Source organism: Geotrypetes seraphini, chromosome 1, assembly GCF_902459505.1.
Source record: "Geotrypetes seraphini chromosome 1, aGeoSer1.1, whole genome shotgun sequence".
NCBI classification, from domain to species: domain Eukaryota; kingdom Metazoa; phylum Chordata; class Amphibia; order Gymnophiona; family Dermophiidae; genus Geotrypetes; species Geotrypetes seraphini.
The window spans coordinates 251,199,263-251,343,441 of record NC_047084.1 but is presented as its reverse complement, the minus strand read 5'-3'; the positions used below and the strand labels follow the sequence as shown (position 1 = coordinate 251,343,441).

The window sequence follows — 144,179 nt, the reverse complement described above, 5'->3', positions numbered from 1 at the left end:
TTTGAAGTTTCCTGAAACAAATTTTCTATTTGTTCTTAAGAAGTACGAGTGTATCAAAAATAAAGACAAAGCCTGCTGAGGATGATTTGGATGTTTCTGGGCTTTTAGAATTTTCTGAGTTTGAGATATCCAGCAGAGCTACTCTGCTGTTTCAATTGGTTTTCTTCAAGATAAAGAAGTGATATTGAGACCACATTACGAGGTAAAAAAAAATTATTCTTTTATGGGAAATAGAGTACACAAGTGTTTCTGGGTGTCTCGAGATGGATACAACTTTGGCGATTTCTTTAGGAGTTTTATTTCAATTGCACTTTCCATGGTTTTTTTTTTCCTGTCAATGTAATAGATATATTTTTTATGAACCAGTGCAACTTTGATTTCTCTTGGAAGGGAAAGGTGTTTCTGTAGCTTTACCTTCTACTTCCTAATTGATAGATCTTGAATAATGTATAGCGACAAGCTACTCTGATTTTCTTTTTATGCTTTATTGTATTTTCTTTATATATTCCAGCTTTCTATGGAATTCAATAATAATTTCCCCTTCCCTTTTGTGGACAATAGTTTTTGATTGTTGCGCCTTGTAACTATGGGCCTCTTTTACAAAGCTATGGTAATTGCACTGAAGCCCATTCAAGCTTGTTTCAAAGATTTTCTAACCCCATTCCAAAAAAAAGTGGTCATCCTAGAAAATCTTTGAAACAAGTTTTTTTTACGAGCAAGATTTGCTCAACGTGATCTCCTTTTGGGTATACCCCCAGGTTTGGGGAAGAAAAAGAAAGAGAGACTAACATGTGTGCTTCCTTTTTTGAGGGTAGTTTATAGACTGGTACAAGTTATGCGTCAGAATTGGCCTATACTTCAAGTGCACCCTTCATTGGGGGTCTTTCCCATGATAGCTTATAATAGGGGGTAGGTAAATTGGACAAATGTTAAATTTTCAGAAAGTTGGAATAAAACAAAAGAATGCTAGAAGAGGTATTCATAAAACATGTCAATGATGCTCCCTTACTATTGAGGGTGAACAGTGGCAGATTCTGGGAAAAGATTATATTGTTAGATCTAAAAGTAATACCGATTGCAATAGTAAGACTGTCGTCTATGCAGTGATGTGCCCTTGTAAATTACTTTATATCGGACATAATAGAGCAATAAAGATTTGGCTCAACGAACATAAATCTAGAATTTTATTTGAAAATATAAATTCTCCTATGGTACATCAATTGCTTTAACAAAAACACCAGATATGTGATATTCGTTGTCGGGTCATTACCATTTAATAGTAGAGAAGGAGGCTGACAATTTAGAAAAGATATTAAACATGAAGGAACAGCGATGGATTTATAATTTAAATATAGTGGAGCTGGGAGGGCTAAATAATGAATTAGAATTAACCTGTGAGGTTGTGATTGGATGGGAGTGTGAATCAGCTATAAGGAGGCGGGAGGAGTTTAAATAATGGAGGAAAAATACCGTCACCATCTTTGTCTCGTAAAAATATGTGAGCATTGACAGCTTGGGACAGCTCTGATATGCTAAGCAAATTTTTAGGTGTTAAATTTGAAGATTTAAACATAGAGAGATTTGTGAATTTGAGCTACAACTGATGACTGCTTGTTATATTTCTAGGGAGAATCCTTGAAAAGGTGCTGTAGTGAAACATGTCGGATTGAATCTCCCCAGATCATTGACAGAAGCATACAAAAAGATAAGTTTTAAATATTTATTCAAGCACTATACACTTTATAAAAACATTTTGAATTATTATTTGAAAACTTATATAATACTAGTGTTTAAGCCCATTACATTAATGGGTGCTAGAATAGATGTGTAGACTTTTAGCACAATGGGGCGCTAAGGCATTTCTTTCTTTCTTTCTTTCTTTCTTTCTTTCTTTCTTTCTTTCTTTCTTTCTTTCTTTCTTTCTTTCTTTCTGTCTCTCTCCCTGCCCTCTGTCTTTCTGTGTGTCTGTCTCTCTCCCTGGACCCCTGTCTGTCTTTCTTTCTTTCTGTATCTCTCCCTGGCCCCCCCCCCCTGTCTGTCTTTCTTTCTTTCTGTCTCTCTCCCTGCCCGCTGTCTGTCTGTCTTTCTTCTGTCTCTCTCTCCTTGCCCGCTGTCTGTCTGTCTTTCTTTGTGTCCCTCTCCCTGCCTGCTGTCTGTCTTTCTTTCTGTCTTTCTCCCTGCCCGCTGTCTTTCTGTCTTTCTTTCTTTTTGTCTCTCTCCCAGCCAGCTGTTTGTCTGTATTCCTTTCTTTCTGTCTCTCTCCCTGCCCCCTGTCTGTCTCTCTTTCTTTCTTTCTGTATCCCCTGCCCTGCAAGGATTTCATTTCCTTTCCAGTCGTTTGGGAGGGAGGATTCTGCATTTTTTGTGTTTTCCAGCTGGGGCAATTGCAGAAGGGATAGGATGCGTCCCTGAGATGCAGGCAAGATGTCCAATCGCAGTTCTCCTCCCTTTTACCTCCGGCTCCTTGGCTTCCCGGGCAAGCGAACCCAGTCACAACGCCCATTCTGACCCCATCTGTCTATCCGCTCCTTCACACCGGGATACTCTCCCCCCTCGTGCGCACTCTCTCACTCAAACTGTGACAGTTTCTGTCAAATTCGCCCTCACTGGGCCGGTCTTATTCGTCTCTGCTCCTGAACCATTCCGACCCCCTCTGTCACTCCCAAACAGAGGCGGTCTGTTCCCTCAGAACATGACTGGTTCTCCTTCCAGATGGTCATGCCCACCTTTCGACCATGGCCGTCTCTCTCTTCCTTCACCCTCGCCTTTCGCTCTCAGAAAGCACGGCAGTGTACTACGCATGCGGAGGCACGGAAGCACGGAGGAACAGAGTTTCAAGTGTGCATGTACGCTTATCTATATATATAAAATCGGAGGAATGTATGTGTGTATGTATGTGTGTGTGTATGTGCCGCGATCACGCAAAAACGGCTTGACCGATTTGAACGATACTTGGTATGCAGATCCCTCACTACCTGGTATGATATGTTCTGGGGGTCTCGCGGCCCACCTGCACACGTGGGCGGAGCTACAAACAGAAAATCAGATTTCACCCATTCATGTCAATGGAAAAAATGTAAAAAGCTGCCATTCTCACAGTAATTCCAACTACCTGGGGTGATATGTTCTGGGGGTCTCGCGGCCCACCTGCACACGTGGGCGGAGCTACAAACAGAACATCTGATTTCACCCATTCATGTCAATGGAAAAAATGTAAAAAGCTGCCATTCTCACAGTAATTCAAAAACGGCTTGACCGATTTGAACGAAACTTGGTATTCAGATCCCTCACTACCTGGGGTGATATGTTCTGGGGGTCTCACGGCCCACAACTCTATGTTGCTTGCTCAAGGGTGGGTTCACCCAAGAATTTATATGTTCTTGCTCCTGGAGGTGAAACTAAAAATGTTGTTTATAATCAAGTTTTGCGTTAGTTGTATTGTATTCATTTTGTCAAATATTTCACATTATAATTTGAATATATGTGTGTGTGTGTATGTATTTATGTTCCAGCATAACTCTTCAATGCATGGACAGATTTCAACCAAACTTGACATACACATTACTTACTATCTGAGGACAAACACTGTGGGGGTGGGAAGGGGGGGATATGTAAAAATGATTGAAAATGACAGATTTTAGTATCTACCCCATAGTGTTTTCGGGCTCACAGATGAATACTCAGCATAACTCTGAAACGCATGGAGAGATTTCAACCAAACTTGGTACACATATGACTTACTATCTGGGGAAAAATATTGTGCAGGTGGGACGGGGTAAAATACTGTGGGGGTAGGAAGGGGGTGATATGTTAAAATTATCAAAAGCGACAGATATTAATGTCCAACCCATAGTTTTCGGGCTCGCAGATATGAATACCGACACTCCCGATGCCGTTTAAGTCTAAGTTCAGCCCCATAGAGAGGGACATTCCTTTGGGACATGTGGAGGGTAGTGGGTTGGGACATGGGGGTGGGGCATATGGGACATGTTGGGGGGGGTAACGTGGGGGTGGGACATGTGGGACATAGTGGGGTGGGACATGTAGGGGGTTGGACATTTTGGGATAAATAAATATCCGGGCAACGCCGGGTAATCAGCTAGTTATTGATAAAATCATTTTCCCTACCTTTGTTGGCTGGTGACTTTATTTTTCTGTGCTTTTAACTATGTTTCCAGGGCCTCCTGCATGCTTCTCCTTCTTTCCCCCATCTTCTCCCTTCCTTTTAACCCCACCCCCCCTGTCTAGCAGTACCTCTTCTCCCTTCCTTTTATCTCCCATGTCCAGCAGTACCCCTTCCCTGCTCCCCCTGTCCAGCAGTAGCCCTTCTCCCTTCCTTTTACCTCCCCCCCTGTCCAGCATCCACTAGCTTTAGTTTAGCTTTAGCCACGGTTTCATCAGGCAGCCTCGGGGCTTTTACCAGGCCGTCCCGCCTCGCATCATCAAAGTGGGCCAGCCTAGCAAAGGCCCCGCAGCTGCTTGATGAAACCCATGTATGGGGCGTGGCCTAATTAAATGGGGCGGTCCATACACAACTTTTAAATCATCCCCCTACCTCAGGTACCTTTATTGGACCTCCTTACTGGCACATGGCTTGCATCTCCAGTGGTGCAGGGCAGCCGTGATCTCTTCGGCATCCGGCCTGCTCCCTCACCGTTTGCTGAGTGTCTGAAGTCAGTCCTTGCGAGTCTCACGAATCCCACAAGAGCTGACAGCCATTCAGTGGACGGTGTGGGGCAGGCACACCAGCATGAAGGCACGAAGTTTGAAGTTTTATTATGATAGATGGGTCTATTACGATAAGCCACAAAGCTAAACTGCTATGAGATATATTGAGCAGTGAGTGGTGTCGCTGAGATCTAGAAGAGCATGAAATAAATGAACAAATATAAATTGAAATCTATATGATTAGATACTTGAAATGCTGTATAAATTTTGCTTTATACAGTGGATATTTCAAGTAGTTAGACATGTTGGAGAGAAAACATCTTACAAAAGATCTAATTTTTTTTGTTTTTAAAATTGGCACTTGGACATTTTAGTGAGACAAACATCCAAGTGCTACCTTATTCAGGTTTTTGAACATTTTGCAGTTTTGAAAATGCGCCAATGAGCCTATGATCCTCAGAAGCAGAGACTAGAGACCTATAGCTGAAGCCATAGGAGTTGCATAGGAAAGGGAGAAGGCAATACTTAATTTTACTCTAGACCGCAGACAAGCTATACCCTCATAGGAGCCTACTGGCTTGTCCTTGATTAGTAACTAAATACTGATCCAATAGGTTCCTCCAAGAGTTTGCTATCTTTTCTGTAGACCACAGGATAACTATTCACTGGTTTATGCTTTGCCTGTCTAGTGCCTGTGACTTCAGCTACAACCTGCCAGTCCTTATTCCTAAGAATGATGGGTTTGGTCCCCAAGGAACGTACACTAACCATGGGAAAATAAGTACTTCTTTCTTAGCAACATAGGTTACAATAGAAGTCAAAAGAGACATAGATCTTTGGATTGTTCAGGACCTCCTTTATACATGATTCATTTATGCTTCAGCCCCTCTCCATTTTTCTCTCTCCTCTCTCTGTCTCCACCCTTCCCCCGTGCTCTGGCATCTCTCTCTCTTCTCTTCTTCCCTCTCCCAGCATTTCTATCTTCTTCCCTTCTCCTAGCATCTCTGTTTCTTTCCCTTTCCTCCCCTTAACATCTCTTTCCTTTTCCCCTCCATGCTCTGGCTGGCTGGCATCCCTTCCTCCCTCCATGCTCTGGCATCCCTCCCTCCATTCCCTGGCTAGCTGCCATCCTTCACTCCCACCATCCTTTCTCTTTCATCTCTCACTCTCACTACCCCCCCCCCCCCCATGCTATAACCCCTCCCTCCGGTACCACAACCCCTCTCCTCACCCTAATTTAATAGACCTGGTAGTCTAGTGGCTTCTTCAGGGGCAGGAAATAACCCCACTCTTTCCTGCTCCTGCTGCTGATGTAACCACTTCTGCCACTGCCAACAATTTTTCAAGATGGCTGCTGAGACTTCATTGGCATCCTTGTGATATTTGCAGAAGTGTTGCAAGGTTACTGCTTGAAATCTTGGCAGAGTTGGGTTCTTTCCTGCCCCCGAAGAGGCCACTAGACCACTAGGTCTAATAAGTTAGGGCATGGGGGAGGGCTGGCCTGTGTTCCCACTACCATGGAATTACCACAGCAGCAGTTCTCATTCCCATGGCAGTACCATGGAACAGTCTACCACCACCATGGTAATAATGGGTACACTTTTTTTTTAAACTCACCCATTACCATGGTAATTACTGTAGTAATGATTACTGTGCCACTCTCTAGAGACTATGAACACACAATTCTAATCACAAAAATTGTGCTCTCCCCAAATAGCAGGTATAAATCTGGAAGTATAGTTTTCCTGAGGCAATATTTCAAGTGCACATAATGTACATAAGAAGGCATATGTCTACTTTTCAATAATGTGGATAATACGAACGCTAAACCATCCCTGGCATTTTTAATGAACCCACTGGAATTTTTTCTGAGACTCTACTAAAATTGGTTCTCCTTGAGTTTTATTACATAAACTTATTAGTGATGAGCAATAGAATTGATTTCTTGAAGAAGCATTGAATCATACAGCTACTACTACTATTAATTATTTCTATAGTGCTACCAGACATATGCAGCACTGTACAGAGTCACAACGAAGATAGTCCCTGCTCAAAAGAGCTTTGGATGTCATGAATACAGTTAAGGGGAACAGTTAATTTGCTGGTTGGGTTGGTAAACAGAGGGCAGTGGGGAGTAGGGTTATGGATTTAAGGCTATACCAAAAAGGTGGGTTTTCAGTCTGCTTTTAAACAAGGGAAGGGGCTTGGAGGACAAACTCAGGTAATTTATTCCAGGCATAGGGGGTGGTTAGATGAAAGGAACAAAGACTGGAATTGGCAGTGGAGGAAAAGGGTACAGCTAAGAGTAGCTTATCTGAGGAACGGAGTTCTCTCGGAGGTGTATAAGGAGAGAGAAAAGAGAGGAAAGATATTGAGGAGCAGCAGAATGAGCACACTTGTAAGTCAGCAATAGGAGCTTGAACTGTATGCGAAGGTGGATAAGGAGCCAGTGAAGTGATTTAAGGAGGGGTGACATGAGTGTAGCAAGGTTGGTAGAAGATGAGTTGTGCAGCAGATTTTTGCACCAATTGCAGGAGGGAGAGGCAGCACTGCGGGAGACCAGTTAAAAGTGGGAGAGTGTGGCGCACTGGTTAATGCTACAGCCTCAGCACCCTGGGGTTGTGGGTTCAAACCCACGCTGCTCCTTGTGACCCTGGGCAAGTCACTTAATCCCCCCATTGCCCCAGGTACATTAGATAGATTGTGAGCCCACTGGGACAGACAGGGAAAAATGCATGAGTACCTGAATAAACCCATGTAAACCGTTCTGAGCTCACCTGGGAGAACGGTATAATAATAATAATAAAAAAAAAAGTCGATTGAAGTAATCTAAGCGTGAAGTTACGAGAGTGTGGATAATCATACTTAAATATCTATTTCACTGCTCTTTACCATAATTATCCACACTTATTCAGTTAATACGGTGCTTACTTTTCCAGACCTCATCTTCTACCTGTTTAAAATTTATAAGAGAGAATTACTTGGATTGGATACGATTTACTTTTAGCTCAACAAAAGAATATATGATACGAGTGTACTTAAATTCCTCAGTTTAATCTTTTCCCACTCCCTGCCTTAAGAGGGGATTAATAATGAAATATAAGATCTGTTTAGCAATCTCTGTTCAATACTGCATAAACCATTCTTAAAATAAGTACTGCAGATTTTTAAGACTCCAGCCTAAAACATTTTAAAATTAAAAGGGCGTTTTAGCAGTACCCATTTATTTTATTTTTTTTGTAAATATGTTTATTGAAAATGACATAGCATAGTACAAAATCAACAAACGCCAAGGCAGTCGTACTCATATGATCACTTTCATATACAGTATTGTATTCCATGTTAAACGAAAAGTTAGAGGCATTGGAGTTGAGCCAACATTTCTAATCTTGCTTTATCACACCACCTACACTTGTTCAAAAAGAACTGCTGTGACCAACCTGCAATCAAAATAATTAAAAGCATCCTTCGACTCAAAGATAATGCAACTATTTATTAGTCACTTTGCAGAAAATTCACTAAGTAAATATGTTGCTCTTCACACATCCATTCCTGCTGCATATTCCAAAAAATATTTTTGGTTCATTTGATAGGATTATTTTCCATTCTTCTAAGATTTTCCTCTGGTGTGTGATTGTATGCTCATAGAGTCCAACAGGCTTAGTGTGCCACCAAAACTGTGTACTTGAACCAAGCTTCTACACTTACCCCCTAATTCTATTTAGTGCACTACGAGTTAGGTGCTAATAAGGCTAGTTAGGTGCTAGTTAGGTGCCCACATGGGGATAAACTGCACTTAGGTGCTATTGTATAACTTAGCACTTACATTAGAACATAACTGTTGCCATACTGGGACAAGCCAGGGTTTTCCAGGCCTACATTTCCAGTACCTATACTTGCTGTGAATCACACCTACATAGGCGTTTTAGGCCACCTAACTTCACTTCCGGTATTAGCCGTGGCCACAGTGGTGTTAGGTAGCCCAAAGCGCCTACATAGGTGTGATTCTGGTACAGATTTTTTAGGTGCTGGTAGGTGCCTTGAAACTCAGTTAAAAACATCTTTTGAATGGCATTTTTAACTGAGTTTGGGCGCCTACCGGCACTTAAAAAATCTGCGCTGATTAGAGAATCCAGGCCTATGGTTTAGTGCCTGAATCTAGCCATAGGTGTGCATTGGGTTAAAAATCTGAGTCCGTGAGCAGATGACTTTTCACCAGACAACTCAATACCCGGTCAAAAATGATCTCCTTTGAGAGGAGGGGCCAGGGGTGTTTTAAGGGCAAGGTGAAAACTTAACCAGAAAGTAGCAATATTCAATTGCCTATTGGATAAATTTATCCATTAGGAAGACAGCACAAATAACAGCCCTATCAAATGGATAAACTATCCATTTTAGCCTAGGATAGCATATTCAATAGTCCAGCCTAAATGGACATGGCCACTGAGTATCAACTTGAGGATAATAATATTAATAATAATAACCAAAAGTTCTAGGCAGTTTACACTAAAAAGAGCTGGACATTCAGCGAAATACAATAATACAGTAAAAAGTACAAATATTTGTAAAATAGAATTTCAATAATAAAACTCACTAAGTAATAAACTTATCGAACAAAGTGGTCTTAATTGATTTCCAAAAACTGCAATAGGATAATATAGCTTGCTGAATACATTTACCTAACCAAGATTGTTGCCTACCAGCTTGAAATGCTGGGGTCCTATCTAAGAAGGTCTTATATCTACACCCATTAATTCTTGGATAAGCAAATAAATAGAAGTTTCTAGTTTCTCTTGATGGTCTATGCAACACAAAATGAGGAAAAAGGTAAGCTGGAGACAATCCCAATATCAGCTTAAAGCAGATACAGGAATATTTGAACAATACTCTTGCCTCCAAAGGCAGCCAATGAAGTAAACGATAATATGGACTAATATGGTTGTTCTTTTTTAAACCAAAAATCAATCGAACAGCTGTATTCTGAATTATTCTTAATTTCCTTAGAATTTTTTTGGGTGCTCCTAAATAGATGATATTACAATAGTCTAAAATAGATAAAATTAATGCCTGCACAAATAGTCTGAACGATAAAGGATCAAAATATTTTTTTATGGTTCTTAATTTCCACAATGTAAAAAAGCATTTTTGTACCACTAATTTTGTGTGTTCTGCTAGTGTTAAATGTTGGTCTAGTGTGACTCCCAGAATTTTGATAGATTTAATAATCGGGTAGTCATGACCATTAAGATGAAGCAATGAGTTTGTTATTTTGTCGTTGGGACTAGCCAAGAAAAGTTTGGTCTTTTCTATATTGAGTTTCAGTTTGAAATTAATTGTCCACTGTTCTATCTGAGGCATAATAGAAGATATCTGGTTTAAAATTTCATCTGCTTATCTTAATTCTGCAGCTGTGGTTTAGAATATTGCCTCCACTGTGTTTAACTATAATTTGTTACGTTTGAACTAACACTGCCTTGCTTCTAACTCTAAGAGCTCCTTTTCCTATGAGCATGTCATCTGTATCCCTCACAAAGACCTCTAAGCCTCCTTAAATGTAACCACATTCTGTTCGTTCTAAAATGATTTTAATGAAGCATTTAAGAGTGAAAGAGTTGTACTAATCCAAACTATCCCGAAATGGTGCTATACAGTAAATACCACCTGGTGAACAACCATATTCAGCATTCTCATACTCATTCAAGCATTCAAAATCAAAAACATAATTAAAGTCTTTCTGTTTAATAAGGTATAAATTTCCTTTCTTGAAGTACCTGTTCTTTGATGTGGCTCCAGCGATGCCAATGAGTGACAGCTGCAGAATGCTGAATTGAGAACGAAACTGCTGAAAACAGCCTCGTGCCAGCTGATCTTTTGAAAGCATCTGCACCTGGGGTCAATGATTACAGAAAGAGTTGAGTTTTGGGGTTTTTGCTTGTTTGTTTTAAAGAAGTCGGGATACATTGTAACTTCAGAGCAATCCGGCGAGGCCATAAACTACACTGACACTGAAGTGCAATGAAAAGCCCCGGCATCACCTGAAACCATAGGTGGGACTGATTGCATACCAAGAACAGCTGAGAGAAGCTGTCATAAGCAGCAGGAGTTGAAGCTGAATGATCAAAATGTTCAGCCTGAATGAACTAATGGAGGAAAACACCACATAAATAGCACCATCAATCTGAATGCAATCTTAAGAAATGTTGTCACCTGCATACAGGGCAAGCTATTCACTTAAAGGTAAACACACTGATATTTAGAAAAATCCATGCCTATCCTATCTCTACATTTCAATGATGAGGTCACAGAGAATTTAATCAACCCACTTCTGCTTCAACGGCAAAACAATTTCTGTGCACATCCCCACCTTTTCCTACTAGGTCACCCTAGCAGATTCACAAATCTCAATTTTTCATGTGCATAAAAATTTAATACAAAGGACATAGGTGATTTTATGCTTCCATTTTTTTGGGACTATGATGTTCTGTTAGTTTTTATTTTTTTCCACCCAGATCTTTTCTTCAATGACAAAAATTACATAGACCACCCTGATAAAGTACAATTTGTGTGCACTGTTCCATAGTGATTTTTAAATTAGACTTTAGGACTACAGAAAATCCATAATGTTAAATTAACAGCATGGTCTGTGTTTGAAATGTCCAGAAATAATAGGTGTGTGTGCCTTCCTGTTTTCCTGTAAGAATGTAGATACCACAGTGATGATCTTTCCCCTAGATAATGCCAAGCTAGGCTTCTCTCTCAATACATCAGGAAGCTGGGGAACAGACCAATGTATTTGAATTATATATTTGACCTTTTTGTACCTGAACAGAAAAGGGCAGTAGGAAAATTATTCATTCGTGAATATTAGTTGGTGAAAGCAAAACACCAAATAGGAGGTGATTTTTTTTTTAACAGTTGTCTATATATGATGACTATGCAAGCATATTTTTTAAGACTATTTTGTAACAACACCTTGGCACCTATGTCTAGAGCAAAAGCAGCAAAAATCATGCCTAGATTGAAGTCAGAATGGGATGATTCATTGCGGCCATCTCATCGCAAGATGTTTCATCATGGCTGCGATGAAATGGCCACGATGAATTGTCCCATTAAGGGGAGGCTGGGCTTCAGGCAGCAAGCCGTGCCGAGTTTCTGGCGGCAATCTGTGTGACAAGAAAGCTCCAGCAGCATCTTCTCCAGAGCATGCAATGAGACAGCTCTGGAGGCAGCTTCTCCAGAGCTGTGTGACGAGAAAGCTCAAGCGGCAGCTTCTCCAGCCCCAGATCCCTGGGCTCCAGCAGCTCCGATGGCAGCTTCTCCCCTCAGGGTCCACCCACTCCACACCAACCACCGCTGTCTGCTGCTCCAAGGCCATTGCGAGGGGAGTGGGGGCATCACCCCCCCCCCCCCAACATTATATGTATACTATATGTGCAGAGAATTGCCGGTAAAGAGCAGGAGGAACTGTGTCTAGCGATTGCTCAGAAGAGAAGTTGCTAAGCATAGCTCCTCCCTCCTGTCAAAGCTGTTCTTCCTGTCCCAATCAACTGAGCTTCAGGTCTCCCCAAGTCCTGCCGGCTCAGCTGATTAACCAGCAGGGACAGTAGCAAAAAGAAGAGCTCCCATCCTGCAGACAAATGCTGGCCTACATTGTAAGTAGATGTGGCCGCTATACTTATCGCGGCAAGGGATCTCCCTGCCGTGATAGATATAGCAGACGCGGCTTCCTGTCCCCCCCAACGATGATCGCCAGCAGGAGGGTGCCCAACCTCTCCTGCCAGAGGATGCCCCCTTACAGACCCCCCCCGCGGATCTCTCCCCACCCCCCAACTAACCTCTAATTGTTGGCTGGATGGACGGGTTTTGTTACCGGCCGGCCGGCAGGCAGGCCAGCCTCATCGAAATGAACGGGTCCGCCACTTTCTGGCCTATCCCCGCTAAGCCTAAGGCCTGATTGACCCAGACTCCTAGAGCTTGGGCTAATCAGTCCGTAGGCTTAGCAGGGATGAGTGGGGATGGGCGGACCCGATAAGCCTAAGGTCTGATTGGCCCAGGCTCCTAGAGCCTGGGCCAATCAGGCCTTAGGCTCAGCGGGGATGGGCCGGAAAGGGGCATGCCCGCCTCATTTCGACGAGGCGGTCCGGACAGTAGCAAGACCCGTCCGTCTATCCAACAATTAGAGGTTAGTTGGTGGGGGAGAGGTCCGCGGGGGGGGGGTTGTTGGCATGCAGTGGGGGTCCAGAGGTGGGCGTCCTCTGGCAGGAGGTACCCTTCTGGGTACCCTTGTGCTGGAGATCATCGGGGGGGGGGGAGGGGACAAGTGGCCATGGCCTCTATATCTATCGCAGCCGTGTCTACTCTTAACCCAATTCTGTAACCGGCATCTGTAACATGGATGTCGGTTACAGAATTAGTGTTAGTGTAGGCCCAATTCTGTATAGGATGCCCCTCCTGGGCATCCTATATAGAATCTGGGCCTTTGTATCCAACAGTGCCCAGTGTAGATCACCAGTATTTGGAATATCCTAAAAAGTAGATTTATTTCCATAGTTCGTTTCCAAGGATGGCTCTTCCAAGTCTACCTGGCTAATATTTATGGGCTCTTCCTTCAGGAATCTGCCCTACCCTTTTTTTGATCCCCATTATTTTGGTCACTTTGGTACATCCTCCAGCAACAGATTCTATATCTTAATAATGTGCTAATACAAAAAGGGCTCATTATTTGGCTATATTAAACAGCTAAAGCACGCTTTAACACATGATAACTATTAGCTCAGATGCAAGCTAATGGCTACTGAGCAGTAAAAACAGACAGCTTAGTAAAAAAAAGAAAACAAACAAACTAGTTGTTTATCAAAAGTAGGAATAAACTGTAGGTATCCCATGGATGAAAATAGTACGTGAGTGGTAGAGACAGCTCGTGCCAAATGTGTCCTCTCCTGATTTGATCCATCCTACACAGATAATCCCTCTCCCACTTGTGATGGGATTCTCTATATACATATTTATTTTTAAAATTTCTTCCCTGCTTAAAACCTAAGCGAGTTACAATAGAAAACACACACATTCCGGACATACTCAGAAACATATCACAACATATGCTTCCCATATAATAATTAAAACTAGCATAATGCTCATAAAAATGCTCATCCTCTATGAGCCATAAAATAAAGTATTACACTGAACTAGCAAAAAGCTTTAGCACATAAAGAGGTTTTCAATTGTTTCTTAAATAGCATTTTCTCTTTGCATAATCTTAAGCATCCTGGCAAAGCATTCCACAAATGTGGACCAATAACCGAAATAGCTATTACCGTATTTTCTCGCATATAACGCGCGCGTTATACGTGGTTTTTACGTACCGCGCATACACTCGCACGTTATACGCGTGAGCGCGTTGTACAAAATTTTTTTTACATAGTTCCCCCCCGACTTCCGATTCACCCCCCGCAGGACCGCTTGCACCCCCACCCCGAAGGACCGCTCGCACGCACCCGCACCCCCACCCCGAAGGACCGCTCGCACGCACTCCCACCTGCACCCGCACCCCCACAGCCTCCCGACCCCCCCCCCTCCCATCATGTAGAAGCTCCTACCGGTGTCCTGCTGCTTCCTCTTGGCGGTCCCGACACCCGACACGATCGGGGCAAGAGGGAGCTCAAGCCCTCTTGCCCCAGCCAACCGCGGCACACCCGACACGATCGGGGCAAGAGGGAGCTCAAGCCCTCTTGCCCCAGCCAACCGCGGCACCCCCGACATGATCGGGGCAAGAGGGAGCTCAAGCCCTCTTGCCCACCCGACTCCCCGACACGATCGGGGCAAAAGGGAGCCCAAGCCCTCTTGCCCTCGACGCAAACCCCCCTCCCCCCAACGACCGCCCCCCCAAGAACCTCCGACCGCCCCCCCCAGCTGACCCGCGACCCCCCTGGCTGACCCCCACGACACCCCCACCCCCCTTCCCCGTACCTTTGTGTAGTTGGCCGGACAGACGGGAGTCAAACTCGCCTGTCCGGCAATCAGCCAACGACGGAATGAGGACAGATTGGCCCATCCGTCCCAAAGCTCCGCTTACTGGTGGGGCCTAAGGCGCCTGGGCCAATCAGAATAGGCCCGGGAGCCTTAGGTCCCACCTGGGGGCGGGGCCTGAGGCACATGGGCCCAACCCGACCATGTGCCCAAGGCCCCGCCCCCAGGAGGGACCTAAGGCTCCCGGGCCTATTCTGATTGGCCCAGGCGCCTTAGGCCCCACCAGTAGGCGGAGCTTTGGGACGGATGGGCCAATCCGGCCTCATTCCGTTGTTGGCTGCCTGCCGGACAGGCGAGTTTGACTCCCGTCTGTCCGGCCAACTACACAAAGGTACGGGGAAGGGGGGTGGGGGTGTCGTGGGGGTCGGCTAGGGGGGTCGCGGGCCTTCTGGGGGGGCGGTCGGAGGTTCTTGGGGGGGCGGTCATTGGGAGGAGGGTTTGCGTTGAGGGCAGGAGGGCCTGGGATCCCTCCTGCCCGTAATGTAGTGCGGAGTGGGGGTAGGGGGTCACGTGGCCAGGAGGGTTTGGGCTCCCTCCTGGCCCGAACAACTAGCGGGGGGGGGTCGCCAGGGCCAGGAGGACTTGGGCTCCCTCCTGGCCCAATATTGTCGGGGAGTTGGGGAGTCGGCGGGGCAAGAGGGCTTGGGCTCCCTTTTGCCCCGATCGTGTCGGGGAGTTGGGGGGGCAAGAGGGCTTAAGCTCCCTCTTGCCCCAATCGTGTCGGGGGTGCCGTGGTTGGCTGGGGCAAGAGGGCTTGAGCTCCCTCTTACCCCGATCGTGTCGGGTGTGCCGCGGTTGGCTGGGACAAGAGGGCTTGAGTTCCCTCTTGCCCCGATCGTGTCGGGGAGTCGGGGGGGCAAGAGGACTTGAGCTCCCTCTTGCCCCGATCGTGTCGGGGGTGCCGCGGTTGGCTGGGGCAAGAGGGCTTGAGCTCCCTCTTACCCCGATCATGAGCATTATGCTAGTTTTAATTATTATATGGGAAGCATATGTTGTGATATGTCTCTGAGTATGTCCGGAATGTGTGTGTTTTCTATTGTAACTCGCTTAGGTTTTAAGCAGGGAAGAAATTTTAAAAATAAATATGTATATAGAGAATCCCATCACAAGTGGGAGAGGGATTATCTGTGTAGGATGGATCAAATCAGGAGAGGACACATTTGGCACGAGCTGTCTCTACCACTCACGTACTATTTTCATCCATGGGATACCTACAGTTTATTCCTACTTTTGATAAACAACTAGTTTGTTTGTTTTCTTTTTTTTACTAAGCTGTCTGTTTTTACTGCTCAGTAGCCATTAGCTTGCATCTGAGCTAATAGTTATCATGTGTCGGGGAGTCAGGACCGCCAAGAAGAAACAGCAGGACACCGGTAGGAGCTTCTACATGATGGGGGGGGGGGGGGGGTCGGGAGCCTGTGGGGGTGTGAGCGGTCCTTCAGGGTGGGGGTGCGGGTGGGAGTGCGTGCGAGCGGTCCTTCGGGGTGCGGGTGCGTGCGAGCGGTCCTTCACGGTGGGGGTGCGAGCGGTCCTGCGGGGGGGGTGAATCGGACGTCGGGGGGGCATCAGGCTTTCAGGGTGGGGACAGGACTTCAAGGGGGAGAGGAGAGTCGGGGCAGGCGAAAGGAGAGTCGGGGTGGCCAGAGGAGAGTCGGGGCGGGCGAAAGGAGAGTCGGGCAGTGATGGGAGAGTCGGGCAGCATGTGCGGTATACGGGTGTGCACGCTATATAAAAATTTCTGTACATAGATTTGTGTTTTTCGCGCGCTATACCCATGTGCGCGTTTTACACAGGTGCGCGTTATCTACGTGAAAATACGGTACTTGTGTTCTCCTATAATGTGTTTCACTTAATGCATCAGTTGACAACTTCATTGCGGATTGAGATCTCAAACTTCTAGAAGGTATATACTGTCTCAAAAGCTGCCCTAGGTACAAAGGAGTCTCCCCATAAATCACCTGGTGAACAATTGTCAAAATTTTGTACTCAATTCTCAATTGAATTGGTAACCAGTGTAAACTCTTCAGTGCTAGCGTAATATGATCATTCCAGGCTACTCCTGTGATCATACGGGCAGCAGCATTTTGCACTATCTGCAACGCTTTTGTTCTGTATTTTGCAATGCCTACTAACAAGGAATTACAAAAACCTGGAGAGCACCATACACTGAATTATAGTCTGAAAATCAGATACTCGACAGCAATCTTAGCTGAAAAAAAAAGCTCCTTTAACTGTTTGTGATATTTGTTCATGCATGTCGAGCTTTGAGTCCAAATATACCCCTAGCATGCTAACATATGGTGATACTAATAAAGTTACACTCTGCACCTCCAATTTTTTTTGTATTCACATATTCCCCCTCCCTTCAATAATGAACCTTTTAGTAGCAAACCTATCCAAAACCCTGATCCTTCTCCATAGTCTCCAAACTTACCAGGAATTTCTCTGGTTTTCTAGAGATATGAGATGTGAGCAGTCCCTGCTCCTGTCCAAGTGCTGCCCGGGGTTGAAATGGTACATCTCACCACTAGCAGTAGTTTTGCAATACTATTGCTTGGGGGGTCAATCAATACTTTAGACTGCAATATAAATAAATAGAAAAAGTCTTACAGTAGCCCTTTATTTGGCATTGTTGCTCAAAAGCAACATGTGTCTTCTATGGCTCTTATGGGCGATCTGCATCTCCAAATGCCTGTTACTTGGCACTGTTACTCTCGTTGAACATCAAGTTACGTGAAGCAGCCATTTCACCATCTGCCAATTAAAGAGTTAAATACAATTATTCAAAATAGGGTCATAAATTCTAGATGTTCCACCATAAACTCCTTAGGGCTCCTTTTACAAAGGTGTGTTAGGACCTTAATGTGCGGAATAATGCTCGCTAAAATGCCACATGCGCTAGCCGCTACTGCCGCCTCTTGAGAAGGCAGTAGTATTTCAGGTAGCGCGTGCTATAGCGCACGTTAATCTGGTGCGTGCACTATAAATGCTAGTGCACCTTTGTAAAAGGAGCCCTTAATGTGGTTCACAGAAGGGGTGTTGCCCTTTGGATAACCCTATGGTGAATCACAGTGGCAAGACTCATATGATTGCTGATTGAATTTAAGTAGCCCACTGAGGCTTAGATATGCAGTCTTATAGCCAATAGCTTCCAAGAATGACAGGTGATATCGAGAGACGGTAGCACCTTAAAGCAGGAACATCAAGAGCAGGAACTATATCAGGCAAGATGCAGGCGCACCACAAGCAGATGACAGGTTATTATAAAATTTTGTAGATACAAGTATATTGTTGACTTTATATTTGTATTGTGTGACTATGATATTTATTTGTGAGCATTTATATATCATCTGAGCTGGGAGTGGTCGGCGTTCTGGGAAAAAAGCAAGTACTACAGAAAGGACGGACTACACCTCAACAAGGAAGGAGTATTGGCAAGCTACATGAAGAGGGTCATCAAGAAGGCTTTAAACTAAAGGACAGGGGAAAGCCCAGGCGACAGGATGCCCCGAAGAAGGAACTACGGACAAGTACTCAGACACGGGAGGGGACGACCACAAAGCAAATAAAGGAGACAACGCAGGAGCAGAAAAGGATACCATGAAAGAAACAGTAGAGACTGTTAAGCTTAGAAAGTCCAAGAAGGTAATACCAAGGGAACTCAAATGTATATATACGAATGTTAGAAGTCTGAGAAACAAAATGGGAGAATTAGAGACAATAGCAAGACACGATGAACTGGAAATCATTGGCATAACAGAAACATGGTGGAATGATGAAAACAAATGGGACACAGTACTACAGGGATACAAACTATACAGAAGAGATAGAGTAGGGCAGAAAGGTGGAGGTATTGCCCTGTATGTTCAGGATGGAGTAGAAACTGTTAGAGAGGCAACGAAGGAAAGGACAGAGAAGCTGGAGTCCCTCTGGATCAAGATTCCTAGACACAATGGTGCAGACACAAAAATTGGCCTTTACTATCGACCCCCAGGACAGACAGAGGAGACAGACTCAGAAATGATACAGGAAATTAAACAAGAATGTAAGACAGATAATGTAATAATTATGGGAGACTTCAATTTCCCGGGGATAGACTGGAACCTGGGAACCTCGAACTGCGGCAAGGAGGCCAAGTTCCTGGAAGTGCTAGGGGACTGCTTCCTGGAACAAATGGTGGGAGAGCCGACAAGAGGAAACGCCACCTTGTGCTTGGTCCTAAATGGCATTACGGGACTGACAAAAGAAGTAGAAGTCACAACATGATCAACTTTAAACTTGACATCGGGAAAGGGAAACGTACCAAAACCTTAATCACGACCTTAAACTTTAAAAAGGGAAGATACGACAGCATGAGAGCCATGGTGAAACAACGGCTCAAGAAAAAGATGAACAAAGTTAAAACGGTGGTTCAGGCATGGTCCCTACTGAAAAATACTATCACGGAAGCACAAAATCTCTACATTCCGTGGATTTCCAAAGAAAGGAAAACTAAAGGCAAAGGAGAACCAGCATGGCTTACTAGAGAGGGGAAGGAAGTCATAAATGAAAAGAAGGACTCCTTTAAAAAATGGAAACGTGCGAAAACAACCGAAGCTTGGAACAAACACAAAGATGATCAGAAGGTATGTCACAAGGCGGTGAGGGATGCCAAAAAGGACTATGAGGAGAAAATAGTGCAAGAGGCCAAAAATTTCAAGCCCTTCTTTAGATATGTAAAAGGAAAAAAACCTGCAAAAGAGGCGGTGGGACTGCTGGATGACCAGGGAAGAAAAGGGTACATCAAGGAAGACGAACAAATTGCAGACAGACTAAATTCCTTCTTTGCATCTGTCTTTACGAAGGAGTACACCGCAACAATACCAGAAGCAGTGAAAATGTTCAAAGGAATAATAGAGGACAACCTCACCACAGTAGAAGTGGACTTGGGCCAGATATACTACCAGATCAACAAATTCCCTGGACCTGATGGAATTCACCCAAGAGTCTTAAAAGAACTGAAGGTTGAAATCGGAGAGCTCGAATTTACTTCAATTTTTTTAGACCATGAACAAACAAACTGATAGTGGAGAACTGGAGGACATAATATACTTGGACTTCCAGAAAGCGTTCGACAAGGTTCCACATGAAAGACTTCTCAGGAAACTACAAAGCCATGGAATAGAGGAAGATATACTAAGATGGATAAGCAAATGGCTGGAGTACAGAAAGCAGAGAGTGGGCATAAATGGGAAGTTCTCAGACTGGGAGAAAGTGACTAGCGGTGTGCCCCAGGGCTCGGTACTTGGGCCCATCTTATTTAATATTTTCATCAATGACCTAGAAAAAGGAACATCCAGTGAGATCATCAAGTTTGCAGACGACACAAAGCTATGCCAGGCAATCAAATCGCAGAAGGATAGTGAGGAACTCCAGAGTGACTTGTGTCAGTTAGAGAAATGGGTGGAGAAATGGCAGATGAAGTTTAATGTGGAAAAGTGCAAAATAATGCTTTTAGGCAGAAAGAACAAGGAACATGAGTATAGAATGTCAGGTGCAACTCTGGGTGTAATGATAGATAGGACCCTGAAACCGTCAGCACAATGCGCAGCAGCGGCAAAGAAAACAAATAGAATGTTAGGCATGATAAAGAAAGGAATCATGAGTAGATCGGAGAAAGTTATAATGCCGCTTTATAGAGCAATGGTCAGACCACACTTGGAATACTGTTTCCAACATTGGTCTCCCAACCTAAAGAAGGATATAAAACTGTTGGAGAGGGTGCAGAGACGAGCAACGAAGCTAATAAAAGGTATGGAGAACTTGGAATACAAGGAATGACTTAAGAGACTTGGATTGTTCTCCCTTGAGAAAAGGAGACTGCAAGGGGATATGATCGAGACTTTCAAAATACTGAAAGTGAAAGGTCACTTTGGGCAGCCACAAAACTTAGAGACTTGAAGAAAGCACAGATGTTTATTCAGCATATGCGGATTCCTGAGCCTCAAGCTGGCTTCAGAAGTCCCGAAACCAGGAAGTTACAGAGATATTTATACATTCTTCTGGCTATACAACTGAATTCTAGAAAAAACTTTTCACGTGTTACTTTTCTTAATAATCATTGGTCCTAAGCTCACACTAGCAGGTCACTTATCTAAGCCCTGCAGTCTTTCTGTTACATGTCCAGGATGGCTGAGATAGCCATAAGAAGCTAGAAGGCCCAAGCTAAAACACCCAGTGCATGCAGGCTAGAACATGAGATAAGTTAGATCTGCAGCTAAACATAATTCAGCATTTTATTAAAGAGAAAACTTAGTTCAACACTTAGGAAAACAAGTCCCAGACTCCTTCAAAAGGAATCGACAAAATAGAGCAGGAAAAAAAATTATTTACAATGTCCAATGTGACACGGACAAGAGGACATGGACTGAAGCTAAGAGGGGACTAGTCCAGGACAAATATCAGGAAGTTCTGCTTCACGCAACGAGTGGTGGACACCTGGAATGCTCTCCCAGAGGAGGTTATTGCGGAATCCAACGTTCTAGGATTTAAAAGCAAACTAGATGCACATCTCCTTATGAGAGGCATAGAGGGATATGGGTGACTAAAATTACGCCAGGTGTACACCTGGCTGGGCCTCCGCATGTGCGGATCACCGGACTTGGACCGAAGGTCTGATCCGGAGATGGCAGTTCTTATGTTAAATATGCATCTCTCAGCTCAGATGACATATAAATGCTCACAAATAAATCTTACGTTATATTCAACAAAATGATAAAGAAAATATGGCTCTTTGTTACATGATACCAAGGAAGGATTATTGAGAAATCGAATAGATTGTTCAAGGAAAATATCTTATGAATCTTAAAATTTGTATTAGCTTTGAAAATATATCTTTATCCAGCTATTTTGTTTTCTTTTTATTTGTGAAGATTCTCATTTTACTCTCTTTCTTCTCTATTCAGAGAATTCTTGATGAGATTGTTCTTTTGGGAGGTAAATCTAATGATTAGAATCAGGCACTCATTGCAGCAATGCCTTTTTGGCCTTTAGCAACAATATTAGAAATATATTTCATAGAAATTTGTATTATGGAATTAGTACACTCTGCCTACTGAACAATGCACTGAAGAGATTAGAGAATATTAAGAACATAAAAATACTGTTTTCTTCCTAATCTCTAAAAGGACCAACATCACTCTTTGCTGTGCTCCCTGTGATCGTGCACCATTTGGCTACTGTGGCCAAGATCTTTGTTTTTTGTGTCAAAAATGCAAAGCTTTCAAGATTTCGTATGCATTCACTTTGTTTTAAGATTTTTAGTTTCATTGAAATACGTTGACTGCTGTAGATGGCTATTAGATATAGATTTTTCACAAATATTAAGTTATTTGTGTTTATCCTGCTGTGGTTTGTGTCTCAAACCAATGAAAATAACATTATGTATGATTTTATGAAGCTAAGGCCAATATTTAGCAGTGTAACTAAAATATAACTTTAAATATTATATGTTGAAAGATAAATGTGTGTTCAGTCAAATAATCTCTCTAAATGGCAGTACTGAAAATTCACACAAAACTTAAAATGGATAGTTTGCCTTGTAAAGGTTATAGCTACTATTTGGGCATCAGTTTTTTCACAATAAATTATGAATTAAGTCTCTGAATTTCACCACTGAGCATTTTTCATCTAGAGTCCTGGGTGTCATCTTGGACTCCTAAAGGATTATCACCCAAAGTGGCTCAAGAAATATTCTACCTAATATATATAATAATACCACTTTTAAAGAAGGGTGCATCCAAAAAAACTTTTGTTCATAGTATCTTCTAGAAAATTCACTCAAGAAAAGGCCTCAGAATTGGAGCTTACGCACAGTCCTATCACAGACTGAACCATCAGCGTAGTTTTATTTGCTCCTTAGCTCCAGTCATTGGCCAGAAAAACCTGAGGGTAAATTTTAATACTTCAAATTATTTTTATAATAATTTATTTTAAATAATTTTTTTATAAATAATTTTAAATGCTTTAAATAACTAAATCTTATGACAATGGATGCATCTCTTCCTTAGTTTGAAAAAACTGGCAGCTAAGCACTTATCTCAGCATTATTGCGTGTGCTGTCGTATGCTTCATTATCTGCTGCCAGATTACTGCCGACGCAGCCAGCGTTTCGTGGGTATAGCAATCGGTCCACTGCTTCAGGGCCAAAGGCAAAAACATTCAAACATCTTCTTATCTCTTCGTTTGCATTAGCAATTCAGTAGGCTACATGCGACCAGCACGGACGCTTTCCTTCTCCGTCATTCCGCTACCCCTGACGCATGTTCCGCTACCCCTGACAGAATACTGCAGCTTAGCTCATTTTTGGGAAACGAAAGTATGATCATGTTTCCCCTTTGTTGATAAAACTTCACTGGCTCCCAGTTCGCTTTAGGATCCAGTTTAAATGCATATGCATAATCTTCAACCTTCTCTATGGAATATTTGATCCTTTTGTCTCCTTATGTTAGAATACCCTTAGACTTTGCCATTTGAGAAACACACAAAAATATGTTAGCCTTCCCTTCCTGTAAGGGAATTAAATCTGCTGGGAAGCTCAGTTGATCTTTTGTTTTCAAGTTTGTAGAGATCTGGAATGAACTTCCTGACTCCATTAGGCTTTTAGGCCAGCTGCAATTATTTCGTAAATTCTTGAAAACTTTGTTGTTCTTGCAATTTTTAAATGGTTTAACTACAGTCTCAACGTAATGATAATGTTATAGTTATCTTTCTTATGCTTTTATTATGTACTTTAGTTTTTAATTAGTTCTTCCTTCTATGTTTTCTGCTATGTACTCTAGTCTTAATTATATGTGAACCTAGTCAAGCTCCACTGGGAGATGACCCAGTATATAAACCAGATTAGATTAGATATAACTTTCTTTCCCTTCATTACCACCCAGGGCCCCTTCTTCCACTCTTTCCTCTTCCTACTATCTGACCTACTTCTCTTTCCCTCTCTCCAGGTTTCCCCTTTTTCACCACTTTCTCATACTTGGAGACTATAACTTTGGAAACTACCCAAACGAGACCAGATCCCCGGCAGACTTCATCATTTCACTATCAAATTTAGGCTTCCGGCAAATGGTCCCCTCACGGACTCACTCTGCAGGACACATCCTAGACCTAATCTTACTTCAAAAAAGTTACTCAGCCCACCAGAGGAACTCCTGACTGTACTACCAAACCAGTACCCTGATCTGATCACCATTTGATCACACCTATGCAACAAATCAACCACTAATCAGAGAGCGAACCCAACATAGAAACATGATGGCAGATAAAGGCCAAATGGCCTATCCAGTCTAGCTGTCCGCAGAAACTATTATCTCTTCCTCTCTTTAAGAGATTCCACCTGTCTATCCCAGGCTTTCTTGAATTCATACACAGTCTCTGTCTCCAACACCTCTTCCGGGAGACTGTTCCATGCATCTACCACCCTTTCTGTAAAAAAGTATTTCTTTAGATTACTCCTGAGCCTATCACCTCTTAACTTCATCCTATGCCCTCTCATTCCAGAGCTTCCTTTCAAATGAAAGAGACTCGACTCGTGCGCATTTACACCACGTAGATTTTTAAACGTCTCTATCATATCTCCCCTCTCCTGCCTTTCCTCCAAAGTATACAGATTGAGATCTTTAAGACTGTCCCCACACACCTTATGTGAAGACCACATACCATTTTAGTCGCCTTCCTCTGGACCAGCTCCATCCTTTTTATATCTTTTGGAAGGTGCGGCCTTCAGAATTGTACACAATATTCTAAATGAGGTCTCACCAAAGTCTTATACAGGGGCATCAATAACTCCTTTTTCCTACTGGCTATACCTCTCGCTATGCTCCCTACCATCCTTCTAGCTTTTGCGGTCACCTTTTCAACCTGTTTGGCCACCTTAAGATCATCACATACAATCACACCCAAGTTCCGCCAGTCCATGTACACATAAGTTCTTCACCCCCTAAACTGTACCGTTCCCTCAGGTTTTTGCAGCTCAAATGCATGACCTTGCATTTCTTAGCGTTAAATTTTAGCTACCACTTTTCAGACCATTCTTCAAGCTTTGCCAAGTCTTTCTTCATGTTATTCACACCATCTATGGTGTCCACTCTATTGCAAATTTTGAGGCAAATCTTACCCATCAGCCCTTCAGAAATATTGTTTATAAAAACGTTAAAAAGAACAGGCCCAAGAACAGAACCTTGAGGCACACCACTGGTAACATCCCTTTTCTCAGAGCGATCTCCATTGATCACTATCCTCTGTCACCTTCCAGTCCATCACTTTGGGATCCATCTCGAGGGCACTCAGTTTATTTATTAGACGTCTGTGTGGAACACTGTCAAAGGCTTTGTTAAAATCTAAATGCACCACTTCTAGCGCATCCCCTCTATCCAATTCTCTGGTCACCCAGTCAAAGAAATTGATCAGATTTGTCTGACAAGACCTATCTCTAGTGAATCTATGTTGCCTCTGGTCCTGTAATTCACAGGATTCCAGAAACTTCACCATTCTTTGTTTTAAAGGTGTTTCCATTAATTTGCTTGGCACAGAAGTCAGACTTACCAGTCTGTAATTCCCACCTTCTTCCTTACTTCCACTTTTGTGGAGAGAGACCACATCCGCCCTTCTCCAGTCCTCCAATATCTCTCCCAACTCTACAGACTCATTGAAAAGGTCAGTCAGCGGAGCCACCATAACTTCCCTAAGTTCCTTCAGCACTCTCGGATGTATACCCTCTGACCCCATCACTTTGTCTACCTTTATTTTAGCTAGCTCCTCATGAACACAAATCTGAAAATCGATCAAAGTCTACCACTACTCCATCCCTATTTGCATTTGCCTTCTGCGGTCCCACTCCCAGTGCTTCAGCCATGAACACAGAATAGAAATATTTTTAAGCAATTCAGCCTTTTCTTTATCAGCTTCTACATATTTCTCTCTTTCACCTTTGAGTCTCACAATGCCACTTTTCCACTTCTTCCTATCACTAATATATCTAAAAAATGTCTTGTCTCCCCGTTTTACCGTGTCAGCTATTTTTTCTTCCATTTGCATCTTTGCTTTCCTGACTATACATCCAGCCTCTCTTAATGTTTCCAGATATTTTTACTTGTTTTCCTCTTTCTGTGATCTAGGGAGCACTCAATGAAGTTACAGGGAAATACTTTTAAAACCAATAGGAGGAATTTTTTTTTCATTCAGAGAATAGTTAAGATCTGGAACGCATTGCCAAAGGTTGTGGTAAGAGCTGATAGCATAGCTGGTTTTAAGAAAGGTTTGGACAGTTTCCTGGAGAAAAAGTCCATAGTCTGTTATTGAGAAATACATGGGGGAAGCCACTGCTTGCCCTGGATCAGTAGCATGGAATATTGCTACTGTTTGGGTTTTGCCAAGTACTAGTGACCTGGATTGGCCACCGTGAGAATGGGCTACTGGGACTGATGGACCATTAGTCTGACCCAGTAAGGCTATTCTTATATTCTTATGATAACTATGGCAAATTGTATTCCTTAAACTCTATATTATATTTATTGGTATTAGACCCCTATTATGTATAGAATTAAGACACAACTTTGTGTTTCATAAAATTGTACTGTAATTGTCATATTGTAATCTAACTGTATTTTATGTATGTTTAACCTGTAACCCATTCTGAGCTCCCCGCGAGAACTGACACAGTCATTCTGAAAGCCCATACACCACTGGACCACCAGGCTTAAGGGGCACTTAAAAAGGTACTGCGGGGTGGGGGGTGTTTTAAAAGGAAGGGCCGGCGAGCGGGGGTGTTTTAAAAGGAAGGGTGGGCAGTGTTTATAAAGGTACCGGGATGGGTGGGTTGTCATCTTCGCTCTATAAGACGCACCCTCTTTTCCACCCCCTAGACTGAAAAATATGGTAAGTCTCTATCAAACTCTAATGCAGATGTCACTATAAGAGTAGATCTCTTAGTTATCACTTCTAGTGAGTTTTCCAGAAAGTTTGTTAAATTTATTCCACTTTTATCATTTTCTGCTGGACCCATAGGAGTAGAACTACCTCGCTTCTTCTCCAAGGAAATATATTGAGCTCTGACTATGAGTGGTAGACTTTCTTCTGGTATTAACAGAGTCTCTCTCAAATATTTCCGGACCATTTCCATCCCAGGAATCAATGGAGACTTAGGAAAATTCAACAGCCTCAGGTTATTCCTTCTCTATTTATTTTCCATAAATTCTAATTTTCTATGAATAGATCTCTCTTTAACAATCTCCGATTCTAGAGATTTAAGTGAATTAATCTGTTCTTCATGCCTCTGAATTATCTCCATGAACATTCACCTGAGAGTTGATAGTTGCACAGTCTAATCGTACCACTGAAAAAAGCTTTTTTGAGGTTGGAATCCATTGTCACAATAGCTTCCCACAGTGTGTCTAAGTTGACTACAGCAGGCTTAGTTAACACACCAAATTGATCACATTTAGGTTCAGAAGTTAAGTTCTTATCAGCATCTGGGTGCCATTAAACTGGCTACAGTGAGAGTCTCGTACCCCAACGGCTCACCACCCATTGCTCTTCTGGGGCTCTCCTGTTGCACTTCTTACCGAGTGCCTCTCCTCCACAGGACTTTCTTCCCCAGGTTGGCTAGGACCCTGGCCTTTGATCGGGTTAAGAGAAGCCCAATCAAAACTGAGGTTCACCAAAAGATTTGGTATTCCTCCCGAGGATAGGGGTGTCTCTCTCTGATGATGTGTAACTCCAGCGTTGAGCGTCATCTGGTCTAGGTTTCTGAAGCTCCCTGCCACCGCAGGATTCAGCCATGGAGCTCCCTTCCTCTTCCCCATTGAACGCTGATAGAAGAAAGGGCAAAAAATGCCCCAAACAATAAAGGCAATAAACTAGTTGAAACAGGGTCAGGGAACGCACAACTCTGCACACCACAAGCCGAATCAGGAAACCTCCAGCAAAAGTCAATTCAGTCCCCAACAGTCTGAAGACGCTGCCAAGGAGCTCATCACCAGATGTCCGTCTCAAATACCATCTTGGATCCTCCTGATAGTGGATTTCTAGTGGGGGAAAAGTCCTTAAAGGTTTGCAGCAGGTGAAAAGTTTCAAGTTTAAGTTCAAGTTTATTAAAATTTTTGATTAATCGCTTAATCTTAATTCAAAGCGATGAACATACTTAAAAAGAAACAATTAAAATTAAAAAATTGAGAGGAGAATAAGAGGGAACCTGGAAGGTTCAGCCAAGTGGGAAAAGTGAGGACCTCATTTCTCAGAGACGTCCCAAGAGAAGACAGAGTGGCATACCTAGCATATGTGACGCCCAGGGCCCATAATTTTTTGACACCCCCATTTGTATGATTTTTAGTAACAATCCACACGTCACACATGAATATCTAGGAAAAGGCAGCATCTTACATACTGCAGTGAGCAGTACATCAATAAACCCATTGTAAAACTAAACAAGCCAGACTAGTACAGATCAATCCTACACAGTCAATCCTAACAGAAACCCATGTCTTTTCGTACACACAGAACACAGAAAACACCTTTGCTTAGTATGTAATCACAAACTAACTCCTCCCCCTTTTACAAAACTGTAGTGTGGTTTTTAGCCATGGTGGTAACAGCTCAGATGCCAACGCTAAAAAACGCTCTACAGTTTTATAAATGGGGAGATAGAATAAAAATACGTAGACAAAGGTTAAACTGAAGCACCAAGAAGCTGGACTCTACATACAATGCAACATCACAGAAACAGCGATGCATCTCATTTAAAGCAAAAAATAAATAAATAAATAGAATTTTTTTCTACCTTGTCTTTTCTGGTTTCTGCTTTCCTCATCTTTTTGTCACTCTCTTCCTTTCATCCACTGTCTGCCCTCTCTCTGCCCCTTCTATATGGCATCTTCTCTCTTTCTATTCCCATTCTACAAACTTTATGCATTCCCCTTCCATTTCTCTCTTCAACCCCATTAGTCTGGCATCCATCTTCCTCCCTTCCCTCCTCCAATGGTCTGGCATCTCTCCTCTCCTCTTCTTCCCTTCCCTTCCCTCTCCCACACCCACATGGTCTGGCATTTCACTCTCTCCTCTCCTTTCCCCCCACTTCCATCAGCATCTGCCCCCTTTCTCTCCCTCCAACCCAATTCCATGCAGTATCCTTCCCCCTTATCTCTCTTTCCCTGCAATTCCATCAGCATCTGCCCCTTTCTCTCCCTCCACCACGCTTCCATACCACCCTGACCCCCTTTCTCACTCTTCACCATGTGTCCATACCACCCTGACCCCCTTTCTCACCCTTCACCATGATTCCATACCACCCTGACCCCCCTTTGTCACCCTCCACACCCTTCCATACCACCCTGACGCCCCTTTGTCACTCTTCACCATGATTCCATACCACCCTGACCCCCCTTTGTCACCCTTCACCATGATTCCATACCATCCTGACCCCCTTTGTCACCCTCCACACCTTCTATGCCACCCTGACCTCCTTTCACCACCCTACTATGCTCCTTTCTTTCTCCATCCCAAAGGTCCCGCGATGACTGCTTCTGCTCCGGATGGAAGAGGTAAGTGACGTCGGAGGGGACTGGGCCGGCAGGCGCAGTTAGTTGCGGCAAGATCCCGTGATGACTGCGGCTGCCGGTCCACCCCCCCCCACGTCACTTACCTTTTCCAGAACAGAGGCGGTAGATGGCGCAGTTATCGCAGGACCTTCATTCACTTCAGCATGGCTGCTAACTCTGCTCTAAGTATGGCAGCCACGCTGAGGTGCCGTTTGCAGCAGCGCGGGAGGTTCCGGATCCTGCCGGCTGTGCACCCCCTTGGAGCGTGCATCCGGGGAGGACCGCCCCCCCCCTCCCTTGGTACGCCACAGCTTTAACTTTTGGAAAAATCTGATCTGGAGAGACTTTAAAGTGACTTTTGTTTGGATTTGATATTTTAAAATCATATGATTACCAACAATTGAAGAACTTGTAAATAGTCTACCTGGCTAACTCAAGTTAAATAAAGTTCCAGTTGTTTTTTTTTATTTGCATCTTGGACTGCACTGTTCCTTCATTGGAGGAGGGGTGAGAGGTTCGAGTGGGGTGAGTGAAACTCTGAGATCACTCCGGCCTACCGGAATGATTCGGCCCTGGTCTGCTCAACTGGTATTGCGACGATCATTAGACAATCGGAGAGTTTAGTACATCTGGGCTCTGTTTAGTATTTAAACATTAGTTTAAAGTACAGCTAGAAAAAGTAGCCCTACAGAGGACATCTTCTGCAAAGGTGTTTCAGTTAGAAAGATAGAAACTGCTCTGTTATTCAAGTTTCAAGTTTATTGGTGTTTTTGATTAATCGCTTAATCACACTTCAAAGCGATGAACATAAATAATAAACATTAAAATTACAATATTAAGGAGTAATACAATATTTAACATAAACTTAAAATCAAACAGGACTATTAACAAACTTCACAGACAAGAAAAAGGGGAAAAAGGGAATTGAACTACAAAATATTATAAATAGAATAGTCAGGAAAAAAACACAAGGTAGGGGATGTAAAATTCAGTTACCTTTCAGTTAAACAACAGTGCCTGATTAAAAGGAAAAGCTAAAGGTCAGGATAAGTGCAGCGTGAGTCATCCAAGAGGTGTAGCTGACATCACTTTCAGTTTAGAGGCATTTCTACAAAAAGGTGATCCAGAACTTATCTGCTCCTTGTCTGAACAGGTGCTGAGTGAAATTCTGCTAAGGGGAAGAAAAACTCCACTAGAATATCCTACCTGCTGCCATTCTTAGTTGGGAGAAGGTAAACTTGGGCTTCAGTGGGTATCTTTCTTTTTATCTTTTTTTTTAGTTCAGTACTCTGCTTTTTCAACAAAGTCAGTTTACACAATAGTGTAGCCTTTAGAGGCTCTGTTAGAGTTTTATATAAAAAGTGTTTTAGTCTAGGTTAGTATTTTAGGTTGCAGTTGAAGAAAAAGTATCTTTTTATTGTTTAATTCCCTCCCACTGTCCCCAACTCCCACCCATCCCAAGGCTGATCTTTTGATTTATAGGCTCAGGAAGAGGACATTGCTTTGGTAGTATTTTTTTTCCTGCTAATTTTTTCTTTCATCAGGTGTGAGCATGTTGCCCAGGTTACAGCTTCTGTCTCTGTGCAGACAAAAAATATTACCTAAGCAGAGGGGGGTGGTTCCATGTGCATGTTGTCTTTAGCTTAAATCCCTCATGAAGGAAGTGAATAAACTGAGAGAAAAGGTGGCAAGGCTGATAAGAATCCATGAGAATGAGAGATACATCAATGAATTACTTCATGAGGCATCAACGATTTCCAGGAGTGGGGAAGAAGTCATGCTGATGGAGAATCGCTGGACTCAGGTTACGAGACGCTGTAGGATCAATACTGTGACTCCACCTACCCTTGAACTGAAGAACCAGTATGCAGCATTGAAAGTGCTGGATCTGTGATGACTAGGAGATGAAAGGTAGCTGTGGTTGGTGATTCCCTTCAGAGGGTTACAGAGACGTCCATCTACAGACCAGATGTGATGACCTAGGAAATGTGCTGTCTGCCTGGTGTCATGATTCAAAATGTTAAAGCCAGCTTACTGAGACTCATCAAGCCTATTGACTATTATTCAATGCTACTCATCCATGTTGGCACTAATCATACTACAAGATACCCCTCCGAATGTATCAAAAGTGACTATGTGACTCTGGGAGAGAAGGTGAAGCAGTCAGTTGTACAGGTGGTGCTCTCTTTGATTCTCCCTGTAAAGGGCAAAGGCCAAGGCAGAGAAGCTCATATCCTTTAGATGAATGCATGGCTGCATGGATGGTATCATCAAGAGCATTTTTTGCTTCCTGGACTATGGGATGATTTTCCAAACAAGGTTGGTATGCATCTATCAAAAAAGAGAAGAACTAGAGAGGAAGTGACGTCATCGTGGCTGATGGCAGCCTAGAGCGATAGCTCCGCGGACCCCCGTGCGGTTTTTGGCGATCTTCGCGCGATTTCACGTGCCTGCACTGTCTGCCTCCCTCAGCTTGTTTGTGAAGCTGCATTGCTGCGTCTCGATGGCGACGCGCAAAAAACAAACGGATATTAAAGCGTTCTCCTCACCGATCCCGAATGGGCCTCTTAAACCTGGCTCTAAAATGGCGCCCGATCCGGCCGCGGCTGCGGAGGGCCCACCTGCTGATGCAACGCTGCCGACTCTACAGCTGGAGATGCGTGGTTGGTTCCAGGAACTGAAATCTGAAATCTCTGCAGTTCGAGCTGATATCCATGCTGTTGTTGCTGAGCTAAAACGAGAGGTGGGTGAAATCGGGACTCGGGTGGGAGAGACGGAAGTTGCAGTGGAAGCACATGGCTCTGAAATAACACAGCTGAGGGGCAGAATTGCAGCGCTGGAAGAAAAGGCTGATGTGAGCACCCTTAAGCTGGAAGACCTGGAGAATCGCTCCAGACGGTGCAACCTTCGCTTTCGGGGTGTGCCAGACACTGTTTCTGACCCTCGCTGCATGGAGGTGATTGATCATATATGTATACAGGCACTAGAGACTGCTGGCTTGCCTGTGGAAGTGGGTAAACCATTGCTGGATAGGGCACACCGCATCCCTGGCCCTCGTGATGTGAACCGTCCTCGTGATGTTGTGGCTTGTTTCCATCGCTATATGGATAAGGAGCAAGTGCTTAGGGCGGTGAGGCGCTCGGGGGGAACCGTTAAATGGGAAGAAGCGGACATTGATGTCTATCCTGATATAGCCCCAGCAACCCTGGCCCGCCGTCGCACATATAGAGACTGCACCCGTATACTGCAGGAGCGCAGTATTCGCTATAGATGGATTTATCCCATCGGACTGGCTTTTACACATGCAGGCAAGACCTACACTGCAATAACTGTGGCGGATGTTCAGGCTCGAATGGTGGAAGCAGGTTTGATGGCAGCTTCAGAAATGGCTCCACTTCCTCAGAGGTCCCCTGTGCCCAAATCGGGAAGAGGGCTGGGATGGCAGAGAGTGGCTAGATCGGCTGCAGCTCGTCGCCCTTTGGAGGCGGCTGCAGCCTCACCCACTTGAACATGTGTATTTGTGCACTGTGATTAAGACATTTTGTGCTGTGACTGTTTTTTCTTCTCTTTGCTGAGCGGCATATGTCGCGAAGATTGTTTATTGGGCTTGTTCTGGGGGTCCCTTTGTGAACTGTTTCTCTACACTTCCTGTACCATGGTTACCAGGTGCTTTGGTGGCTGGACCATGTGGGGTATTGTTGGGGGGTTGGGGGGAGGGGGGGGTGTTGGTGCTGGGGAAAGTAGTGACCGAGTGCTTTCTTGTATGATTGTATGGAAGAGTGTTTGTATATTGTCTCTCTTAAGGTTACGATTGCAGGGGTTGGTTGATTTGACTGCTTTGGAACTGATGGTTGATTTGGCAATGATGTGTTTTTTTCTTTTCTGGTACAAATGGATAAACTCACTTTGCTTTCTTATAATGTACATGGACTGAATTCTCCACAAAAACGACGCTTGTTATTTAAAGAAATGAGCCGCCTGAATAGTGCGGTTGGATTTATTCAGGAGACCCATTTTCAATCTCATTATGAGAAATTACTTACACACCACAACTACCCACACGTTTTTCTTTCTTCTAATAAGGTCCGGAAAAAGACCCAGGGGGTGGGCATCTTAATACATAAACGTGTCCAGGTGGTATTGAGAGAGGTGGTGCGGGATGTTGAGGGCCGCTACATATTGGTCAAGGCTGAGCTGGATGGAACTTTGTATAGTTTGCTGAATGTCTATGCCCCGAACGCTGGTCAGGGGGCCTTCTTTACGCTGCTAGAACGTGTACTGTTGGATCATGTAGAAGGTACTCTCCTTGTGGGTGGAGATTTTAACCTTACTTGCTATCCTCAGGAGGATAATTCAAATTCTTCCATCCGCTACGCTAGAAGCGACAGAAGAGCTTTGCTGCGCTTCCTGCGTAGACATGATTTGATAGATGTGTGGCGTTATTTACATCCGGGCACGCGAGACTACACATTTTATTCATCGAAACATAATTCATATACTAGAATTGATATGTGGATGCTACCTCGCATTGCTTTGCCTCGAGTCCTGGCCTCCAGTATTGAACCCCGGGTGTGGTCAGATCATGCTCCTTTGACTCTGGAGTTACAGATTGGACAGGTTAGAGGCGGCCGACGCTTGTGGCGTATGAATGACTCTTTGTTGAAAGATCCCAATACCTTGACTCTTTTAGAGACTGATGTCGAGGAATTTTTTGCATTCAATGACATAGATGGCATTGATGTTGCAATTCTTTGGGAAAGTTTTAAAGCTACCCTTCGGGGTTGTTGTATCTCGAGGGGGTCGTACAGAAATCAGTGTCGAGTGGCACGCAGATTAGAACTAGTGTCTCGCCTTCGACGCCTAGAGAATGCTCACAAGAGAGCCCCGGCGGTGGCTAGGGGAATTGAGTTGACGGAATGCCGGAGAGATTTACAAGAACTTGATTTAGAGGGCATGGCTTGGGCCCTACAGAGGCGGAAACAACAGTTCTTTGAATGGGGTGGTAGGGCAGGCCGCTTGTTAGCTGCACAGATCAAACAAATTCAAGCACAACACTCCATAACTCGGATTCGTAATGATTCAGGTCAGCTTTGTGTGGATGATGGGGACATCCATCAGGCTTTTTTATCCTTCTATCAAACTCTGTACACTCCGGAAATTGAATCCACGGAGGGGGAGATTGATGCTTTTTTATCTAACGTCGCCCTGCCTTGTTTGGCGGAAGTTGATGCGGAGTGGCTCTCTTCCCCTATTCGACCCGCTGAGGTGGTGGCTGCCATACGTCATCTGGCTGCTTCCAAGGCACCGGGTGTTGATGGCTTTTCCCCCCTGTTTTACAAGAAAATGGAGGCCCATATAGTCAATCCTCTGACTAGATTGTTTAATTCTTTTCTGGAGGGGGATTGTCTGCCGTATTCGTTTCGTCAGGCAGCGGTCTCCCTTCTTCTTAAACCTGGGAAGGATCCCCTCCTTTGTGGGTCTTACCGCCCTATTTCATTGTTAGGAGTTGATTATAAGCTGTTTACCCGTATTTTGGCAGTCCGGTTGCAACGTTTTCTGCCTTACCTAGTTCATGGAGATCAATGTGGCTTTATTTCGGGGAGGCAACCTGGTGATAATATCCGAAGAGTGTTAGATCTCATTGGAGTGGCCCATCAAAATTCTGTTCCGGCAGTCCTGTTATCAGTGGACGCTGAAAAAGCCTTTGATAGGGTTTATTGGCCGTTTATGTTAGCGGCCTTGAAGAAAATGGGCATTTCGGGTGCTTTTCTACACTGGGTGACTTTATTATATGCGGCCCCGGAGGCTTGTTTACGAGTTAATGGAAGATATACTGCTAATTTTATGATCCGTAGAGGAACTAGGCAAGGGTGCCCTTTGTCACCGCTGATTTTCGCGCTGGTCATGGAACCTTTAGCAGCCTCTATACGTGCGAATGCTGACATTCAGGGAATTGTGGTGGGTGGTGAAGAGCATAAAATTTTATTGTATGCTGATGATATTTTGTTTACCTTGACCCACCCCCTTCGTTCTCTGACGGAGGCGCTTCGTGTTTTGACTACATTTGGTGTGGTGGCTGGCTTTAAAATTAACATCGAAAAATCTGAATTGCTTAACGTTTCCCTCCCGGACTTGTTGGTGACGGACTTACGTGCTAGGTTTTCGTTTCGTTGGGCGGCTAAATCCATTAAATACCTTGGCGTGCGTATATCTCGAAGACTTACTGACCTTTTTGAACTGAATTACCCTCCGTTGCTAAGAACTGTATTTGCTGATCTGGACCGATGGGAGGGACTGCGACTGTCTTGGATGGGTAGGATTAGTGCTTTGCGTATGAATGTGTTGCCTCGTTTTTTGTATCTGTTCTCCTGCCTACCTCTCTCAATTCCTAAACGGTTCTTGCTTAGGCTACAAAGGCGGGCCTTTGCTTACATCTGGACACGTAAGCCCCCTAGGGTGCGGAGGGAACGTATGTACTGGGATAGATTACATGGGGGAATGGGTGTTCCTGATTTTTCTACATATTACTATGCATCTCAACTGCAGGGACTGTTTCATTGGGCATATCCCTCCCAGCGATGGGTCTCCCTGGAACAGGCCTTACAACCTACTTACCCTTTGGCAGCAGTGCCCTGGCTGTCTTTTGATATCCTTCGGGATCTGCAGACTGAGACATCTTATGGGATGGAATGTACTTTGAATGCGTGGAGCCGGGTTCGACGAGCTTGGTTCCCACGTCAGCGCTATTTTTATGCTACTCCCATTAGATTTGCCCCTGATTTTCTGCCTGCTAAAGATACTGGGATTTTTCGGCGTTGGGAAATGGAGGGTCTTAGGGTCCTAGGTCAGCTGGTAGTGGGTGGACAACTGGTACCCTTTGCTGCCTTACAATCTATGTATGATCTCCCCCCGACTGATTTTTTCGCCTATGTCCAGCTTCGAGATTTTATGGTGAAGAGGGTGATCCCGGAGTGGGAAGGGGCAGACTCTGCTTTCTTACAAGTTTTTAGGATGGGATCTGGGGTGGGCCTTATTTCTCGTCTTTATAGGGCTCTTTTATACACTCGACCACAGGCCCACACATATGAACATCGTTGGGAACTCTTGCTGGGGAGGACTTTGGATTATCGACAATGGGACTGTCTTTATGGTACACTGCTGAGAGTCTCCTTGGCGTCTCCCTTAGTGGAGCAGGGGTATAAAATGCTATTTCAGTGGTACCTCACGCCAGAGAAGGTGCATCGTTTCTATCACTGTGGGAACGGGCACTGTTGGCGCAATTGTGGATCTCTGGGCTCCTTTGGGCATGTGTGGTGGGATTGTATTAAGATTGTACCTTTTTGGAAGATGGTTCAACGAATGCTGATTGATGTGTTACGTTTACCCATCCTATTGCGTATGGACACATTTTTACTTAACTATCCTTTGGGAAGTTTGGATGTGGATCAGAATCATTTTGTGGCCCTGGTTGCTACGGCAGCCAGACTTTTAGTGGCTACATATTGGAAGCGGGACTCTTTGCCTTCTCGTACTGAACTGTTACATAAGGTAGACCAAATTTACTTGATGTCCAAATTGACTGCTTTAAATAATGATTCCTGTGGAACGTTTCATCGACAGTGGTCTCATTATAGCTCCTGGCGAGGCCTACTTTGAAACTTTTCTTAATTTTCTTTTGCATCTTCCTTTGTTTTAGGCTTATAATGTATCACTCGGGTGGGGGGGGGGTGGGGGGGGCTATGTTGTTTCATATGGGCAATGTACTTTTGCTGTTGGCATACTGCCTGTGTACTGTTTTCATTTGGTTTAATAAAAAAAACTTTAAACTTCAAAAAAAAAAAAAAAAAAAAAAAAAAAAAAAAGAGAAGAACTGTCTTCAGCAGCATACTGGCTAATCTACTGAAGAGGACTTTAAAACTAGAATCATTGGGGCAGGGTGATCAAAGCTCCCAGGTGAGTATAAGCTCTCAGGTAAGTGAATCACTAAAATCTTTCTGAGAGGAGAGAAAAGAGGGAACAGGACATTCTCTTTCTGGGAGGCACATCTTTCTGAGAGGAGAGGAGTAAAAGACATATCTCTGGATAAGTATATATTATTTTGCTTTGAGCTTTGATAATTTGGTTCCCTTATATAGACAGTTTAGATCTTAAAAGAGCAAACTTTACTTAGCTAGTCTCCATAAAATAATAGCCCCTCATAGTTCTACAGTTTTTAAGCTTGTACTTTCTGCTAAAGATAGTCTCTGGCAGGCAGAGCAAGGTCTGGCTTAGTTTCCATTCTCTCCCACCCACCCCTAACTTATTTTTTTTACTTATAGTCTTAATTTATACTCGGTTATTCTAATTAAGACAACAGTAAAACTCTTTATTACATATTCTTACTATATTTCATTACCTGCTAAGAAACAAACAATAAATACAATATAACTCTAAGGTTCTCTAAGAAACAAACACTGAATAAAGCATATAATATAATCCTAAAGCTTTCTATACTAGTCAAATATATTCCTAGTAGCTTAATAAGGTTTAATTAATCAACTCAATAATAAGATGCAGACAGTAGTCCAGCAGTAAGAGAGGTGCTATACAGTCTTTTGCACTGTCACATGTATGATTATCTCCCAGCTGGCGAGACGTTATATGAATGTGCTTGCTCCAAAGAGCTCCTAGCTCTCAGAGAATGAGTATGTTACTTTAAGGCTAGAGTAGCAGACTTGGAGGAGCTGAGGGAGACAGAGAAGTACATAGAGACCTACAGGTATGTTGTAGAGAAGTCCCATCTCCAGTCTGGCAGTCCAGTGCGGCCTTGGAGGAGAGAGGTTTCCTAAAAGGAGAGCATCACCCTAGTGAAGTAGGAAATAATCCTATAGCCAGGACCTACCCACCAGGGGATTTAATATCCTTTCACACCGAGGATGTGTCTCCACGGGCCTCTGCTCAGGATGGAAGGTTTAGAACAGCTGTTGTAGTTGGTGTTTTGATCATTATGCATATAGATAGCTGGGTGGCTAGTAGGTGTGAGGATTGCCTCATCTCTTGCCTGCTTGGTGCAAAGGTGGCAGACCTCATGCGTCACTTAGGATTTTTGATAGTGCTGGGGAGGAGCTGGCTGTCTTGGTGCATGTAGGTACCAATGACTTAGGAAAATGTGGGAGGGAGGTTCTGGAAGCCAAATTTAGGTTCTTAGATAGAATGCTGAAATCTAGATCCTCCAGGGTAGCATTTTCAGAAATGTTCCCAGTTCCACGTGCAGGACCCAAGAGGCAGGCAAAGCTCCAATGCATGATTGAGATGATGGTGCAGGGATGAGAGATTTAAATTTGTTAGGAACTTGACAACCTTCTGGGAAAGGGGAAGCTTGTTCTGAAAGGAAAGACTCTACTTTAACCGGGATGGAGCTAGGCTGTTGACGCTAATGTTTTAAAAGATTACATGTTTTTTAAGATTACAACCCCCCGAAGGAACATCCTATCCGACAAACAGAATAGGAACACGCAGCAAAAACAAAGACAAAAAATAACTACGGAGTCAACAGGTATTTTCAACCTTTCTTCACGTCAATTCAATAAAGCTGAAGAAGAATTATTGATGAAAGGACTCTCTTTTGTCCCCAATACTACCTATGATGGTTTTGAAACCCGAGTATATCTACAACGATTTTTCCGCTCCATTAAATTGAAACAATTTTTTCATGATAAACCACCTACAGAAGCAACTCTCCCAGAAGGCTTAAAGTATAGATCAAACTGGATGCCCCCTGGGCCTCCGGACCCTTTAATAGCTTCTTTTGAAAAACTGGTCCTCAAAGACATACAAAACTTGGAGGCACATTCACACGAGACCAGCCATCCCAATCTTACATACGAACAATGACAAATACTATCAAAATTAAAAAATGATAGCACTATTTACATTTCCAGGGCTGACAAAGGAGGGGGAATCGTTATTCAAAACTATATAGACTATAAAAATGAAGCCCAGCGCCAATTAAGCGACACGGCATACTACACGCAGCTTCAAAATGACCCTACACCCGAAATTAAATGCAACATTGACGATATATTAATGACAGCTAGAATTGAACAGAGTTTAACCCTTAAAGAGATTAAATTCCTCACGAGCGATTTTCCCAGGATACCCAGAATTCATTTTATTCCTAAGATTCATAAGTCAGACACTACACCTCCAGGACGACCAATAGTCGTAGGCACAGGCTCAGTTCTTGAGCCAGTTTCCCAATATTTGGACAGTCAATTAAAGCATTTGGTTCCTCGTGCTGAGTCATATATAAAGGACTCAACCCATTTTTTGCAATTTATACAACAATATGCTGATCAAATTGACTCCCAAGAAGTATTATTAGTCACAGCTGATGTGGTTGCGTTATACACTAACGTCCCGCAAATGGAAGCAGCACGGTTGGTTGAGTCATCAGTTGCAAAATTGAGTTGTTCCACATCTAAACGCAATTTACTGATAAAATTTGCTGAATTGGTTATTTTTAATAATTATTTTAAATTTGAGAATGAGATCTATCTCCAAACCAAAGGAGTTGCTATGGGAGCCACTGTAGCTCCCACTTTAGCATGCCTCTATATGACTCAGTACGAGGAAACCAATGTTTACACTTCTTCACAATTCCATCTGGTTTCCTGTTGGAAACGCTTCATCGATGATATATTTTTTGTGTGGAGTGGTGGAGAAGAAGCTTTAAAAACCTTTATGCAAGAATTAAACCAAAAAGATGTCAATATAGCTTTTACATATACATATCATAAACATCAAATATCCTTTTTGGATATAAAGATTGTTAAAAATGAACAACAAATCTCCACCACTCTCCACAAGAAAAAATCTGATCGAAACACACTGTTACAATATCAAAGTTTTCATCCTAAAGCCCTTAGGAACAGTATCCCAATTGGACAATTCCTCCGTATTCGAAGAATTTGTTCTGATGAATCTGATTTTGATAAAGAGGCACATGGTATGTATGACAAATTTATTCAGAGAGGGTATCCTGGGAAAATCGTCAGAAAAGCGTGGAAAAGAGCAAAAAACTGTCACCGCCCCTGGTTAATGCTCAACGATCATAACAAACAAACCCAGCAGGACATGGTTTGTGTAATGCCACATACCAGCAAAGGCAGTGCTATAAAACATATCATTTTAAGACATTGGGCATTATTGCAATATCACCCTTCCTTTCAAAATCCACCTAAATTTGCATATTCACGGGCCTCCAATTTGGGCGAACTACTCAAATATAACCATCATCAACAAAGTCCCATAAACAAATTACCTCACAAACCATGTGGTAAATGCAGGGTCTGCAGTTATGTATTAGACGCTACTTCTATAGAAATCCCACCATCACGATCACGACAGTTTTATCTGAACACCGGGACCAACTGTGACTCTAAGGGAGTGGTTTATTACATACAATGCCCATGTAAAAAAGTTTATATTGGTCAAACGATACGTAAAATCAAAACCCGAATTACCGAACATCTAAGCAACATTAGAACCAACAGGGTTACCGCCCCCCTCGTATCCCATTGGTCCCAGCATTCACATAAACTGGAAGATCTAAAGTACACAGTGTTAATTTACACACACAAAACTGAAGGGGACATATCAAGATCTTTAATTTTGAAAGAACAGCGTCTGATTTATAACTGGCAGACCCTGCAGCCAGTAGGATTAAATTTAGATATTGAATGGTTGGCAATATAGTTCCAGCGAAGTAATCTTACAGTGTTGCATTCACTTCCGGTTGTTGTCAATAAGCTTATAAGTTAAGTTCCGGCCAGCCTCTCTATATAACACTCACCCAGTGAAGAGAGCCTCATTCGTTCAGTCCATTCTGAACTTCTCTGACCATAGTGAGCCGATACCAGGTAATTTAATAACAAATAAAATGTACGTTAGAAATTGGTTATAAGAGATTTCAAGTATTTAACAACTGTTTAGATGGTAAAATATAACCTAGTATACTTTATTTTTAGTTCGCTGTTTGAAATTTCTTAGTGTCCCTCCCTGACGAAGAGACGAAATCCGGGTCGGGGGGACGGGAGATCACCTAAGAAACTAACAACATTTTTAAAGAAGCACGAGCACTTTAATAGACACCAGTCACCAATGAGAGTTAACACCTTCAACATGAACAATCCCTGAACGAAGATAAGTACCATCACTAGTTAAGACACAGTATTTAATATTCAGGGATGGCAGGGGACAAGTGAATGCAATGATGGTCCCCCAGTTAACCTCATAGTGGTGACATCACTACTAAATGGGTTATCAGGTCTGAGCACTTCACTAATTATTTATATAATTTCATTATCGTTATAATTTTTGCACCCACAAGTATTTTGTATTCTAAATGTTTATAGCTGTGAAAAATTGAAAAATAGTCCCTGTTAGCCACAGATTACTAAGGAACTTATCTCTCTATTGAGTAATAAAAAAAAAAAAAAGGAGATAGAACATCTTTTAAACTGAGATGGGGTGGGGGGGAAGCCAACAGTTGCCCAGGAGCATCAGGACATTACAAAGCTGGTCACGGACTACTGGGAGTCACCATAGGGGTCCCTATGAGTAGCTAAGACTATGCCCAAGCTTTACCCTATGGCTATGGATTCCCAGCAGCTGTATGTTCAGCCGAAGGTGGATTCGCTAGTGGCATAGGTCACCAAATGAACTTCCTTGCCTAGAGAAGGAAGCTTGTTATTAAAAGATACTCAGATCCATAAAGTGGACCTGATTCTCAAGAGACAATTTGAAGCTTTGACCCTAGGGATTAAGGTGGCAGCCAGGTCTTCCTTTGTGGCATATGCTTGCCACCTGATTGTCTTGAGTCCCGGTCTCGGAGGAAGACAGAGACCCCCAAATGCTCTTATATGGGGTGAATTAAATAGCGGATGCTCTGTATGACATCATTAGAGTCATGGGCAAGGTGTCAGTCTATGCTATCTCCACATGACGGATGCTCTGAATAAGTGGGAAGGAGATTCAGCCTCTAAAGCCACACTGAGCAGGCTTCTCTTTCAGGTGCAGATGATATTTGGCAAAGGTTTGGATGATCTGATGACTATTGTTACAGACCATTGCCCTAAAGCCTTGTTAGACAGCAGACACAGATGGCTCGGGGTCTGGGACATGGGAATTTTCGAGGCTCTTGAAGATTCCATCCTTATGCGGGAGGCCAAGCGATGCAGAGGTTCAGCGAGAGTAGGAGACAGCAAGCCTCTGGCTCTCGCCCCTCTCCAGCCTCCAAGAAAGCACAATGATGCTAGAATAGGGGCCAAGCTCTTCCACCCCTCCCCCTGCCCCAGATAGTGGGCAGGCTGTTAGCCTATTGGTTGGTCTGTGCTTATATTAGCACAGACCATTAGGTCCTAGAAATTGTTTGAGAAGGTTACTAAATCGGGTTCAGCTACATAACCCTAGTGTTCAAGACTACTAGACACATCTACAAGAAAGAAGATTATCAAGGAAAGAATCTAATCTTTCTTTACATTTATTAATCCAATGCCCCAAGAAGATATTCACTTATTTCCAAACACTATTGTTATAATGGTAAGTAATATTTTCAAAATAGCTAATGCATTTTTTCTACTTTGAAAACACACAGTTTAGAATTTAATTTCTAATGGCTACAAACTGTTCTACTAGGTTCCTCTAGGACTTTGGTTCTCATTGTATGTTGGCTGTATCTAGAACATATCTCTCTTTGGATTTTGAAAGATTGTGCATCACTGCACTGAATGGGAAGTGTAGAAGGAAAACAAAATTCCTATCAAAGTCAGGAATTCCTTCAGTGCCTGTTTCCTTTTTTTAAAAAGCTGGCAGTAAATTATCCTTAATGTCATCACATACTGGGACAGTCAACACTATTTTAGGTGCTGAAAACTGACCTTCATTTTCCTCAGACAACACAGTCATAAATCCATTCCCCTGTTTTCATGGTTGATTGAATTACAAATTATTGCTTCAGCTTCAGTCTGAGTTTAAGCAAGTGACTGCACAGGTGCCAAGAGCTTCTATGTCACAGCTGGAGGCTGAAAAAAATACAGAATACCAAAAATAATGATGTTAAAAAAATTGCTGTTTCCTCACACATGAGGCCAAGGGAATAGTAATATAATATTGTACAATTAATCAACTTCATGAAGACACACAGGTAAGAGATTGATTAAAATGAAATTAATTATATGGGCTAGAAATTCCATTAAGCTAATCTTTTTTGTTGTTGGTGTTGTACAGCCTCTGAATGCTCTGTACATTAAACCATCGTCGCACATTATATTAACCTTTGTAGTGATCATTTCTTATTAATGTACACAACCCACCTTTGTCACTGTTGCTGACATCACAAGAGAAACTCAGCAGCAGAGGAGCGTTGAAAACACTGAACCGAGGAAATTTTTTTTCTTGAATTTCTAGCCATTTGAGCACTGAGAGGCTTTTACTGCTGTCTTAAATTTTAGTGAAGAGATAAAAGAGAAGCACTGGCTCAGCACATCTGAGGAGTTTCAATGTCACACAATCAGCACATCCTGTTGGGCGGAATAAAGGCTTCTTTCCTTGTTTTTGTTCATGTACATGTTTCATGCGTCTTCTAAATTCTCAGAACAGATTCTTACTCAAGAACACCTACCTTGCAGGAACAAAGACATTAATAAACAAAAAGATAACAGATGCATTAAATAAAGAAAAAGATAATGTTGTAGGAGAGGATAATCTTTTATATTTTTCTTTCATTATGAGTTGTTTTCCTTAAAATATTCCCAGACAGAATTTAAAATGGCCTCTATCCAGCAGAAGTCACTTCTATCATATCAATGGGCCACACTTTTTATTCAGTTTTTTTTATTCTAACCTGGTAAAGGTAAAGAGCAGGAGTACTACGAGTACAGGCATATATTTTCTTATGTGTTTTTGCTTCATTCGTTTCATTTTTTCCCTATTTAATTACATTATTCTGTTCATTTTATGCATTTATTTTAACAATATGATGTTAATGCACATTAGAACTTTTCAATATCTACTGAGGAGCAAAATTGGGCATTTCCATATAGTGCCTGATGCCATGCAGTGAAAGCCAATTCTAGAATGGCATCTGTGGGCCCAGATTCTATTATAGAATATTAGCATAAGCTACTATCTGGCATACCTTACTTTTATGCACCTGCAGTTATACCAGTCATAGACCTACAGGTGTAACTACAGTCATATAAATGCAGCAGGAATACACGTACATAGACTTGACCTGAGGAGCATGAAAGGCAGGCTGAAATTGGGAATAGATAATTCACTGATATTGCAAAGAAGTACACAAAGAATGTTGACATTTCTTATGATGTACCTCCGTGATCTCCAAAACACGGCCCCTTGGCCACATGAGGTCCCCAAAGTCCTTGTGTGTTGGCCCTCAAACTGTTGGTTGAAATATTCCTCAAGTCCTAAAAATTTGTTAAGTTCAATCTTGCTCTCTCTTATAGTGCATTAACCACCCCACCCCCTCCCCTTTTACAAAGCTGCAGTAGTGGTTGTCGCATGGTAAACATTCCATAGCCCATTAAATCCCTATGGGCGTATGAACGATTACCACAGCAGCAGCCACAAACGCAGCTTTGTAAAAGGAACCCTAAACATCTGAAAAAAGGATTGCCATAGAACAGGTATACACCAAACACACATATAGGTATACGCTATAGGGGGAAATTCTGTATAGGATGCGAGTTTCTGCAGCCACCTAAGAAGGGGCTGAGAATCGCACATCGGCGTCCTATACAAAATCGCATCTGCCCTAAAGGACAGATGCCTAACTCTGCCTAACCACCCATGTCACAGGTACCGATTAGAGTAATCACGTTGCCGCTGAGCTGATCACAGCAAGGGAATCTCCGCAATCAACTGAGCAGCAGTGGCCCCCCTGACACTGTCCGTGGCAGGAGAGATGCCCAATTCCTCCTGCTGCCACCCCCAACCCCCCTCAAAGTCCCCTGGCAGGAGGGATGCCTACACCCTCCTGCCAGAATCCAAAAAACAATCCCCCACCCAACTGTGATAGGCAGCAGGGATGCCCACTCCCTCATGCCAGCAGATTCCCCCCAAACCCATGACCCCCCAGACTTGAACCCTCCCTCATATCTTTTATAGTATGGTGGGCCGGAGGGATGCCTACTTCCTCTGGCCACCTGCCCCACCTCTTCAAAATGGTGTGATTTCCCCTTCCTGGTGCATTCTGGCATGTACCGGGAAGGGGTCTAAGGCCCTGATTGGGCTAGGTGCCTAAGGCCCCTCCCATAGGAGGGGCCTTGGGCACCTGGGCCAACTGGAGTCTTATGCCCATTCCCCAAATCTTCTATCTAAAATACACTCCAGCAAAATATAAGCTTCTGAGAACAAATAAACTTCATAAATCTGATAAATATTTGCTAAACTGAATTCATTATATCTCTGCACAAAATAATTATGTTCATTCTTACCTACCTTTGTGCTTAGCTAGAATTATTTGCATTGATCTAATAGGGAAAACTCTGTCTTCAACAATAAGAATTCCCACTGTCTTGTTTAAATTTCTAAGACAATTTGCTTATTATTTGCAGAGAGGATTAACATAAGGTCACCTAATGATCTGAAGTAAGCAGTGTATTATTGATTTTCTGACATATTTTCACACTGTCTTTTTTTTTTTTTTTTTTTTAATAATCAACATAAAGCTTTTTTTTCAGTCATCTAAAGATCCCCTGGTCAAACTCCTGCAGCTTTTATTTTTGGAGTAAAGCACTAAGGTGCCCTTTTACCAAATAGCTGTAAAAAGTGGCCTTACCGTACCCTTATGTGGATCTTTCTCATGTGCTAAGGTCATTTTTACTGCTGAGGTAAACTGGTCGAATTTCCTATGTTTTGTATGTTACATGCTAATTTTGCTATTAACACATGGTTATTAAAACAGATTAATGTGTGAGCCCTCATGGCCACCCATTATATAGGAGGTAAGAGCTCACATGCTAAGCATACACTAATTGGTTAGCATGCAGCAATGTACTTGGGTCATTTCATATATAATGCACCTTATTTTTTTTATTTACATGTTTGTTTGTTTGTTTTTCAAGTATTTCTTTTACAATCCTTCAATATAGTCTCCATGCTTTGCAATGATCGAGTCCCAACATCCAGGAAGCTTCATTATTCCATCCAAGACACCATTTTTATTCAGTTGCCGAATGGCTCGGATAACAGCGGAAGAAAGCTCTTCCAGAGATGCAAAATGATATCCACGCATAGGTTGTTTCAACTTTGGAAAGTCTGGTGGACTCATATCTGGACTGTAGGGAGCATGAGGTAACACTACCCAGCCGCATTTGTGTAGTTTTTCAGTGATGGCATTCCCTATATGTGGGTGAGCGTTGTCATGAAGAATGAGTGGCACAGCCAAGAGCAACTGAGATGGGGTTTTGTGCATTTTTATGCACAATTTTTGCAAAAAATCACAATAATACACTGCTGTGACACTTCTACATGGAACTTTGTCTGTGATGATGATGCCTTCATGATCATAATCAAAAATCATCATTTGTTTGAATTTTAATTGAGCTCGTCAAAATTTTTTTGGTCGTGGGAAAGATGGAGCTCTCCACTCATTGGACTGTGATTTCAGCTCTGGCTCAAAGTCTCTGACCCACATTTCATCAATAGCAACAATGCGATTCAAGAATGCCTGACCTTCAGTGTTGAATCTTTGTTTCAGCACAGTTGCATTGTCTAGATGTCTCTGATCATCAACAGACACAGTACCTGAGATACTTGCAGTCTGCATTTCCCACACTTGTCACAGCCACACTATGTACACTACAGAGCTCCTAATCACATGTCCTGCTGCATCAAGCTCTGAAGTGAAAGTGAAAAAAAGGTTTACTGCAATTGCATCATCCATTCCCCAATGTTGCCAACCTGTGCATTATTTATGAAATGACCCTCGTATCTGAGTAACCGATTCATGCAGAACATGCCCACTCTCTACCCCCCCAGACATCAGGCACAAAAAATGTGGTTTTTAGCACATGGGTAGTGAACACACAGGGCAAAATTACTGCAGGATTCCTTAGTGGGCCCCATAGTATGCCATTTTTGGCTATGGTAAGCATAAATTAGTGCTTACCTCAGCTTTTCAAAAGAGCTCGTTAATGAATTTGTAGTTGGAAATATGATATGATGTTAGGTAGACCAAATATTTTCAAGGTATATCCTGTGTATCACATCATTTTATTACAACTCCACATAACAAGCATGAAGCTATCATCCCTAAAATCTCAATTCCAACTCTGAAGGATGGTTTGCTCAAATTGGCTCAGCAAGCAGGATGCAGGATAAGCAATTATGGGAGACAGATTTGAATATTTTGATGAGTTGTTGAAATAAAATCCAGGTTGTCCAAATAGGCATTTGATATGAAATAAGTATCACACAATAAGATAAAGCAATAGTATTTAGAAATGTATTGGAGATTTATTACCCCATTTTTTAAAATGAGAACCATATATGATATTTATAAAGAAAAATAAGAGTTTCTTGAAGTAGCAAAGTTATAGTAATCCAAAATTTAAGGAGTTCAAAATAAGGTAATTTGTTGAGAAATCAGGTATTGTAAACAATGAAAAATGATTATTGACCTCTTATGCTTTTCATTTCTGAAGGCTTCAACCACATGTTGAAAATCATGTTGAAAATTATGTTGAATTAAGCTCATTATAACTGAGAAAGGTACAAATTTTGAAGACATTGCATTGAAGAATTAAACAGATGTGCAAAAGATAAATGGTTTGATTTGATTTGATTGCAGTTATTTTAGATTTTTTACTGCATTTGGCCAAATTATTTTAAAGAGCGCATTAATTTTTTACAAGCATTTTTTAAAGGATTACATATAGATACATATACATGAAAATAGTGACATTATGTATACACTTCCCCCTCCATAATCCTTATCTATAGATTCGCTTATTCGCGGTTTTAAATCAAAAAATGCATTTTCATTTTTCAGGCTATTTTATGCCCTGTAAGCCCCCCCTTAAGCCTTACTTGGTGGTCTAGCGGGTTTTCGGGGCAGGAACGATCTTTCCACGCTCCTGCCCCGTGCAGATTGCTGACAGTAAATGGCTCGAGAGACTACGGAAGCTCAAGGCAGCCATTTCCTGTGAGCAATCTGCACAGGGCAGGAGCGTGTGAAGATCGCTCCTGCCCCGAAAACCCGCTAGACCACCAGGTAAGGCTTAAGGGGGGGGGGGCTTTAAGGGCTTAAAATAGCTGGGGGAAGCAGGGGTATGGGGCAGAACCAGCATAAATATTATTTGTTTTTTTAATATTTGCGGGTCGGCTCTGCCCCTAACCCCCGCGAATACGGAGGGGGAAGTGTATTTCTACATATATTAATGTGTGTGTTGCTCTATGACATAACATTGATATGCAAAGATGGTCACAAATGATGATGTTTTGTTTATATGTATTTATGATCGGTTTTATGATATTGATTTGTAAATATTTTCATTTTCATATTTATTTGTTATTTCATATCAATAATGTTTTATTCACATAGGTTTATGATTTCTGTTATATGATATATTTTTATGTTTATCATAGATCCTGAGGCAAGCAAGAGCCAAAATACTGTCAGTGTTGGGTCATATGTCTTGATATAAAGTACATTTTTTTATCCCAATTCTGGAGGCAGTTTCACCTTTGTGAGTGGTGGTGTTTTTTGTTAGATGTGCAATTATAGCCACAAACCAAAGGGTACATACACAAAAAGTGAAAGCTTAGATTCAAACAGTTTTATTGATGCAAACATCATCAAATACAACAAATACAACATCAAAGCACAACAATAATGCACAACAATAATATAATATACATAATAAAAAACAAACAAATTCCACTTTCAATAAACCCCCACTTTATCTATATATAACTAAGTGTTTGAACCTTTCAATAACCTCTACCACCCCTCTCCACACCCTCCCCTCCCCACCCAATGGTACTCTCTTCCCAATGATACTCTCTTCATTCAACTAAATAAAAATCCCCAGTTATCAGCATTTTAATAAGCAGCACCTTACAGTGATGACAAGTATTCCAATAGAACAGTGGTCACCAACCTTTTTCATGTAAATGGCTACAATGTGAATACGAGAAAGCTCTGCGGGCCACCAAAAGATTTTTTTTTAAACTCTTTATTAATTTTTCATTCAAAAGCAATACATTAAAATATACATTTACATTTAGGGCTTCTTTTACGATGCCGTGTTAGTGGCTTTAGTGCACGCACCTTTTTAGCGTGCGCTAACCCCTGCGCTAGCTGAAAAACTACCACTTGCTCAAGAGGAGGTGGTAGCGGCTAGCACAGCCGGCAAATTAGCACGCGCTATTATGTGCATTAAACCGCTAACGCAGCTTCGTAAAAGGAGCCCTTAATTCATTTCAAAATTGCATTTACGTCAGTCATAGAAATACTTCAAAAACTTTTCCCCCTCCCTCCCACCCCAATAGAAGAACAAAAACCAAATGCATTATTTCAGACTTATAGGGCTCCTTTTACAAAGGTGCGTTAGGGCCTTAACACGCGGAATAGCGCACGCTAAATTTCCATGCATGCTAGCCGCAACTGCCTCTTCTTGAGCAGGCGGTAGTTTTTCAGGTACCATGCGCTAATCCGGTGCGTGTGCTAAAAATGCTAGCGCACCTTAGTAAAAGGAGCCCTTAGTGAAAATCATATTGAACTTATTGATCAATGAAAACATCAAAATATAATACCCACCCACCCACCCTCCCTGGATGTGTAAATCAAATAAGAAATCAGGAGAATAAACCAGCTAATCATCATTAACAAATTTTGTCAATGGACTCCATGACTAGATGATCCAAGCAAGGATAATTAACAGTAAATTTAATTTATAAATAATTTAACCACCAAATGATTTTAAGCTTACAGACATTATTAATTTTGTAAACTGCCTTGACCTGTTTGTTTAAATTGGGTGTTAAACATTAAAACTAATATTGATTCTACAACATTTCAGGGATATATTTTATAAACTCACTTTATTTTGGATTGTCAATAATAGCATATTCCATAAATGAGAAACCTGAGTAACACACTTAAGAAATTGTTTGCAGTTACTATATCAAGTGATTATTGAACATAAAATATTGATTCTAGAACACGGATAGGATATATTTAAAAACTCACTTAACTGTGCCTTGTCAGCTGTAGCAAATATCATTAATGAGATATCTGTGTCTGCATATTGTTTATCAGGGAAGCAAATCATGGTTCATATTTTGTATTGCACATTTATAACAGTCTGTTCCTCGGTTATGACTGCAAACTGTTCATAGTTGAAAAAGTCTGTTCACATAGATAAGTGGAGCCAAAAAATGAAGAAACATTTCCTGCAAGTGTATCTAAATATGAATCCTGACCTTTGACCTGTCCTACAGTCTTATGTACTTAGGTATATATGGCGCAAGCCTAGTAGGTCCTGTGCCTGCCCTATGCCTACCTACATAGATGTCCGAACTACAGCAATCTTTTTTTTTTTAACATTTAGGGGTAAATTCAACAAAGGGTGCTCTTTGTTAAATTCCCTCTTAAAACACTATCTGAGTGGGCAAGATTGAAGTTAATGCATTTACAGGACTTGGAGAGCATTTCAGCAAACTGTCTGAAGGCTGCAATGGAGGATTGGAGGGGAGGGGGGGCTAAACATTGGAGTCCAGTGCAATAGAATATGCCCCTGCTTCAAAGAGCAGACATTCACACATAGGCCTTGGAAGATATACTACCATCATGAGGGGTGGCAGTGGCAGAAGTTGAATTTGATCCCATGAATCCCAGGTTCTCATCCCAATAGTGTTACCACTAGATTGCAACTTCTCCTAAGTAATGGCTGGGGTTACATGGAAGAAACAGCAGGCTACCCCCACACTTGGAACATGAAAGGGTGAACTCACAAATAATACAGAAACAAGAGGGGAGTGTGTGGTGCAGTGGTTAAAACTACAATCTTAGCACTCTGAGGTTATGGGTTCAAATCCCACACTGCTCCTTGGGACCCTGGACAAGTCGCTTAATCTTCCATTAGGTAGAGTGTGAGCCCACCAGGAATGCTAGAGTACCTGAATGCAAACCACTTGGACTATAAGTGGTATACAAGTACTAAAAATAATTATAGTATACTAGTCTTATAGCTCGTTACATTAACGGGTGCTAGAATATGTGTGTGTGTGCCTGTCTTTATTTCTTTCTCTCTCTCTCCTTAGCCTGTCTTTCTTTCTTTCTGTCTTTCTTTTTCCTCGGCTGTCCACCACCACCCCTTGCCTGCTCCCCCTGTCCATTCTCCCTTCCTTTTACCTCCCCTGTGCCCACCACCACCCCTTCACTGCTCCCCTTATCCACATTAACGGGTGCTAGAATAGATGTGTGTGTCTGTCTTTCTTTCTTTCTCTCTCTCTCCTTGGCCGCTTTCTGTCTGTCTGTCTGTTTACATACTTGATGTAATAAAAAAATGTTATAAATAAAGAGTTATAAATACCTAAGTGGTGTAAATGCGCATGAGGCTCTTTCATTTGAAAGAAAGCTCTGGAATGAGAGGGCACAGGATGAAGTTAAGAGGTGATAGGCTCAGGAGTAATCTAAGGAAATACTTTTTTACAGAAAGGGTGGTAGATGCATGGAATAGTCTGCCCTTAGAGCTGGTGGAAGCAAATACTGTGACTGAATTCAGGAAAGTATAGGACAGGCCCATGGTATCTCTTACCCCCGCGAATACGGAGGGGGAAGTGTATATTCATTCATTATGCAATCACTGTTTCAAACACACACCTTCTGTACAATAGCAGCAGCTCATGATCTATCCTTTAGTATTAAAGCTGTTCAAATCTTTATTTAACCTTACTTATAAAAATCAACCTCACGGTACATTGCTATACAACTATTATACTTATAAACCACCAACCACATTAGGTCTGACTTACCCAAATTATTATTATTATTAATATTTGTTCTTAAAATTAGTAATTCCTCTCTATTTCCTTTTTATATTTTCTGCTCTTGTGCATTCATAATTAATTTATCTACTTCCCCTTTCTTTCAACTATTATACCTCCTCTTTCTACCCTACCCCTCTGCTTTCAATGTTAAACCACAAAAGTAAAGGACAGGAAACATATGCTAGTAAGATTTTCTCTGCCTTTATGAATTACATTTTTAAAAAATTCCTGTGCCTTTCACAATGATTTATATGTAAAAGAGGCAATACGCTTTTCACAAAACCTATCCTAAAACATCAATAAGAGTCCTAATTTCCATAACGACTAATAACATCATGACCACAGGATTTGTTCTTCTGTGTGGAATACTTAAATTTCTCTAGCTGACTGAGAGAAATGCCCTGGCGACCGCACGGACCGAGCAGCACGGGTCCCGACCATCCGTTTCCCCTCCCCCTGTGGAAATCACCTTCAGAGGGGCGGATTTGAAGCCTCCGTTTGAGCTTACCGTCGGCAGCTCCTTTCCCACGCCTGACGGAGGCCGCACGGACCGAACAGCCAGGTCCCCGACCATCCTCTTCCTCTCCCCCTCCCCAGCTGTAAATCAACTTCAGAGGCGAAGGGGCGGATTTGAATCTTCCGTTCGCCACTCCCCCTCCCTCCCCAGCCTCACTTGCTCCTCCATCCGTGCCGCTGCCGCCGAGATGGCGATCCAGGGTGGCCAGGTAATGGCGTATGCCACATGCGGCCATGAGCTCTTCTTTGCCGGCTCCGGAACAAAGGCGAGCCGCGAGTGTGGGGCTGTATCTGCAGCCGCGAGGTGGAGAGCAGTGCTTGTCTGGCACGCATGCGCACTCCTACCGCCACAGCCCGACAGATCTGATATCAGGGAACACGCGGCGAGAGTGCGCATGCGCGCTTAGCGTTTTATTATTATAGATGTATATACATGGTATAAATAAGTAAAATTCATATATTTAGCTCATATATTGTAACACCCTTACTGAAGCTCATATATCGTAACACCTTTACTGAAGTTCAGGCAAACCACTCAGAATTGACTCCCCAGCCATTAGTAGTGGTGTTGAAGCTTCCATTAAACAATAAACAGGATAGAACTCCAGTTCCAGACTGAGCTCCTCGTGATGAAACCCTAGAATTCACTGAACCAACAGCTCAGGGGTGTCGATGACTTCATGAATGTAGCAAGGTTGAAGGAGGACTCATTGAACACACATTATGAATTAACCAAGAAAAAAACCTTTTATACAAATGCATTTTCAAAGGTCATATGTTTAAAACAATTGCAAAGTATTTTGAAACTGTGCAATGGATCCCGTTTGTGGACACCGTGTAGAATACAGATGAAATGCAGTTACACGTGTACCTACATATTATTGCCAAAAAATACCAATTATGGCAATATTTGATTGTTAGGGCCAAATAGAAGCTCTTTTTTCAATTAAGTTGTGTGTGTAACTATATGCATTCTATAAAATGCATGTGCAATTTTGCGCCTACGATTTAAGAGGGAAATAGTAAGTACTCTTTCCTAGTAGTGTGGGCAGTTTAATGGAATGTTTATGCATGCTATTAGGAAAAAGTATGCATTATCTTGATTCTATAAGTGATGCCTAGATTAGGCGCCACTAGGTCCTCTAATCGCGGCCGCCTAACTACACCTAACTAAATTCCACACACAACTAAATTGTTTCTTAATTGGTCAAATGGCTTGAGTACCTGAATAAATTCATGTGCACTGTTCTGAGCTCCTGTAGGAGAAAGGTATAGAAAATTTAATTAATTAATTAAAAACTGATTTAAAACATTTTTTTTAATTACTAATTAAGGTTGCATGCAGATATCCATGTGGCACCTAGCAATCCCTAATCTGAGTTGCTCTCTGATGCCTAACAATGCCTATCTTAAACGTAGGTATGGTTAGGGGTAGAGAATAGGCGTGGTTGACTTAGGCGTCACTAGGCATCTGAGTTAGGCGCCGGTAAATTAGGCCAGGTAATACCTAATATACCAGCACCTACGTCAACGCTAAGCATGATTCTATAAAGGACAGGTACCTAGTGGTTGATTGACAACCACATGGACCAGTGTCTACAAGTTAGGCATGATTGGGCATCATGTAAAGAATCAGGCCCTATGTGCATATAGCATGCACTCAAAGAAAAATGCACACTGAGCTGGACTCAATAAATGGTGTGCAATTATGTGTGTGAAAAATTGCGTCTTATCCTAAGATGAACATGGAACTCAATTGGCTGATGATATAATTAGCCTTAATAATTGAGTGCTAACAATCAATTACTGGTGTTAATTAGCAACAATTTGGATTTGCATGTGCATCTTGGTAATCTCTATTCTATAAAGATCCACATCCAAATTTTATAGTGCACAACTCAAAAGGAGGTGTGGTCATGGGAAGAGCGTGGGAGGGTTACTAATATTCACTACAGATGCACGCAGTACTGCTGAATACTGGGGATCCATGTCTAACTTATGCACCAGATTTAATTTGGTTTAATTCTCGTAACCAAAGACTGGCAGGGAAATCGTCTCTAAGCGCTATTCTATAAAAGGTGCCGACACGGGATTGCCCATTATAGAATACTGTTAGTGCAAAAAAAATAAATATTTTTCAGAGATAAATTTTCAGTGCCATTTACCAAATTCAGCCCACACTGGGGTCATTCTACATAGGGAGCTATAAGTTAGGAGCCTAACAGTACGTGCAAATATAGAAGAAAGCAGCAGCTGAGGACCTTAACAGGGGTAAAATGGCAGGTATTCATGTAATTGTATTTAGGTGCTCTTCTATAACTGGGCTTCTAAGTGTTCTCACGTTTCCAAGCGCGGGACATGGGTGGGGGTATATGCATTTCCGCTAGTCATGCAAGCGCTCAACAGAATACTCATATTTTTCCACGCAACTCCCACATTTAGGAGCCACCATTTACACCTGCAGCTGCTCTGACCTTTGACACCAGCACTACTTCTACTACTACTACTTATCATTTCTATAGCGCTACTAGACATATGCAGCGCTGTATATCAAAACACACAAGAGACAATCTATGCTCAAAAGAGCTTGCAATCTAGTCAAGACAGGCAAACTGAACAAGATGCATCTATACCAGTGTCTCTCAAACTTTCTCGAGCCGAGGCACACTACAGGTAGTGGCCACAGCTCGAGGTACCCAGAAGTGCACAGATGTTGCCGTGATGACATCATGCGCATATGTGACATCATCATGTTGACTTCCAAGCATGCACAGAGGCCCTCCAGACAGGCTCTGAAATGCCAGTTGGGAGTACCCCCACCCACAGACCTCCCAAGCTCCACCCTAGACCCACCCAAGCTCTTCCCCAGATCCCGTCCCCTTTACTAATTGTAATGCAAATTTTTCCATTCATTTTTCATATATACACAATATACACAGCACATATAAATTCTCAAAACTGATACATTTCAGTTGAAAATAAAATCATTTTCCCTACCTTTGTTGTCTGGTGACTTTATTATTTGTGCTTTTAACTATGTTTCCAATGTCTTCTTATCCATTGACTGTTTTTCTCTCCATCTTCACTTTCTGCCATGCATCCATCTTTGGCATTAAGTTAACATTCAATTTTTCAATTTGTCTGCTTTCTTAAAATCTACTTTTCCATGTTTTACCTTCCCTTCCTATCTCTTTCTCCTTCCCTCCCTATTTCCATGGTCTGACATCTCTCTCCTTCCCTCTTCCCCCCCCCAGTGGTCCGACATCTCTCTTCTTTCTTTCCCCCCATTCCCAGTCTGGCATCTCTCTCTTCTCCTTCCTATAATTAGGCATCTCTCTCTACTACAACTAATATTGTTATTTCTATAGCACTACCAGACTGCCCTCCTTCCCTTCCATTCCCTGGTCTGATATCTCTCCCTTCCTTTAGTCATTTATCCTGCCCCTCCCCCCCCCAGTGTAACATTTCTCTTTCCCTTCCTCCTTTCTGCCCCCTGCAGTCCATCTCCCTTCCCTTCCTCCTTTCTGCCCCCCCTAGTCCAACATTTCTCCCTCCTTTCCACCAGTCTAACATTTTTTTCTCTCTTCATCCTGCATGCTTTTCCTCTGGTCCTCCTTCCCTCCCCTAACCAACATCTCTCTCTATCTCTCTCCCTCCATGAGTCCAACTTTTCCTTCTCTGCCCTCTCCCCTCTCCCCTTCTCTCCGAGTGTGACATTTCTCCTTCCCTCCTTTCTGTCCTCTCCATCCACCTACCCTCTCCATGAGTCCAACCCTTTTAGCCTTCTCCACACTTTCTCTCTCCTTGCCTCTTCCCTCAAGTGGCATCCTTCCTTCCCACTCCTCAACCCATGTTCTCTCCCCATGCACCATGTATCCCTCTCTTCCACCCCATGTCCATTTCTCCCTCTCTCATCACTCTCCCTCTTCCTGTAACAATTTTCCTTCCTTCCCTCCTCCAACCCCACTCACAGCGAATATGCTCTCTCCCCATCCACCATCTGACCCTCCCTCCAGTGTGTAGCATCTTTCCTTTCCCTCCCCTTCTTCCAGGCCCAGCAGCACCTCTTCTACCTTCCCTTTTCCTGCCCCTGTCCAGCAGGACCTCTTCCTTTTCCTCTCCCCCCTGTCCAGCAGTACACCTTCTCCCTTCACTTTCCCTCCTCCCCTGCCAAGCAGTAATAAGAACATAAGAACATAAGAAATGCCTCTACTGGGTCAGACCTGAGGTCCATCGTGCCCAGCAGTCCGCTCACGCGGTGGCCCAACAGGTCTAGGACCTGTGCAGTAATCCTCTATCTATACCCCTCTATTCCCTTTTCCAGCAGAAAGTTGTCCAATTCCCTCTTAAACCCCAGTACCGTACTCTGCCCTATCACGCCCTCTGGAAGTGCATTCCAGGTGTCCACCACACGCTGGGTAAAGAAGAACTTCCTAGCATTCGTTCTGAATCTGTCCCCTTTCAACTTTTCTGAATGCCCTTTCAACTTTACTTCTCCTGTCTAGCGGCAGCTCAGTGTGCTTTTAACTTGGCCACAGAGTTGCCGTGAGAATTAATTTAGATGCGGTTTTCATCAACTGCCTCAGGGCCTTTGCTAGGCCGGCCCATTACAATGATGTGACTTCCTCTTTTGAAAGAGGAAGTTACATCATTGAAATGTTGCATCATTGAAATGGGCTGGCCTAGCAAAGGCTCCGAGGCTGTTGATGAAAAACATGTCTAAATTGATCCTCGCAGCATCTCAGTAGCCAAGTTAAAAGCACACTGAGCTGCTGTTCCTATTCCAAGGGTGCAGAAAAGATGCGGAAGGCAGGAGTCCAAGGCACACTTGGAATCTCAGAAGACACACTAGTGTGCCACAGCACACAGTTTGCAATACACTGATCTATACAGTGTACTCAGGTGGGGGAATTGTAGAGGGAATGATAAGACAGATATTGGTGCAATATGTGAGTTGAACATGCACAGAAGTATCATCAGCCGCTAGAGCACCCTGCTGACTTCATGCTGCTCATACAGCACAGGCTGGGCCCTGGCTGGGAAACTCTTTGGCTGGCGGGGCTTGAGCACCTCTATCAGCCATGTACTGGCTGTCTCAGTGTTGGAGGGGGCCTGAGCTTGATATGGGGGGAGGTGGCAGGACCCTGAGACCCCCCCCCCATGGCTACACTGCATTCAACCCCTCCTTTAAAAAAATATATCTCCAAGTTAAGATTACTTTATGCAATGAGACCCTGTGCTACAATAATCCCACTTGCTGTAAAGTAACTTAACTTAAAGTAGCCCATGTCGATGAGGAAACTATGAAAGTGGGCTACTATTACTGGATTATTTTACCACAATTCAGGTTATTTTGGCACATGGACCCATTTTATTCAACGAGACCCTGTGTTAAAATAATACAACTTGTGGTAAAATAACCCCATGGGGGGGGGGGTTAGTTATCAATGTTTGCTAACATTTTGATGGGTTATTTTACCACAAGTTTTGCTATTTCTTACCACCATCTAAAACTGAATATGGCTAAAATGGAGCTGCTCATCTTCCTGCATAAATCCAGCTCCCCACTTCCCCCATTCTCTGTGTCTGTGGACAACACTCTCATCTTCCCTGTTTCGTCTGCTCACAATCTCGGGGGCTTTTTTGACTCTTTTCTCTCCTTCACCGCACAGATACAACATATCACTAAAACATATCACTTTTTCCTCTATAATATTACCAAAATCTGACCCTTCCTCTCTGAGTACACTACCAAAACCTTTATCCACACCCTCATCACCTCATGTTTAGATTACTGCAATGCTCTACTCTCAGGCCTTCTGCTTAGCTATCTCGGTCCCCTCCAATCCATCCAGAATTCAGCTGCACGACTCATATTCCCTGAGAGCCACTATACTCATGCTACCCCTCTCTTAAAGTCTCTTCATTGGCTTCCCATTCGTTTCCGAATACAATTCAAACTCCTCTTACTGACCTACAAATGCGCTCACTCAGCTGCACCTCATTATCTCTCTTCACTTATCTCCTATGCTCTTCCCCATGAGCTCCACTCAGCTGGTAAGACCCTCCTGCCTGTGCCATTTTTTTCCTCTGCCAACTCCAGACTCTGTCCCTTCTACCTTGCTGTGCCATATGCTTGGAACAAGCTGCCTGAATCTGAATGGCGGGCTACATCTCTGGCAGTGTTCAAAAGCCCACCTCTTCAAGATTGCTTTCAACTCCTAACTCCTCTCACCTTTGGTTCTGCATCCTTATCCCTTAATGCAGGGGTGTCCAATGTCGGTCCTCGAGGGCCACAATCCAGTCGGGTTTTCAGGATTTCCCCAATGAATATGTATGAGATCTATTAGCATACAATGAAAGCAGTGCATGCAAATAGATCTCATGCATATTCATTGGGGAAATCCTGAAAACCCGACTGGATTGCGGCCCTCGAGGACCGACATTGGACACCCCTGCCTTAATGTCATGCCTGTCTGTCCATGTTAGATTGTAAGCTCTTCTGAGAAGAGACCATCTATTACATGGCAAAACGTACAGCACTGTGTACACCTTTTATATAAGTGATAAATAGTAGTAGTATTTAAGCACAGGGTCCCATTTTATGCACTAAAATGCTTTGATAGCATAGCATGACGTGATAAAATGGCCCATCTTAATGGTAGCCCAAGTTGATAACTCCCCTCTCCAGATGCCTAAAACCTATGCTACAGTCAGATGGTTTCCATATAGTTTTGCAAAGTCTAATATTGATTGTCTGGATTATTGTAATTCTCATTATCTTGCCCTTCCATAATGTATTATCAAAGCTTTACATTTACCGTATTTTCGCGGATATAACGCGCACGTTATACGCGTTTTTACCTACCGCGCATACCCCTCGCGCGTTATATGCCTGAGCGCGGTATACAAAAGTTTTTAAACATAGTTCCCACCCCGCCCGACGCCCGATTCACCCCCCCAGCAGGACCGCTCGCACCCCCACCCCGAACGACCGCTCGCACGCGCTCCCACCCGCACCCGCATCCACGATCGGAGCAAGAGGGAGCCCAAGCCCTCTTGCCCGGCCGACTCCCCGACGTCCGATACATCCCCCCCGGCAGGACCACTCGCACCCCCACCCCGAAGGACCGCCGACTTCCCGACAATATCGGGCCAGAAGGGAGCCCAAACCCTCCTGGCCACGGCGACCCCCTAACCCCACCCCGCACTACATTACGGGCAGGAGGGATCCCAGGCCCTCCTGCCCTCGACGCAAACCCCCCCCCCCCCCCAACGACCGCCCCCCCCCCAAGAACCTTTGACCGCCCCCCCAGCCGACCCGCGACCCCCCTGGCCGACCCCCACGACCCCCCCACCCCCCTTCCCCGTACCTTTAGTAGTTGGCCGGACAGACGGGAGCCAAACCCGCCTGTCCGGCAGGCAGCCAACGAAGGAATGAGGCCGGACTGGCCCATCCGTCCTAAAGCTCCGCCTACTGGTGGGGCCTAAGGCGCGTGGGCCAATCAGAATAGGCCCTGGAGCCTTAGGTCCCACCTGGGGGCGTGGCCTGAGACACATGGTCGGGTTGGGCCCATGTGCCTCAGGCCGCGCCCCCAGGTGGGACCTAAGGCTCCCGGGCCTATTCTGATTGGCCCACGCGCCTTAGGCCCCACCAGTAGGCGGAGCTTTAGGACGGATGGGCCAATCCGGCCTCATTCCTTCGTTGGCTGCCTGCCGGACAGGCGGGTTTGGCTCCCGTCTGTCCGGCCAACTACCAAAGGTACGGGGAAGGGGGGTGGGGGGGTCGTGGGGGTCGGCCAGTGGGGTCGCGGGTCGGCTGGGGGGGCGGTCGGAGGTTCTTGGGGGGGGGGCGGTCGTTGGGGGGGGGGGGGGTTGGTGTCGAGGGCAGGAGGGCCTGGGATCCCTCCTGCCCATAATGTAGTGCGGGGTGGGGTTAGGGGGTCGCCGTGGCCAGGAGGGTTTGGGCTCCCTTCTGGCCCAACTACACAAAGGTACGGGGAAGGCGGGTGGGGGTGTCGTGGGGGTCGGCCAGGGGGGTCGCGGGTCGGCTGGGGGACGGGCGGAGGTTCTTGGGGGGGGGGCGGTCGTTGGGGGGAGGGGGTTTGCGTCGAGGGCAGGAGGGCCTGGGATCCCTCCTGCCCGTAATGTAGTGCGGGGTGGGGTTAGGGGGTCGCCGTGGCCAGGAGGGTTTGGGCTCCCTCCTGGCCCGATATTGTTGGGGAGTCGGCGGTCCTTCGGGGTGAGGGTGCGAGTGGTCCTGCCGGGGGGGGGGATGTATCGGACGTCGGGGGGGGGCATCAGGCTTTCAGGATGGGGACAGACCTTCAAGGGGGGACAGGACTTCAAGGGGGGACAGTGCACGGAAAGTCAGGGGGGGTGAACGGAGAGTCGGGACAGCACGGAAAGTCAGGGCAGTGCACGGAAGTCAGGGGGGGTGAACGGAGAGTCGGGACAGCGCACGGAAAGTCAGGGCGGGCGAAAGGAGCGTCGGGCATCATGCGCGGTATACCCGTGAGCGCGGTATACAAAAGTTTTTGTACATATCATCGTGATTTCTGCGCGCTATACCCGTGTGCGCGTTTTACACGGGTGCGCGTTATATCCGCGAAAATACGGTAGTACACACTGCTGCTGTGAGACTTCTTACTTGAGCTTCTTAGTTTTGTCATATTACCCTTTGCCTTGTTGCTCTGCACTGGTTTCCAGTTGCTATGAGAATTATGTACTGTTTTTGATTTGTTTTGAAACATGATGGTCCAATGTGGTTTAGTTCAGTTTTGAAGCCTTTTAGATTCAAACAGTTTTATTGATGCAAATATCATTGAATACAATAAAAACAGCATCAAAGGACATCAATAATGCATCAAGTATTAATAAACATAATAAAAGACAAATTCCAAAGTCATGCTTTCATGTTGAATGATGGCCATCTTTCTTTTTTTTTTTTTTTTTTTTACGATTCCTTCATTACACATATGAAGTCACATTGAAATGTGCATTTCCTGTTGGGCCTTTGGAATGGAACAAACTACCAGTCAAATTGTGATCCATATCTGACACCAATGGTTAAAAAAATGTCTAAAAGCTTTTTTGTTTTCTCAGGCTTTTAGTTGAGTTTTATATTAGTTGATAGCTGACATATAACTTTAGTTTTTCAGTTTTATTGATCTTTTGTGGCTTGGAGAAGAATTTTGAGGATGAATTATTGCATTCTTGGAGTCTGAGTGGAATGAGATGGTTACATTTATTCTGAACTTTGTTTAGAGTTGTGTAATGTGTGTTTTTTGTAATGGAAATGTGTTGTGTTGTCGTTATACATGTGACTTAGTTTTTACTACCGGTATGTATATTGTTATTACCCACTCAGATTTGATGATGGGTTGGCTATAAATTTTAAAATCAATCAATTAATAAAGTAAAAGTGTTAGGTATCCTGGCAGTTACAACCACATGAAACCTAAGGGCTTGACCTCTGTGAAGGAGTGGCCAACATCATCCTCTATAACTTCAAAAACGCACATACGGTAGGTAGCCCCATTGAGCCCACCACATCAAGGTCATCTAAAAGTCCTGACTATGTTTGTATATGAGTATATTGTACCCTCTATTGTAGTTCCTTCCTATTTCTCCTACTGTAAACCGCGTCGAGCTCTACGAACGTGGAGATGATGCGGTAACAAACCTAAGGATTAGATTAGATTAGATGAGTTCATACTTTCAGAAATGAGACAAAGCAGAGCAGTCAGCACACATGTAGCTTTATATATTTATACCAGTGTTTCCCAAGTTGGCCCTGGAGTACCCTTTTGACAGTCATTGGAGGCAGTATATGCAAATAAATTTCATGCATATTCATTGTGGATATCCTGAAAACCTGACTGGCAAGGAGGTACTCTAGGGTCAACTTGGGAAACACTGATTTATACAATGCAAGCATGAGGTGCTGGTCACCCATGTATTATATGGTTTGCATTTCCTGTTTTGTATTGTGGGAGTATTTATTGCTGATGGTGTATGTATTTTTGATGTATGTTATAGTTTTGTGTATAAGTTTGTAACCCGCCCTGGGTAAGAGCGGGATATAAATGAATAGTGCAAGCAATAGAAGGATTACAGTAAATGAATAAACAAACAAGCTGTCACTGTCACAGGTCTCCTTCAACCAGAATCAGCAGTTGTTTGAACCCCACTATGTGTTGTAATCCAGATAGTGATAAGGTGTTATGGAGCCAGAGTGTAAGCAAAAGCAAACATTATCCAGATAATAGCAATAGTCAGTTATCTGGATAACTCAGTGTTTTTCAACCTTTTTTGGGCAAAGGCACACTTGTTTCATGAAAAAAATCACGAGGCACACCACCATTAGAAAATGTTAAAAAAATGTAACTCTGTGCCTATATTGACTATATATAAAGTAATTCACTTGAGTGCCACCGCCGCCATCGGGAACAGGCCGGCGCCAAGTTCTCCCTGCTTCTCTTCCCTGCGGGGCCGACCAACTCTCGCCACCCGTCGTCAATTCTAACGTCGGAGAGGACGTTCTAGGCCAGCCAGGCAGCGATTGGCTGGCCCAGAACGTCCTCTCCGACGTCAGAATTGACGCGAGTGGCGAGAGTTGGCCGGCCCCACAGGGAAAAGCAGGGAGAACTTGGCGCCGGCCTGTTCCCGATGGCGGCGGTGGCACTCAAGTGGCTAAAGAGCCGCAGTTTGCCGGCCTAGGGACAACACTGGAGGGTGGCCAGCTGTGCACCCCCTTGGGACGTAAACCCGGGGTGGGGCAGACCGCCCCCCCCACCACCCTGGTATGCCACTATCTGTACCTCACTCCCTCCCTATGACCAAAAATTCTCCTTTCTTCTATTCCCCGTGTACACAACCATCTCTTTCCCTCCCTTCCTCTCTCCAAAGTCCATGCCTTCTGTGTCCAAACACTTATTCCCTCCCCCACCTCAGCATCTCTTTCCCTCCCTTCCTCTCTCCCAAGTCCATTTCTTCTGTGTCCAAAAACGCATTCCCTCCCCCACCTCAGCATCTCTTTCCCTCCCTTCCTCTCTCCCAAGTTCATGCCTTGTGTCCAAAACGCACTCCCTCCCCCCTTTTGTGTTCCGTGTTTGCCTCCCAGCCCATCTTTGCAACTTTCTCAGCAAAACGAAGCTCAAGCCGCGAGGCTTGTCTTCTGCTTCCTGCCTGCCCTGCCGCGCACAAATAGCTGAACGGAAGTATTCTCCGACGTCAGCGCTGACGTTGGAGGGCAGGCTTTGCTTAAGCCCTCCCTCCGACGTCAGCGCTGACATCGGGGAACGCTTGCGATCAGCTATATGTTAGCTGCAGGGCAGGCAGGAACAAAAGACGAGCCTTGCGGCTCGAGATGTATTGAACTACGCGGGTCCCCCGTCCAGCTCTCTCCTGTCCACGTGGGGCGGACCGCCCCTCTCCCTAGACTGTGGCCTAGGACCCTGGGGGAGCCCGGGCCCCCTGTCAGCTCCGGGCCCCTGAATGCAGGACTGGTGGTACTGCCCTGATGGCGGCCCTGACCGTACGGCACACCAGGCAACATCTCGCGGCACACTAGTGTGCCGCGGAACAGCGGTTGAAAAACACTGGGATAACTGCACATTGAATATTATTGTTATCTGGATAACGATGGCACTATTTATTTCTGGATATTCAGTGCTGTTCATTATCCAGGTAGAAACACTCAGAAGCAGAATTTTATTTAAATACAGAGATCAGTATTTTTTTAAACTGCCAATCAATCTTTTTCAGATACATTTGAAGCAAGCAGCCTTGAAGGAGTGTGTTGGACCATTAGATCAGCACATAAATAAACAGGGACAAGGCTATACTGAAAAGCAGAACAATTAATTTGCTTTTAGTCTTAACTGAAGAGGATACTGGGGCAATACCCACACTGGAAGCATTCGTTGGTGATGATTCAGAAGAACTGAAGCAAATCCCTGTGAAACCTGAATCATAATGTGAAGCATGAAATGAATGTAGCAGAGAAGAATTTAAAAAAAAAAAAAAAAGTTTTGTGTACAATGATGTTACAAGGTGAGTGAATATTTGGTATTCTTTTCTAATTTTCATTTTTATTTGTACACTGTTTTGGTCTGTGCATTAATTTAAGCAATGTGGCCCTGATTCTAGTAAGGGTGCTCTAAGTTAGGCGGTGGTAGGCATCCTACTGTCAACTAACTTAATTGTTTTAATTGGTGATAAATGTCATGGTAATTGACCGCGTCATTTAAAACCAATGAAAAACTGATTTAAAAAGATGGAGGTGCCTAAGGGTATCTCCAAAACAGCCTCCGTTCTCCCATCTACAGAGATGCTTTATGATGCCTAATGCCACTGTAGGCATAGCTAATGCTGGAAGAGGCATTAGGTGCCATTAACCCATCCTGAGCTCTTTAGGGAGGATGGGAGAGAAAACAAATTAAATAAATAAAGTGCCTCCATAGACATGGTTCTCGTGAAAGGTAGGCGCTGGAAATGTAGGCCTTTAAAACCCTGGCCTACATTTCCGGCACCTAACTTTCACAAAGCTGCAATTCTGGAAACAGCACCGTTGCATGGCTGATGCGACTGGTGGCCATTTTGTAGGCATACGCCAACAATGGTGCCGTATATAGAATCTGGCCCTATATCAAGAAATCAATAAACAAGCATAAATTGGAAGACACAATAAAGCAAAAGTAAGTCCTAGTCCCGGGATTCGCCGGCAGCAACTCTTCAACCCACTCCCCGCCGCCACTCCTGCCGTGCAGCCGAATCCCCACTGACCCTCCATCCTTCCCTCCCATTCGAACCCCGCCGACCACGAACGAGCCCTATATACCTTCATCCAAAGTAGCGTCGTGCCAGCAGTACTCTAAACAGGCTGTTTCAGCGTTCTCTGCTGGGGAATTCACTCTGCCATGTTACTGATGTCATCAGTAACACGGCAGAGGGAATTCCTCGGTGGACAAGGCCGAAGCAGCATATTTAGAGTGCTGCCAGCCCAACGCTGTTTTGGATGAAGGTATATAGGGCTCGCTCGCGGGCGGCGGGGTTCGGATGGGAGGGAAGGATGGAGGGTCGGCGTGGTTTCGGCAGGGGCAGGGGGGTGCTCAAGAGTTCTGCTGCACGAGGGATGGGAGAGAGGGAAGGATAGAAGCTGGGCAAGGGTTCTGCTGCACAGGGGGATGGGAGGGAGGGGAGGAAAGATGCTGCACATGTGGGGGAAAGAAAGGAAAGAGGAAGAATTGGGGTGAAGGAGAGGAAGGGTGAGATGGGCCTAAAATTAATATAAGACACTGTCTTATTTTTGGGGAAGCACGGTAGTTATGGATCAGATTTCCAAGTTTATTTAAGATTTGATGGATCGCTTAATCAAACTTCAAAGCGATGTACATAACTAAAATGCATACAACTTTTGGGGGGACAAAACATGCCACATATAACCACAAACAAGACTTACACATAGAGAGGAAAGAGGGAAAGAAATACAATATTTTGAAGAAAATAAGGCAAAAAGGGAATGGACAAAAGGGTGGGTAAACAAAAAGAAGAAACAAAAAACAAAAGAATACCAATTATTTCTAGAGGGAAAGTTATCAATGTGGGCTACCATTAAGAAGTATTATTTTACTGTTAATCTCAGGAAAAACAACAACCAAATCAAACTAAACTAAACCTTTGGTTTGTATACCGCACCATCTCCATAGTTGTGGAGCTCGGCACGGTTTACAGGAATTGTAATGAGAAAGGAACTCCAAGGAAGGGCTAGAGGAGATCAGAGGAGAGAAGAATGTTAGAGGGCTGGGAAGACAGAAAGAGAAAAAAAAACCCCAAGTACATATTGCAGTTATACTTCTGCTCTTCCCAGCCCAGGTGAAGTAGGGTCTGACTAGGATGACCAATGTACATATGAGCAGAGGCTGTCTAGGGTAACATGACCATCTACAGAAAAAAAAAGTAATGTTTCTTTCTCTTGGTTACTAATTAATAAGGGAAAGCAAATATTTCTGCCTGTTGCAGGGGGATTCAGAAACAGTGCAATGTAAACCTGGGAATGTCAGATAAGAAAAACAGATGTAAGGCCAAAAGGTGAGCCCTTGGATAGTGGGGCTCCCCAGGAGCCTGTGCTGGAACTGCTGCTTGTTAACATATTTATCAATGATCTAGTGATGGGAATAACTAGTGAGATAATTCAATTTCCTCATGACACAAAGTTGTTCAAAGTTATTAAATTGCAAGAGGATTGTGAAAATTGCAAGAGGATCTTGTGAGACTGGAAGACTAGGCATCAAAATGGCAGATGATGTTTAATGTGAGCAAATGCAAAGTGATGCACGTGGGAAAGAGGAATCCAAACTGTGGATACATGATGCACGGTTCTACATTAGGAGTCATAGCCCAAGAAAAAGATCTAGATGTCATTGTTGCAGATGCCTTGAAACCCTCAGCTCAGTGTGCAGTGGTGGTGGCTAAGAAAGCAAATAGAATGCTAGGAATTATCAAGAAAGGAATGGAAAACAAGATGAGAATGTTATAATGCCCTTGTAGCTTTCCACAGTGCTGCCGCACCTGAAATACTATGTGCAATTCTGGTTGCTGCATCTGAAAAAGATATAGCGGAATTAGAAAAGATATAAAGAAGGCCAACAAAAATGATAAAAGGGATAGAAAGACTTCCCTATGAGGAAAGCCTAAAACAGCTAGGGCTCTTCAGCCTGGAGAAAAGATACAGTAGCTCAGGGGAGATATAATATAGTACTATAAAATAATGAGTGGAGTGGGTGCTACTACCGTATTTTCACTCATATACCGCGCACCCATGTATAACGCGCACACAGGTATAGCGCGCAGGAAACTGTAATTTATGTAATAAATTTTTATATACCACGAACACCCGTATACCGCGCATGCCGCCCCGACTCTCCCTTCGCCTGCCCCGACTTTCCTCTGGCCACTCCAACTCTCCTTTCGCCCGCCCCGACTCTCCTCTGGCCACCCCGACTCTCCTTTTCCCTGCCCCGACTCTCCTCTCCCCCTTGAAGTCCTGTCCACACCCTGAAAGCCTGATGCCCCCCCCGACATCCGATTCACCCCCCCACAGGACCGCTCGCACCCCCACCCCGAAGGACCGCTCGCACGCACTCGCACCCGCACCCCCACCCCGAAGGACCGCTCGCAACGGTAGGAGTTTCTCATGATGGGGGTGGGGGTCGGGAGGCTGTGGGGGTGCGAGCGGTCCTTCGGGGTGGGGGTGAATCGGCGTCGGGGGGGGGAACTATGTAAAAAAAATGTTGTAAAATGCGCTCACACGTATAACGCGCATGGTTATGCACGGTTTGTAAAATTGTGTATAACGCGCACGTTATATGCGTGAAAATACGGTACTACTCTTAATTATTTCTATAGCGCTATCAGACGTACGCAGCGCTGCACAGAGTCACAAAGAGTAAGAAAACAGTCCCTGCTCGAAAGAGGCAAGACAGACAAACAGGATGTCATGGATACAGTTAAGGGGAACGATTAATCAGCTGGCTGGGTTGAAGGGCAGAGGAATAGGGTTAAGGATTGAAAGCTATATCAAAAAGGTGGGTTTTCAGTCTGATTTTAAACAAGGGAAGGCACTTGACGGACAAACTCAGGTAATTTGTTCCAGACACAGGGGGCAGCTACATGAAGGGAACGAAGTCTGGAATGGGGGTAAGAAATGAAGCTACTAAGTAGTAGATTTAAAACAAACCAGAGAAAATATTTCTTCGGTCAATGCGTAATTAAACTCTGGAATTCATTACCGGAAAATGTGGTGCAGTCAGCTTACCAAGGTTTAAGAAAGGGTTTGGATAATTTTTCTAAAACAAAGGTCTTTTACTAAGGCGTGCTAGCTGATTTAGCGTGCGCAAAATGCTAACGCGTCCATATAGTATAATCTCTATAGTTTGACCGGTTTACTAAAGCTATGCTTTCTTCATCAGATCGATGAAGAATGAGATATAAATGATGTCCAAATAAAAGGGCGCACCATCAATCTTAGCTCATTGTGTATGGGCCTGAATGGATGGAGGAATCAGAGCTCTCTAAAGCTAGTGTTTACTGTATTAGGTTAATCAGATAAAATGGTATCACTTATAACTTGTTAACTTTTTTTTTTTTTTTTGCTATATATTATACTGGATAAATGTTGAGAAATAATCAGATCTGGGGGCAAAATTCCATCTAGAGTCACACTATAACCTCTTCCTAATAGATCATTCTTTTCATGGTTTTATTCACAGATGTCTGCTGTAAGGCAATATTTATTTGACAGATAAACAGATGGTTGTCTTTTCTCCAAATGCTTTACACTTAACCTGAGAGTAAGAGGTTCACATCGTTTAAGTGCTGTTTCTTAATCTTCTCCATCTTTGCTGTGTTATATTTAAGCATTCACATATTCATGAACCAGCATTTTATACGAATAACAGCACACCCAAGTCCAATACACTGTAGAAATGGCAAAACAAATATGTATTTATTTAAGCATTTATATACCACTTATAGTCATGGTGGTTTACTTTCAGGTACTCAAGCATTTTCCCCTATCTGTCCTGATGGGCTCCCACTCTATCTAATGTACATGGGGCAATTGGGGATTAAGTGACTTTTCCAGGATCACAGGAAGCAGTGTAGGATTTGAACCTGAAGCCTCAGGGTACTGAGATTGTAGCTCTAATCACTACCCCTCCCCCCCCCCCCCAAGTAATAACAAAAAAACAAACAAACCTCTTCCCAATAATCTATATATTTTTAGTAATAGGACACTCTTATCCAATATAAAACTCAAGTTTATAAACATGAGATTTTTTAAAAATGTGTAGGTTCCCCTGGTTTATACAAAGGTGGTGACACTAACCGCAACTAATAATTGTTTTAATAAACCTAGCCTGCATCTTGTACTTTTACAAGCTTCAGCTTCATCTCCACTTTAATGAGACCCAACTCATCTAACCAGTTCAAACACTGAGTTGGTTTTTTTAAGGCTATATTCACTGAACAGCACAATTTAAGATGAAATGATCCACTGTTTGCATGGCGAGGTTTGCAATAGCAAAATCCTGTTCCCAGCTGTACTGTTTCATTTGGTTTACTGAGGAATTGTCATTTTCATTTTTAAAAATATTTTATTGGATTTTAACGTAAGAAATGTATAAATAAAATAAATCAAGGAGAAGAGAGGAGGGAAGGGGGCCGCTGCCCCGGGCGCTTCTCGCCCTCACTTCACCACTGCATTTGGCTTTTATTGAGAATAATATGCAATGATTTCATGGTTTAATTCAGATTATGAGAGCTATTTGTCCCCTAACAGGAATGAAATGCTATTTCTTAGGCTTTCTTCCGGCAAACATTTTCTTAGGAAACACAGTATTGAATATAGGGAACCAATTATTTATTTATAGGCAGAAATTGGAAACTCTTTAGTATAGATCAGAGACTTAAAAGCATTAGTCTGGAATCATCTGTCTCTAAGACCATAAGAATAGCCATATTGGGTCAGGCCAATGGTCCATCTAACCCAGCATCCGGTTTCCACAGTGGCCAATCCAGGTCAAAAACCTAAGTAGTAGCAACATTCCATGCTATCAATCCCAGGGCAAACAGTGGCTTCCCTCATGCCTGTCTCAATAGCAGACTATGGTCTTTTCCTCCAGGAACTATTCTAAACCTTTTATTAAACCCATCTACATTAACTGCTGTTACCACATCCTCTAGCAATGAGTTCCGGAGCTTAATTATTCTTTGGGTGAAAAAATATTTCCTCCTATTGTATTTCCCTGTAACTTCAATGAGTGTCCCTTATTTTTCTACTGTAATTTTTGATGGAGTAAAAAACAAAAAAAAGATTCACTTTTACCACTCAGGATTCTGTGGACTTCATTCGTATCTCCACTCAGCCCTCTCTTTTCCAAGCTGATGAGCCGTAACCTCTTTAGCTTTTCATCATGCAAGAGAAGTTCCATCCCCTTTAATATCTTGGTCACTCTTCTTTAAACTTTTTCTAATTCCGCAATATCTTTTTTGAGATGTGGCGATCTGAAATGAGTGCAATACTTAAGGTGAGGTCGCACCATGGAGCAATACAGAGGCATTATAATATTCTTAGCTTTATTTACCATCCCTTTTCTAATAATTCCTAGCATCCTGTTTGCTTTTTTGGCCTTCGCCACACATTGGGCAGAAGGTTTTGGCATATTGTCTATGATAACACCTAGATCTTTTTCATGGGTGCTGATCCCTAAGATGTATCCTAACATCTGTTAATAATGATTTGTAAAATACTTCCCAATGTGAATCATTTTGCATTTGTTCAGATTAAATTGCATCTGCCATTTGAATGCCCAGTCTTCCAATTTCCTAAGGTCTTCCTTCTTTTTTTTACTGTCTATATGCATTTTAACAACTTTGAACAGTTTAGTATCATCTGCAAATGATGATATAGGTGCTTGGTGATACCTGAGGAGATGTTTAGAAACTGGAAATATGAAACGATAGGACATCTGGGAAGAAGTATAGAAGGAATAAAGGTACGAACAACAGGGAAAAATATATGAACTGGGTAGAGGATAGCTAGAAAAGGGATGCCAAGTCTGGGGAATGATTGTAGATCAAATCGGGGGAATGACTGTAGCCCATTTGATGAAAGGGAAAGCTGTGAATTGACATGTGCACATATAAGGCTGTGGGTGTTTTCTAAACTTTGTAAAAATACATGTCTCTATATAGTGGAATTGTGAAGAAAGTGCATTAGAAGTTATTTGTATAACAAAGGTTGATGTTACTTATAGTCCATGGGGCCACTATGCATTCCTTGACAGTCAGCAGTTTTTAAGATACTGATAGCTGTGGGCAGGATTAAGTATGGATATTCAATGCCAGACCATATCCAGGCACTGTCATTAAATATCTGGGTCAGCTGCCAAGATGGAAGTTATGAGGGTACTAGCAAATATTCAGTGCTAGGACTGCCTTTTGTGTGGTCCTATCTGTCTGGCTATCTATGCAGGCACTGGTAATGAATATGGCTTGTGTCCATATAAATGCCAGTTCCTCTTGGACTCTTCCTACACACTGCTCTGGCTACTAACTGGGCAGTGCCATGGTGGTGGACAGAGCCAATATTCAGCAGCACTGCCTGGTTAAGTGCCATTGAATATCAGTAGCTGGGGTGATGAGCAAAATTTAACTGGGTAGTTTCCTCTCCAGCCTAGTTAAATTGTTTTGAATATCAGAACCTATAGTCAGGGCCAGTGTTAGACATGATGGGACTCAGAGCAGACACTAGGGAAGGGGCCTCACAGCTTGCCTAAAGACTGCCCCTCTTTCAATTTAGGCAGATTTGGGGGCCCCTATAACAAGGGGGCATAGGCCAATTGCCCTGTTTGCCTACCATTAAAGCTGGCCTCGCATTTTCTGTGGCTGTGGCTGTATGAGGGCATAGAACAATTTCATAGATTGCTTAAAACTCACTTATTTGTGGCTTATCTGTTTTAAATTATGTGAATCTGGATTATGAACCCGGAAGATGTTGTTTACACGTACGTGATGTAAATAAGACATGATTTTATGTATATTTTATTGTAACTCGCTTAGGTTTTTTTTTTTTTTAATTCTTTATTCATTTTCAAACTTACAATAAGTGTGACATATGTTAAAACAAATTAACAATAAATACATCACTTAATAATCATCATTGGTACAAAACATAAACTCTTATCACCCCCCCTTCCCACCCTTTCCTACCATATAATCAAATATCTTATAGAATATGTAATAGTAAAATAACTCCCCTCCCCCCCTCACTATTGAACTTGTAAATTTAAGGGAAACAATTTCATCTAAGTTTTAAGTGAGAAATATATTTTAAAAATAAATAAATAAAATAGTTTCAGTGAGAGATGTGCCGTGCATAGACAAGAAAAATGTAGTTATTTTTTTCTTTTTTCTCACAAATGCTTTCCAGTTTGGGAAAACATTTTAATAGCAAAGCGTTAACTCACTAATTAAGGTGCACCAAGCCAATAATCATGTATTAGATCATACTAAATCGATTTAGGATGCACTAACAAACTGAATATTCATATCAAATGTACACCCCCTACATTATGTGACAGGATCTAGTTGTACAGCACAATATATGCATGTGGTAGAAATATTGCTAACGTTGCCAGAAATACAATTAACTCAATAATAATAAGAGAGCATGGGAGCATAGTCTAGACATATAAATATGAAATAGTGCTGTAATAAATCAGTTTTTACATCCAGCTCCATAAAATGTGCACTATAGGTAACCCATAAAAGAGAAAGCTAAACTTAATTTTCTTTGGCTTTGTTTTGCAAAAACATGACACTTAATTGCAGGCATCACAAAGTGTGAGTTATGTTCACAGATCTCCTGCTGTAGACGTTGTAATCCTTTTGTGATTCTTCTTCTAAATGTCCTACCTATTAATTTAACATCTCCAATTACTCTATTGCCAAATTCATCACTGCTGCCAGCTATAAATTTACTGACAAGGTTCAACCTGTTATAATTTTCTTCCTAACCCTGTTTTGAAGGTTCCAGACTCTGTGGTAAGCTTCGTGTCAATTATTGTAAAGTGTGTTCATTAAAGCATTATGTCCTTCCATTAGGTTATCAAAACCAGAGACTAATATATTCAGTCTCATTTACTTCTCTAGTATAGGACACAAAGCAGAAAGCTGATTTGGCTTGCTCAGATATACAGAAATATCTATGCCTGTTGTTAGCTGCATTTTGGTAGAGGTTTTGCAAAGGCTGAAAAAAACCCAACACTGTTTCAAGACTTTCAAAGTTGCTTGAAACCCTTTTGTTTATTCTATAATTTCTTTGTTGTTGTTTGCAATAGTATTCTCCAAGGGCACAAAAACACGTTGGTATTTTTATGCTGTATGAAAATGATCTCAGGTGGCCCTAAAATAGTGGCCAATTTAGCATTTCACATCACAGACCTGCCTTTTTATTCCTTCAAGGGCTCATTTATGCTGCCGAGCACATCTGCTTTATGTGACTTCCACAGCTGTCCTCACTAACATCAGGGCAATACTTTTAATGCATGTCATCCCATTCTTATTCAAAATGTTTCTCTGTGGGTTTATTTAAACAAAGCTGTTTTTTCTCCTCATTTTCAGTTTTTATCAACTAGATGTATGTAAGAAAATACTTATTGCAGCAGGCAACAGCTGGAAGAATTACCTTAAGTGACCTATGTCCTAATGACCACTAGGTTTAAAGCCAGCATTATTATCATAATAACACTATCTCATAATATTAACACCCAAAAGGCCGCCTTTGAATTGATGTCACTGTTACCACTCAGAACATTACACATACAAGTCAAATGGGCAGAAAATGTTACGGTGATTGGCTTGATATCTAAGGGGCCCATTCACTAAACTGCATTACAGTAGTAATACAGCTTTCATGCCAGAATACATTAAGAGCAACAAACCTTCAAAATAATGATCTGGAACTTGAATAGCAATGACTATGCTAAACTTTGCAAACTGTGTTACTTGTGAAAAACCAACTAAGGAAACGGAATAGATTTGATATACTGCCTTTCAATGTGGTTACAATCAATATGGTTTTACATATTATATATGGGTACGTATTTTGTACCTGGAACAGTGGAGGATTTGTCACAAGGAGCTGTGCAAGCCCACTCTCCTGGTTCTCAGGCCACTGCAGTAACCATCAGGCTATTCCACTTGCAGAGGTATACTTAACTTTCCTTGGGGTTAGTGGCAACTCGAGTGTTTAATGCATAGCACTGCGTGCATCTGTTGAAATAATAAATTGTTGTAGAGAGAAATATTTGAGGTGGCAATAGAGAGGCATAAAAGGTATAGATGGGATCAGGTCACATGATTGGCCAGAATCTTAATATAAACCCTGTACCTCCAGCTCTGTATCACAAACTCCACTTTCCCCAACATCAGAACTATCTCCCTTACAACTCATCAGAAATTGAAAAAATATTCTATGGAGCGGGGGGGGGGGGGGGGGGGGGGGCTCAGGCTAGGGGGGGTGGCTCAGGCTAGGGCTTGATTTTTCTTTGAAAGATGGAAGGGGTGGGAATCAGGAGCTAGGGGGCTCAGAACCCCTGATGCCACTACCAGTAGTTTGCCCAATCCACAATGAAATGTACTACCCCACAAATGCATTCTTCATCAACATCACATTTTGAGCCAATCAGGACCTTTGGCCCCTCTCACAGCATCCCAAGATGCATTGGGAGGGGGAAGCCCCATCATTTGCAGCACGCGACCCTGTAGGCAGGAGGAAGTGAGCTTCTCTCCTACCATTTTCTCATCTGAAGATATGGGGGGGGTCCAGGGATATGGGAGGGGGCCCAGGTATGTTGGGGGGATGGGGGGCAGAGATGTCAGGGGATGATGGGAGAGGTCCGGGATATCAGGGGGGTGTTGGGGATGTCAGGGGAGGTCCGGAATGTCAAGGGGATGTCAGGGGAGGCCCGGGGATGTCAGGGGAAGGGGTGTAGGGCTCCATGGCTCAGCTGGTCCTGGTAGGGGGAATCCCCATCAGCTGAGTTACCAGGAATCCCTGAAACTGGCTCAGCTGAAGGGGATTCCTTCTGCCTCAATCAGACAAGGTGGTTGGTGGGTACATCTACAAAACTTGCTTTTGTATGAACCTCATGGACGTTTTTGTTTTTGAAAATGGGCAAAAAGGGTTGATATCCTAAGGGACAAAATTTATACCTAACTCATTTTCAAAAAAAAAAAGATAAGACATTTGGCAGCTTTGAAAATGGACAAAAGTCCAACCTCATATTTAAGCACACTTTCGATTATGCCCCTCCACTTATTAAATATCTCAAAAGCAAATTACATTACTTTGCCACATAATCACCCTGTTTTGTGATACATTTTTCTCCAGTGTCCTACTACTTCTTAATGCCAGCAGAAAAGAATGTTTTTAGTTGAACCTGCAAAAATATGAAAGTGCAGAAACGTTTTGAAGAACTCTCATATTTAGTATATCAATATAACAGTTGGTATATTGATAGCTAATAATAGCAATTGAATCTGTATTTCAAGATATGATGATGAGATCTTGGCAAACTATTTGTACATCCAATCTTTCCTAAATCAGGTACTGAAGAAGCAAATCATTAAACCTGAAATCCTCAGGAATGCAGATACAGAAAATATTGAGATCAAAGTGCCTGGGGTAAATTTGAATCCTTTCAATGTTGCTTGTATAGAAATAAAACCATTTATTGTAGTGAGCTAGAACTTCAACAGAATGAGACTTGGGAGTGATCATCAGTGCAGACATGAAAACTGCTGATCATGTAGAGAAGGCTTCATCTAAAGCAAGACAGTTGTTAGGTTGCATCCGCAGGAGTTTCGTCAGCCGGAAGCCTGAAGTCATAATGCCATTATACAGAACCATGGTGAGACCTCATTTGGAATACTGTGTGCAATTCTGGAGGCCACACTACCGAAAAGATGTGCTGAGAGTAGAGTCGGTGCAACGGATGGCCACCAGGATGGTCTCGGGGCTCAAACATCTATCGTACGAGGAAAGGCTGAAAAATTTGCAGCTGTACTCACTCAAGGAACGTAGGGAGAGAGGAGACATGATCGAGACATTTAAGTATATTACCGTCCGTATCGAGATGGAAGAAGAGATTCTCTTTCTCAAAGGACCCTCAGCCACAAGAGGGCATCCGCTCAAACTCAGGGGCGGGAAATTTCATGGCGACACCAGGAAATATTTCTTCACCGAGAGAGTGGTTGATCCTTGGAACGAGCTCCCGGTGCAGGTGATCGAGGCAAACAGCGTGCAAGAATTTAAGAGCAAATGGGATGCCCATGTGGGATCCATTAGAGGGTTAAGCCAAGGGAACCTGTCACCAGGAGTGGGATCCCTAGGATAGTAGACTTGGGGGTGGGTCAGTAGAGTGGGCAGACCTGATGGGCTATGGCCCTTATCTGCCGTCATCTTCTATGTTTCTATGTTTCTATTATCTACAAGGGCATAATTCTGAAATCAGGAGCCAAAAAGGTAATAAGGCTTTCCCACAAAAGTGTTGAAAGTATGATAGCGTTGAAGTGTGAAATCTTTGACCATTATTCCAATCTATTAAAAGTAAATTTTCATCTTTTTTCATCCATCCATGTTTCAAATTTTCACTAGCTTCTTTAAATGGGTCCACTATTTCTTCTAGACCTACCAAAATGTTAAAATGGAATAAAAACATAAGAAAACTACAATGAGTCAGACAGAGGTCCCTGATTAATCCAGCAATCTATCTCTGACAGCAACCAGACTGGGTCACAAGTACCCAGCATATCCTTAAAACAGATATTTCCCATAGCTCATTTCAAAGCATAAATGATGGCTTTCTCACTTCTACCTGGTTAATAATTATTTTTTTATGAATTTTTCCTCCAGGATTTCTCCAAATCTTTTTGATCTATGCTGTGTTAGTCACATTGACCATATCCTCTGGCAACAGACTTCAAAGCATAATTGTATGCTAGCTGAAAAGATATGTTCTAAAGTTTGTTTTCAGTTTGCTGATTGTTAGTTTCACTGTGTGTCCTTAACCAGCTGTGCCCTATTTAACTATTCCATCTGATTCATGATTATATAAACTTCTATAATATATTACCTAAAAGTGCATCTTTCTTTAAATTAATCTTATTTTCTTAAGTCTTGTTGCTCTATCATTGGCAATGCCAGTAGTTAAGAAGGCCAGTGCCAAGCACACTGCTACAGTCTGTTCCAAAAATGGCAGACAGGTCAAAATCAAGAATACATATTTTGTAAAACATTCATATCATCATATGCTATGAGCATAGGCATTATGTATCTCTACGGTGAAAAGGAAGACATCTTAAGGTTGAAATCAGAGAGTAAAATGTTGTTATTTAGCAATATGGTTCAATTGTTTAGTTGTTATGGCCTCAAGGTAGAGCCATTCACTATGATAATAAAATCACTCTTCAGCCTATTGCCAATGGTGTTGTGATATTGCAGCATCATATAGAATTGTAACACAGCAACACAGTAAATGATGACAGAAAAAGACCCTCACGTTCCACTCATTCTGCCCACAAGGTGATCAGAGCCTCGCTCATCACTGTGTAGACCCAAGTCACTCGTTTAAATTCTGGTTGTGAAGTCACCGCCATGCCAACCATATAGGCATCCAAACATGGCGGGGATGATGTGTGATGTATTGCGGGAAACATTCAAGGAGGGTTTGGGGGATCACGGCAGGAAAGATTGGGCATCTCTCCTGCCGGGGAACATTAAGGGAGGGTTCAGGGGATTGCCATAGGAGAGATTGAACATTTCTCCTGCAGCGATTGTTATGAGTGCGCAGGGACAGGTTGCCAGGGCTGCTGAGCTGATCGTAGCAGCTGCGATCAGCTCAGAAGCCCGATTTGGAACTTATAACTGTTTTGACTTGGTCTAAGTCAAAACGTATAAGTTCTGTTTGGCAATCTGTCAAACTTTTTTGATTATGGCTGCCAGACAACTAAGTCTAGTTATGAGCCCCTTAGTCTCTGGCAACATTCAAATTCATGATGAAATCCACTTTTCAGAAATTGCATTTAAGTCCTAAACCCAAACCATAGACACATGATGGCAGATAAAGGCTAAATGGCCCATCTAGTCGGCCCATCCGCAATAACCATCATCTCTTCCTCTCTCTAAGAGATCCCATATGCCTATCCCAAGCTTTCTTGAATTCAGACACAGTCTCTGTCTCCATCACCTCTTCCGGGAAACTGTTCCATGCACCATCCTTTCTGTAAAAAAAGTATTATAGAAACATGTAAAGCACTCATATCTGTGTGTCATTCCCTCTATAGACCACTACTCTGTAGGGATGGAGGTCTGATAAGTTCTGATCCAGGGCATCAGAATACAGACAAGGTCAGCACACAGGCAGCTCTGAACCAGGCCAGGTCAGCATACTGATCTAGACTAGAGGTCTGCATGGGAACGGGGATCCCGCGGGTTCCCCCCCTGGCCCACGGGACTCCCACGGGGATACCCCTTGACCCATGGGACTCCCACGGGGATGCCCCCCTGACCCACAGGACTCCCACGGGGATGCCCCCTGGCCCACGGGACTCCCACGGGGATGAAAACAGCCTACCTAAATTCTGGCGATGCAGGCGTGCAGCTTACAAGTCCGGCGTCGCGGCGGGAAATAGCCATGCTGAGCAGTGAGCTCAGCACGTACACAGATGAAAGCCTTGCTTGCTGATTGGTCCGGCGGCCCCGCCCCGCCGTGCCGCCGGACCAATCAGCAAGCAAGGCTTTCATTTGTGTACGTGCTGAGCTCACTGCTCAGCATGGCTATTTCCCGCCGCGACACCGGACTTGTAAGCTGCACGCCTGAAAAAGAAATCATCCTGGCCGGGGTCGGTGTCATGCTCCGGAGCTTCTACAGCCTTCCTATCTCCCTCTCCCTTCTACCTGCTTCCGGCCACACCCCCTGCTCCGCGGCTCTCTTCGGCAACTCAGCAGCAGCGATCGACACAAGCTTCTGATGTCGGGGCCTACCCTTTGCGAGTCCCGCTTGTTTCAACTTCCTTTTTCCACAAAGGCGGGACTCTGTAGAGGGAAGGCCTCGATGTTGGCAGCTTGTCTTGATCACCACTGCTGACGAGTTGCTGAAGAGAGCCGCGGAGCAGGGGGGTGTTGCCAGGTGCAGGTAGAAGGGAGAGGGCCAGATGCAGGACTCGTGGGTGAGGGAGCAGAAGAGAGAGAGAGAAAGAGAGGGGAGGGAAACCAAAGGAAATATTTCATACTGGGCTGGGCCGGAGTGGAGGGAGCGTGGAAAGATTCTGGCAACCGGGTGCAGTAACAAAGGAAAAGGGGGGAAAGCTGAAAATGGAGATAGTGACACAAAGAAGAGAAAGAATAAGCAGGACCTACTGAATAAGGATAGAGAGGGGGCATGAAGAGGAGGTGAAATAGAGACATATAAGTAATGCTGAAAAAGTGTGGGGGGGGGAGATAAAGACATTGAAAGGGCAAATGGTGAACATGGGGTAAAGACAAGGACAGAGACAAATGAAGATTCTGAAAAAGTGGTGAGATAGGGATATAGGTGAGATGGACACAAAAAAGGGTGATGCTGGAAAATAGGTGGAATGGTAATTCTGACAAACACAGAAGGGAAATGCTGGATCAAGGAGAGATGGGGCTCAGGCTGGATGGAATGAGGAGAAATGCCTTGTTGGCCTGGAACTTCCTCTCCTACGTCAGAATTGACGTCAGGGAGCGAAATACTGGTCAGCGCGACGCTTCTGCAGGGAACGCTTGGGACAGCGGTGGCTTGGGGGCTATTCCCCGAAGGTGGTGGCAGCAAACCGAGTGGCTTGGGGGAGGGCACGGAGAAAGAAAGAAAGGGGGCAGACAGGGAGACAGAAAGAAGGGGGAACAGGGAGACAGAAAGAAAAAGTTGGGGGAGAGAATGAGGTCTGGAGGAGAGGAAACATACAGGAGGCTGAAAGAAAGGAAGAAAGATTGGATGCACAGTCAGAAGAAGAAAGTGCAACCAGAGACTCATGAAATCACCAAACAGCAAAGGTAGGAAAAATGATTTTATTTTCAATTTAGTGATCAAAATGTGTCTGTTTTGAGAATTTATATCTGCTGTCTATATTTTGCACTATGGCTCCCTTTTACTAAACCGGGTGGGATTTCTGTCCACGCGTAACTCTCTAATCTAGACCCTGTGTATGGATTTAGGCCTTGTCTGAAGATCTGAGCCCCTGTGAAAGAATTATGAATTATTCCCATTCCCTCTCCCTTCTTGCCATGCAGCCTTTCTAAGTAAAGGAAAATGCTAGCATCTTGTCACAAGACTCTTGTCACATATTAACCTGACACAAGTTTACCCTTATCCCTTATATGGGCAACAATCAGACTTTGCCTGAACAGGCTCTGAGGTAAGGCTAATCAAGAGAGCATAAGGAGCATGCATTATAACCTTTGGACTGTCACATGCTTATCTTATTTGAGCTGTCCTTATTTGGAAAGGACATCAGCTGACAGGCATTGCATTGGCATTGCATACGTGCAAAGACTCAGGCTCTATCCACATGTTAATCAGACCCTTGTTTATGTGCTGAGTTGGAGGATGATCACGAGGTAAAAGCACGAGGTAAAGGAAGGGTGATCACAATGTATAAGCATGTACCTTTCTTTGTATCCACCAATGTAAAAGCATGTACCTTTGTACCCACCAATCATGAGATGTGTAAACAAAGGAGCTACTATGATGTCATTAGCTTAGAAGCATAATAAAAAAGGACTCAGAGCTAGCCCCTGGTAGTGCCTCCATCCCGACTCTAAGACTGCGTGTGTGTGTTTCCTGTGTGACATTCCTACACTACTCTATCAACCTCATCATTCCCTTTGTAATATCTTACCTGAGCAGTGTGCATAGTAGATTCACCCTTTTTGTCCTGTATCTGCCATCCAAGTTTCCAAGTTTATTTAAAATTTGTTATACCACTTATCATAATTCTACACAGTGTATAGACTTAATAAAAGAATAGGGTCATACATATAATTGTAATTAATTGGACATACAAGAGACTGACTAACGTACAGGAGACAAAAGGTTAGGGGGAGAACTCCATAAAATCAGGACAGCAAGATGGTTAGGGATAGAACAGTAGGGAGTGGGAATTCTGTCTGAAATAATTAGATTGTAAACTCTTTTGAGCAGGGACTGTTTCTTGCCTGTTTAATGTACACCGCTGCATGCATCTGGTAGTGCTATAGAAATAATAAATAGTAGTAGGAGGAGGAGTAATGAAGGTCTTTCTCTGCTGTTATTTACTGCTTTATTGTGTCTATGGGGTCCTTAACTGCAGTAAGCACTAATGTGTGCTTACCACAGCATAAAATGGCATACTGGGGCGGGGGGTGTGGGGGGTGGGGGGAGGAGGCTTCTGAGGCATCCTGCAGTAAGTTACAAATTATACACACACTAGCCAAGCATAGGGTTACCATATGGCTCCAGAAAAATGAGGACAGATTAAGACATCCGGGTTTTACTTCCATTGCTCTCAGTGGAAATAAAACACAGATGTCTCTATCCGTCCTCCTTTCACTAAGATATTTTTTTTTTTAGACAAGGGAACATGTCTGGGGGACAGAGAGTGGGCATTTCTGTGCTAATCAGTTAATGTGTTGGCACTGCTATACGCTAATTAGCACAGGATTGATGTGTAAACCTTTACCGCCTACAAAATAAATAGCAGTAAGGACTCACGTGCTAATTTTTGTTAATGACCATGTGCTAAAGACAACATTAGTGAATGGCCATTAAATCAGAAAATGGAAAATTGGCCATTTTCTGGCTGGGCTAGAAATGAACTCAGTACATAGGAAATAGCCGTGAAAGGATGACCTAAGGCCACTTTTTTCCGCAGCTTTGAAAAAGGGCCCTTATATGTTCACCTCTACTTCCACCCCATGCTATTATGATGTTTTATTGCATATTATGTTGACATTGCAAATAGCACATAATAATGTCATAATATGCATTGTAATTTGAACATTTTTAGTGCTAAAATTGTCTATTTCCTATGTCCAGATTGTTCTTGCTGTACAGTCTTGGGTGATTTTTTTCCCCCAAAAACAGTAGTAAATAAATCATCAATTGTTTTTCCAAATTGAGAAGCCCTAACCTTTTTTCATGAGGGAGATTTTACATTCTCTATCATTTTTGTTACCTTTCTTTTAACCTTCTGCTAGAGCTATGCACAGTAGTCAAGTAGGGTTGATTCATGGATCCCACAATGATATTCTCAGCTTTGTTCTCCATAGCCTTTTTCAAATAATTCCCCAATATTCTATTTACTGAGTTGGCAGCCACAAGGCTGGGCTGAAAATTTCAATGAATTGTACACAAGGAATCTAAGATCCTTTTCTTTGAAGGTGACTCTTAATTCCACACCCAACAGTTTGTGCCCGTTTTGGGGATTATTTTCCTCGTATCACTTTGCATTTGTCCACTTTCAATTTAATCTGCCATTTAGATGCTCAGTTTCAGTCAACCAAGATCCTTCTGTGGCTGGGATAGTCAGAAGCCTTTCTTATTTGTTTATTTAAAATTCTTTTATGTAATTTTAATTATGTATTTTTTCTTTTTATTTAGTTCTGCAGTTTGAATTTTTTTCTGTTTTTCTTAATTTACATTTGTTGTAGTTATCTTTTCTGTGAACATGAATATAGTACAGTGTTACCCCGCAAATTCGCGGTTCACGGTTTCACTCATTCACGGTATTCTCTGACTGCCTCTTCCTGTACTAATGTCAGGCTACACCAATCAGGAGCTGCGTGTCAAAGCAGCTTCTGATTGGTGTATCCCAACTTTAGTACAGGAAGAGGCGGTCGGAGCATACCATGAGTGCTTTCCTTCACTCGCCGGCGCTCCAGCTGCCCTCTCCTGCCTCCCCAGGCGAAAAACTATATTTGCAGTTTTTCAATATTCGTGGGGCTTCTTGGAATGGAACCCCAATGAATATCGGCAGAGTACTGTATATTGTAAACCACTTAGACAATTTTGTATAGTAAAGGCAATACAGCAAATATTAATAACAAACATAAACATAGGACCTCGCGTTTAGTGTGGGCCGCTGTAGTAACAACCCCAAAGCCCATAAGGATTTAAAGGGCTTTGAGGCCATTGCCACTTGACTTTGTAAAAGGGGCAGGGGAATAATTCTTAAGTTTTTGCCATTTTAACAAGTTTGAATAATTTTATGTCATCTTCCCATGGTGCTCCTTTTCATTAATGAATATGTTAAAACAAGACAGGTTCCAGTACAGACCACCTAACTTAATGGTTTAATTGGCAATAAACAATGTGGTAATTGACTGTGTCGTTTAAAACCAATTAAGAACTCATTAAAAAAATGTAGGCGCCTTCAGGAGCCTACAGAACAGGCCGCCAATGACCCATCCACAGAGGTGCATACGGTCAAAGTGGGCATGGTTTGCACCAGAAGTGACCATAGGCGCCAGTAGGATCCATCGTGGATACGATTCTCGTGTAAAGTAGGCACTAGAAATTTAGGCCAGTAAAACTCTGGCCTAAATTTCCAACATCTACATTACACATGGTCATTATTTTGCAACCGGCACCGGTTTTAAAGGCAACAGCCAATACTGGCATTGCTTGCAGAATCTGGCCCTGAGTGCATGCGCACTCATAATACACCAACTTTTCTTTGGACCATTGTATGGGAATAGGCTGGAAATGCCCCCAACATTTAGCACAGACTTTAAACCTACTATTTTTGCATCTAATGCTGCACTTTATTAAAAAGGAAGCCATGACTTACCGCATGAAAAATGGTAAATTTTTTGATTGTTGAGGTTTTCCAGGTTTCATCATGTCTGGGTAGGTAGAACCAGCGTTTCAGCCCTCATGATGTGGCTTTGTTCAGGGTGTGCTATGAGGTCTTCAGTTTGTAATTATATATAGTGGGTCCTCAAACCTGATTGGCTGGGGCTTGAGGTGAACGAGGCAGCACAGTCAACTGGTCACAATTTTTTTTTATCACAGATATTAACCCTTGGTTAAGAAGGAACAGGCTCAAATTTAATCTTAAAAAAAATCAAAACTACTATTGTTAAGAAATTGTCCTTCAGAATTGTGCTGCCAGAATAAGGATGGGATTAGAGAATGACACGGGGAAAAAATCTGTCCCCATCACTGCCCCGTCCCCGGCCCACCGTCCCCTTCACCGCCAAGTCACCGCCATTCCCTTCACCGCCCCGTCACCGTCACCGCCATCCCCTTCACCGCCCCATCACCATCACTGCCATCCCATTCCCACCCCGACACCATCCCCGCAGCATCCATATAAGCCTCAGTACTGCAATATTTAGCTTATTCCTTCCTTATAAATCAAAGTTCTGCTGCTGAACTAGAGAAAGAGATGTTCAGCTGGCAGGGCTTTGTTTATAAATTTTTATCAACACAACTAATATACTACTTTATCCTAAAGCAAAAAAAAAAAAAAGAAACAGAAAATAAATATAATTTTTTTTTCTACCTTTGTTGTCTGGTTTCTGCTTTCCTTATCTTCTCATTCAATTCCTTCCATCCACTATGTGTCTTCTCTCTGCATCTTCCATTTGCTCTGTTACTGTGCCTCTCCCTTCTCTCCCTCCCCAATTGGTCTGGCACCCATCTTCTTCCCTCCGCTCCCCCTCCCAATTGGTCTGACATCTGTCTTCTTCCCTTCCAGCGTCTTCTCCCCACTCTGTCTTCCATATTTCCCTTCAGGGTCTGTCCCTCTCCACCCTCTTTCAATGTTTGTTCTATTCCTTTCCATCACCACCCTTCCCTCCCTCCTTCACCATCTGTTCCTTTCTACCACCCTTCAGCTCCTCTCGCCCGGCCTATCTACCTCCCTCCCTCCCTCTTACTTTCGTGACATGTTACAATGTAATTTGTGCAAGCCGCTGGAGCCTGCGAGCTCGGTCCCCAAACAATCTCACTTCTGTGTTCCTAGTTTCCCCATTTCTAATACATCCCCTATGTATCTGGCATTGCCCCCCCCCTGTGTCCATATACCATCCTCATGGAATGTATGTCTCTTTTATGTCTCTGTCTCTATGCCCCCATGCACATAATTTCCCCTCTGTTTCTGTTACCTTCCTGTGTCCAGATTTCTCCTCTCTTCCTCTTCCACACCAATGTGTCTCTTCTCTTCAACCTCATCTAGCTTCTTTCCTTCTTTCTTCCTCCCCCCCCTGCTTCCAGCATCTGGCTCACCTGCCTGTCCTCCCCTTTCTTTCCTGTTGTGGGTTTGTTTCTCTCCCTCTTCATCCCCTTGGCCCAGAATCTCTTTCCTTTTCACTCCCTCCTTCCTAGTGTGAGCCGGGAACACGCACGGTCCAGCAGCCCCCTCCCGCCTGATTGCAGTGTTCCATCAGCTCCTCCCTCCACCTTACCTTAGATGCCGAGTTTGCTGGTTTTTTTTTTCGCCCAGCCGCTCGCTTTCAAAAAGCCGTGCACGTGAGGCTGCTCAGTTGTTCAATCTTCTCCTCTGACGCAACCGGAAACAGGAAGTTGCAGCAGAGAAGAAGATTGAACAACTTGAGCAGCCGCGCATGCACGGCTTTTTGAAAGCCAGAAAAAGAAAGCCAGAAAACTCTGCATCTAAGGTGAGGTGGAGGGAAGGAGATGGTGGAACACTGCGATCGGGCGGGTGGGGGTTGCTGGACCGCGCGATCCTTAATTGCCTCACTGCAGACAAGACCATTCACCGCCCCACGGGGTGGTGAATGGCCTTGTCCCCATCCCCGCAGCAACCACTATTTTTTCTTTTCCCGTTTTGGCGGGTTACCCATGGCTATTCGAGGCTAGTCGCGGGTAATAATCACCGTGTCATTCTCTAGATGGGATCTCTCTTCCTGTACCAAACTAAAAGACCTAGGGGTCAATATTCAAAGCAATTTTACCAATCAGTAACCAGCTCCTTGTTCGATAAATTGCCATTAATTTTCAGTGGCTCTTAATTGGTTAGTGCCACTGAAAATAACTAGTTTGCACCAAATTGGGGCTCAGATGCACTAAAGTCAGTGATTGTCACTGAACCGGTTTTGACTGGTTTAGTGACGATCAGATTTGCCGACCCAATACACAAAACTGCATCATTTTGTGTATAGAAACATGATGGCGGATAAAGGTCAAATGGTCCATCTAGTCTACCCATCCACAGTAACAATTATCTTTTTCTCTCTCCGAGAGATTTCACGTGCTTATCCCAGGCCCTTTTGAATTCAGACACAGTCTCCATCTCCACCACCTCTTCTTGGAGACAGTTCCATGCATCTAACACCCTTTCTGTAAAAAAGTATTTCCTTAGAATAGAAACATGATGGCAGATAAAGGCCTTGCAAATAAGGTCATTAATACTGAAATGCCATTAATATTGAAATGCCATGTAAATTAGCAGAGCGAATGATGCTCTAACATGGCTTCCTGATACCCAAAAAAGTGATCACTTTTAACGATCTGAAAAAAGTGACTGGTCAAAAACAGTAGCTTACCTGTCCTACCCATAGTTCAGCCCTGAAATTAAATATAACATACTATTCCTTTTTTTTTCTTCTTAATGTGCACAGATGCCGTGCATGTGTTATACACACACACACATCCGCTTAATAAAAAAAAAAAAAAATGCGAGCCGAGCTAACCCCCCCCCCCGTGATGATGAGCTGCCACATCTCCTGACAACCACAGATCCCTGAACCCCACGATGACGGCCACCCCCATAACAGCAACACATCCAGAGAGACAGGAGGGATGTTCACTCCCTCCTGCCACCGCAAAAAGCTCCTGTGCCAGTCAAAATTGGCAGGAGGGATGCCCGCTGCCTCTTGCTAACAGACGCTCCCCTGTGCCAGGACTCCCCTAAGCCATCCCCTCCACTAAACCCCTCATTAAAAAAAAACAAAAAAACAACTATAGGAGGGATACTCAATCCTTCCTGCTACCATATGCCCCCCACAACCCAAACCTCCCCATACCTTGTAATTTGATGACAGCAGGAGGGCTGTCCTTCCTCCTCTGCAGATTGCCACTGCAAAATGCTGTGCCTGGGAAGGGGAAGGCCTGCCATTTTGCAGTGGTGGCCTGTGGAGCAGGAGGGACTGGGCATCACTCCTGTTGTCATCAAATTACAAGGTACAGGGGAGGTTCAGGAGGTGTGTGGGACATCAGGTGGCAGGAAGGAATGGGCATCCCTCTTGCTAATCTTCAGCTCAGTTCAGGGGGTTTGGAACGGCAAGGGCCAGTGGCAGGAGGGAGTGGGCATCCCTCCTGCCAATCGTGGAGAGAGAGAAAGGGAGAATAGGGTTGTTTCTGTTAATTACAGTGGCGTAGTAAAGGGGAGCGGGGGGGGGGGCACCGTCTCGATGGGGGCACCGGCATCTCTCTGCCCCACCACATCACTCCACTCTTGCGCCATCCATCTCTGTACCTCTGTAGATCTTTGTCAGTGCAAGCATCTGCTCCTGCCTGTTGCTCTATATGGCTTGGTTCCTTCTGAATCACTTCTGGGTTGCAGGGCCAAGAAGTGACATCAGAGGGAAACCCAACACTGGCTGCGCAGCATGCTGGAAAAGCCACTTGTGCTGAAGATTTACAGAGGCAGATGGGGGGAAGGGAGATCGTGAGTGTGGTGTGGGAGGCGGGAGGGAAGAGGGAGAGGAGGGAGCAGGGGGCATGGAAGGAGCAAGGGGAGAGGAATGCACAGGGGGGCATTACTGCCCCAGGCACCTCCTACCCTCCCTACGCCACTGGTTAATTATATGGTTTAGATTCTTTTATGGTACAGTATGTTATGGGCCATTTTCTTAAGCTTCTTACGTGCTACTGGGTGCTTAATGCAGAAAAAATAGCCTAATGAAGGACATGTTAAACTAAAGCATTTTGTGTTAGTGGTGAGATGCTCGCAGTCAATGACATAACCCCAGCAAAAAATGGGTTATTTTACTGTGATTCTTTGGCCCTAATTTGATTTGCAGTGTATCACACACTATGTGGTAAGGTATTTGCAGATTTTGTATCTTATTACTATGCAACCTGCAGCAACTTAAATATCACCTCAGGAAATTAAGTTGGACTGCTTTAGCATTCTTTAAATCCCACTAAGAGGCAAATAATAACATAACATAACATTTTGCTTATATACCGAAGGAACGTGAAGCTCTATGCATTTTACAAAAGAGAAAGATATTACAATTAAATAGAGTAACTTAGGGCTCCTTTTACTAAGCTGTGATAGCGTTTTTTAGCGCGCACTATACCCACGCTATGCGGCTAGAACTAACACCAGCTCAATGCTGGCGTTAGCGTCTAGCACGCGCGGCAATTTAGTGTGTGCTAAGCGCACGCTAAAACCGCTATCACAGCTTAGTAAAAGGAGCCCTTAGTTTCTCATATACTTGGTGAACAGATATGTTTTCAAATGCCTCCTGAAATCTAAGTAAGTGTTGGAAGTCATAATTAAAAAATTTTTAAGAGACGGTGATGGTATTTTTAAGATTTACATCCTACAACAGCTAGATAATTCTTCAAAGATATTCTTACAATAATTTTGTCATATTGCCATAACTGCAAAGTCACAGCGCACTTCTATGAAGTGCACTTGACCATGAATATTGCTGTTAAATCGGATTTAGAATTAAAACCAGGTTTCTTTACAAAAAACTATTTGTAAAAATCCTCTACTCCCTAAATGATGGGTCTAACCCAGCCTCCCAAGTCACCTCTTAGGGTCTGGGGAGAATGGGATCAGGAGCCATCACCATCCAGTCCTACTTTGGTAGCCATTATAATGGTAACAGTTGACATCTAGTGGTAGTTTCACAGTGCTACACCTAGGAGTCAGATTACCCAAGAAATAATTTTTTTATTTTTAGAAGTTTCCAAGAAAATAAAAATAAAGGCCACCAGCCTACAACTAATATATATCTCCCTTCCTCTAATTTTGGGAGGAGTCTTGCTGATCAAAGGATAGCCAGTTACTTGCAGTAATGCCCAGCCTAGGTTTAGCTTAATTTGCATTTGATATAATGCTATTGCTGCACAGCAATAAACATGGTTTAAAATAAAAATGTCCAAAAATTCAATACAACACCTGAAGCTGACAGGAAAGAATTGGGAAGAAAGATAAAAGGGATTGAAAGAGTAAGTCTGTACCAGCACAAGCACTCACTGCTCCAGGATCCTCTCCAAAAGCCTGAAAGTAGTCCTTAAATCTTGGCTAAGACAACTCAGTCTGAAGAGCAAGAGAAGAACATTCCACAGCAATGGTGCAGTGTTAAAAAACAAAAAGATAGAGATAGATATAGATTTCTGCTGGGCTTGTGAAACAATCACATGTAAAATGGAGAATATATAGGGTAATCAAGGAGGTCAAATAGGTTGGTATTCTAGTACAAAGTGACTTTGGGTGCCTCTGATAGAGGGCCTGCAATTTCAACAGCCTGGAGGTGATCAAATTTCATCTCAGTGTTTCAGCAGGTTTCACCACTGTACCACTGTATGTGCCTCACTGTTCATTTAGGGCTCCTTTTACAAAGCCACAGTAGTGATGCTGCTGCGGTAAACGCACCAAAGCTCATAGGAATTGAATAGGCTTTGGTGCGTTTACCGTGTAGCATCACTACCGTGACTTTATAAAAGGGGTCCTTAGGGCTGGATTCTATAAATGCTGCCTGAAAATCGGCAGTGCCTACAGAAATGGATGCTGGTCACATTTCAAATCACGCATTGGCGCCATTAACAGAATCATAGATAACGACACCTAAGAAAAAACAAGATGATCCAAGATGGCTGCCGCTTGCTGACTGCTGAGAGGACGCTTTAGTTTGTCTCTCATACCTTCTGTGATGCTGAAGAGAAGAGGCAGAAGCGTTGGTGGAGCCTCCCGACGCTCAGAAGCCCCATTGCCTGCTGCAGATGACATCTTTAGGCATCTCTTGAGTGAGCAGATATCGTTGGGGATTTGCCCGCAGGGAACGCTGGCAGAGAGTGGTGCCGTGGCTAACACCCATGAGCTCGATGTTACACTGAGCCCTGACGTAAGGATGCCGCCCCTTCAGCCGTCGCCCTGGGAACAAGCTCTCCGTGAGAGGAGAGCACACCAGAGGAGGGTATGCTCTCCTCTCGAGAGGCCAGTGTGTCGGACGGCTCGTTTTCTGAAACAACTAAGAGTGATTTATTCCTCCTGAAAGAACCAATGATGGGGACAACTTCAGCTAAAGGGGACCAAGACTTCAGAGAGGTAAACCAGCCAATTGAACAATCCTTAAAGGCACAAATAAATTTTGTTCCTCCTGTTAAACCCTCTGAAGTCACTTTAGACTCTCTTTGGGAGTTAGTGTCCAATTTGGGGAATTCCCTTAATCCTCAAATAAAAAATTTGGATAAAGAAATAAAAATCCAGAAAGAAGAAATTAAGATCTTAAAGCAAGACATTGTATCATTGAAATCAGATATTCAGGAAGAAAATAAGGACTTAAAACCAATTAAAAATAATCAAGATTTACTTGTTAAAGATAACTTAATTTTGAGGAAAAAATTGGAAGCTCTAGAAAACAATACTCGGGCTAATAATTTATGTTTAATTAACTTTCCAAAAATTTAATCACTCTCTCCACGAGATATGATACTGCGCTACTTTCTGGAAATCCTTAAAATACTTGCGAGCTCTTTACCACCTCTTACAAGGGTATATTATTTACCTATAAAAATCAGGATTTTCAAAAGAAAGAAGATGTTGGAAAACCACAAGAAGAACCCTTAGATGTTTCAACTTTATTGGAACAATCAGACAGAGAATTGGCTATTTCAGCCACTCTCTTATTGATTGTAGCTTTGGCTCCAGACAAGGATTGGATTCTTAAACTTTTCTTTCAAAACAGATCTAAGGACTTCCTGGGTTTCCATATTCAGATATTTCCTGATATCTCAAGAGAGACTCAGAAGAGAAGAAGGGAATTTCTAATGTTAAAAACCAGGAGTGACTCAGATAGGGGGTCTTTTCTTTCATAGGTATCCATGTAAATGTGTTATCAGATATCGTTCCTTAAAATATGTGTTTGTAGAACCAGCTCATTTGACTGCTTTCCTCTCTTTGAAACGCCTTGAAGGTGAAGCACCAGTTGCATCCATGTATAAATTAGCTCTCTTCCAGCAGCAGATTAAGGGATTTCTTTGTAAAGATTTACTTTAATTTAATCACTTATTGTTAATCTTGGATCCTGAATTGAGGACTAGTGTGTGATTAAGTTAAGATGTTTCTTATTTTGTTATACAGTGGTACCTCGGTTTACGAGTGCACCGGTTTGCGCGCGTTTTGCAAGACAAGCAAAACATTTGCAAACTTGGTGCCTCGTAAACTGAGCGCACCTCGATTTGCGAGCCCCCCCCCCGTGAACCGGCACCCTCTCCCCCGCGATCCGGCATCCCCCCCGCCGCCATCGGGCACCCCCCCGCCGCGACCTGAGGTCCCCCCAACCCACCCGAACCCTCTTCTTACTTGTCCTGTGCTGGTGCCCGAAGATCTGCTTCCTGTGCTGGGCCTTGAGCATGTGCACATGCTCAAGGCCCTGCACAGGAGGCAGATCTTTGGGCACCGGCACCAACGCACAGGACGTGCCGGTGCGGAGGCTACATCAAAGTAAGAAGAGGGTTCGGGTGGGTTGGGGGTGACCTCAGGTCACGGCGGGGGGGGGGTGCCGGTTCGCGGGGGGGGGCCTTCAGGAGGAGCAATGCCGGTTCTCTTAGGGGGGGGGAGCAGCGCTACTGGCCTCGGGGGGGGGGGGGGGTGGAGGGTGGGAACCTATCAAAGCGAGTTTCCATTATTTCCTATGGGGAAACTCGCTTTGATAAACGAACATTTTGGATTACGAGCATGCTCCTGGAACGGATTATGCTCGTAATCCAAGGTACCACTGTACTTTGATTTATTTTCAGGATTGAAAGTAAATTTAAATATTAAGTTTGCTTGATCACACTTTCTGTACAAGATAATACGCTTGATAATAATGTGAAAATCTTTTAAATAAATTTTTTTTAAAAAGAAAAAACAAGAAGCCTGCACCATTTTACTGGCTTGCATTGCAGCGAATCATGCCTAATAGCGCCTAAGTCCTTTTTTGCCTCTAACCACATTCACTTATGTATAAGGCACCATTAGGTTGTTGTAGATGCATTACCAGTGCCTACTTAAAAAAACAAAAACAAAAAGTTTTAATGTTATTGCTGCACAGCACCTGACTCTGAAAGGAAAGAATTGGGAAGAAAGATAAAAGGGATTAAAAGAGTAAGGCTGTACCAGCACAAGCACTCACACTGATTAAAGCCAATTAAAACAATTAAGATAGGCAGCAGCAGGGCGCCTACTGCCACCTAACTTACAGCACCATTTATAGAATATGGCCCTTAGTATTCACATACAGCTTCTTTTCTGTGCATGTCCACTGATGCTGTGTGTGTGTTGTGTTGAAGGAGGTACTGCTCAATTAAATTGATTAAAAAAATAACTGAAAACACTCCCTCGTGCTGGACTACTTTTCAAATGTCCATGTAATATGTCTTATCTTTGAAAGTACAGCAGACCCTTAATATATGCAGGGGTTAGGGGCAGAGCCAGCACGTGAATATTGAAATATCGTGGATAACTTTCAGGGTCGGCTCTGACACACCCTCGCATACCGGACCTTCCCCAGACCTTACCTGATGATCTAGCGGCAACACGGGGCATGAGCGATCTTACTACGCTCCTGCCCTGTGCAGAGCCGTCATCAAAATAGCTGCCGTGAGTTCCTGCTGTCTCGAGACTACAACGGGAACTCACGGCAGCCATTTTGATGATGGCTCTGCCAGGGGCAGGAGCGTAGGAAACTCGCTCCTGCCCCGCATCGCAGCTAGACCATCAGGTAATGTCTAGGATGCAGCATTTCTAAAAAAAAAAAAATGAAAATTGCAAATAACTGAATCTGTGTATACTGAAACCGCAGAATTGGAGGGGGTACCGTAATACATTTAAGTTAAATCATACGCTCAGAGACATGAAGCTCCTGGGAAGGTCATCCCCAATAATTATAATAATAATAATACTCCCAATCATTGCATAAACAAAAGTACTATTTATCTCATAAGGATTTTAATGGGTCCCCTTAAGATACATATGAGATAAGCGATACTTCTGTTTATTTCTTTAGTTTGTAAATTTTGCACATCCAGATAGAAGGAACTTTCATGTCATCTCATATGCAATGATTGGGGATGACCTTCCCAGGAGCTTCATGTCTCTGGGTGTATGCATTAACTTAAATGTATTACTGTACTTTCAAAGAAGACATATTACATGAACATTTGAAAAGTAGTCCAGCAAGAGGGAGTCTTTTCAGTTTTGCATTTCTTTTATTACCCTCTGGTATTTTACAATCCCTGCATTTACATTGCAATTAAATTGATAACCTAGCCTGCCAATGGCATAGGACTGAAAATGATGCAGACACTGTGGCCTGTAGTCTTTTACAGCCATTTGGTATACTGATTTGATAAGTTTATTGTGACAGATTTTTAGCAAAGGGCCTGAGGCAAGGGGTCCTTGGTAAATACTAGTGGTAAGTTAATGGATCTAGGTGTGCTATACAAGGGGATGCTGTAAAGTTCTCAACCCAACCAAGAAGAGAATGACGTAGACATGGTTCAAATCAATAATCTGAAACAATGCCAAAACATTGAATTTTGTTTCTGCAAATTAGCACCTAACAAAATAAGATAATGTTCTTTTCAACTACTAATAATGCTCTAATTTATGAAGTTGGTTGGTTGGGCTGAGAACATTTCAGCACCCGCTCCTATGCTTGTTTCTTTTTAGGAATATTACTTTTTTCATAAACTATTTCAATACAATGTTTTGCATTGCCTAGTAGATAATTACTAGGGCTGCATGTTGATTAATCACAATTAAAAATTTTAATCACATAAGACATCCCCCCCTTCACCTTTTAAATCTATACTCATACGGTGGCAAATATAGACAGCAGAAGTAAACTCTCAGAACTGACATGTTTTAATGACTAAAATGAAAATAAATCATTTTTCTTACCTTTGTTGCCTGGTGATTTTTTTTTTTTCATTTTTCTAATCATTTTGTTCAGTCTTTAAAATCACCAGGCAACAAAGGTAAGAAAAATGATTTATTTTCATTTTAGTCATTAAAACATGTCAGTTCTGAGAGTTTACTTCTGCTGTCTATATTTGCCACCGTATGAGTATAGAAGGAAATGTGAGGGTGGAAGGGGGGGGCCCGCTTTATGTGATTAAAATTTTTAATTGTGATTAATTAATATGTAGCCCTAGTAATTACCATTACTGCATTTGCACTGGAAGCCTACAGTGCAGCACATTATTTAGTAGTTAGGTATTTCTTGAATTGCAATTTTTTTATTAGAATTATCTGTACACTTTTGGTTCCAATCAGTTTTACTTCAACATAGGCGAGAAATGCTGATCTCCTCGACTACACCCCTGTCTACTAGGACTATTGCTAAATGGACTGCTTTTAAGGAATATTTGGATTCTCTTTAAATCTTCACTTTTACTTCATATATTACTCTCTTTCTTTTCTTTATCTATACCTCTTCTCTCTCTCTTTCCTTTTCTTCTTCTTGGCCTCTGGGGGATCTTCCTTTCTTTCTTTCATATCCCCTCATTCTTGTTAGCTTGCCCTTTCCCTCCTACTGACCTCTCATGATTCCTCTTATAGTTATTTTCTTTTTCCTCCCCTGTCCTATTGCCCTCATTTACTTCCCCGATACTGCTTTGTATTATAAATTGAACATTGTACCTTTAATTTGTTCTTTATTGCCAAAAAATGTACTGTTTTTCATCATTGTTATACTAAGTATTATTGTGCTTGTTCTATAATCTATATTTTTCTCCCTTTTTGGATTTTATAAAATTTCAATAAATTTTCATGGAGAAAAAAAGAATTATCTTGGACCTTAGGATTTGGAAGTGCTCTTGGAGGCTACATCCCAGTTTTCTTTTCACCTTACAGATTCGTTTCCATCCTCCTAGACCTGGCTGTGCAGCTTTTCTCCGAAAAACTGTGCTATTGGGACGGAAATGTATACTGCTGCAGTGGCTTTCATCGCACCCTCCGACTATCTCTCAATGGAGAGCCTTAATGTTATCTCAAATGCTCTTGGAACGTAGAAATATAGTGGACATGTCGACTAAAGCGGGACGATTATTCCACCTTTGCTGGTACCCCTTTAGCTTGACTTTTACGCAATATGTTCAACAAAGAATTTGGACTTCTTAATGGACCTCTTGTACCCATTGCTTATACCTTAGTAGATTTGCCGTTGCCGCTGCTGCCGGGGTGGGAGAGTGGATGGTTGGGGGGTGGGGTTTGGAGTTATGTTATGATGTAAAACTGTACTGTTTGACATACAGTGTTATTTTGGTGACTTTCAATAAAAATGATTGAAACATAAGGTTTCAGTTATGCCACTCTTTCCTTAGCATAGTTTTCCATAGGACTGCTGGACATACCCAGTGCTGTCTGCATTATATCCAGGCGCTTTCTCTGTCCCTAGAAGGCTCACAGATCTTTTAGTAATTGGGGCAATGGAGGGTTGGGTGGTTTGCCTAGGGTCACAAGGAGTTGCAGTGGGAATTGAACTAGTTGACCAGGATCTCAGGCTGCTTACTCCTCAACTCCTAAGGGCTCCTTTTACAAAGGTGTGTTAGGGCCTTAACGCACAGAATAGCCCGCGCTAAATTGCCGCCCGTGCTAGACCTTAACGCCAGCATTGAGCTGGCGTTAGTTCTAGAAGCGTGGCACGGGTTTAGCGCGCGCTAAAATCCTGCGTGTGCTAAAAATGCTAGCGCACCTTAGTAAAAGGAGCCCTAAGTGTTATATGTTTTGTATAATATTCAATAGAGCATAAGAATTGAAACCCCCCCCAACTGTGGCTTTATAATAAAGGAAGAACACATGAATAAGCTTAGTTAAATTAGGAGACGCTAGCCGATTTAGCACATACTAAATATTAACGTGCGCTAAATGCTAATGCACCCCCATTATATTCTGTGGACCCGTTAGCATTTAGCGCGTGCTAAATCGGCTAGCGCCTTAGTAAAAGAACCCCAAAGTTACATAGTTGCATTATCAGGCAAGAAAAACCAAAATACTAAAATTAAATTTTAGACCCACTGTATAAAGAAATATTTCCATGGTTAGATAGTTTGGCAAAGATCATCTTTTAATATGAAAGTGTACACTTTTGCCTCAGAAATAAATTTGGCCATGTTATATTTCATTCCCACATAGAAAGCACTCTGTACCAGAGTAGTTTGATTCTATATTTCTCATGAGAATCTACCATAATCGCTTCCTATTTGATTTCAGTTCACCTAAGGTAAAAATGAGAATTTGTTTTAGTAACATTTTTAAAGACATCACTCACCATGTCTCCATTATTTTTAATGGCTTATGCTCACTAATATGTATCAATCTGCATTAACGCAAGCTGTACCTTAGCAAACAGACCCAACTTTGATTAGAAGCCATAATATATAAATGTATATTGTAACTGCAATAAACAAAAAGAGATGGTACGTCTGAATTTAATGCATTCAGAAAACAGCATTAAAGAAATGTTTCTGGATTTGAAAACAATTAAAAACTAAAAAAAACATTACACAGGAAAGGGGATAATAAATATATATTGTAGGCTGGAAGAGTAGTATTTTTTTTTTTTTTACAGTAACATACCCTCTCTTTTACATAACTGCAAAAACTGTTTTTAGCGCAAGCAGGCGTGCTGAATGCTTTGTGCTGTTCCTAATGCTCATAGGAACTCTGAGCGTTGGGAGCAGCGCAGAGCATTCAACGCGTCGGCCTTCACTAAAAAATGCTTTTGCAGATTTGTAAAAGGGGGAGGGGGATAATTTGGAAATCGTTAGTGAATAGATACTTTCACACAGTTTCAAAAAATATTTTTTTTCTTGTTTTTAAATAATTTAATTTATAGTCGGAATTCAAACACAACTTTAACACTCATAAGAAAAATACAAAATGCTTTTCAGTTTAACAAGTAGAAAAATATAACTAGTTTATATGGGAAACAGGGATCTAATACTGTACATAAGCAATTTATAGAGTTGTATAAATAAGTTATAGCTTAAAATGTCCATTTTAATAAATTCATCATGAAAGTTTCAAAGAAAACTTCATCAACAATCTTAGGGTCACTTTTACAAAGCTGCGGTAGCGAATCCTGGCGCTGCACATGTGGCGCAGCCTAATCAATTCCTATGGGTTGCATCACATTTGCTGTGTTGAGACTCACTACCATGGCTTTAAAAAGGGCTCTTAACCCCTCTTTTACAAAGCTGCATTAGGAATTCTGTGAACGTCGGAGATAATACCGCCCTGGCCTACTGCGGCTTTGTAAAAGGGGAGGTTAATGCATTAGCATATTAGTGCCAGTCAAATGCCCTGCCAACAAGCTCAAAGAATTTTTTATTGGGCTCATAAAAGTAGTCATGCAGTTTATCAAGCAAATAGGAATTTACTGGAGGGTGAGCTCTTCCTTTCGATTCATGTAAACAGCGATCCCTACTACCATCCCTCAGGCAATAAAATCCCTTCGTTTTGTTGAAGTAAAAGTTTGATGCATTAATTTGAGGCGATAGCTTTAAAAATCTCTCTACCTTTTCCATTTCTGGGAAGGGATTACTGATTAATCTATCCCCATCCACAATGTGGATACGATCAAGCGGGAAGAACTGTAACCAGTTTTGCATGAAAAAGTGGTAGACACTCCTGTTTATTGCTTTGTAGTTCACGTTAATTTCACCGTTCTTCAGCAGAAGGTCTTCGACAGGTGGATACACTTTATTTTTCTGCTTGTGGTTGTAGAACACTTGGGTGTAATCAGACAGCACTCTTTCAATTGGGTCTCTCAGAATAAGCAGCAGTTTGATGGATCCATTCATGCTAAGAACTCTTTCAGGCACTTTGGGTGATGTGAAATATGCTGGAGTTTTTTCCACTGTGAGCTGGTGGGGGTATGAGAATGGCATTTTATTTACATACCACTGTAAACCTTTTCTGTATTGATCCTCCCAGTCAAAGAAATGGACTTCACTATCTGCCACTGCAACGTCCGGGTGGAGACTAAGCATCTCGAGCAAGGCTCTTGTTCCACCCTTTCTGACACCAATAATAATTGCATGTGGCAGATGCTGCCTAGTTCCATTAGGGTGAGCATTTTCTTGCACATCACTCTTCAAAGAGTTCAATAAACGCTCCCTGTGAGCGGACTGAGAAGCGGCCTCGGCTTTAGAAAAGGAAGTTGGTTTAGAAGGCACTAGATGAGGTTGAACAAAGAGCAAGACCGCTCCAAACAGAAATGCTGCCATGACAGAACTCCACAGTCGAGATTTACTCAACTAGGTAAGTGGCATAAAGCAAATTTTCAGGCCAAAGTCTTCAAACATATAATTGGTTGCCTCCTTACTCAGCATTTGTGTTTCTCTCCAGTGGCAATTTCACTGAAAAAAAAAAAAAAAGAGGAAGAATTAGAACAAGTCATTCTTGGTATATTCAAAGTCTACAGGGCGCATGTCAAAAAAAAAAAAAAAAAGAAAAGTCTAACAATGATTTGAGGCTCCTTTTACTAAGCTGTAGTGAAACACTGGCATATGCTTATCACAGCTTAAAAGGATTTACTCTGGGACAAACTGAGGAATCCCACGGGAAGTTCTAATGTGTGCGCACAACCACAGGCTAGAAAACTTTCTGGGAGGATGCATATCTAGGCGCAGAGTGAGTATTTTTATGCTAATCATTGGATTAGCTTAAAAATACTCACTCTGCGCCTAGATATGCATAACATTCTATAACATAACTTTATTCTTCTATACCGCCACAATCAGACGATTTCTAGGCGGTTTGCACTGAAGAGAGCTGGACAGTCAGCGAAGTACAAAATACAAATAGCAAGAGTACAAGGTATTTCCTAAAAATAGTCAAAGTAAAATTAATTGTTATTAATATATTTCTATTTAGGAAATGAATTTATCAAACAGTACAGTCTTAATTTCTTTCCGAAATGCACTGTAAGACACTCTGGCACCTCAATCGGCAGGCACCTAGAAAAATGGTGCCAGCCGTATGTCAATCACACTTAGGCACCATTTACAGAATCGTGGCTAGCGGCGCCTATGTAAACACTTAGGCACCCGAAATGTAGACCAGGGTTTTAAGGGCCTACATATCGGGCGCATACGTTTTTGGAGAATCCCGCTTAGCGGCACCTAAATCATGCTCCGCCTATAAAAACATCCACTTAGGCATAAGGTGCCACTGAGCACCGTGTGATAGGCACCTATCATCCAATTAAATTTTTTTTTTTCCACGATTGAGGCTATTTTGCCAATTAAGTTAGGTGCATAACTTTAAGCATCCTTTATAGACTCAGCCCTTTAGTGTATGTACATTAGCTTAGGATTAGCATTTGAGCCCTTACTGCCTATAAAATAGGTAGCAATAAGGGCGCAAATGCAAATTCTTTAATAATGGCTATGTGCCAACGGTAAAAATAGCACACTGCCATCAATTCCAAAAATGGAAAAAGTTGGCCACTTTCCAGCTGTGGTAAAAGTGGTCTTAGTGTGTGGGAAAGACCCTGTAAGAGCACGCTAAAGCCACATCCTTACACCACCTCTTGTTGTATACTGTCTTGAACTGAATAGGTATGATGGGATATAAATAAAGCTATTATTTTTACCACAGCTTATAAAAGAACTCCTTGATCAAAACTTGTTTCCTCTTCTTTTTGATTCTGCGTCCTCAGGTTCTAAAACTGGGGGCAACATTTGCGCTTAGATTTCCTTGTAAATGTTTAGTTAATTTTCAGGGAATTAAATATGTACTTTTTGAGTCCTCACCATTGTCAAGATTTATTTCAGGTAAAGATGTGATCACTGCTAGTAATCCTGTCAAGGAGGGTCTAGATAGGTTCCTAAAAGAAAAGGGGATTGAGGGGTACAAATAGAAGCAGAGGTAGGTTATAGGATTAGTCAGAAACCACTTCACAGGTCATGGACCTGATGGGCCGCCGCGGGAGCGGACCGCGATGGACCTCTGGTCTGACCCAGTGGAGGCAACTTCTTATGTTCTTAATCTTCATGAAGAAGGCTCGTAATAGGTGGCCCAGGTGATATTCAGGTTCGCCTGTCTGTTTTCCTAATAATGATTTAATAATTTATGAATATTCATATCCAGAAGTAAATTATTGCATCCAAAAAAAAAAAAAAAAATTTATGAATATTCCGATTTATTTTAAAGCTCTCTCCTTTATATTGTGAACTAATTAACAGTACAAAAGGGGAAAATTTCCATTCTTCTAGTATTTGCTTTGATGTTTGTTTTATTTGTAACTGTATAATATGAATGATTTTGGAAATTCAATAAAAAGAAAGAAAAAAAAGAACTCCTTGATATTTAAATACCATATATACTCGAATATAAGTCGATCCGAATATGTCGACACCCTTTCACCTCCCCCCCCCAAAAGGAGGAAAAATGGTTGAATATAAGTCTGGTGGCTTAGTATTCAAGTCAGGCTCTGCACCCAGCTCCCTTCCCTGTCAGATTCTGCACCCAGCACCCTTCCTTCCCTCTCTCCTTCCCCTGTCAGGCACTGCACCCAGTTCTTACCTGTCAGGTGCTGCACCCAGCACCCTTTCCTCTCCTGTCAGGCTCTGCCCCTTGCCCCCCTTTTCACCTAGTCGGGCCCACGAGGGCAATGCGGAGTCCGCCGACTGGTGGCAGCATGACCCTGGTGTGGCTCCCAAAGAGGGAAGACCCTACACAGTACTTCAGTTCACTGGTGTATTACTCATAATAAACCAACATCAGATGCTCCGCATATTGCAAACAGTTTTAATTTAAAAAAAACCAAGTAACAAGACTGTCTTTCTGTTGGCAGTAGGAAAATAACAGACAATATTTCTCCAAGGCTCCTGGCAGTTCAATAAGCCAACAAGAAAACAAAAATTAAAAAAAAACCTGCTCCAGGTAAGTATCATTAAGTTCCGAGCAGTTTTAAGAGTTCTTTCAGGAAATGCAAAACTCTCAATCACCGGTTTACTATATTCCAAGAATCTCTGGATTTCAGTTTATCTTAGTCCCGGTCTTCACCAGGCCCTTGGCTTTTAAACAAACAAAACAAAAACTCTAGCACAGGGATCTCAAAGTCCCTCCTTGAGTGCCGCAATCCAGTTGGGTTTTCAGGATTTCCCCAATGAATATGCATGAGATCTATGTGTATGCACTGCTTTCATTGCATATTCATTGGGAAAATCCTGAAAACCCGACTGGATTGCGGCCCTCAAGGAAGGACTTTGAGACCCTGCTCTAGTACTATGCAGCTTTAAACAAGAAACCACAAAATTCCCAACCCGAGGTCTTCTGTGAATCCTACTCCAATCCTGTAAGTGCTAAGCTTGGTCCAGTTCTAACACCTGCTTCTCACAAAACTATGTCCCAGCTGGTGCAGAGTAGCTTAATCAGTGCTAGGCACAAGTTCAATCCTTGCTTATAGCCCAGTCCCCGCTGCTGTGCAACAAAGAAAAAAAACACTTTTCAAAACATTCTTTGCCAGGTCCTTCTTTCCAGAAATAGTCCCAAAAAAACTCTTTAAGGAAAACTTCAAAAAACAAAAGAATAATTCACACTCACACTGCCACACTCACATCCATGGGTTCCAGAGATTCCACTCCAGGCATTACAAACTCTGCCACTTCCATTTGTTCCTCTGTGTTACAGTATTTTCCCAGTCCATGGGTTCTGGTTTGGGAGCTTGCCCTTGCCTAGCCAGGAGAATTCTTTCTGCCAGCCCCTCTTGAGCTGTTCCTCTCAAGAGAAGAGCCACTCCCAGTCTTACGTGGCTGAAGTACTGCTTTGGAGGCTCTCTGGCTCCCTCTCAGTTCAGTGGTAATATTACTCTCTGGGAGCTGGTTGTATTTCCTAAGGGAGTTTGTTTTTCTGACAGGCTCTGGCTCGGGAAAGGGATCTAGGTCTGCATCAGATTCATTGTCCTCAGGATAGGCAGACCTGTCCTCTACAGCCTCTAAGGCTCTACCTGCTTCTGGATTTCTGGCTCGGGGAGTCGACATAATCCCTATCCTAACTCTGACAGGGTCATCCTTGGGGATGGGCATGTCACATCCTCCCTGTCCTAGCCTCATACCTCTACTGCTGATCCCCCATGAAGGTGCAGCGGGCAGGAGCAAACTTTCCAAGTTCAGCCGCTGAGAACGAGCAGTCACGCGATTTGGCGCTACTACTCAGTGATGAGCGGCTTTCCTTACTGGCTCCTAGAGTTTTGTTCTAAACTGCAATGAGAAGGAATGGACTTAAGACAAAGCTGCTTTGAAGATGTTAACAGAAGCAGAGCTAAAATGAGCCACCGAAATAGCCACAGCTCAGACATCATGGATGTTTGTTATACAGCACTGAAGTGTCAGCCCAGCCTGAGGTAGTATGCCAGAGCACATTTGCAGCCCAAGGTGTGAAGAGCCGTCTCCAGAATGCATATGCAGTTTTGGAAAGAAAAAAACACACAAAACTATGGATTGGTTAAGGTGGAATTTCAAGATGACTTCACGTAGGAATTTCAGATGAATTTTGAAACACTGTTGTGGTAGAATTTTATGTAGGGAGGATTTGATACAAGAGATTGAAGTTCACGCACACAGGTGTACAGAGATGAGGTAATGACGAAAATTTTCCAAGTGAAAAATTTGAAACAGCAAGATGTAAGTGGCTCAGAGAGACTTTATAAGTGCAGATGGGATCTTAATGTCATACTAATCAATAGGAAGTTTCATGTGGAATAGGCCTTTCTTGAAACAAACTAGCAAGGGGTGAAGAGGCTTTTTGTGTCTAAGTGAGAGTGTGAGAGCAGTGTAGAACATTTAGCACACTGGCCTGCACTAAAAAATGCTATTGTGGTTTTGTAAAAAAAAAAAAAAAAAAAAAAAAAAAGGGGGGTTGGGAGGTTAAGCAAGCTGTTCTAAACACCCAGTTCCATGCTGTTAAGGTTCCTTGCACCATGTGCTGCAAGTTTTAGCATGTGTGTGTGCTGAATAAAATGTTTGTCTGGTTGAATTCTGGAGTATCTTTCTTTTATTTTCTTGGATTTATATTTTATTGTATACTGTAGTTGCCCAGTTCCAAATCTCTATGGCTTCTATGCGAAGGGGTGGAGGTGAGATCTTGTTCCCCCTTGTTTGTTCAGGTACAATATGATAACTTAATTGTCTGTATGGACAAGGACTGTCCTGGAATGTTTTGAGTGTGTTGCTTTTGCTTGCAGTTTGAGAAGATTGACATGGAGGGTTTGTTCATAGTGAGACCATACTCCTTGAATGTGGAAGCCATCTAGATGAGCACTCCATTCTAACATTTTAGAAGTTTATGATGGCCAAGAGGATGAAGGGGAGATTGTGAGGAAGTCCGAAGTGACTTGGATTGGAGCAAACAGATGTCATGAGGCTTGAGACCACTGGGTTAACAGGGTTCATTATGGAACTCTGAGGTGAAGACATACCAATGGAGTGATGTGTACTGTGGATGCCATGTGACCGAGAAGGCATAACATCTGACATGAGGAAGTGCTATGGGAGAAGACTGACATGTGACAGATTGTCCACTTTGCTTTGATAGAAAAGCTCAACCCCATGTAGTCTCCAGGAGACCCCCTATGAACTCCAGTGTTTAAGAAGGTTACAGATGTGTCTTAGTAGTTGACTGCAAACCCATGCAACACCAGGAGACAAACTGTTGAATTGATAGCATGCTGAGCTGTTTGCAATGATGAAGCCTTGATCAACCAGCCATCTAACTAGGGAAATATATGAAACACCCATGTGCAAAGGGCTGCCACCACTACCATTAGGCATTTCATGAAGACATAAGGGGCCAAAGCCAATCTGAAGGACAAGACAGTGTGTTACAAGATACTGTTCCTGCTCACAGAAAATAGGATGGATATGCGAGTGTAGGCTTACACGATCTAGAGAGCAAAGCCAAGTCACCTTTTTCCAATAGATGTAGAAGGGTTCTTAGAGACACCATGCAATTTCTTCTATAACAAAGTATTTGTTGAGGCCCTGGAAGGTCTAGAATTGGCTGATATCAAGAAATAAATACTTTTAGAACCACTTATCCCTCTCCTTCGGAGAACAGGTTCTATTGTGTTTAGCTGTAGAAGAGCCAAGATTTCTTGGTAAAAGGAGGGTCTTCAAGAGAGTCTCTAACTTCCTCCACATGGGTGGGATGTTTTCTGATCAAGCATAAGGTGTAGTCCTGAGTGAAAACCCGAAGCACCCACTGATCACTTGTTATAAAATTGTCCAAAGCTGATGGAAGTAGATTAATCTGCCTCTAGTGGGAAGATTGGGAGGAAGATGCAGTGAATGTTGTCAATGCTCTCTAGAAAGGAGGAGACAAAGGGAGGACTACTGTTTGGACCAAGATTGAGTTGGTGATTTCTGTGATGGTGGTGATGGTGAGGTGGTGATGGTGAGGTGAGGTGATGTCCAGTGTCCTTTTGTTGCCTTGAAGGTTCACCAAACAGGAGGCCTAGAAGATGATGAAGATGGCAGATTGTAATGTTGAAATAAAAACCCTGCTTTTCAAGAAATCCATCAAGACAAGTAACACTGCAGGAAGCATTTCAACTTCCCCAGATCCTACAATCTTCTAACTAAATTATCTATCTTGTAATGACCCTGATACATTGTCCAGACCCCCCCCGAAGTAACCCACTCTACTTTGTAATTCTCCTGGAAATGTCCAGATAACTTCTTGTGTAATCCGTCTTGAATCGCAAGGTAATGGCGGAATAAGTCACTAATGTAATGTTATGGTAATATGAACATCTGGATGAGACAGAACATTTTCTAGACTATGAAGATTGAGAGGCTTGTAGGTTTAGATAAATTGACAAAAATGAACCAAAATTGGATAAAAAACTGGAACAAGATAAAAACAAGAAATTATTAGGAAAACACTGAAAAATAAGTGGCACATAAGAAAGCAAAAGTTTGATCCACTGAAGAGACGCTTCTCAGCTCCGAAACTGAAGAAACTGATGGTCCTGCGAGCCAACATTGGGCGAGAAAGCACAGACACGTGTGCGGTATGGGCAATGCCTAAAGATTTAAAGTGACAGTGCACTTGGTAGTGTCTGTACCGGGTTCTATGGATGATGTTGCCCACTTGTGAGAATATTATGCCTGCTTGTCCTCAGAGAATTAGAAATACTTACTCTGTTCCAAGTTCTTTCTAATTCATATTCATTACAAAAAAACAAATCTATTGTCTGAATAAAATTCGGAACTCACCACCACAAGAGTTTCATGGCAGGGATATAACAAAATTAGCTAAAAGGATCATTATACAATGGTCCTTATTTTGGCAGCTCTATTCATGTTTTTGATGTCTGAACAAAAAACAAAAAAGAAACTGCAGACTGATATGTACAAGATGCAGGCAATGTTTATTTTACCCAATATTTATTTTACCCCTTAATGCCCCAATACCACCTTTTTACAAACCAAAAGACCTAACACGGTCTGTGTTTCAGAAAACATGCCTTCTTCAGGGTTCCTAAGAAAATAAACAGACCTAAGAAATAGAAATACAATAAATACATTTCTAAAAATATATATCAGTTTCTTTTGTTGTTTGATGTCTGAACAGCATTTAGACATCCATATTGCATGGACTGCCAAATCCTGATTTTTATAAAGCTGGGATACAAATGTTTAAAACCTTAGTACATCCTTATGATTAGAGGGTGCTGTCTGGGTATGTTTTGAGTGGGACCAGGGAAGGGTCAAATTATGGACATCAATTCTGATTTCAGAAGAAGGGATGTCTATGTCCAAAGGGACAGATGGTGGTGATATTTAGATACGATACCCAGCACATTACAGATTATAGAAAGGTGCTCTGATTGAACAGTATTAGATTTGGAGGGACTAAGAGAAAGTCACACACCCCTTAATCTTACAGTTGCTGTTCACCCCTCCCCAACCACCCAAAAACAAAATTAGAAAGGAATAACAGGCTCTGTGACATTCTGAGGAATAAAGCCCAAAAAGACAAATCGTGGTACTAATAAAAAAAGTGGAGGTCTAGCTTAATGGTAACAGCTTTAATATTTTTTTCCTGAGAGGGCGTCAACACATTTGGCAGCGATGGTATTCCATGGCAGTTCAAGGAATAAGTATCAATGTACTGATAGTGCCTTTGTATAAGTCTCTGGTGAGGCCCCATTTAGAGTACTGTTTGCAGTTCTGGAGACAGCATTTTCAAAAGGATATACCATATTTTTCGCTCTATAAGATGCACCTGACCATAAGATGCATCCACCTGTAGAGGAGGAAAACCCAAGAAAAAAAAAATTCCCACTGGCCTGCCCTGTACCCCCTCTGGTGGTCTAGTGGTAGGCCGGGACAGTGTGCTGTAGGCAGCAGAGGCACCCCCCCCCCAGTAAGTAGCACAGGCACACACCCCCCATAGGCAGCACAGGCACGTCCACCCCGAATCTTGAGAACTGACTGCAGCCAATCGGGGAGCAGCGCCGGACCAGGCAGGAACATGGACAGCACATGCCTACCTTCTGCGCCGCTCTGCCCGAATTGAAGAGCCGTCCAGCAAGGGAGGCAGGAGCACAGAAAGGGGACTTAAAAAAAGGTACCGGGGGACTAATAACGGGGGGAGGGGTATTCGCTTCATAAGATGTACATATGCACTTAGGATGCAAAAATCCATGGGATGGTATAGTATAGGAGGTGAGTAACTTCTGTAAGTGGAAGACTTGGGGGTGATTGTGTCTGATGATCTCAGGGTGGCAAAACAGGTAGAAAAGTGACAGTCAAAGCCAGGAAGATGCTTGGGTGCATGAGGAGAGGAATGGCCAGTAGGAAAACGGAGGTGATAATTCTTGGTATAAGTCTCTGGTGAGGCCCCATTTGGAATACTGTGTGCAATTTTGGAGACCCCACCTTCAAAAAGATATAAATAGGATGGAGTCAGTCCAGATGGCTGCTACAAAATTGGTTAGTGGTCTTTGTCATAAAATCATATGGGGACAGACTTACCCCCTCTTCTATTAAACTGCGCTAGCAGTTTTTAGATCAGAGAGCCGCACTGTATGGCCTGCGCTGCTCCCAACGCTCATAGGAACTCTATGAGCGTGGGGAGCAGTGCGGGCCATTCAGCGTGGCTCACCATGCTAAAAACTGCTAGCGTAGTTTAATCGCAGAGGGGGGTTAGAGAACTTAATATGTATACTCTGGAAGAAAGACGGGAGAGAGGGGATATGATAGAGACGTTTAAATAGCTCCAAGATATTTAAACCTTATTAGCTTACTGCAGATTACTGAAGGGTTGCAAATGCATCTAGCACTTTAAAGTGACTTACTTGGAGATTTCCACTATGCAATAATCCGCAGTATCAGAGACAGAATAATTGTTAAATAAAGCATACTGTGCAGTATCTTTAGAACAGAGTTAATGATGTGAAAGTTAAGATGATTTTGTTATTCATTCTATTTTCTTTGCAACCACAGTTAATTGTGATGCAACTTCAAAATAATTAACCACCCTGCTATTAAACTGAAAATGTTTCAGGTTTGTTAGATTACAATTAGAACTCTTTTGCTAGGAAATGAGAAGTTCTGATGCTTTATTCACTGAAAACATAATTAAATAGTTTGCCACATGCAGTTATATGTGGAGAAAGCTCTTTTACAGAATCAAGAATCAATAATTAAGATCACAATGGCTACTACATACACACTTTGAGATTACGGCATTCTTGTATGGCATAAACAGCATATTTGATTCATAGTGTGCTACTACCATAATTTGGTCTGCAAAACAAAATTCTTTCATTGTGTTTCTATAGCAAATATCTTTTCTGAAAATAGGACCACAGAATGTACAACAATGGATCCCAAACGTGCCTGTATTGATTCCAGGGCCAGTCATATTGATGTTGGAGAACATGAAATCCTGAGATAAGGTTTGCACAAAGCTCTGCAAAGGCAAATTTTATCTCTTGCATATTTGTAAAAAAAAAACAACTGACTGTAGGTTTACAGGTCAAGCTTGAGATACACTAGTCTTATGTTGAAACTAAATTCTGGAGCAGAGTAATTGGGACTCCACTGATGAAAAAAAGCATACCATCAACTGTCCTTCCTCTATGTCGACTTAGCAGCCTTGATACTACCTTGCATATTCATTAGAGATATCTTGAAAACCCGATTGGCTAGGGGTACCCCTGGACAGGTTTAAGAACTACTGTGCAAGACCAAAACAAGAGGACAGTTTTCAGTGGACAAACTAGGTACATAATCCCTGGTTACTTCAGAACTTGAAGACCTAGCAGACAATTTTCAAAGAGAAATGTAGATTTAGTGAATTTTCGTAAGCACATATATAAAAAAAAACTCCATGAATTATTCAGCCCCTTTCTTTGGGCAAAGAGGTACACGGCATAAAATAGACGTACAGATCTGAAAAATGCATTGTGTATCTGTACTTTCTCTCCCAGAAAAAGCGACCGATATCAAGGGTGAGCAGAAGGCCATAGTGCTGCAGTTGATGTGGATCCAATGAACAGGCAGAAAGGATCTTTACTAACTCAGAGGGCAAGTGAAAGGAATGAGAAACTGCTGAGCTTATCAGGGTAATTGAAGATGGCAAATACAAGGGAAGGGAAGAATAAAAACTTGAAGTCGACGAGGTAAAGTAGATCTACAACAATCATGTTACTTTTTTCAATTAAAATCACCTTAACTCTGCTTTATGTACCTTATAGCATGAATACATTCAATGGAAAGATAGCAGCATTATTAAAATTGCATACAGTACAGTTGTTAAAAAAAGTGTAAAATAGAAACCACTATGCACAACTATAGAGAAAAGAACAGCTGCCTCAAATACCAAAAAAATGTGGCGAGAAAGATCTCAGAATACTGGAACCCATAAATTCAGTCCATCAGTCCTGCCATAGGATATAGCACAATCATAGGTTTCAAAAAATCGCCACAAAAACTCCCAAACTTAGAGTTCCTTTTACAAAGGCGTGTTAGGGCTAAAATTCCACGTGCGCTAGCCGCTACCGCCTCCTTTTGAGCAGGCGGTAGATTTTCAACTAGCACGCGCTAATCCGGTGCATGCGCTAAAAACACTAGCGCCCCTTTGTAAAAGGAGCCCTTAAAACCAGTTCAAAATTATTCTCATAAATACAGCGATGTACTTATCTCAAGTTTCAAGTTTTATTAGGATTTTATATACTGCTTATCAAGGTTATCTAAGCGGTTTCACAATCAGGTACTCAAGCTGTGTCCTGAGATTCCTAAAAGACGATATCAATTCAGTCAAGTTTAACAAGGAGATACACAGCACAGTCCATTTCGCACGGAAGGAACAAAAATTAGCAATTCTTTACCCAAGCCCAATTTTCACTATTATAGAAATTTAGTTCATTTTGATTTGCTTCATAAAAAAATAGTGTTACATTTCTGATGCAGATTCTTTTAAGATATTGTCAGGTTGGCATGAAATGAAAACATTCTTGGATGTAAGCTTGCCTGGGTACCTAAAAAAAATTGGTCACAGACCTAGGAGTAGACACTCAGCATGTGACAAGGCCACCAGTGCCCTGTAGGCTTTATAAAATGGAAGGGGTGTAGACAGCATCCTACAACCTGGCTAGTGTCCAAGTTTTTTTGAAAAAAAACTTTCTGCATTAGCAGTTGGGCTATTGATATGCAATTGCTTTATTGAATATCACTGCAGTCTTCTTCCTTCCACCCACCTCTGAACAAAAAATTACCAGATTTCTGATATTACCTATCAAGCTTGGACCACAGGAGATTCTCTTACAAGTTTTAAATAAGTTAATTTGTGCAGATTTCTTTATATGGAGTTCTGCAAGGGATAAGCAGAACCTTGTTGCATATTACATATAAAATATGCCAAGAATTTGCTTTAAAATAACTTTGCATTCTGAGCTAGAAAAAGTAATTTCAGTACACAATTCATAAGCAGTGGAATGCTACTTGGCTTGGGGGGGGGTGAAGGGGGGAACCTAGGAGCTCCGCCCTAGCCCCAGTGGAATCTTGCGGCAGGGCCCATTATCAGCTCCTGACTCCACCCCTACCTCTTCCCAGTGTTATACTTTAAATCAGTGGTTCCCAAACCTGTCCTGAAGGACCCCCAGGTCAGTCGGGTTTTCAAGATGAATATGCATGGAGCAGATCTGCATTTCTGGCATCTCCATTATATGCAAATCTCTGTCATGCACATAACTGTTGTAAGGCAAAAAAAAAAAAAAAATTCAGGATTTAACAACCGTAGAAATGCCTGATCTCATCAAATTCTATTCTACTGCACCCACAATCAAATATAGTCTCTTTAGTTTATATTTACTGATTCACTTTATATTGAGACCACAGTCAAAACAGCATCACATCATGATGCAAGTCAGACCTCCAGGAATCACACTTATCTTCATCACTATCCCCCCCCCCCCCCCCACACACACTTTTTACAAAACTGCAGAAGCATTTTTCAGAGTGCGGGCCTACGCTAAAAAATGCTTCCGTGGTTTTGTAAAACAAAAAAAAGGGGGGGTATATACCACAGTTTGGGTTTTGACTCACCAATATATGAGAACATGCGAGAGAAAAGTGTGGTCACCTGACCAACAGCTGTGCTGTTTGCCATCTATGTACAATAGCTTTTTGGGCCATGTTTGTGTCTCTGGTCAAGAGATACTTTCTTCTTTGGAGGGTGGAGAAAGTCACCTCTGTGCGTGGGAATGTTTTGCTGGCTTAGGCTGGCGAGTATAAGAAGTAGAGAAGTCATATTGGTAATTGAAGCCACATTGGTAGTCAGAGAAAGGAACCAATTCAATACCAGTGCCTAGAACTATTTGAGGGCACACCATTCCATCATGTCCTCATGTCAGCTACACCCATTCTTTTGTGACTCAGATACTATTACTATTAATTGTTTCTATAGCGCTACCAGACATACAGAGTGCTGTACAGAGTCACAAAGAAGAAGAAAACAGTCCCTGCTTGAAAGAGCTTACATTCTAAACAGACAAGACAGACAAACAGGATGTCATGGATACAGTTAAGGGGAACGGTTAATGGCTGGGTTGGAGGGCAGAGGAGTAGGGTTAAGGATTGAAAGCTATATCAAAAAGGTGGGTTTTCAGTCTGCTTTTAAACAAGGAAAGGGAAGGGGCTTGACGGACAAACTCGGGCAATTTATTCCAGGAATAGGGGCAGTTTGATGAAAGGAACCAAGTCTGGAATTGGCAGTGGAAGAGAAGGGTAACGCTCAGAGTGACTTAACTGAGAAACGGAGTTCTCTGGAAGTTGTATAAGCAGAGAGAGAAGAGAGGAGAGATATTGAGGGGCAGCAGAATGAACACACTTGTACGTTAGCAATAGGAGCTTGAACTGGATGCGATGGCGGATAGGGAAGCATTGAAGTGATTTAAGGAGAGGGTGACATGAGTGTAGCGAGGCAGACAGAATCTTTAAAAGCACTCTAATTCACAGGTTAATATCCTTTAGCCTTATTTTGATGCTTGTTCTAAAGGGAAGAAATAAAAATGTTAAGCCAGACACTCAGGAATGGTTCTGTGAGATAGGAAGTGTTTCAATTTTCAGCTGAGCCATGCCAGATGGTAGTGAATCTGAAGACTGTCGTAATGTGAATTATAGATCAAAGTAATTTTCAACGGAAGACCCCAAATTTGATCTCAACATTTAGCTCTTATAAAACTGTGATTGTTAGCTGAAATATCCCATCATTTGTGCAGTAAGCTGCTTTGCATTAACTTTGCTTAAAAAGGCAACTTGCAAATGGTATTTAAATTAAGTTGCTATATTTCATCCTGCAACTGCTCATCATAATGTGACTGCCTGGGATAAGGTGCCAAAATAACAGATCCATAATGTTGACAATGGTCATTGTTCATATCATGAGTCCATACGCAGTCTGAACTTCTGTCACAAAATGTTGTTTTCACATAAGAATGGGGTTTTTTTTTGGACTGTTTTCTTACAGATCGTTTGCTCTAACAGAATTCATTAAAAATGTTTCTTTTTGTTTCTGGAGATGTTAAGTTATCTTTTTCCAGAGATGGTCACAAATATTTAACTGCATCTGATAAACCCATTGTGAATGGACAGTTACTGTATATCACACAGTCATCTGAATGCTTAAAAGTGCACTATTATAACATTACCACACAGCATTCACTGGTTGCCCCATCCACAGTTCACCAGCGTCCCATGCCTCCCTCCAGCTGTGTGAGATTGTCCAAGCTGGTGTGCATCGCAGTAGGAAGTGCATTACATAGATGTGAGGTCACATCTGTGGTCTGACATAGGTTCAGCTAACACTACTTTGGAACTTTTCAGTATAAGTTTGTGTACAATTTTTAAGCAAGACCAACAGCAGTTTATAAAAGTCTTGCTGAACAAAGAGCCTTTTATTAAATACATATATTGCCATGAAAAAAAATGTGTTATTTGACAGTACACACAGGAAAAGTTGCCATGTTACAAAATAACACAACAGAGCAGCATCCCTTGGGCCTTTGCAAGTGAAAGTAATGTTACCAACACATAAGTCAATTCTAGGAAAGTTGTGGACAGCACAAAGTTTAAGAAATCATAGTGTCTGGGCCTTTAAATTATAGTCCATAGTTCAGAATAGAAACGGATCTCAATTCCCTAGAGCAGGGGTGCCCAATAGGTCGATCGTGATCGACCGGTAGATCACCAAGGCAAAGTGAGTCGATCGCAGAGCCCATCCCGGGCTCTGTGATAGACTCACTTTGCCTTGGCGATCTACCCGCCAATTACCCGTCAATTCTGCTGTTGGAGAGGAAGTTCGGGCCAGCCAATCGCTGCCTGGCTGGGCCGGAACTTCCTCTCCGATAGCAGAATTGACGTCGGGGAGAGGAATGCTGGTCGGCCCGACGCAGGGAAGCAGGGAGAGCTTGGGGTGGCAGCGGCTTTGGGGCCTGTTACCCGATGGCAGCGGTGGCGGCTTGGGGCCTGTTCCCCGATGGTGGCAGCAGTGGCTTGGGCGAGGGCAGGGAGAAAGAAAGAAAGGAGGCAGGCAGGGAGACAGAAGGAAAGAAGGGAAACAGAAAAAAAAGAAAGGGAGGCAGGAAAGAAAGAAAGGGCAAGGAGAGAGGAAGAAAAAGTTGGGGGAGGGAATGAGGTCTGGAGGAGAGGAAGCATACAGTCTGAAAGAAGGGAAGAAAGATTGGATGCATAGACAGAAGAAGAAAGTGCAAACAGAGACTCATGAAATCACCAGACAACAAAGGTGGGAAAAATGATTTTATTTTCAATTTAGTGATCAAAATGTGTCTGAATTTATATCTGCTGTCTATATTTTGCACTATGGCCCCCCTTTTACTAAACCACAATAGCGGTTTTTAGCGCAGGGAGCCTATGAGCGTCGAGAGCAGCGCGGGACATTCAGCGCAGCTCTCTGCGCTACAAATTGCTATTGCGGTTTAGTTAAAAGGGAGGGGGGTATATTTGTCTATTTTTGTATGGTTGTTACTGAGGTGACAGTGCATAGAGTCATCTGCCTTGACCTCTTGGAAAAAACCCCGGAATAGGAATGATAATTAACATTTTCTCAGCGTACAGTGTGCTTTGTGTTTTTTAAAAAATTTTATTATTGGTAGATCATTTTGACTTGGTCATTTTAAAAGTAGCTCGCAAGCCCAAAAAGTGTGGGCACCCCTGCCCTAGAGTCTACATATAGCTCCTAGAGTTATGCACTACAATTTGGGTGCACTCCTGAGATTCGCATGACATTAATTGGCTCTTTAGCCAATTAATTTGCAATAACTGAATGCTAGCAACCAATTGTCGTTAATTTGCACCCATTAAAATTTGCATGCACAACTGGCTGCACGCTATCCTATAAAGGCATGGTGCCTAACTAATTGTGTGCAACTCAAAATGGAGCATGTCCTACATGGGGGTGTTCTGAAGAGTTATGCATGTTCTAACACAGTGGTCTCAAACTCGCGGCCCAGGGTCCACATGCGGCCCACCAGGTATTATTTTGAGGCCCTCGGTATGTTTATCATAATTAGAAAAGTAAAATTAAATAGTTTCTTGATCATGTGTCTCTTTAGCTATAAATGATAATATTATTATTAAGAAGGCCAAAAGGAAAGATTTATAAACTATAAAGAATTTTACCTCATGCAAAATTGTCATCTTAAATAATAAAATGCTAGCCGCGCATGCGCCCTCGCGCCACATGTTCCCTGATCCCTTTTCTGTCGGGGTGTGGCAGCACGAGTGCACATGCGTGCTTAGTACGTCACTGGCGGGGATGGACAGAAGCAGCGTTGATGGGCAAGGGGCCATCCTCGCCCGCCTCTAGACCAGGGCAATCTCAAAGCGCAGTGGCCATGCTAGGGGTAGGGTAGGGAGGAGGGCTTTGAGGCAGGCGGCTGTCGGCGGAGAGCAGCTGAATGTAGGAAGCGGAGCGGCCAGGTTAAAAAAAAAAAAACCACCGAGTGAACCGGACTGCTGAGAAAGCGCGGGAGGCCTGGGCCGGGCTGCGGACGGGGACGGAGATGGGGCGGTGAGACTTCCCTGTGGCTGTCCGCTGAGGTGAATAGCTTTCCAGCGGCTACGTTTCGCTCCCTCTGCCACAACTTCCTATTTCCGGTAGGGCGGAATGCGGCACAAGGAAAGAAGTTGCGGCGGAGGGAGCGGGACGTTGGAGAAGCAAACTTTTGGATGGTGTTGGAAACTTCAGAGACAGGTTTGTAGGTCGGACGTGGGGATGGGGCATTTGAGAATGAGGGAGAGAAGTCGGGCCACGGACGGTGAGACTCGGGAGAATGGGAGGAAGAGATGCCAGACCGTGGGCAGAGCAATCCACGTGCTTTGAATTCGGGTGAAGAGAGCTGTTATGACGTCAAAATTCAATGCGATTCAGGGAAGTGGTGTGGGGGGAGGGAAATGGAGGGGGGAGGGATGCTGCTTTGGCTGCTGCACAGGGAAGTGGTGGGAGAGAAATGCTGCTGCATAGGAGGCAGGGAGAGAGACAGATAGACAGACAGACAGCGGGAGGAAGGGAGACAGAAAAGAAGAAAGACACAGGGGCAGCGAGATACACAGAAAGACAGACAAAGGGGGCCAGGGACAGAGACAGGCAGAAAGAAAGACAGCGGGAGGGAGAGAGAGACAGAAATAAAGACAGACAGACAGACACATATTCTAGCACCCGTTAATATAACGGGCTAAAATACTAGTTTCTTTAATAAGATATTAACTGGGGGGTTTTCTGAGGCCCTCCAAATACCTACAAATCCAAAATGTGGCCCTGCAAAGGGTTTGAGTTTGAGACCACTGTTCTAACAGAATACTGCCTCTGCGTGCCTAACTTGGGGGCCAGCATTTACACCCGTTAGGCACAGGAATAGGCTCCCTTTATAGAACTGTGCTTAGTGCCAACTTTTCACACATTTGTGTGTGTGTGTGTGTGTGTAGGGGGAGCATAGCATAAGATGAAAGATGATGGACTCGGGAATAATCTAAGGAAATGTTTATTTACAGAAAGGGTGGTGGATGGAACACATCTTCCCAGTCAATGTGGTAGAGACAAGGACTAGATCTGAATTCAAAAAAGCAGGAAACAAAGCACAGAAAATCCATAAGGAAGGAGGAAAAAAAAAAAAAAAGATTGTAGGACTTAATAGCTGGTATGCATGGGCAGAGAGGATCGGTCATGTGGTCTTTGTCACCATTTTCCATTATCTATGAATATTTCAACTCTGGCACTTATACCTGATTCAAGCTATTCGAGGAGACGCTACCTCTTTGGGATTAAAATGGATCTCAGAAATGCAAATGCTTGAGCTTTAGAGCTCAGCTGTTTAACTGTCTCCCCTTGGGCAACAAAGTTTTGCCAAGCGTTTCACCTAACAAGGTTAAGCAGCAAAAACCGACTTCAATAACTGCCATGCCAAATTGTGTGTGTAAATTTTTTCCATGTGTAAATGGTGCTAAAGTCCTCTAAAATCTGTCAGTGTAATAATTTGTGTGTGTGTGGCATTTACTAACAGTCCTCTCTAATGCAATAAATTACATTATCACACACAAACCACACAATCATGAAGGTTACCTCAGCTTACATTTGACTAATTCTTACTGTAAATTGCCTTGAGTGAACTCCTTCAACGAGGTAGTAAATAAAATCCTAATAAATAAAAATAAATAATTATGGAGATCAGTAGGTCAAGCTCCATCCCTGGCAGTATTCAAATCCAGTCTAAATGTCCGCTTTTTCAAGGCTGCTTTAACTCCTAATCCCCACTGGCTTGAACCCATGCCTGAGAAACTCTTTAACCTGCCCTTTTTGTCTGAAAAGGTTGCAAGCTCAACTGAGCAGAGGCGGTCTCTTGAATGTTTTAATGTACAGTGCTGCTTACATCTAGCAGCGTAATAAAAATGTAAATGGTAATAGATCTGCAAGTTATCTTTCAGTGCTTGAATTCTAGGACTATCACTAGATCTTACTGTACAGTTAACTGGCAAAGTGATGGCATCCTAGCACTACAAAACTACCCAATCTGGTTCAGCTACAAGTCTCGAGTCAGCAGTAAGACTTGCTGACTAATTATGAGTAAAGTCCACTGTTAATTATGGGATTTGTTCATTGTTCTATTTCTTCCACAGAGGTTCTCTCACTCATTATCAGAAACAGGCCCTATCAGATGAAAAGCCTGACCCCTTTAACTTTCACATGGTAAACAGGAGCACCAGCTGTGTCATTTATTATTCACAGAAGAAACCATTATAGAACTCCATATTCGCTGAAATAAAGGAAAAGTTAACTAAATAAGGCCAATTTCAAATCAGACAAGTGGAGACGCAGCGTAATGGTTAGAGCTGTGAACCAGAGACCAGGGTTCAGATCCCAATGATGACACTCTTCTTGGGCCTTGGGCAAGTCATCCAACCCTCCATTACTTAAGATATAAATAGAGACTGTAAGCCCCCTGGAGACAGAAATATACCTACTGTACCTAAACATGATTCACCTTAAAACTATCACCTGAACAGCATGAGCTAAATAGGAAACAAATGGACATTGAAAAAATATATATGTATTTCAATACAGAAAGTCTGCCAACAAACCCCAAAAGAGCTGCCTTCCACTGAACCCGATTTGGAAACAAAATAACAGGTTTGCCAAACAGCATATAATTTTAATTAAATGATGTGACACCATCGGATATAGAATGTACAAATTGTGTTGCACAAGGCAGATCCCTGTAATCGGCTGCACTACACACCCCAGAAAAAAAAAAAAAAAAAAAAGGTTTTTCCTTTTTGCTGTCTGGATAGTTTATATGACTTTTAGGTCAACAGTCTGTCTGTAGAGTTTAAATTTTGCTATCAGAAATGTGGACTATAAAGTGACCACTGCACATTTTCAAACACTGTAAAGCAATCAGCTATTTCGTGTACGAGATAAAAATAAAACGAATCTGACAGGAAAGCAGATTTTACACTACAGTCATTTATCACCAACCTACCAGAACAAATTGGCACATAACGCCAACCTGCAATGAGCTATGTTACACGTGAAATGCACATTGCTGTACCCATTACTCATTAGCAGTGTACAGGAACAGAAAAAAGTACGGGGGAGGATAAAAAGAGGAAATCACCTAACGCCATACCGATCGCAACTGTAGAATAATCTGTTCCTTGTTTGATGCAAAGGGAGAAACCCCGGGAAAGCCACAGACACAAAGCAACCGGGAAATACAAGTAGGAGAGCGAAACAGACTTACAGGTACAAAGGGACCGAGACCTCCGGAGGGAGAGAGCTCAGGAGAACCCCACACCCTCGTGCAAGTACTGAACATGCCAAATCTCTCCAAAGGAGGATCGGGGAGAGAAGCGAGCCACTGAAAGCGAGTGGAGCGCGGAGAAAGTGGGGAAAGGAGCAATCGGCAGATGGTCACTTCCACAGCAGGAGAAGCGAGGACCCCAGCAGCTTGGAGGCAATCCTGGCGCCACAAACTCACCTGCTGAGCGCCTCGGTCAGTGCCATGAGGGGGGGGGGGGAGAGCCCGCAGTAACAGCCAGCCGCCAGCAGTAGCCGCACCACTCGCCTCTCGCTCAGGGACTGTGCGCTCCCGCCTCCTCGCGCAAATGCTCGAACCGCGCTCCTTACTAGCTGCAGAGCGGCAGCCAACCACAGCCCGGCTCGATCGCCTATTGTAGGCTCCTGGGCCAGTGCGTCATCCAAGAAGACCCCGCCCACGCCGAGGCCCCGCCTCTCCTCGCTCGTCCTGCTCGGGTGGCGCTCTGGGCATCGGCAGGGGACGCGGATGCCGGGAGACTCCAGCAGTGGTGCCGAGACGTGGGCGAGGCGAGGGAAGGGTTTTTGCCAGCGCAGCCCGAGCGGTACTGCCCTGACTTTTCTACGAGCGCGCGGGCGACGAACTCTAGACGCACGGCTGCGTGCGTTTGCGTGCATGTTTTTTTTTTAACCCATTTTGCTTCCTTGTCGTTTTGGTGCATTTGCTTACGTCTGCTAAAGTGGGCTCATACGCGATTGTGTTAAGTTTAAAATTGTGACTCCTGTATAGTAGTGGGGTAGATTAAAAACGTGATTTAAAAATGTAATGTAAAACGTGAAAGAATACGGAAGTTTTCTGCTTATAATGACATATAAAAATAAATATGCTCGGCGGAAATTAAGAAGTAGGTGAACTATGCTTGAAATTCGATCTTGAAATTCGATACAAGTGCATTTAGATTTAAGGAGAAATGATGGCAAACCAGATGGCATATTTATAATTATCTGTGAATTATTGGATTTCCTGATATAATTCCAGTAATACATAAAATCCAGTGGCAGATTTAGCGGTTTAGCTGCCCAAAAAAGAATTGAGTTAGTGTGGGCGCCCCTCTCCATCTAGTGGGAAGAGATCCCGTTCTGAAATTATATCCAATGGTGCATGTATGAGAGGAAATAATGCCATCCAACAGAGCTGTGTTCACAGATGAGACATACTTCTAGTGGCAGTTGGCTACGCCAAAAATATTAAAGCACAGACGATGGGATAGCATGCATTCTGTAGTCTGCCATGGACTTGTATTTTAAAGCTGTCAATTCAGTGCTGTGATTAGGACACACAGTGTTGAAGTTGAAAACCTTCTTCGTAATTACTGTACAACTTTTATTAAATGATCTAAACAAAGTCCATACTAGTGGTATATAACAGGATGCCCGCATTTACAACCCCCCTTGGGTGTGTAACTTTGAAGAATACTAAGGGCTAGATGTACTAAAGTCAGCCATCGTTGTTAAACCTGTTTTTACAGCTTTAACAATTGCTTTTACTGACCCAATGCACAAAACGGCCCACCGTGTGTTTTTCCCCTCGATCGCCCATTTTCCGATCTGGCCTTGCAAATTAGCTAAAATCCCATGCACTAACATCGCTTGGCTTATTCCCCTCAAAAAGAGGGTTTTAGCAATCGGAAAAACTGACTGTGTTACCGACAGGTCTGCCAGGTTTTGGTGGGGATTTTTTTTCCAGTGGCACATATATTTCCGTGTGTTACACACACAAAATATGTCCCATGAAAAAAAAGTTCCCCACCGCCAATGACGGCCCTCCCCGATGACCCCTGAGAAACGCGGCGTGAAAGAAAATTGGCAGGAGGGTTCCCACTCCCTCCTGCCACGCAGAACACCCCTGCGCCATGCACTCCCCCCCCTGCACCAGGCAATCCAGAGCCACTGCCCTCCCCAAACCCCCCAAAAATGGCAGTAGGGATGCCTACTCCTCCTTAGATTACTCCTGAGCCTATCACCTCTTAACTTCATCCTATGCCCTCATTCCTGAGCTTCCTTTCAAATGAAAGACTCGCCTCATGCATATTTATGCCATGTAGGTATTTACATGTCTCTATCATATCTCCCTTCTCCTGCCTTTCCTCCAAAGTATATTTATTACCATCTTTAAGTCTGTCACTGTGTGCCATTATAGAATAGGCTTTCACCACATGTCCTTGGGGTACCTAAATGGAGGCACTCAATTACAGAATTTCCCCCTAAGAGGCTCATTTTATAAGAGGGCATCTAGGTTAATGGGGCATGAATCTGTGTATCTAGATAGATATACATGGTGATTAGAAAATGGGGAACCCACACATTTTACCTAATAATGATTTATTGCACATTTGTTTAAGTCAAATTTTCAGTAAACATGCAGAGATATATTTTTTTAAAAGGCAAAAATGATACACTTTACCACAGCCTAATGTTTTCACACACTTTGTAAAATACTGGAACAAAAAACTGGAACAAAACATAAACATTCAGTAAAAATGTATGTTGATATTTTTCAACTAGTAACAATATGCAGAGCCAAGGTTAATTTCAGTCTCAGACTTTGTTGAAAAAGGTCCTCCTTGAGCAGATGTAGAAGTAAGGAAGCATGAGATGTGCACATCACTGTCCCATTGCAGTATTGATCATGGGTTGATCAAGTTCTTCCCATTCAGTCATTACTTTTCCAACATTCTGTTGTACCAGTTTCAATGACCTTTTTCAGAAGTTTAATTTAAGCTCTTCGGTGTCCAAATCATTGTAAATTCAGCAAGAAGTCATTTCACACCAAGATGTTTAGTTTGTTGAAAAAAAAAAGTGATAATAGCTCTTTCTTCTTTAGTAAACTCCATTTTCACAGTTACTGTAAACAATGATACCACACTGAAGTTACTTTTGCACAGTAGAAAACATAAGTAAGCAGCAAGTATTGTAACCCTATTTGGGGTTCCAACCCACAGTTTGGGAGGCTCTGCCCTAGAACACCAATATACTTCCAACTGGGAAACTAGCTGTTAAAAATCTCTACAAAGAAAATTCCAGATTTCCCCGTCTCTCTGGTTTTCTCAGTATTTACCATTCTTTTTCTTACCTCCCTCTCACGTGTCCTTCCCAAGCATCCATTCTCCCTTCACCTTCCTTTCACTGTTGTCTGGGCATCCACATGGCAGATGTGGAATACTCAATTTAGTAAAGCTCTTGATACTCTTGCCCCACTACCACTCCATCAGCAGGCTGTTTACCGTAAATGTTGAGTCAAGAATGATTCCAATTACATGAACAGGCTCAACCAAAGGACTAGGGTATTGTAAAGCAGGATTGATGAGGGGAGAGTTCTGGGCTATTTTACAGTGAAAAGAAGAGATTTTGATTTATTGGAGTTCATTAGATTATATTGGAGTAAGTCACTTTGAAATCTGAGTGAGATTACTATTATGTACAGATTAGAGAATGACACGGTGAAAAAATTGGTCCCCGTCACCGCCCCGTCCCCGTCTCACCATCCTCTGCACCGCCCCGTCACCGCCATTCCCTTCACCGCCCCGTCACCGCCACTGCCACCCCATTCACCGCCCCGTCACCGCCACTGCAACCCCATTCACCGCCCCGTCACCGTCACCGCTGCATACATAAAAGCCTCAAACGGGTACGATTTTATATACTTTTCTTTATTTACGTATAAAGGAAACATTCTTTAAAACTTAGTTAAATATTAGTTAATAACTATACAAAAACAAAACACGCAGAGAAAAAATTAATTAATATAAATTCTCAAAACTGACACATTTTGATCACTAAATTTAAAATAGTTATTTTTCATACAGTTTTTCAATCACTAATCTTCCACCACCCCTGGGGCTAGCAATGCAAAAACAAACACGACATGTACTTTAAATGCTTACAATGTTAGCCTACATGGTAAGTAGACGCGGCCGCTGTACCTAATCGCGGCAAAGATCTCCCTGCCGTGATTAGCATAGTGACCGCGGCTACGGCTGCAAGTCTCCCCTCCCCCCAGCGATCACGGCAGGAGGGCACCCAACCCCTCCTGTAGACCCCCCCCAACGGCCCTCCCGACAATCGCAGCAGAAGGGTACCCAACCCCTCCTGCCGGTCCTCCCAATGGCCTCCCCTAAGATCGCCGGCAGGAGGGTACCCAACCCCTCCTGCTGGACCCCCCCCCAACGAACCCTCCCACCCCGGAACCCCCTTAGTCTTACTTTCCAAGTTGGACCGGACGGCTCCTCACACGTATGGCCAGCAGGCTTGCCTCCGTCCAAATGAGGCGGGCCCGCCCCTACCCTGCCCAACCCACAGGATCCTAGGGCCTGATTGGTCTAGGCACCTAAAGCCACTCCCGCTATAGGAGGGGCCTTAGGTGCTTGGGCCAATCAGGCCCTAGGATCCTGTGGGTTAGGCAGGGGAGGGGAGGGGCGGGCCCGCCTCATTTGGACAGAGGCAGGCCTGCTGGCCAGACGAGCGAGGAGCTGTCCGGTCCAACTTGGAAAGTAAGACTAAGGGTGGTGTTTCGGGATGGCGGGGTTTGTTGGGGGAGGGTCCGGCAGGAGGGGTTGGGCACCCTCCTATTGGCGATATAGGGGGCCGTTGGGGGGGCCGGCAGGAGGGGTTGGGCACCCTCCTACCAGTGATCATAGGGGGGCTGTTGGGGAGCTGGCAGGAGGGGTTGGATATCCTCCTGCTGCGATCGTCGGGGGGGGCTGTTGGGGTAGGCAGGAGGGGATGGGTACCCTCCTGCCGCGATCGTTGGGGAGGGCTGGTTCTGTCGGCATGAAGGGCTGAGGGCGATCGTCGGGGGGGGGCGGGTTCTATTGGCAGGAAGGGTTGATCTGACAAATGAGGAGCACGGTGAAACACAGGTAAATAGCGGTTCCTAGAAGGGGGGACATTGGCCTGCGGGGACAAATCTATTCACCGTTTTTGCGGGCGGTGAAAGGATTTGTCCCCGCGTCTGCGGCGATTTGCTAATGAGGTCACCATAACCCGCAGCCAAACCGCAGCCACGCAGCGGTTCGCTGCGGGGATCGCTCCCCGTGTCATTCTCTAGTACAGATATCTCTTGGAGGTCGCAGGTGTCCAAAGGATAAAAAATTTTGGATGTCATTGTGTAAACATACACACAATGGAGCTGCAACCACAAAAGATAACAGTTTTGCCGAGGCAGAACGCAGGTGGCATCGCCATCGCTTACCTGCCCTTTCCGTCTGCAAAAATATTACAAATTCATAGAATAATGCACTCTTAGCCGCCAAGAAAACATATTATACAGCCAAAATCACAAAGGCACCAAACACTGCCTATCTCTACTAGACCTTGAGAGCACTTAGCACTTATGGACTATTACTGCCCCCCAAAATTAGCATCCCATCTAGAGATTCAAATACGCAATTTAAGAAAAAAATGTACAGTCCTCTAACCTTCTCCCAGCTCCCTACACTGGGTTCACCCACCACTATAGTACCCTGCGGCACTTATCCAATTTTAATCTGCCATCTTCATCGGAACTAAGAAAACTCGTTAAGTGTATGAAACCAGCAGCAGTGACTTACAGGCCCTGTTTCCTCTAAAGTTCTGAAGCGATACTAGACCTTCTGCTCCCCTTCATTCATTCTATGATTAATCTTAGCTTATCAACAGGAACTTTTCCTGGATTACTGGAAATCAGTCAGCATACATCATAAGATTAAGGATGCAACAATAGCACACACTGACTCTAACAATTATCACACTATTGTGAAGCTCCCTTTCACTGCAAAGATTGCTGAAGCTGTTGTTCATTCTCAAATACTAGACTACATTACAAAGACACATTTTTCACCCTCATCAGACTGATTTTTAACAATATCATAGTATAGAAACTACTCTTAGGAATCACTACTTTCATCTATGTTTCTAGATCAAACAAAATCTGTACTTCTGATATCTATGGATCTCTCAACACCATTCGACTTAGTAGAGCATTCTATCCGTATTCATCGCTTGAAACAAATCGGTCTTACTGGAACAGCACTGGACTGGTTCTCTTATCTGAATAATTGCCAATACACAGTTACCTTTCAGAACTGATCCTTTGATCCTTTCAGTCCCAGATTTGCTCTATACTATCACCAATTTATTCAACATTTTTCTTGCCCCTTGTTAAGTCTGGGCAAATCGCTTGTGCTTATAATGTATGTTTACGCAATGACATCCAAAATTTTCTACACCTGCGACCTCTAAGAGATCTCTGTACATAATAGTCAGCTCACTCAGATTTCAAAGTGACTTACTCAAATAATCCAATGAACTCCAATAAATCAAAATATATTCTTTTCACTGGAAAAGAGCCCAGAACTCTCCCCTCACCAATCCTGCTTTACAATACCCCAGTCCCTTTGGCTGAGCCTGTTCATGTAATTGGAATCATTCTTGACTCAACATTTACCTTTAGACCCCAAATTTCACAAGTCATTTAACAATCTTTTCATAGACTTCAACTGTTTCAGTAAGATCCATGCTTTACCCACCAGCACTTAATATCCTGTTTCATTCCATAATTAGCAATTGGATAGACCAGTGTATCACAAACTGGGTGCTATGGCACATTAGTGTGCATCCTGAGATTTCAAGTGTACTGTAAGACACTGGGGAGGAGGAGAGGCACCAGCACTGGCTGATTGCCTACAGGACGTGCATTTTGCGGCAAGAGGCACATCCTGTAGACAATCAGCTGGCACCAGCGCTTCTCGTCTCCGTGCCTCTTTCCTGCCAGCACCCCCCCTCCCCACTGGCAGCTCAAGGTCCATCTGGAGGGCCTTCTTGCATGTGCGGACATCAACATGATGACATCACGCATTGACATCTGCACAATTCCGGATGCCTTGAGTCGCGGCCACTAAGTTTAGTGTGTGGCGGCTCAACAAAGTTTGCGGGACGCTGGGATAGACTATTGCAACTTCCTTTATAATAGCCTTCCCATTAAGGATCCCCGTAGATTACAAATTATTCGGAACACCACAATTAGGCTTGGGCACAACATCCATATGTATGATTATATTATGATCACGTAAGTGCCTTCCTAAAATATGCACACTGGCTACCAGTCACTCACTGTATTACCTACAAAGTAATATTACTGGTGTTCAAAGATTTGACAAATAGCGAAACTCCATACATTTTATGTTACATTACCCTTTACATCCTGGTAAAAGCACTAAGATCAACACAATAAAACCGTCTGGTTGTCCTGAATAATTGGCACGTTGTACATGAGCACATTAGGCACTCAGCTTTCTCTGTTCAGGGTCCAGAACTTTGAAACTCTCTCCCAACAAACCTTCAACTTCACTAGACAAATTCAAGGCAAATCTTAAAACCTTTCTGTTCAGTGATGCCCTTTGTTAAATCCTACGTCCCTCCTCATGTGAGCTAAATCAGTAGTTCCCAACTCTGTCCTGGAGGACCCCCAGACCAGTTGGGTTTTCAGGCTAGCCCTAATGAATATGCATGAGAGAGATCTGCATATAATGGAGGTGCCAGGAATGCAAATATGTTCCATGCATATTCATTGGGGCTATCCTGAAAACCCGACTGGCCTGGTGGTCTTCCAGGACAGGGTTGGGAACCACTGAGCTAAATGATGCTAGCCACCTCATGTTTTCCTCCCCACTATCGTATATTGCCATTGTAGTTCTATCCCTTTACCTTTTGCTGTGTTGTCTATGTCTGTCACCCTACTCTAATTTATGTTTTTAGATTATAAACCACCCAGGAGGTCTGTCATTGGGCAGAGTAGGACATGCTAAACAAAATTGGAAACTTGGATTTAATGTGGACAGATGCAAAGTGATGCATATCGTGAAGAATAATCCAAATTTTAGTTACCTTATGCTAGGGTCAACACCCAAGAAAAAGATGTGGGTGGCAAAAAAAGTAAACAAGATGCTAGGAATTATTAGGAAAGAGATATTAAATAAGACTAAGAATATTATAATGCCTCCGTATCACTCCATGGTGAGATCTCACCTTGAGTATTGTGCACAGTTCTGGTCACTGTATCTGAAAAAAGATATAGCAAAATTAGAAAAGATTCAAAGATAAAGGAGATGGAACTCCTCTCATATTAGCAAAGACTAAAGAGGCTGGGGCTCGTCAGCTTGGAAAATAGATGTCTAGGGTGGTATGACTGATATCTACAAAATCCTGAGTGGTATAGCACGGGTAAGCATTTCACCCTTTCAAAAAGTACACAAATCAAGGGACATTCAATTTACATGGAAATACATACTTTTAAAACAAATAAGAGGAAATACTTTTTCACTCGAATAGTTAAGCTCTGGAACTCGTTGCTAGAAGATGTAATGTCAGCGTATTGATTTAAAAAAGATTTGGACAAGTTCCTAGAAGAAAATTCCATTATTGAGACAGACATGGGGGAAGCCACTGTTTGTCCTGGAATGTTACTGTTATTTGGGTTTCTGCCATGTACTTGTGTGGCCTCAATTGGACCTCTGTTGGAAACAGGATACTGGGCTAGATTGTCCATTGGTCTGATCCAGTATAGTTATTCTTATGCCTCCACAATATTTGGCTGTTTCTCTTCAAGCGTGCTCTCCCTCCTTTCCACCTCTTCATGTCCCATGGATAACATCTGTCCCTGCCTCTTTCACAATCGGTATCTTCCCCCTTATTCCTGTTTCTCTATTCAGATGAGCTACATGGCAGAAGCTGGTCCCTTACTGCTCACTTTTCTCTGTTACCATGAGTAGGTTGATATCTGCATAAGTATAAATACTTCCAACTCGTCCAATTTGTTACCTAAAGAAGATAAAACAAGGTGACAATGCATTGAATAAAATGGGAGACAGTGGAGAACCCTATGGAAGCCCACATTTCATGTGCCAAAAGCTTTTCATTTTACTCTAGAAGATCTATTTGTCAAAAAGTCCTTAAACTATTTCAGTACTATTTCAGTACCTGAAATTCCTAATTCTTCCAAGCAATACAATAAAACATAATTTTCAACTAAAATTTTCAACTAAAATGCAGCAGCTAGATCAAATTAATTAATAATGCTTGAATCCATATCCCTAACCAAGTTCTAACTTCTGAAATCAAAGTGCTAAATACCATCTCTGTGCTAAACATTTATCTAAATCCCAGATTCTAACAGTTGCTATAGCTAACCTATCACTTTTATCCCCAGTAGCAACCTCATTCATATCAGATGCTATAATTGTATCCTGTATTTTCTAATGTTCTCTTTAAAGTAAGTTGCCAAGTCCTCTGTTGTGGGGTGACAATTATCGTTGGAACTAGTTAAGCTAGTAGGCTTCTACAACCCAATGTGGACCAGATTCAATATATGACACCGAAAAATTTGGTGCTGAACAAAAACGTTCTTAGTGCTATTCATAAACCATGCCTAAATTTAGTCATGGTTTATAGAATACGTGTAGCAGCCACCCTGCAACTAAAATAAATGCCCACACCTAAATTCTGCATGGATCAAGCTTATTCTAAAACAGTGCACACATTTATAGGAATGCCCAAGCCCACTCATGCCTTTTCCACGCCCCTATTTTAGATGCACACATTAGAATTTACACACACCACTTTATAAAATACGATTAGAAAGTTGTGCGTGTAAATCCTAATTAGTGCCAATTGAGCCGATAATTGCTTGTAGTGGCCAATTATTGACACCGATTGTCTCCTTAAACAAGTCGTGTGTGTAATTTAACAATGCAGCTGTAGTTACGCACACTTTAGTCACCATATATAGAATCAGGGTATATATGTATATGTAATATTAAAAATAAAAGGCAATATGAATACAATGTGATAGAGTATTACAGTAACAATTCCCTTAATTTCACTAGATCTCTGTTAGATTTACAGTGTGTATATTCTTTTTAAAGGAAATATTTTAAGTAGGATTGACAGCTAGAGAAGGGACCAACGCAATCTCAAAAGCTGGTGCATGCTATCATCATTGGAAACTTTGCATGTTATGTTGGTTTAACCTACATATAATCCAGTGAATGTAGTTATTAGCTACTAGCCTGGACTGAAAGTTGGAGAAAGAAAGAAAAAGTAATATTGCAAGTTGGAGTGGTATCGCTGAGGCATTTAATTTGGTTCAATTACTGCTCATTAATGAAGTTCTACAAAAGTAAATGATTATTCAAGTATGAAACTAGAGAACATTACGTTACAAAAAGGATTAAGTCATATAATGAAACAACAAAGAAGGCATTCATTGTAATGGGTTCAGAGGCAAGGCCTTGACAAGATGATGTATGTTATTGGTTGTGTCTTAAATGTGCTCTTGTTACAACAGATTCCAGGTATGGTAGGGAAAGTGTTTTACCCTGTAAATGATAAAGAGCTTTGTGTTGAAGATGGAGTAGGAGTGTCTACTAGGGCTAGTCCCATGTGTAATTTTACTTCACAGAAGGCTTTGAAAAACATTAAGAGAAAGGTTTTGCAGTTACTATGCAATATTTGTTCAAATTACTATAGAGTAACTTTTGTATTAACTGTTGGGGATGTTTCCACCATCTGCCTATGAAGGGAAAAAATATTTAGCATATACTAACTAGAGAGTTGCGCGGGGACAGAAATCCCACCCGTCCCCACCCGTCCCCGCCAAAGTCCCACCCGTCCCCACCCGTCCCCATGAGGAATCCCCTCCGTCCCCGCCCGTCCCTATAAACTTCAGAAATAGTTATTTCATTTAATTATGCTACTGAATTAAAGGCTCTGGTAGAAACCATTTACAAATAAGCAAAAAGACTTTATTAATTTGAAAATATTAATTGGGAAGAATACATACTTTGCAAATGGGTTTCTACCAGAGCCTCTAATGTTTATAAATTTTTATCAATACAACTAATATACTACTTTATCCTGAAGCAAAATAAAAAAAAAGAAATATAATTCTTTTCCTACCTTTGTTGCCTGGTTTCTGCTTTCCTCATGTTCTCATTCAATTCCTTCCATCCACTGTCTCTCTTCCTTCTGCATCTTCCATTTGCTCTGTTACTGTGCCTCTCCCTTTCTTCCCCCTTCCAAATTGGTCTGGCACCCATCTTCTTCTCTCCGCTCCCCCCATAGTCTGGCATCTGTCTTCTTCCCTGCCAGTGTCTTCTCCCTACTCTCTCTTCCCCATTTCCTTTCAGCGTCCTTCTCCCCCCATCTTCCCCATGTCCTGTCAGCGTCCTTCTCCCCCCTCTGTCTTCCGCATGTGCTTTCAGTGTCCTTCTCCCCCCTCTGCTTCCCCATGTCCTATCAGCGTCCTTCTCCCTCTCTGTCTTCCCCATGGCCTTTCAGCGTCCTTCTCCACCCCCCCCGTCTTCCCCATGTCCTTTCAGCGTCCTTCTCCACCCCTTTGTCTTCCCCATGTGCTTTCAGCATCCTTCTCCCCCCTCTGTCTTCCACAAGTGCTTTCAGAGTCCTTTCCCCCCCCCCGCCCTTCCCATGGCCTTTCAGCGTCCTTCTCCACCCCTTTATCTTCCCCATGTCCTTTCAGCGTCCTTCTCCACCCCTTTGTCTTCCCCATGTGCTTTCAGCATCCTTCTCCCCCCTCTGTCTTCCACAAGTGCTTTCAGAGTCCTTCCCCCTCCCCCCCGCCCTTCCCAGGGCCTTTCAGCGTCCTTCTCCACCCCTTTGTATTCCCCCATGTGCTTTCAGCGTCCTTCTCCCTCCTCTGTCTTCAAGTGCTTTCAGCGTCCTTCTCCCCCCCTCCTTCTCTACCGCCCCGGGTGCAGCACAGCCGGCCAGGTCCCCTTACTTTTGTGGCACTTCCCCGACCGACTGACAACAGCCCCGGTCCGACAAACCTCCCTGCCCTTAACTGCGAATCTAAATTACCTTATTACAGCTGCTGTAAGAAGATAATTTAGATTCGCGGCTACAGGGCAGGGAGGATTGTCGGACCGGGGCTGTTGTCGGTCGGTCGGGGAAGTGCCACAAAAGTAAGGGGACCTGGCCGGCTGTGCTGCAACCGGGGTGGGGTGTGGCGGGGCGGACCGCCCCGTCCCTTGGTAGCCACTCGAACCGCGAGGCTACTCTCCTCCTTACCTGCACTGCCTGCAGCACAGAGCCGAACGGAAGTCTTCCCGACGTCAGCGCTGACGTCGGAGGGAGGGAGGGCTTTAAGCTTTAAGCCCTCCCTCCCCTCCGACGTCAGCGCTGACGTCGGGAAGACTTCCGTTCGGCTCTGTGCTGCAAGCAGAGAAGGTAGAGAGAAGAGCCGCGCGACTGAGTACATCCAGCCCCGCAGGAACCCCGCGACGCTCGGAGGCGTCCCCACGGGATCCCCGCGACCCTAGGGGGGCGTCCCCACGGGATCCCCGCGACCCTAGGGGCGTCCCCACGGGATCCCCGTGACCCAAAGGGGGAACCCGCGGGATGCCCGCGGGTCCCACGGGATTCCCGTCGTCCCCGTTCCCGTGCAGCTCTCTAATACTAACAGAACTGCAGATAACCCAGATGCACTTAATATTACTTACTGAGATAGCATTACATGTTCTGCAGTGTTTGCTGTGTTTATGGTTAGGACACAGTAAATTACCATTTGTTAACTGCAGGGCATATTCTCTAACTATTCCCCGCCCTGTTTCATGCTATGCAATTTAAGTGAGAATTAGTGCACTCTAAATGGCCCATTTTAGATAGGAAACACTCAAACTGCACTGCTAACACAACAAGTTTCAAGTTTATTTAAAAATTTGATTTGACTGCAATATCATAATTCAATGCAATTTACAAATAGAAATAAAATCAGGGTAGAAAACAAAAAACCACACAATTGCTAAAACTATGACACTACAGGACACAAGAGGAAGATAGGTTTAATTACAATTCATAAACAAATAAAATGAACATAAAGGTTAAAACAGTAGGATGAGAATAGTTACCCACTTAATTTTCATTTAGAAGATTCTAGTCATAGGGAAATTTCAAGCAGCTCAGTAGAAAGTGTCATTATAGAGCCAGCTTTTTAAGAGACCTTTGAACTTACTAAGTGATTTTTCTTCCCTAATATAAATTGGAAGCGAGTTCCAAGTTTGTGGTGCTGTACGAAGAGAGACTGAACAAATTGCAGCTCTACACTCTTGAGGAACGTAGGGAGAGGGGAGACATGATCGAAACATTTAAGTACCTCACGGGACGTGTCGAAGTGGAAGATGATATTTTCTTTCTCAAGGGACCCTCGGCCACAAGAGGGCACCCGCTCAAACTCAGGGGCGGAAAATTTCATGGCGACACCAGAAAGTATTTCTTCACAGAGAGAGTGGTTGATCATTGGAACAAGCTTCCAGTGCAGGTGATCGAGGCAGACAGCGTGCCAGACTTTAAGAATAAATGGGATACTCATGTGGGATCCCTACGAGGGTCAAGATAAGGAAATTGGGTCATTAGGGCATAGACAGGGGGTGGGTAAGCAGAGTGGGCAGACTTGATGGGCTGTAGCCCTTTTCTGCCGTCATCTTCTATGTTTCTATGTAACAGAGAAGATCATGTCCCTCCTCGTGTAAATTAATTTTAGGGGACTGAGAGGAGAGATTTCTCAGACCTTAAAGATCTTGTTGGAACATAAGGAAATATAAGTTTTTCAAAAAATGTAGGAGCTTTATTCATTAGCGTTTTGTATGTAATGTGCTTCTTTTAATAGGGGAATGGCATGATCAAATTTTTTCTTTTTGGTAGTTATTTTTATTATGGTATTTTGTAGGATTTGTAATCTGTATATTTTTTAAGGGTTCCTTTTACTAAGCTGCGCTAGTGGTTTTAGTGCGCGCTTAGCCTGCGCTAAATTGCCGCATGTGCTAGACGCTAACGCCTCCATTGAGCTGGGGTTAGTTTCTCCACATAGCGTGGGGGTTAGCGCACGCTAATCTGCAGTGTGCGCTAAAAACGTTACCGCAGCTTAGTAAAAGGAGCCCTTATACATGGCATTACAGTAGTTTATTTTTGATATGACTAGCAAGTTAATTAGAATATTCAATGATGATTCGTCAAGGAATGAGGATAATGATCAAATCAATAGCTGTAAAAACAGCTTATAATCAATGAACTTATTTGCTCGTGATAATTCAATTTCTGGTCCAGAATAACTCCAAGTATCTTAACCTTTGAAACTTCCTTTATTATTATTTTATTGATGTTAATGTACGATCCTAATTTTTGCCCTATCCTACATGGGACTAACATAACCTCTGTTTTGGATGTATTAAGAACTAGTTTGTTGTCATGTAACCATTTATAAATTTTCAATATTTTCTCATTGACTGATGAGATTTCTTCGGTAGAATTTGAATCGAGGAGATACAAAAGTTGAACACCATCAGCATATGTGAATGGTGTAAATCCAATAGATTGACTAAGAGTTAACAGAGGGGCCAAAAATGCATTAAATAATAAGGGTGATAAAATTGAACCTTAAGGAATCCAGAAACTTGTATTAAAAGATGAGTTATTGATTGAATATTACTTTTGATGAACACTCAGAAAAATATGACTGAAGCCATTGAAAAAACATCAGTTATTCCTAAGGATCTGAGTCTGCTTAGAAGGAGATGATGATCTATAGTGTCAAAAGCTGAAGATAAATCTAAGGATATGAGAAGAACAGATTGATGATGATCCAGAAAGTAAAGAACAGAGGATGTCAGACCTATTAATGAATGTTCGGTCGAATGATGTTGTCGAAAGCTTTTTTGATGTGGGTGTAAAGTTCCAGTTTTCTCAATGAATTCAGAGACTTGATTAAAAACTTTTTTCCATTATTTTTGCTATAAAGGGTATTTTTGCTATTGGTTGGATCATTCAAATTTCCTTGTCTGTTGTTTATTCTTCAATATATCACACGTTGTGTCAAAGTGTACATGGATGGTGTTTTTGCCTAGAGATGAGGTGTTAAAGTACAGTGCTATGTAGCACCAAATCACTTCTGGACTTCTGAGGCTTTTTTTCCTCCATTTTTATATGGTAGATTGAGATCTTTATTTGCTGTGTTAGCAGTGCCATTTTAGATAGAACATAGAAATCGGAATTGATACCCCCAGATTGGGACATGCACAGTTCCATTAGAAAAGGATCTGATGACATAGAGCCTTTTCTAAAATATATGCAGGAGTGCACATGCATGTGGCAGCACATCTGGAAGGAGCATCTGTTTTACAATTATAAACAGGTGCTGAGTATAAGAAGTTGGAATAGAGAATGACATGGGGACAAATTTTTCCCCGTCCCCGCAGGAACTCATTTTCCCATCCCAGCTAGTTCTTTTCCTGTTCCTGACCCATTCCTAAAAGCTCTGTCCTCTTCTGCACAAACCTCAAACACTTTAAAATTATGTGTTTGAGGCTTGTGTGGTTAAGGCAGAGCTTACAGGCATGGGATAGGGACAGTGACAAAACCCGTGGGGACGGGGTGGGGAAACTGAGTTCTTACTGGTACAAATTTGTCTCCATGCCATTCTCTAGCTTGGAAAGGCTAAGGGCCTCTTTTATGAAGTCGTTTAGCGCTGGCTTCTGCGATAAGGGCCCCAAAGCCCATAGAGATTTAAAGGGCTTCGGGACTGTTGCTGCGCGGCAGTCGCTAGCGCGGTTTTGTAAAAGAGGAGGTAAGTCTCCCTAGCTGCTAGCTCCCAACACTCTTAAGCATTGTCTGGACTTCTGGTTTGTATGTGTCAGGAACAGTCATGGGTTCAGTACTTCTCTTTACCCCTCCATCCAAATTTGTACTGTGTTCAGTTTTGGAGACCACACTACCGAAAGGACGTGCTGAGGATCGAGTCGGTTCAGCGAACGGCCACCAGGATGGTCTTGGGGCTCAAGGATCTCATGTATGAAGAAAGATTTAAAAAATTGCGGCTGTACTCACTTGAGGAAAGAAGAGAATGGGGAGATATGATTGAAACATATAAGTACATCACGGGACGCATCGAGTCAGAAGATGATATCTTCTGGCTCATGGGACCCTCGACCACCAGAGGGCATCCGCTGAAAATCAGGGGAGGGAAGTTTCATGGCGACTCCAGGAAGTACTTCTTCACCGAAAGAGTAGTGGATCATTGGAACAGACTCCCACTCCAGGTGATAAAGGCCAGCAGCGTGACGGATTTTAAGAGAAAATGGGATACTCAAGTGGGATCTTTAAGGGAGTAAATTCAGGAGAGGGGATACTTGGAATGGGCAGACTTGGTGGGCTATAGCCCTTTTCTGCTGCTTTTTTCTATGTTTCTATCCTATAAGTCCAGCATTTTGTCCCTTTTCTTCTCCCTCCCCTTCCCATTTCTGGCTTCTGCCCCTCGTTCTCTCTCCCCATGGTCCCTCTAATTGATTGTCGCAGATAGCAGCACTGCATTATAACAGGTTGCCTTGGGACCTTGGCCTTCCCTGTAATATATCTTGCCTTCCCTGACCAAGAAGAACTCAGCTTCCCTGGCTGATGTACCATCTTGAAGTTAAATGTCTGAAGGGCCAAGTACCATCTTGTAAGTCTCACATTATTATTGTGCATGGTATTAAGCCACTTCAGAGCAGCATGATCAGTAACCAGCGTGAATGCTCTGTCTTGGAGGTAATGTTCAAGCACCTGGACCATCCATTTTACAGCCAGGCACTCCTGCTCCACTATAGCATACCTTTTTTGTTTGGATGCAATTTCCTGCTAAGAGAGAGTATGGGGTGTTCTACCCCCTGCTCCTCCTGACTAAGAACTGCCCCAACCCTGTGCCTGATGCGTCCGTATGTAACACTATGGTCGGGAGAAATCGATGGCCCTCAAAACTGGCCGTGTACATAGCTTGTTCTTCAGTGCCTCAAAGGCCTGGCTGCTAGAGGTTCCCCAATGCAAGGTCTCAGGGTTTCCCTTCTTCAGCATGTCAGTAAGTGGCCCTGCATGTGATGCGAAATGTGGGATAAACCGCCTGTAGTATCCTATGAGCCCCAAAAAGGCTCTTAGTTGTTTCTTATTGTTGGGCTTCGGGTATGTACGGATACATTCCACTTTATCCACTATGGGTCTTATGTGCCCTTTTCCCACAATGTACCCTAAGTACCTGACCTCCCGCTGGGCCACAAAATACTTTTTTGGGTTTGATGTCAACCGTGCCCCCTCAAAGCCTTCAGCACAGCTGCCAAGTGCCCTAAATGTTGCTCCCATGTCGCCGAATGGATTATGATGTCGTCGATATATGCATCCGCATAGTCTTAGTGGTCCCTAAACACTTTGCGGATTAAATGCTGACAAGTTCTAGCAGCCCCATGAAGGCCAAAAGGCATCCGCTTAAACTGGAACAACCCCCTTGGGGTGCTGAACACCATTTTGGGGCGCACGGAGTCTGTGAGCGGGATCTGCCAATACCCCTTTGTTAAATCTAAAGTTGTTAGGAATTGGGCTTGCCCCAGCCTATCTAATAACTCATCTACCCTTGGCATAGGGAAGGCATCGAACTGGGACACTTCATTCAATTGCCTAAAATCAATGCAGAACCTTGGTGTACCATCAGCCTTGTGGACTATCACGATAGGACTACAGCAAGGACTCTGCGAAGGCTCTATTACTCCCAGGGCCAGCATTTCTTGGACCAGTTCCTACACTACGTTTTTCTTCTCTTCTGAGAGCCTGTAGGGCTGCACTCGTACCACCTTGCCCGGATTCGTTATATTATCATGGGTCACTAGGTCGGTTGTCCCTGGTAGTGGCAAAAATACATCACCAAATTGCTCGATGAATGTACTTGCTGATAATGCCCTTGGGAGAGGTCAGTCCCTAAGTTCACCTCCCCTTGCATCTCAAATTCTGCCACTTGTGGTCCCAAATCCTCCTCCTGTCCCTGCTGAGCAAGAAGAGCCAGGCCCTTCCTGTCTTTCCAGGGCTTAAGTAGATTAATGTGGTACTTCTGAAAGCGACCTTTATTATCCCTTACTCGGTAATCCACATCCCCCACTTTATCCGTGATCCTAAACGGGCCTTTCCACTGAGCCAAGAACTTATGTGGGTCTGTGGGAACTAGTACCATTACATGGTCTCCCACCTGTAACTGTCGTGACTTTGCCTTCCTATCATAATAAACCTTTTGACGTTGGCTCCACTCTATCTTTTCCTTGCCCTGGCTTATAGCTTGCTTCAATCCCTCCTTAAGCCGTGCCAAGTAGGAGGTGATGTTACTACCAGTTTCTTCTGGAAAATCCCATCCAACCCTAAGCATGTTGTCACCATCTATGCTTTCGCCGAGCGGTTTAGGCTGCCTGGCAGTGACACATGACTTAAACTCTGGCGTGAGCCCCTTTGAAGTAGGGATCGGTGTGTGTTCCTTTATAGAAAATCCATGAGTCAGAATGGCTTCAGTGAAAATTATAAGCTTTATTAGGCCACTGGCCTCAGCAACACAAAGTAATCCCGGTTCCATTGGTGGCATGAACTTTACAAATGAGAAAAGAATTCTTCAAAACCAAAATATAATTCAGTCTGCTCTGGGCTTTATCAAATGCAACACAGTCCTAGCATTTCTCTTCACCAGAGTCTTATAATTAGGTAGGCTATCTGCCCTCAAAGTCCAAGGTTCTTTCAGCTTTAATAAAGTCCTGCTGAAAATGGCTAGATAGAAACTATTCCTTAAGCTTGAGCTGTAGTTAACAAGCAGACAGAGGGAGCAGTCTTCTAGTCAGAGTTTTATCCAACTTCTAAGGCAGGCTGGGCTAATTGTCTTTCACTGGTTGCTATAGTAATCAACTAACAGCTGTAAGCATGCACGGAGGTTTGGTAACATGAAACCAGAGCAATTCCAGGCTGTCTTTCTGCACAGCGTTTGTTTTAGCTAAGGTTTGTACAGAAAAACCTTATAGGCTCTTGTGCTTTATCCAGCCAGTTAATCAGGAGCAAACTTGGTAGTTTTCAATATTACAACTCCTGCCATAACACTTTCCCCATTTATCAGTGAGACAGCAGAGAAACAGCAAGGTAAAAGAATCTTTTCCCATGGACTCACAGTTCTTATGCAATCTCCATTTGTTCAGGCTGTGTTTCAATCGGAGCACTACTCTCTTCAATCATCATAGGCTCAGGCATACAGGATTCTGAAGGAGAGTTCCCAACCTGTTCCTCCTTCATGTCCCAATCGGACTCAGCAAGCTGCCCTGGCTGCTTCCAGGCAAGCACAGCCTCACGCTGGGCTCCCTGCCTCTGCACTACTCCTGCCTCAAGGGCTCTCCTCCTCGAGGGCTCTCTTCCTCCTCCGTCCTCTCTAACTCTCTACAGAGCCAGAATGAAGAAACCACTCCCCCTCTGACTGGGTGGGGAAGGGCTTTCCTTCCCTCTGCTTGTAATATTTCTCTCAGGGAAAACTGCTTGTCTGCCTTCTGCTTCCCAGGCATTGGATAATGAGAGAGCAGAGATTTCTGCTTTTGCCTAGACACTAACTTAGGTAAAGCAAAGCTTTCTTGTTCTGTCTCCATGTCTTCCTCACTGCTTACAGGGTAGTCAGCTGAATTAATCTCTTGGGCACTGACCTGGTCAGCCCTTCTGCACCGGGGTTTGTATGATTTACTATATTTCCCTGTGATAAACCTCAGGGATGCAGTAGATTTGTCACAATGTCCAACACCACTCTAGGAGAGAGCGCCCAAACAGTAGCTCATAAGGGTTCAACCCTAGGGAGTCCTGCACTTTCTCGCGGGTTGCAAAGAGAGCGAAGGGCACCAACAAATATCAATCTTTTGGCTCCTTTCCGACCCCTTTCTTTAACATCTGCTTGAGGGTTTGGTTAAACCGCTCTACCATCCCATTGGCCTGAGGGTGGTAGGCCAAGGTTTTGATATGCCTCATTCCAAATCCTTCCCAGGAAGCGCAGAGTAATAGTCATAGGGGACTCCATGTTGAGGGGCACCGAGGGACCAATATGCAGACCAGATATGCAGTCGAGGGAGGTCTGCTGTCTGCCTGGAGCCAGAATACGAGATGTGACAGCCTGTCTCGATAGGCTTCTCAGGCCCAAGGACCACTTCCCAATGCTGCTCATCCACGTCGGAACGAATGATACTGCCAAGAACACTCTGGAGGGCATAGCTAGAGACTTCGGAGCTCTGGGGGAGAGGCTGAAGCAGACAGGAGCACAGGTAGTATTCTCTTCAATTCTTCCTGTTAGGGGCAAGGGAAGAGACAGGGACGAACGTATTCTGAAGACAAATGAGTGGCTACAACGATGGTGCTGGGAAATGAACTTCGGATTCCTGAATCACGGGGAGGCACTACAGGGACTCCAGGGATCAGACGGACTCCACCTGACCAACAGAGGTAAGAACGTCTTCGGACACCGAGTAGCCCGCCTGCTTCGAAGGGCTTTAAACTAGGTAAGTTGGGGGAGGGTACCCATTTATATACCGGAGCAGTAAGTAACAATCCTGATAAGGTGAACCAAAACTCCACTTCTAAGTCAGAGGTAAGTACCCTTGCTGCAAAAGATTCGCTAGGAGACACTCTAATTCAGATGGGTAACTCTCTAAAGGAGTTTAGACACAAAGAGTGGAGAGCTATGTATGTAAATGCACACAGCCTAGGGAATAAATTTCTAGAACTAGAAACAGAAATAGTAAATGCAGACCTAGACATGGTAGCAATATCCGAAACATGGTTCACTGACTCTCATGGGTGGGATATAACTATACCAGGATATAACCTGCTTCGCCAAGATAGAGAGGGTAAGTTGGGAGGTGGGGTAGCACTTTACATCAAAGAGAACATCAAGACAACTAGGATCACAGATGTCAAGTACACTGGGGAATCCATCTGGGTAAACCTGGCCAGAGGCGGAGAAAAATGCCTATACCTCGGTGTGGTATACAGACCTCCAAGACAATCGGAGGACAAAGACACAGAATTAATTGAAGACATTGAGAATATCACCTTACGGGGGGACGTTGTCCTGTTAGGGGACTTCAACATGCCTGATGTAGACTGGAACACATTCTCAGCAACAACTTGTAGTAGCAAGAGGATATTAACATCCATGAAGGGAGTACAGCTCAAACAAATGGTACTAGAGCCCACTAGGGCCAAGGCCATCCTGGACCTGATACTTACGAACGGGGAAAGCGTCACGGAAGTCTCGGTGGGAGAAACGCTGGCAACCAGTGACCATAACATGGTATGGTTCAACCTTAGAAAGGGCTTCCCTAGATCACAAACAAAAACGAAGGTACTCAATTTCCGGGGCACTGACTTCGCAAGCATGGGCGATTTCGTCCATCAGACGCTACAGGCTCAAGAAACAACTTACGAAGTGGAAGCTATGTGGTCAACACTGAAAAGGACACTACACGAAGCAACTATCCGCTACATAAAATCGGTAAATAAACAACAAAGAAGGAAGAAACCCCGTTGGTTCACTGATGAGGTCTCACACCTAGTCAAGGACAAGAAAAGAGCATTTCTTTCATACAAACGCACCGGGGAGAAAGAAGCTAACATTGAATACAAAACAAGGTCTGCAGCGGTCAAAACAGCAGTCAGGGAGGCCAAACTTCAAGTGGAAGAAACTCTAGCAAAGAACATTAAGAAAGGGGACAAATCCTTCTTCAGGTATATTAGTGACAGGCAGAAGAACACAAACGGGATAGTACGTCTTAGAACAGCAGATGGGATCTATGTGGAAACAGATTCCGAAAAAGCCAAACTACTGAACGATTACTTCTGCTCAGTCTTTACCTGCGAGGCACCTGGACACGGGCCACAGCTGGAAGCAAAGCCAAGCAAGGAAGACCCATTTCAGAATTTTGGGTTCTCACCAGCTGATGTTTACAGCGAACTGTCAAGACTCAAGGTGAGCAAAGCCATGGGACCAGACAAATTGCACCCACGAGTACTCAGGGAGCTGTGCGATGTCCTGGCAGAACCATTAACCATGCTCTTCAATCTCTCCCTAAGTACAGGGAGAGTCCCCCTGGACTGGAAAACAGCTAACGTCGTTCCTCTGCACAAAAAGGGTTGCAGAGCGGAGGCTGCAAATTACAGACCAGTGAGTCTCACATCAATAGTGTGTAAACTCATGGAAACATTACTTAAATGTAAATTAGACACGATTTTGGATGAGGGGAATCTAAGGGATCCTAGTCAACATGGATTCACTAGGGGTAGGTCATGCCAATCCAATCTTATCAGCTTCTTTGATTGGGTAACAGGAAAGCTGGACTCGGGAGAGTCTCTGGACATAGTGTACTTAGATTTCAGTAAAGCTTTCGACAGCGTCCCACACCGTAGACTATTAAACAAGATGAAATCTATGGGGTTAGGTGAGACACTAATTGCATGGGTCAAAGATTGGCTGAGTGGAAGACGTCAGAGGGTGGTGGTCAACGGCACCCTCTCTGAGACATCGGAGGTGACCAGCGGAGTGCCACAAGGCTCGGTCTTGGGTCCACTCCTTTTTAACATATTCATAAGAGACTTGACCCAAGGGCTTCAGGGTAAAGTAACTCTATTCGCTGATGACGCCAAGCTATGTAATATAGTAAGTGAAAGCAATCTGCAGGATAGTATGACGCAGGATCTGCTTACGTTGGAAAACTGGTCCTCGACATGGCAGCTGGGCTTCAACGCTAAGAAATGTAAGGTTATGCATCTCGGTAGCAGAAATCCATGCAAACCTTACACCTTAAATGGAGAAACACTAGCTAGGACTTCAGAAGAAAGAGACTTGGGAGTAATCATCAGTGCAGACATGAAGGCCGCCAAACAAGTAGAGAAGGCCTCATCCAAAGCAAGGCAACTGATGGGATGTATCAATAGAAGCTTCGTTAGCCGCAAATCTGAAGTCATAATGCCACTGTACAGAACCATGGTGAGACCTCATCTGGAGTACTGTGTGCAATTCTGGAGGCCACATTACCGTAAAGACGTGCTTAGAGTTGAGTCGGTTCAGCGGATGGCCACTAGGATGATCTCGGGGCTCAAGGGTCTCTCGTACGAAGAAAGACTAAACAAATTGCAGCTCTACACTCTAGAGGAACGCAGGGAGAGGGGGGACATGATTGAGACATTTAAATACATCACGGGACGTGTCGAGGTGGAAGAAGACATCTTCTTTCTCAGGGGACCCTCGGTCACAAGGGGGCATCCATTCAAACTCAGAGGAGGGAAATTCGATAGTGACATAAGGAAGTATTTCTTCACAGAAAGGGTTGTAGATCACTGGAACAAGCTTCCAGAGCAGGTGATCAAGGCCACCAGTGTTATTGACTTTAAGAATAAATGGGATGCCCTAGTAGGATCCTTACGAGGGTCGAGTTAAGGAACTAAGTCATTAGTACTCAGACTTAATGGGGTGGGTCAGTAGAGTGGGCAGACTTGATGGGCTATAGCCCTTTTCTGCCGTCATCTTTCTATGTTTCTATGTTTCTATCTTAATTTCTGCTGACAGGAAATTGCTTCCTTGATCAGTAAGGACCTCTCTGGGAAACCCTACCATGCAAAATAATCCCAGCAGTTCTCTCATGATAGCGGTGGATGTGGCCTTCCTAATGGGAAAAGCCCAAGGGAACCGTGTAGCCACATCCATGACCACCAAGATGAAACTGTTCCCCCCAGGGGTCTTTTCCAGGAGACCCACTATATCCATGGCTATGCACCTTAATGGCTCCTCAATTACTTGGATGGGTATGAGTGGTGCCCTCGCTGGTCTAGCTAAGGAGAGCTTCTGATAGGTCGGACAGGACTGGCAGAACTTCATAACTTCCTGTCTACTCCCTGGCCAAAGGAACCTTCAACCTGACTAAAGGTGGCCTCAGTCCCCTTATGTCCTGACAGAGGATGGTCATGCACTACCCTGAGGACCAACCTCCTGAATCCTTGGGGCACTACCAATTTCTGCTCTCTACTCCCTGTGTAGTTCACCGGCACTTCTTTATATAGCAGCTCCTGCTTTATATCCCACCGGGTTTTCCCCTCTTGTCTACCGGCTGCTCACTGCCACTCCTCCTTCAAAGTGGGGTCGGCTTTCTGTTCGGCCTTGAAAGTTGGGAAGGTTTCCATAACTTCCCTAGGCAACCAGGGTACTTCCTTGGTATTGCCTGCCCATGCCATCGCCTGACCTCTCCTTTGCTGTTGCTTCCTCCTCTGGGTGCGTGTCAGCCGTTCTCCTCTCCCTTGGATTCTGTGGAAGGCTTCCCCCGTGAAAGGGAAGATCCTCCCCAACTCTGGTTCTGGCTCTGCCCTTGGAGACCCCTTAGAACGGGTGTTTACCAGACACTGCTTATTCTGCATAGCTTCTGGGAACCCCTGCCAATCATGGCCCAATATAATTTCAAAGGGAGCTTCGGGGACTATTGCTAGGGGGGGTTCTATACACCTTATCGTTATACCTTATAAGGGTGTAATGTACTGGGTATTGCCTACTGTCCCCATGGACATACTTAATTTTAACCCTGTTCCTATTCTCCCCCGCACTTTCTCCAGGAAACACCTCCCACAACCAGCGGGCCATCATGGACTGGTCCGCCCCTGAGTCCAATAATGCTTTCAATTTCTGTCCCCCTGTGGACACCGTTAGGAAATACACCCCTTGTGCCCATAATTCCTCTTTAAGGGCACCCCAAAATACCCTGGGGCTTCCCGTTTCTTTACATGCCCGCTGCCAATGTCCTTTTCCCCCACACTTAAAACACTGGATTGATGTAGCTAGTGCAAACTTTTTCTGTGTATTACCCTGGGCTCTGGAAAACCTATTCCCGCTAGGTAATATATCCCCAGGTGTGTGTGCTGGGGCGGGTGTGGGTGGGTGTGCTCTATATGTAGGTCTTAATATTTCCACCGTGCTTTGGGCATCTAGATAAGCCTCTACTACTGTCAAGGCTTGAGTAAGGTCTTGGCATCCCTGCCTGCTTACCCAACTCTTTATATCAGGGGGCATAGTTTGCAGAAACTGTTCTAGCACAATTTCTGCGAAAAGAGCTCCGGGGTCTGCTAGTACTGGTTGCAACCACCTCTCTGCCATCTTTGTGAGGCGTTGAAGCAGTAGTTTAGGCCTTTCCTTCTCCTGCCACTGCAAGCCATGGAAAGCCTGCCTATAATGTTCCCTAGTGAACCCAAGGAAGTCCAAGATATGTGTCTTTATGGCCTGATAATTATTGGCCTGTCCCGGGGCTAAAGTTTGAAAGGCCTCCAGGGACTCTCCTGCCAAACAGGGTAACAACCAAACAGCCCATTGGTCAACTGGCCAACTTGCTGCTGTGGCAATCCTTTCGAAAGCTCAAAAAATCATCCGGAGCTTCTTTCAGTGTGATCTTAATTAGATTTAACATATTCAAAGAGTTTTGTCCTACCGTAGGCTGTAAAGGTAGGACCCCCGGTACTGTATTAATTGCTGGACCACCTGATGTGTCTTGCAACAGTTGTCCCATCATCTGTGACTGTACCTCGATTGCTCTGACAAAGTCCTTGTGGTGCTGCTCTGCTGCCTCTTGGCTGGCTTGCCAAAGACCTTGGTTGGTATCTATGTCTTTCTTGAGCTCCTCGTTCTGCCTGTGATACTCTGCTGCCACCGCCGCCAATGCCGATGACTCCATCTTGGACCTGTAAGAAAATGGAAGACAAATACATGATCCAAGTATTGTGGCTTCCTCAGCACCACCTTCACCAGACCCTGCATCTAGTGCGCTTACTGCGGTGCTGACGAGT

General features: G+C 43.3%; 2 protein-coding genes across 4 annotated transcripts; both read right to left on the bottom strand.

Moving 5' to 3' along the window:
• Positions 1–97,300: 97,300 nt before the first annotated feature.
• HS3ST1 (heparan sulfate-glucosamine 3-sulfotransferase 1) lies at positions 97,301–118,867 on the bottom strand. 3 transcript variants are annotated; one of them, XM_033949095.1, is made up of 2 exons: positions 118,678–118,867; positions 97,301–99,025 (listed from the first exon to the last, which is right to left on the bottom strand). In XM_033949095.1, exon 2 carries the CDS (start codon positions 98,891–98,893, stop codon positions 97,949–97,951), a length of 945 nt encoding a protein of 314 aa, XP_033804986.1. In that variant the 5' UTR covers positions 98,894–99,025; positions 118,678–118,867; the 3' UTR covers positions 97,301–97,948. The 3 variants fall into 3 exon arrangements, with proteins under 3 accessions (XP_033804986.1, XP_033805004.1, XP_033804994.1); XM_033949113.1 differs by lacking the exon at positions 118,678–118,867 and adding an exon at positions 102,233–102,326; XM_033949103.1 differs by lacking the exon at positions 118,678–118,867 and adding an exon at positions 102,219–102,238.
• Positions 118,868–135,263: 16,396 nt separating this feature from the next.
• On the bottom strand, positions 135,264–135,671 carry LOC117367148 (uncharacterized mitochondrial protein AtMg00860-like). The gene has a single exon (XM_033959464.1). It carries the CDS (start codon positions 135,669–135,671, stop codon positions 135,264–135,266), a length of 408 nt encoding a protein of 135 aa, XP_033815355.1.
• Positions 135,672–144,179: the final 8,508 nt, after the last annotated feature.

Excerpts from the sequence above, each read along its gene's own strand:
- LOC117367148 (XM_033959464.1), bottom strand. The coding sequence starts at position 135,671 with ATGGGAGCAACATTTAGGGCACTTGGCAGCTGTGCTGAAGGCTTTGAG.
- HS3ST1 (XM_033949095.1), bottom strand. The coding sequence starts at position 98,893 with ATGGCAGCATTTCTGTTTGGAGCGGTCTTGCTCTTTGTTCAACCTCAT.